Below are 144,179 nucleotides of genomic sequence, written 5' to 3'. Positions count from 1 at the left end.
GGTTAAATTTAATGCCTGGGGATATTGAAGGAGCATTGGTTTTTCTCACCCATACTGCATATCAGATATTGATGTGTATCTAGAGCTTGCTGACTAATGTTAACCTGGGCAGGACACAGAAAGGCTCCTATTGAAAAACAAACAACCAACCAAGAGACATCATTATGATGAAAAATAAATATACTTTTAAACCACACTTTAACAGTTAACTAAAAAAATATTTTCCTCTGGTTTAAAAAATATCTAAAAAGTTTTAAATGGGATAGTGCCTAGTGCACTACCCAGCTCATGGTAGGTACTCAGCAGATGTTAGTGCTCTTTCATTCCCTTTAGTAAAAAATAACTAATATCTTCATTTCAGTTATAAAGCAGTTCAATTACAGAGATTTGGAAAATTCTAAAAAAACATGAAGGAGAAAACAAATCATCTTATAATTCCACTATCGAAAGGTGAACACTTAAAATATTGCTTATTCATTTTCTTACCAACATTCTAAATACTTCACAAACACAAAAATCACCTAGCAAGCTTTTCTTCATGATTCCACCAACAGTAGATTTCAGAGCTAGCAGTGATCCATTCATATGCCTCTACTAGTTAATTATTTCAGGAAGCCATAGCTACAAACTGGTGGATGTCACTTAAACACCTAGATTCATCAGACACCGTATAAGTGAGGGGCATTGTAACAGTTGTTATAAGCTTTAAAAATTAGCCTCCATCTCTGGCAAAAGGAGAGTAGCTACTATTGAGCAAACTGTTCCACAGGTAACAGTGATAAAATATGGACAGTATCTGAAAAACAACTATCTAAAGGCATGGGAATATGACCAAAAGTAATAAAAAACAGGAGTGAATCAGAAAAATTAATTGATAAAGTGAATGACACTAAGTGAACTTCCTGTTTTTATGGGGTTTTTGGCCATCTGGTGCCATGCTGGGTGACTAAAAACCAGATAAAAACTTGCAATCTTATAGGCCTAAAGAACTAATGTTCAGTTAGCCTAAAAATTGTGGATAAATAGACAAAGAAGAGCAAAAAGCTAATGGGACAAACAGAAAGCAAACAGTAAAGTGGTAAGAATAGAGACAGAATAATAGTTACATTAGATATACATTAGTTAAAAACTCCAGCTAAAAGGTAGAAAATTTCAGAATGGATAATAAAAAAGCAAGACCCAACTACATGTTCTGTAAAAAAAAATAATTTACTTTAAATACATGGCTAGGTTGAAAGGAAAAAGATGGAACATTATATAAACCATGCAAACAATCAAAGAAGGCTGAAGTGGCTGTGTTAATATCAGATGAAACAGACTTCAAGGCAAAGGAAATTAAAAAAGATAGGGATAATTCATAATAACAAAAGGATCAATTCACTAAGAAGACATAATAAAAGACCTTTAAAGCACATGAAGTAAAAATTGACAATTAAGTGAAGAAATAGACAAATCTAATCATGGAATATTTAACACCCCTCTCCCAGCAATTCACAGAACAGCCAGAAAAAAATCAGTAAAGATGTAGATCTGAATACTACCAATTTCCTTGACCTAACTGACATTTATAGAATACTATATACAACGACTGATAGAATATCCATTCTTTTCATGTGCACATGGTATGCTCACTGAAATAGATCATATGCTGAGCATATGATAAAACAAGTCTTAATAAATTTTAAAAGACTGAAGTCTTGAAAAGTATCTTCTGTAATCACAATGAAATTAAATTAAAAATCAATAATAATAAGATATATTTCCCCAAATGCAAATATTTGAAATTCACATTACATGTTTAATTAGTCCAGTGGGTTAAAAATGGAAATCGCAATGGAAATTAGAAAATATTTCAAGCTGAATGATACTGAAAATATAACATATCAAAATTTATGAGATGCAGCTAAAACAGTGCTGGGAGAAAGTTACAGTTCTAAATGCATACGTTAGAAAAGAAATTATAAAAGTGGTAACTTAAGTTTCCAAGTTAAAAAGTTAGACAAAGAAAAGCAAAGTAAACTCAAAATAAATGGGAGAAGAGAAATAATAAAAATAAGAACAGGAAGTAATGAAACAGGAAACTACAGAAAAAATTAACAAAGCCAAAAAAACAGCTCTTTGAAAAGATTAATAAAAGTGATAAATTCCTAGCTAGACTGATGAAGACAAAAAAAAAGAGAACACAAGTTATCAGTGTGAAGAATAAAAGAGGGTGTATCAGTACAGATCTTAAAGAATTAAATGGATAATAAGGTAATATGATGAATATCTTTATGCCAATGAATTCAACAATTTATATGACATAGACCAATTCTCTGAAAAATATAACTTACTCGACTGACAAAAAATGAAACAGAAAATCTGAATAGCGCTTTACTTGAAGAAATTGAATTTTTCACTGAAAAACCTTCTGGCAGAGAAAGCTCTAGGCCCAGATGATTTTATTGGTGAGTGCTATCAAACACTTAAACAAATAACCCTTGTCAGGTACAAACTCTTTTAGGAAATGTACCAGGAGGGAACACTTCCTAAAAAAATAAAATAAATGGTAGCCATTTTTAAAGTAGAGCAATATAATTCTAAACTGAGAAAGAATTAAACATTTGAGCCTAAAACAAAGAAAGAAAATATCCGTCTTAGTCCATTTGAGCTGCTACAACAAAATATCACAAACTGGGGAGCTATAAACAACACAAATTTATTTCTCACAGTTCTGGGGGCTGGGAAATCTAAAATCAAGGTGCCAGGATGGTCACATTCTGATGAAGGCCTTTTTTGGCTCATAGCTGGTGACTTCTCTCTGTGTCCTCACGGAAGAGGGTAAGCAGCTGCATGGGGTCTCTTTCATAAAAACACTAATCCCATTCATGAGGATTCCACACTCATGACCTAAGCAACCTCCCCAAAACCCCATCTCCTAATACCATCATCTCTCAGCATTAGGATTTCAACATACAGATTTTGGGGGGACCCGAACATTCAAACCATAGCAGTAACTTTTTCAGTTTACAGGTAAACAGCAGGAAAAGGTATAAGGAGAGTTAGCTGCATGGCTTAATGCTTTATGCTCTTGGTCCATCCATATTGTTGTAAATGACAAGATTTCATCTTTTATATGGTTGAGTAGTATTCCATTGTACAAATATACTACATCTTCTTTATCCATTCATCTATTGATGGGCACTTAGGTTGCTACAATATCTTGGCTATTGTAAATAATGCTCCAAAGAACATTGGGGTGCATGAATCTTTTCTAATTAGTGTTTTTGTTTTCTTCAGAAAAATACCCAGAAGTGGAATCACTAGATCGTATGGTAGTTCCATTTTTAATTTTTTGAGGAATTGCCATAGTGTTTTCCATAGTGGTCATACCAATATATTCCCACCAATAGTGCATGAGGGTTCCCTTTTCTCCACATCCTTGCCAACGTTTGTTATTTGTTGTCTTTTTGATAATAGCCATTCTCACATGTGTGATGTGATAATTCATTGTGGTTTTGATTTGCATTTCCCTGATGGTTAGTGATGTTGAGCATCTTTTCATGTGTCTGTTGTCCATCTGCATGTCTTCTTTGGAAAAATATCTACTCAGGTCCTCTGCCCATTTTTGAATTGGGTTGCTTGTTTTTTTGATGTTGAGTTGCATGAATTCTTTGTACATTTTGGATATTAACCCCTTATCAGATGTACTATTTGCAAATATCTTCTCCCATTCAGTAGGCTGCCTTTTTGTTTTGTTGATAGTTTCCTTCTCTGTGCAAATGCTTTCTAGTTTGATGTAGTCCCATTTGTTTTTTGCTTTAATTTCTCTTGCCTGAGAAGACAGATTAAAAAAAACATTTTGCTATGCCTGATGTCAAAGAGCACTCTGCCAATGTTTTCTTCTAGAAGTTTTATGGTTTCAGGTCTTATATTTAAGCCTTTAATCTATTTGAGTTTATTTTTGTATATGGTGTGAGAAAGTAGTCCTTTTGATTCTATTGCATGTAGCTGTCCTGTTTTCCCGACACCATTTATTGAAGAGGCTGTCTTTTCCCACTGTGTATTTGTGCCTCCTTTGTCAAAGATTAACTGATAATAAAAGTGTGGGTTTATTTCTAGGCTCTCTATTCTGTTCCATTGATCGATGGGCCTGTTTTTATGCTAGTACCATACTGCTTTGGTTACTGTAGCTTTGTAGTATAGCTTGAAATCAGGAAGCATAATATCTCCAGTTTTCTTCTTTCTCAAGATTGTTTTGGCTAGTCAGGTCTTTTGTGTTTCCATACAAATTTTAGAATTTTTTGTTCTAGTTCTGTGAAAAATGCCATTGGTATTTTGATAGGGATTGTATTGAATCTGTAGATTGCTGGGGAGTGTGGTCATTTTAACAATATTAATTCTTCCAATCTATGAGTATGACACATCTTTCCATTTGTTTGTGTCATCTTCAGTTTCCTTCATCAATGTCTTATAGTTTCCAAGTACAAGTCTTTTATGTCCTTGCTTAGATTTAGCCTAGGTATTTTATCCTTTTTGATGCAGTTGTAAATTGGATTGTTTTCTTAATCTCTCTTTCTGATAATTCATTGTTAGTATATAGAAATGCAACAGATTTCTGTATATTAATTTTGTATTCTGCAACTTTACTGAATTCATTTATTAGTTCTAATAGTTTTTTGGTGGTATCTTTAGGATTTTCCATATATAGCATCACATCATGTCATCTGCAAACAATGACAGTTTTACTTCCTCTTTTCCAATTTGGATTCCTTTTATTTCTTTATCTTGTCTGATTGCTGTGACTATGACTTCCAATACCATATTGAATAATATGAAGAGAGTGGGCATCCTTGTCTTGTTCCTTATCTTAGAGAAAATACTTTCAGCTTTTCACTGTTGAGTATGATGTTAGTTGTGGGCTTATCATATATGACCTTTATTATGTTGATGTATGCTCCCTCTATACCCACTTTGTTGAGAGTTTTTATCCTTAATCGATGTTGGACTTTGTCAAAAGTTTTTTCTGCATCTATTGAGATGATCATATGATTTATATGCCTATCCTTTTAAAATCCTTAAAATATAAAATAGTTGAAAATATTTAAGTATTTTATTTGCTAAAATAATCATTTGATCACTTCTTGTTTCTTCTCTCAATTCCTCTCTGTTATACTTTTAAAGACAGATGGTATTGCATAGCTATGGATATTTGGGGGATTTGGACAGGGGGAGGTTGAGTTGAGAAAATCATTTAATTTGGATTTAGGGGAATATATTTAGGTGGTTCACTGTCAATTTGTGAACCGTTAACTTTTCTTCCATAGTGCCCCCAATGTAGGAAAGATCTTAGGAATCCTGCTTCCAACTTTGCTGACTCACCTGGCAAAGCTACAGAGCCTAGGGATGTATCATGATGTAAGTGTGTCCCATGGTACCCAGCACTGGAAGTTATGTAGACAGTGAGGGGGACAGAGGGATCAAGCATGAAAGATACACAGCTAGAATACAATTTGCTTCTATTAGCTTCCAATAATCGGAAATGCAAAATTATAAGAGAAAATGTAGGGAAAAAAGTATTATAGAAGTGTCCCAGACAGTTAATAAAAATATTGTTATTTTCTGGATTCTGTTATGTTTGTGGAACTATCATTTTTTAAAGATTTGTAAAATTAAAAAAATTATATTTTGTTCTGATTTCTTTTCTCATTCTAAATAAACATTCACTTTCTTACCCAATTTTTAAATTTAGAATTTCAAATTATTTTAAAGAGGATCCCCCAAATTGTATAAGCTTTGGACTGTACAAAAATTGGATCTTCCCCTATTTGAGTTGTAGGAGAAAGTGGGGGAAAAGGGCAGGATCAGGGCAGGATACAGATGCTACTTAATTCTACACTTTAAGAGCAAATATATATAAAATGGAGGTTAAAATTTAAATATATAGGAGCAGAATACAAAATAAGACGTATACTTTCTAAACTACTAAAATAAGAAAAAAATCAAGCTTGATTAGTTCCACAAAAGGCAGAAAAGAAAAAAAAAGTAGTAAATAATATAAATAAAATGGCAGGAATAAATACAGTCACAATAAATATAAGTAACTTGAATCCCCCTAATAAAATAAAGTCTTAATCTAATTGGGCTTTAAAAAAAAATCCAGTCATATGCTTTTTAAAAGAGTAAAGGAAAATAGACTTTTAAATTATGTTGGAACAAACTCGTATCAGAACCACCTAGAAACTTAATATCAGAATCACCTAGAGAAGTCATTATATTAGAATCAGGGGGTGGACTTTGGGATAAAGGGCTTTCTCTATTCAGGACCCTAGAAAGTTAAGCAGAGTTGTTGGCATATCTGGGCACTGACACTTGTCATTGCTTCTGGAGAAAGAAATAGAGTACAGACGAACAGAATAGAAGGTACATTTATTTCTGCTCTTCACCATTTGCATTTTTGTACCTTTTTGAATTTAGTTTCTTCATTAATTTGTTTTGATTTTCTTACCAATTGAATGTATTGTTCACTCAAATAATACATTTAATAGAATAGTTAGGGGAAATCATCACACATTACGAATTATGTGATTTATGACAAAGGTGCAAGTCAGTGGAGGAAAGGATAATCTTTTGAATAAACTGTTATGGATCAATTGAATATTTATATGGAAAAAATTTAACCTGACCCCTTCCTCACATTATACATAATATTAACTCAAAATAGATCAAAGATCTAATGTAAAGGGTAAAACAATGAAACTTCTAGAAGAAAACATAGGGAAATACCTTCATGACCTTAAGATAGGCAATGTTTTCTTAAATACAAAAGCACAAACCATGAAAAAAGAGACTGATAAAATAGACTTCATTAAATTAAGAACTTTCATTTATCAAAAGACATTTTTAAGAGAATGAGAAAACGATACACAGAGTAGGAAAAGAAAAATATAAAATGACTATTGACAAAAAACTTACATCCAAGCTATATAAGGCACCATTATAAATCAATAAGACAAAGAACTCAATTTTTTTGAAAAACGGGCAAAAGATTTGAATATATATTTCATAAATCTAGATATCTAAATGATCAACAAGCATATGTAAAAAGATTCAGTATCATTATTTATGAGGGAAATGTAAATTAAAACCATAATCAGGTACCACTACATACTAAAATTTTCAGAATCAGATACTACTACTCTTGTACATTGCTGGTGGAGTGTAAATTGGGACAACTCCTTTGCTCCTACTGTTTCCATCTTCCCTATACCCACCAGCAAATTCTCATCCTGCCAAAAATTTCTTTGCTCATCACAAGGTGATAGATTTTTCTCACACATAGTTTTTCCTTTCCAGCTCAACTGGCAAATATTAAGCACATAATAATAGTTAATTGTATAAATCTGTACCAGCCTCCTTCCTTATCTATTCATCTTACCTTTACTTTTTGTATGTTCCTTGGTTCCTTGTTGCAAGACAAAGGGACCTGTGTTTCCTCACTTTTTAGTGGATGGGGTCTCAATCTGTCACATTCAGTTTAATAGGTAAACAGTTTATGCATTGATGAGTGAATTACTGGAGAGAGGACATATGGAGAGCTTCTCAGAAACAGAAAACTTAAAAATTTTGTCTTACTCTCAAGATGCTCAATATATACTAATTACTCTACAAGTAGGGAATGAATTTAGCATGATTATGGTCATAAAAAAGCTAATGACCAGGCTATTTAAGAAAGTTCAGTTGTTCTCACATTCTAGGCATGACTCTCCTGTTTTGTCTGTGTCATTTTCATTGTATCTCATCATATAGTAATATATTTTCTTTCTTCTATTGTAGATGCCCAGAGCAACAAATCAAAAAAGAAATCCACTTCTTTTTTCTCTTTCTCCTCACAGTCATCACACATTATAATCACTGTTTTCTATGGCCACAGATTTCCCTCTAGCTTCTCTTCAAACGTAACCTGTACTCTTCCAACCTTTTCTCTCCATAGCAGTCCTACAGTCAAATCAGAGTTTTCAGGAGTTAATGTTACCTCTTGGTCTCAGTGCTTTCAAAATTCACTTTCAGGAAAAATAATTGATAGAGAATTCACTTTTTTCCACAGGTAACTGCTTTAAGGAATTACTGTTTAAAATGCAAACAAATGAATTTCTAATGGTGGAATTTTAAGTTCTGACAAGGTGGTAGAGGACTGGGGGTTGGTTTTTTAGGTTAGTAACCCCTCTAACCTTTCCTCTGTTCCTTATAACTATAACACATAATCTCTTTTCCAGTAAAGCTAGCTCTGTTTTCAACAGACTACAAAGTATAGCTATCTGATCTGCCCTTAGCCCCATGTATCTTTGATCTATTTTCTTTCAGAGGTATCGCCTTCTCAAAAAGCAAGGAGGAACTGGCAAGGAGTTGAAAAGAATTCTTTTTTTTTCCCCTCCCAAACGAAAATGACCTAAGTTGCAAGGACTGGGTGATCTCAGTTTCTCTGGAAAGTACAATGTTGTTTTTCATGGTTGGTAGTAAACAAAGAACAGAACACATCATTTGCAATACTTACCTAAAACAACCCTTCAGTTTATGACCTATTGTCCAAATTAATGGCAGCTTACAAGAGACCTATCTGTAGGTGGGGACCCTGAATATAATAAAGTGCAAGCATTCACAACTTCTATAAGAAGCATTAGCAGCTAAACAAGATCCAACCATTGCTGCCTTTGCACTAAGCATGAACATTTCCACTATCAAGTAGGGAGACATCATTTCAACAGTTTATAACATATGGTGTTCAAAAGTTACAAACCTGTAGCTTTAACATTTTAAAGTCAGTGCCTCAAAGTATAGAAGGTTTATAATCCAAAGAGATCAATAATATTACATATTATGTTAATATCTTGCCATTATTTGAACTACAAGTAGGTAACCAATGCAAAAAACTCAGAGAGATGGTGGGCTCAATTCTTTTTGGGGCCCTAGTAAAAGACAGCTATAGAACTCTTTGAAATTCTCATTTAAGCACTGCTTTGTCTTTTTGTATAAATTGGAAATTACCAAAGAAACACCAGTGATAAGGGGGTTAATATTAGTATCCTTATACCTAAGTCAAAACTGGACAGCTCAAAAAGATTTATAAGCTCTGCCCTCAGTTTGTGTCTTTTACAGAGCTTCTTGTTTTTACATAGACACTTGGAATTTGTTATCTGTAAGAAAAGAATGAACTTATCCAAGGAACTGGTAGCCATGGCCTAAGGAACTAGCATGACAAAATGACTAAGCATGTTAATAACAATAATAATAATAATTGCACTTGCCATACATAGCACTTAATGTGTTGGGAATGGCTTTAAGCCCTCAATGTATATTAACTCATTTATTCCCTGCAATACCCTATAAGGTAATTATTATTCCCAATTTACAGAGGACAAATCTAAAGATCAGTGAGGTAAAATCTTTTTAACATTACATAGTTAGGAACTGCCAGAATTTGAACGTAGGCACTCTGGCTCTGAAGCAACATTTACACCCACCTGAGTTCATTCAATTAGTTAATCAGTTATTAAGTCTTTAATCAAATATTTATCAAATATGCAGTATGTTCTTGGGCTCCAGGGCATACATAAATGAGTTAAACTATATATGGTACCTGCTCTTAGAGAATGTATAGCAGTAAACACAAACATTAATCAAATAATTACACAAACAAATGTAAAATTGCAATGTGACAGGTACACAAAGGAGGAAATGTATGATGGGAATGTATGAGAGTCAGTCAGGGAGATTGGGGGAAGTTTTGCTGAAGAACTGACACATGCACTAGATATGAAGGATAGGCAGACTTGAACTAGACAGGAAAAGGAAGAGATTTCAAGGCAGAGGAAACACCACATACAAATTCTCTGTTGTGAGTAGGAACAGGAAAAGTACTAGTAATTGAAGGAAGGCCAGTGACGGGCAATCAAAGAGAGCAAGAGTGAGAAGAGTTCAAGACAACACTCAAAGGGTTGGCAGGACCAGATCGGGCAGGAGTTTGGTAGGCTATGTTAGGCTATGTCTTTGTCTTATGATCTTCTCTGAGTCCTAAAAGGTTTTAAATAAGGGCAGGGGTGGTGGTGGAATTACTTGAATAGATTTGTGTTTTAAAAGGATCACTTTAACTTTAATATTGACGGTGGGATGGAAGAGGATCAATGGGTATGACTAGATGAGTGAGAAGGTTGTTATAGTGGTCCAGGGTGAGACATGAAGGTAGTCTGGACTGGACTGATGGTGGTGATAAAGAGAAATGGATAGAGCCAAGCTGTAGTAGGCAGAAAAATCAATAGGCCTGTCTTGCAAAATTAGCTAAGTCAATTTGGTCACGCACAACTATTTTGTTCTTTTTGACAGATAAAAGTAGCCACCAATTTTTGACATAAGTGAAGGGGGTGGTTCCTCTGACATAGCTTTTTTACTAAGTCACAGTGCAAGCAAGTATTAGACCAAATTCCGTCATATAAACAGACATTTTAAAAAGTAATTAACAAGGAGGCTTACACGCAACAGTTCATACAATCTCTTCTATAAGTTCAATTAAGTTCCAGCTCTCTGTCCTTTTATGTACTATGATGTATTAGATATCTATTGCTACATAACAAATTACCTCAAAACCTAGTGACTTAAAGTAACAATAAATATTTATTACCTCATAGTTTCTGTAGATTAGGGATAAATCAAATTGGCTGGGTAGTTTTTGTTCGGGGTCTCTCATGAGTCAAGATGTTGGCTGGGGTTGTTGTTACCCAAAGGCTTGACTAGGCCTGGAGAATCTACTTATAAGACGAGTCGCTCACAAAGCTGGCAAGTTAGTTGACTACCAGCAGGAGACCTGAGTTCCTCCCCACATGGATCTCTCCGTAACAGCTTCACAGCATGGTGGCTGACTTCCTTCAGAATAGATAATCCAAGAGAGAAAAATGCAGGGTCTGCAATATCTTTTAAGACTTATCCTTGGATGGCACTGTCTTCATTTCCAGAATATCTTATTCACACGTCATCTCTATTCAGTGTGGGGGAACTACAGAAAGGGATAAATACTAAGAATCATTGGTATTAAGGGCATTAAGGATCAGTTTGAAGACTGGCTACCATCTATGACTACAACATGCATGAAAGGTTCACTTAAGGTAGATGCAGTAATGTTTAGAGACAGGATTCAGGCAACCAGAGTCCAATGAAACAATAGCTGGATACAGGACATTTTAGGGATCAAATATTGGTACCTTTCCTAAAGATACAGATTACGGTGCTTGCTAGATTTTTATACCCTATTCAGCAAAAGTGGAATGTCTAAAATATATTAGCCAATCCATATAACTTGAACAACACTAATTTCACCAATGAAAACTGATTGCTAATATTTATTATGCTAATTAGCAAAATTCTGGTGTTGGTTGAGATAAGGATGATTAAAGCACTTGTCATAGCTTCCTCTGGAGTGTGGCCTTATGGCTAAATATCAGCTGACCATACCTGGGAGTGTGAGCTCCTAATTAGGGCAAGCAACAGCACTTATGATGTAGCCTAAATTAACACACATATATATTCACACATAATATCACATTATCCATGCTCAATTTTTTTTAAAGTAAATTAGAGACATCATAATGCCATCATGATTTAGAAGATGCAGCCCATGAAAAGAGTAACTATCTTGGCCAATGACAGTTACTGAATGGGACTGCTCATATTAGATAGAGTAACTTACAATGGAGATTACTGAATGGTCATTAGCAAAGCATTTCTGGGATTGGGGCATGTTGCAGAAAACACCTATATTGATTTTCATTTTTTTTTTTTTTTTTTTGGGCAGTACGCGGGCCTCTCACTGTTGTGGCCTATCCCGTTGCGGAGCACAGGCTCCGGACACACAGGCTCAGCGGCCATGGCTCACGGGCCCAGCCGCTCCACGGCATGTGGGATCTTCCTGGACCGGGGCACGAACCCGTGTCCCCTGCATCGGCAGGTGGACTCTCAACCACTGTGCCACCAGAGAAGCCCTGATTTTCATTTTTGAAGGCAAAGCATTTAAGATTATATTATAGGGTTATTTTGGGAATTACATGAGTTAATAATTTTAGAGCACTTAAGACGTGCCTGGCACATAGTAAAATTGTCTGTAAATATGATAGTGATGATGGTGGTGGTGATCATCCAACAGATAGATAATGCCTCATCATGATTATCAGGTGTACTGGACACTGGGGTAGATTCCACTGACACCACATTCCTCTTCAGGACTTGTTTGCCCAGCTGCTGGGAATGCTGTGGCTCACAGCTGTCAAGATGTCAGCTCCATCCAGAAATTGCCTTACCCAAGGTCACACCTACTTCCTGGGAGCAGTCTTTATCCAATGACTGATCATTGATGGGTATACAAGGGCCCAGTACCCTTGTCTCAACTTGGAACACTTCTGAAGGGCCACCCTAGCTTCAGAGCCACGCTTAGGGTAGGGTTGGTTTAGGCTTTGTTATAACTATTTCACAGCCCGGCTTCTCCTCTATCCAATCCTGCATTTCACCACAAGTATTAATTCCAAGACAACCCCCTAATAAGTTTTCCTGCATGCAAATCTCTATCTCAGGGTCTGCTTCCCAGGGAACATGACTAGAAACATCAATGGTTATTTAATGAATTAAAATACTGCATAAACAAATGTATCCTTCTTTATTGGTTGGTAATGATTAGCACAGGGTGTAAGTTTGAGATATAGGTATATATAATTTAAAATATTGTTCATTTAGATTCAAAATTTGAGATCTTAAGTTGGTGGTAGAGACTAATAGAATAGGTTATTAATTAAAATGCTAATTATATTAAATATTATTGGAAAAGCTGTAACATATAACTATCATCTGACTATGGAAAACACAAAAGGCCATGAAAACCTTTAACATAGGCAAAGTTAGTATACAGATTCTATTTGTCAGGTTAGGCTAGGGAATGCTGCAGTAATAAACTATGCCAAAATTTCAGAGGCTTATCACATAAAAGTTTCTTACTCAGGCAAATCTGCTAAGACTCCAGGAGTTTCTCCAGGGCAGCCCTTCATGTAGTGGCTCAACATTCCAGATTGCTTCCTTCTTCTGGTAACTCCATCTGAATGATACCTCAGGGTTCTCTGTGCCAGGAAAGACAGCATGGTGAATCATGCACAGACTTGTAAATGCTTTGGTCTGGAAGTAACACATCAGCTCGGGTCACTGTTCATTAGTAGAACTAGTTACACAGTGCTGCTTAACTTGTAGAGCTAAGAAATGTAAGCTTTTGCATATCCAGAGAAAAAAAGAGAATTGAAAATATTGAGCATTGGTAATGTTAGCCACAAGAACAGTATTATACTGTCTGAGAGACACTAATATTTTAGTATTTGTAAGGATCAACTTATAAGAGAAATTCACTTTTGGGACAAACTCTGTGTAGATCTTATCCTAGGATAGGAATTAATTTTAAGCTTCTGTGTTTATTATGCAATTTGATTGGATGTAAATTTAGTTCAGTATAAATAGAATCAGCAGCTAAAGTAGAACCTGGCAAGGTGTGGACAATCTCTTAAGTCATATGATAAATAAAATATAGATCACATTTGAGTGAGCTGTGAAAATTTATCTAAAAATATTTTCCAGGGGCTTCCTTAAAAATGGGATAGTAAAATTTAAAAATAAGAATAAAATATCAATAAAAGTGAGCTTTACCTGAATTTACTTTCACATTTGACCATTTATTCCTTTAAAGAAAAAGAATAAAATTACTGTTAAGTAAATACACCTTACACCCTATTTCTACAGCACTCTTCAATAAAAAAGTTTCATATGAAAAACATTCTATATTATTGATTATAAGACAGTCCAAAGCTAAACATAAAAAGTCAATGTAAACAAAAAAGTGAATAATGAAAATTTTCTTGCTTTCCAGAACCTTGAAGATAAATGTAATTTTTTTTTGGTGTATAGTTCTATAAAATTTTATCGCATGTAATAGATTAATGTAGTGATCACCACAATTAGGATATGAAATTATTAATTATTCCATTACCCCAAAGTAACTTCCTCATGTTACCCTTTTATAGTCATACCCTCCCCCCAACCCTAACTCCTTGCACCACTTATTTTTTCTCTATCACTATAATTTTGCCATTTTGAGAATGTTATGTAAATGGAATCATACCATATGTAACTTTTTGAGATTAGTTTCTCATCAACACAGTGGCCTTGAGATCCATGCAAATTGTTGCATGTATCAAATTCGTTCCTTTTTATTGCTGAGTAGTATTCCATGCTATGGATGTACTACAGTTTATTCATTCATCCATTGGAGGGTATTGGGTTGTTTCATTTTTGGCTATCACAGATAAAGCTGATTTGAACATTTATGTACAGATTTTTGAGTGAATGTAAGTTTTCATTTCTCTAGAGTAAATATCCAGTAGATGGATATCTGGGTTTTACGATAAGTATATATTTAACTTTATAAAAAACTACCAACTGTTTTCTAGAGTGGCTGTCCCATTTTACATTTTCCTCAGCAAAGTATGAGAGATACAGTTGCTCCATATCTTTTCAGCACTTGGTATTATCAGTATTTTTTTATTTTAGCCATTCTAATAGGTGTGTAGTGGTACTTCATTGTGGTGTTAATTTGCATTTTCCTAATGGCCAATGATGTTGAACTATAACAAAATCTTACATAAAGTTTTGCATTTTTACAAATACTTTTTTAAACATCTAAATTAATTCTCACAAGTATAGTGTGATGTATTTCAAGTGATAAGAAGCTGATATCAAGTAAATCTGGAAAAATCAGCCAAACGTAATTACACCAATGCAGAATCAAAACAATTTAAAACTCAAAAGGAACATGGAGGTAATTTAGTCAAACTTCCCCATTATAGAGAACTGTGTCCCAGAAAGGTTAAATGACTTCTCACACAGCTGGAATCATACCAAAAGTCATACTTCTGATGCTTGAATCTCTTCTATGTCCAGTCAAGTAGGTGACAATTTATGCTTGAATTCTTCAAGTGACTGGAAATTCACTCATTCCTTGCCCCATTCCATTAGAAAGTGTTTCCTGACATTGAGCTGAAATGGCCTATAAACAAATAAACAAGTCTGTAAATGTTTTGACATTGAACTGAAATGGCTTACTATAGCTCTTGCCAGTGGGTCTAGTTTCATCCTCTGAGACTTTCCTGAGGAAGCATGGACCCTTTTCCATACGACAGTACTTCAGATACTTGAAGACAGCCATCATGCTCTCACATATATACTCCAGGTCAAACATTCACATTTTCCTCCAATCATTCTTAGATGAGCTTGTTTACCATCCTTCTTGCTTGTATATAAACTGGTCCTAGGTTTCTTATCGTGAAAAATACCAAACAAAATATTTTTTGTAACACAACCAGAATTATATACATTCTCCAGTTATATGAATTCACTACAGGAAATAATAAAATTTTATTTTCCCTTAGTGTATTTCCTTACATCGTTAGACAATATTCGTAAGTGTATTTTTAAAATTTTATGCTGAATACTTTTATTTTTAAATTGCGTTTCTTTTTTGGATGTATTGCAATGCAAATGGCACAAAACTCAAACCATTTAAGAAGGTTAACAGTGAAAAGTCGTGATCCCTAGACTTCTAGTTGAATAATAATATAATATAATAAATATATATAATGCAATGTAATATAATATTGCAGATATCCTCTTTTTAAGCACATAATTCTGATTATACATTCCATCATATGGTTGGACATTTAAAAAAATTATTCATCTTAATTTTTTATTAGTATTATTAAAACTGCTGTTATGGATTGCCTTATGTATATTTTAGATTATTTCTTAAAGTAGACTCCTAGAAGAAAATAGCTGCATTGCATAGTATGACTTGTCTTACTATAACTTTCCACAGTTACCATTTAATACACATAAAATGTTTATTAATATACACCGGCAGTTTATGCATCCATTTCACCACACCTCTGCAAGCTTGGAATACTACTGTTTATTGATTTTTTTTTCAAATTTGTTCTCCTGATTTGCTTATAATTGAGAATGAATTTTAAAATACGTTTTTATATCTCTATTGGTTATTTGTATTTCCTCCTTAGGGTGTTTAAGTCCTTGTTAATTTTTAGAAGATCGATTTGTATGAGCTAGAATATCAGCCCACTCTCAATATTCTTAACAAATATTATTTTGTTCAGCTTATCAAACTCTTAAAGGCGTTTTACATATGCTAATGCCAGGCCATCCCGAACAATTAAATGTAGTTAATTAAAAATTTTTTTTGCTAAATATAAGGCCTTACAGTGAACATTTATATTGTAATATATCTTATCTCTTTACAAGTCTGTTTCACCTACCATATTTTAAACTAGTGCAATTCAAGGACAATACCTTAATCATCTTTCTAAAGCTTAACATAGACATTTACAGAGAATAGATGTTCCCTAAATTTATGATATATAAATGAGTGAATAAACGTAAAAATCCCTATTAGTTTGTTGGATTCTGCTTGTATGGTTACAGATTCCCCAAATTTTTTGAATTCTAATTATGGCTATCTAGGATTTAGCCCAGAGTCAACATTAAGCTGTTCTAAGGTTTGTTAAACCCCCTACCCTTTCCAACTTCGAATCGGGTAAAAATTTGATAAATATGGGTTTTCTCAAGTCAGTGAAATACAGTGTTGACCCATATAGGGACCGTTGTTCTACCCTAAAAACCACTGGAGAGGCTGACTGCCCTCCAGGAGTCAGTACCCGTTGGGTATTAAGTCATTGCCTGAAGGTACTATCATCTAGCCTTTTTTCCTCCCCAATTTACTTGTAAGTAAATGATGAAAAGTGTCAATAATGCCTGTTGGGCACAGATAAATATTGCCTACTGCATTTTATTGGCATACTGGTCTAGTATCCCTGTCAGGAAGAAAATAAAATTAGACAGATTCTGGTTGGTAAACCCATACTGTATTTGATTGATTACTGCTTTCTCTTATAGATGCTCCCAGAGCATCCTTTTAATAATTCCTTTTAGATTCTTGCCTAAAATCAAAGTAGTCCTGGTGGAGGGTTAGAGGTGTAAGGGACTCTCAATTGAATGATTAAAGTCCCAATCAAGTAAAGATTGAAGGGAAGGTTTCCAAATGATATGGATTTCCATTCTATATCACTGGAACCCCTTTAGTTGTCCATGATCTTTTCTCTGATTCTGAGTGTTTGAGACTGCCAGGGACTAATGAAAAAGTACCTTTTCCTATGGGTAGTTTGGATAGGATTGCAAAAACTATTGGCATACAGACAGCTGTTACTCCTGCTACAGATCAAGGGAGTGGGGAGTGAAAAGCATTTGTCAGTCAAACAGAAACTCTTTTTGATGATATGAAATACTCTTTGAGGGAACTCTGAATATTAGATTGGCTGCCACATGGCTTTCTGGTTCTGGCAGTGCATGGTAACCCTGTCAGGTGTCTTCTAAACTCTAACAATCTCTGTCAAAGCAAAGACTGTGGGGTCTGTAATTTGCTAACTCCACCCTGGTTCACATATTTCCTCCAAGGAGTCCTTCAGACCTTCTTCACCCTCCACCATCCATTTCACAATCCCCCATTCCCTTCAACCCAGGGAAGTCTAATCTTGAAATTCTCTTTAAAATCTGTGTATTAACTTCATAGGGCTGCTGTAACAAATTACCACAAACTGGTGGCTTAAAACAACAGAAATGTATTCTCTTACAGTTCTGAGGCCAGAAGTCTGAAATTAAGGCGTCAGCAGGGCCGCAGTTTTGGAGGACCTAGGGGAGAATCTGATTTTTGTTTCCCCCGGCGTCTGGTAGAGCTGGTCAGTATTCCTTCACTTGTGGCTGTATTACTCCAATCTTAGCCTCGTTGTCACACTGCCTCCTCTTCTCTGTCTTCTCTTCAGTCTGTCACATAAAGATACTTGTCATTGGATTTATGGCTGAGCAGACAATCCAGGGTGGTTGATCTCTTCACCTCCAGATCCTTAACTTAATTACATCTGCAAAGACCCTTTTTTCAAATAAGGTAACATTCACACATTCCAGGGATTGAGACATAGACATATCTTTTTGGGTGCTACTATTCAACCCACTACATTTTGCTTAAGCATACCATTTTTTCCTTCTTCTTTTAAGCTTTACCTCTTGAAGCTTTGAGGAAATTCAAGAAACCTCTTCTTTCTTCATCACCTTAGCTTTCAAGACTGCATCTTCACATTGAGCACTTTGGAAAATTCAATCTACTCCTTTGTTTCAGTTGCTTTTTTTTTTCTGGAATTTCTCCTTCCCTGGGCAAATGAATATTACACCAGTGGGAGGAAACATCCCAAATAATTCCAGGTTTTATATTTCCACTTTTCACCTTGAAGGCAGACATTTGCCCATGTTTAGTGTTCTAGCACCTATTCTGTTTCCCATAATTCCTCAAAGATGGGAACAGCTATTCTCAAGTTTCATTTGGACTCCCTGCCCCTCCACCGCCAAGAGCCTGTGATATAAGCCATTCATATCAGATGATGGATTCTAAATTGGAACTGTTAGGTACTTCTTAGAATTCCTTCTTCTATTTGGGAAGAGTATTGCTTCTTGTCACTATTTATACTACTCTTTTGAGTAATATTAATAAGTTCCTATTTACTGAGTCAATACTATGAGCCTGGCTCAGTGTTTTGAATGTGTTACTTCCACTACTCAGAACAATCCTATGAGAAAGATATACTTATCTCCATTTTACAGATGGGGAAAAGGAGACCCAGGGTAATATAACTATTAAGTGTTGAAACAGAGAATTAAATCCAAGTTTGCCTGACCCCACAAATACACATAGTTCTTTCTACTATGTCAAGCTGCTTCTCAAGTTTCCTTTGTAGAGAATGAAGAAAATAATATTTAGGGACTCTGTTTTCTCTCTCAGATCTAACCTTATACCAGCAGCTGTAAGTGGGCTTTTCCCTTCCTTCATCATCTGCCTTTGAAGAGAATTTTAAAAAGCCCGTTCTTTGTCCTCTCAGCATTTTTTACAAGTCTCACCTCATTTGGGAGCTTCAGATTTCTTGACTATGCTTTAAGGCCCATGTTACCTTCTTATAATTATCCTTGGTATGTGGTTGTTTTCTCTCAAGGTTTATGTCACTTCCAATTAGCCAAGCAATTCCTCCTTGTTGGTCAGAATTAGGTTCCCTAGTTGCTCTGCTGGGACATCAAATCATGAGAAAGGCAAATCAAAAACTTGTCAGATGTTTTGCTTTTAGCCCAATGAAACTTTTAGGAGGTGTCCAGCTATTTGAATTTTCTTTTTTGATTGTTGCATTGCTACATGTATTGACAAATAGTATACTGTAGGGTATTGTGGTATCAATAATGAATTCTTTTATGAATAATTGCATGTGACAGTACATGTTTGGAACCAGTTTAAAACCTCTTAAATAAAACACTCTAAAGCAGTTCCAAGCTTCCCATTGTCTGTGTGTACACCTAGTCATTCTAACACATTCCTGTTTCTCATTCCCCATTCAAGTCTATCACATGGAGAAATACTTTTTATTTCTAGTAAACTAGTTTGTGTATCTCATTTTGAGCATAATCCCAAACCAGAAAGTGGAAGATAGGCTGGGGAATATGACCTCTCTGAAGTAAAACATATGTTAGGAAGTCTATGAATTAAGGTCACAAAACAGAGGGCTGTGAATTTCTATGAAAAAAATATTATAACCTAATTTTTGCTAACCTCTAAGTGAAATTTAGCATTTCTTTCAATTGTGAACATAGGCAACAAACCAGTGTTACTGAAGTACCGCTGACTTTTTCACCAATAAAAATCACAAATATTTTCCCATCACATTACTATAGTTGTAGAAATCTCAAGATATAATTAGTGTTCACTACTTTAAAATTATAGATATTATTCGACCCTCTGCTAGATTTTGTTTTTCAACGCATTAATAAAGAAGCACATGTACAGCACACTTTTGTTGAATAACTTGATTACTGTATTTTAGTATAATTGGTTTCATTCATGATCCTATGCATATTTTATGCATTTAAAAACATGATTCTAAAAAGGGCTTTATAGGCTTCACCAGACTGCCAAAGGGATCCGTAGCACAAAAAATGATTAAGAATATCTATTATGGATTCTGGCATTGCGTTAAGAGCATGTAGTCTGGTGTCACATTGCTTAGGTTCAAATTCTGCTCTGTCATGGTATGACTTTGGCTACGTTACACATACATTTTGTGCCTCAGATTCTTCATGTGTAAAATGAAGATAATATTATAATACCTACCCAAAAATCTTGCTATGAAGATGAAGTAATATCTGTAAATGGCTTAACACAATGCCAGGCATATAGTACGTTATTTATCTCTACATATACCCAGACGATAAGGGTTTCATTCAAATCCTATTTACATTTATTCTACATACAGATTTTCTTTTTTTTAACCATGTTGTCACTGTCTAAAATTACATTATAAAATATTGGCTATTTTCAAATGGATATTTGTAAAATACATGTGTGATGTAAGGAAGAATTATACAGTGAAGATCCATAGGCCTTCCATCCTGTTAAAGGGAAAAAAGGTACTTTAAAAAGGATGAACATTTAATTTACTATCCAAACTAGGACACTTTTGAGAGTAAAAGAGAGTGCTATTAGTTATTACACCAGGGATATAGGCAAACCAGGACTGTTCTGACTAAATTAACACGTATAATCACACTACTTTTATGTTTCTTGTGTTCCCCTGCCTTAGTCCATTCCCTTCTTTCTGCAGCTAGAGAAGATCACTATCTTGATTTTGTGGTTACGATCCTGTTGCTTTATAGATTTACTTCTTATGTTTGGTCTCTTAAACAAAATATTGTTTACTTTTACTGGTTCTTTAATTTATAGAAGTGAAATCCTACTGTACTGTTCTTTTGTGAATTGCTTTTCTGCTCAGTGTTGTTAGAGATTCATCCATGTCCATGGATTTGTGATTCATTTTTCCCACTGTTGTATTCTACTGTATGAGTATACGTAATATATTTAACCACTCTACTGTTGATAGACAGTTGGGTTGTTTCCAATTTTTACTGTTATGAATAATACTATTAGGAATTTTCTTTCTCATATATCCTGATACACATTTCTCCTGGGCCATAAGAGACATGCAACTTCAAGTTTACTAGATAATGCCAAATTGTTTTCCAAATGGATATATCAGTTTATACTCCAACCAGTAACGTATAAGTGTTCTGGTGATATTGTCAGACTTAAAAATTTTTGCTTATGTGGTGGGTGTGAAATGATATTCAGCATGTGGTTGAACATCTCTTCGGGTTTCCTCCTTTATGAATTATGAATTATCTATTACCTATGAATTACCTATTTATAGGTAATAGGTAATTATGAATTACCTATTTATAGTGTGGTAGTTAAGAGCATTATCTATTTTTAAAAATATTTAAATTGTAGTAATTCTTTACACAATTATTATTACAAGTATTAATCCCTTTGCCAATAATATGGGTTGTAAAGATCTCCCAGTTTGTATCTTGTCTTCTACTCTCCTTATGATGTCTTTTTTTCTTTTTTTTACTTTTTATTATGGAAAATTTTAAACATACATTAAAGTATAAAAATATGCAGAATAGAATAATGAGCTCTGATTTACCTATCACCCAGCTTCAGGATTATCAACTCATAACCAATTCAGCTTCATTTATACTACCACTCACTTTCTCCATCTCTTAGTATTTTAAAGTATATCCCAGACATTATATCATTACATCTCTAAATATTTCAATATGCATCTCTAAAAAATAGGGATCTTTAAAAATTACTATTATAAACACACAAAAAAATTTACAATACTTCCCCAATATCATCAAATATTCAATAAGCATCCAAATTTCCAATCATCTTAAGTGTGTGTGTGTGTTTTAAAGTTTGAATCATGATCCAGATAAAGTCTTGTGGTAGCAGGCCTCCAAAATGGTACCCAATGATTCCTACTCCCTGGTATGTACACACTTGTGTAATCTCCTATGTGTGATCAACCTGTGGGTCACATATCTGTGTAATGGTATGTCACCTTTTTTTTAAATGTTTTTTTGATATTCACATTGTTGATAACAAATCATATCAAGCATTTTTTTAAACTTTTAATTTTATATTGGAGTATAGCTGATTAACAATGTTGTGATAGTTTCGGGTGCACAGCAAAGTGACTCAACCATATATACACATGCACCCATTCTCCCCCAGACTCCCCTCCCATCCAGGATGCCACATAACATTGAGCAGAGTTCCCTGTGCTATACAGTAGATCCTTGCTGGTTATCCTTTTTATTTTTTTTCTTTATATATTTTTTGAATTTTATTTATTTTTTTTATACAGCAGGTTCTTATTAGTTATCTATTTTATACATATTAGTGTATACATGTCAATCCCAATCTCCTAATTCATCCCACCACTACCGCCACCCCTGCCACTTTCCCCCCTTTGTGTCCATACATTTGTTCACTACATCTGTGTCTCTATTTCTGCCCTGCAAACTGGTTCATCTGTACCATTTTTCTAGGTTCCACATATATGTGTTAATATATGCTATTTGTTTATCTCTTTCCGACTTACTTTACTCTGTATGACAGTCTCTAGATCCATCCACGTCTCTACAAATGACCCAATTTCATTCCTTTTTACGGCTGAGTAATATTCCATTGTATATATGTACCACATCTTCTTTATCCATTCGTCTGTCGATGGGCATTAAGGTTGCTTCCCTGTCCTGGCTATTGTAAATAGTGCTGCAATGAACATTGGGGTGCATGTGTTTTTTTGAATTGTGGTTTTCTCTGGGTATATGCCCAGTAGTGGGATTGCTGGGTCATATGGTAATTCTACTTTTAGCTGTTTAAGGAACCTCCATACTGTTCTCCATAGAGGCTGTATCAATTTACATTCCCACCAACAGTGCAAGAGGGTTCCCTTTACTCCACACCCTCTCCAGCATTTGTTGTTTGTAGACTTTCTGATGATACCCATTCTAACTGGTGTGAGGTGATACCTCATTGTAGTTCTGATTTGCATTTCTCTAATAATTAGTTATGTTGAGCAGCTTCTCATGTGCTTCTTGCCCATCTGTATATCTTCTTTGGAGAAATGTCTATTTGGTCTTCTGCCCATTTTTGGATTGGGTTGTTTGTTTTTTTAGTATTGAGCTGCATGAGCTGTTTACATATTTTGGAGATTAATCCTTTGTCCATTGATTCGTTTGCAAATATTTTCTCCCATTCTGAGGGTTGTCTTTTCATCTTGTTTGTAGTTTCCTTTGCTGTGCAAAAGCTTTTAAGTTTCATTAGGTCTCATTTGTTTATTTTTGTTTTTATTTCCATTTCTCTAGGAGGTAGATCAAAAAAGATCTTGCTGTGATTTATGTCAAAGAGTGTTCTTCCTGTGTTAACCTCTAAGAGTTTGATAGTGTCTGGTCTTATATTTAGGTCTCTAATCCATTTTGAGTTTATTTTTGTGTATGGTGTTATGGAGTGTTCTACTTTCATTCTTTTACATGTAGCTGTCCAGTTTTCCCAGCACCACCTATTGAAGAGACTCTCTTTTCTCCATTGTATATCCTTGCCTCCTTTGTCATAGATTAGTTGACCATACGTGTGTGGGTTTATCTCTGGGCTTTCTATCCTTTTCCATTGATCTATATTTCTGTTTGCATGCCAGTACAATATTGTCTTGATTACTATGGCTTTGTAGTATAGTCTGAAGTCCGGGAACCTGATTCCTCCAGCTCCGTTTTTTTCCCTCAAGACTGCTTTGGGTATTCGGGGTCTTTTGTGTCTCCATAGAAATTTTAAGAGTTTTTGTTCTAGTTCTGTAAAAAATGCCATTGGTAATTTGATAGGGATTGCATTGAATCTTTAGATTGCTTTGGGTAGTATAGTCATTTTCACAGTATTGATTCTTCCAATCCAAGAACATAGTATATCTCTTCATCTGTTTGTATCATCTTTAATTTCTTTCATCAGTGTTTTAGAGTTTTCTGCATACAGGTCTTTTGTCTCCCTAGGTAGGGTTATCCCTAGGTATTTTATTCTTTTTGTTGCAATGGTAAATGGGAGTGTTTCCTTAATTTCTCTTTCAGATTTTTCATCATTAGTGTATAGGAATGGAAGAGATTTCTGTGCATTAATTTTGTATCCTGCAACTTTACCCCATTCATTGATTAGCTCTAGTAGTTTTCTGGTGGTATCTTTAGGATTCTCTATGTATAGTGTCATGCCATCTGCAAACAGTGACAGTTTTACTTCTTTTCCAATTTGTATTCCTTTTATTTCTTTTTCTTCTTGGATTGCCGTGGCCAGGACTTTGAAAACTATGTTGAATAATAGTGGTGAGAGTGGACATTCTTGTCTTCTTCCTGATCTTAGAGGAAATGCTTTCAGTTTTTCACCATTGAGAATGATGTTTGCTGTGGGTTTGTCATATATGGCCTTTAGGTAGGTTCCCTCTATGCCCACTTTCTGGAGAGTTTTTATCATAAATCGGTGTTGAATTTTGTCAAAAGCTTTTTCTGCCTCTGTTGAGATGATCATATGGTTTTTATTCTTCAATTTGTTAATATGGTGTATCACATTGATTGATATGCATATACTGAAGAATCCTTGCATCCCTGGGATAAATCCCACTTGATCATGGTGTATGATCCTTTTAATGTGTTGTTGGATTCTGTTTGCTAGTATTTTGTTGAGGAATTGTTTTTCTTTTTCGGTACACGGGCCTCTCACTGTTGTGGCCTCTCCCATTGCGGAGCACAGGCTCTGGATGTGCAGGCTCAGCGGCCATGGCTCATGGGCCTAGCAGCTCCGTGGCATGTGGGATCTTCCTGGACCGGGGCGCGAACCCGTGTCCCCTGCATCGGCAGGCGGGCTCTCAACCACTGCGCCACCAGGGAAGCCCTTGTTGAGGATATTTGCAGCTATATTCATGAGTGATATTGGTCTGTAATTTTCTTTTTTTGTGATATCTTCATCTGGTTTTAGTATCAGGGTGATGGTGGCCTCATAGAATGAGTTTGGGAGTGTTCCTTCCTCTGCAGTTTTTTGGAAGAGTTTGAGAAGGATGGGTGTTAGCTCTTCTCTAAATGTTTGATAGAATTCACCTGTGAAGCCATCTGGTCCTGGACTTTTGTTTGTTGGAAGATTTAACATCACAGTTTCAATTTCATTACTTGTGATTGGTCTTTTCTTATTTTCTATTTCTTCCTGGTTCAGTCTTGGTAAGGATTTGTCCATTTCTTCCAGGTTGTCCATTTTATTGGCATAGAGTTGCTTGTAGTAGTCTCTTAGGATGCTTTGTATTTCTGTGGTGTCTGTTGTAACTACTCCTTTTTCACTTCTAATTTTATTGATTTGAGTCCTCTCCCTCTTTTTCTTGATGAGTCTGGCTAATGTTTTATCAATATTGTTTATCTTCTCATAGAACCAGCTTTTAGTTTTATTGATCTTTGCAACTGTTATCTTTGTTTCTATTTCATTTACATCTGCTCTGATCTTTATGATTTCCTTCATTCTACTAACTTTGGGTTTTATGTTTTCTTCTTTCTCTAGTTCCTTTAGGTGTAAGGTTAGATTGTTTATTTGAGATTTTTCTTGTTTCTTGAGGTAGGATTGTACTGCTATAAACTTCCCTCTTAGAACTGCTTTTGCTGCATCCCATAGATTTTGGATCGTCATGTTTTCATTGTCATTTGTCTCTAGGTATTTTTTAATTTCCTCTTTGATTTCTTCAGTGATCTCTTGGTTATTTAGTAATGTATTGTTTAGCCTCCATGTGTTTGTGTTTTTTACATTTTTTTCCCTGTAATTGATTTCTAATCTCATAGCATTGTGGTCAGAAAAGATGCTTGATATGATTTCAATTTTATTAAATTTACTGAGGCTTGATTTGTGACCCAAGATGTGATCTATCCTGGAGAATGTTCCCTGCACACTTGAGAAGAAAGTGTAATCTGCTGTTTTTGCATGGAATGTCCTATAAATATCAATTAAATCTATATGGTCTATTGTGTCATTTAAAGCTTGTCTTTCCTTATTAATTTTCTGTTTGGATGATCTGTCCATTGGTGTAAGTGAGGTGTTAAAGTCCCCCACTATTATTGTGTTACTCTCGATTTCCTCTTTTAGAGCTGTTAGCATTTGCCTTATGTATTGAGGTGTTCCTATGTCAGGTGCATATATATTTATAATTGTTATATCTTCTTCTTGGATTGATCCCTTGATCATTATGTAGTGTCCTTCCTTGTCTCTTGTAACATTCTTTATTTCAAAGTCTATTTTATCTGATATGAGTATTGCTACTCAAGGTTTCTTTTGATTTCCATTTTCATGGTGTATCTTTTTCCATCCCCTCACTTGCAGTGTGTATGTGTCCCTAGGTCTGAAGTGGTTCTCTTGTAGCAGCATATATATGGGTCTTGTTTCTATGTCCATTCAGTGAGCCTGTGTCTTTTGGTTGGAGCATTTAATCCATTCACATTTAAGGTAATTATTGATATGTATGTTCTTATTACCATTTTCTTAATTGTTTTGGGTATGTTTTTGTAGGTCCTTTTCTTCTCTTGTGTTTCCCACTTAGAGAAGTTCCTTTAGCATCTGTTGTAGCACTGGTTTGGTGGTGCTGAATTCTCTTAGCTTTTGCTTGTCTGTAAAGCTTTTGATTTCTCCATCGAATCTGAATGAGATCCTTGCCGGGTAGCATAATCTTGGTTGTATATTCTTCCCTTTCATCACTTTAAATATGTCATGCCCCTCCTTTCTGGCTTGTAGTGTTTCTGCTGAGACATCAGCTGTTAAGCTTATGGGAGTTCCCTTGTATGTTATTTGTCATTTTTCCCTTGCTGCTTTCAATAATTTTTTCTTTATCTTTAATTTTTCCCAATTTGATTACTATATGTATTGGCGTGTTTCTCCTTGGGTGTATCCTGTATGGGACTCTTTGCTCTTCCTGGACTTGGGTGGCTATTTCGTTTCCCATGTTAGGGAAGTTTTCAACTATAATCTTTCAAATATTTTCTCTGGTCCTTTCTCTGTCTCCTCCTTCTGGGACCCCTATAATGCGAATGTTGTTGCATTTAATGTTGTCCCAGAGGTCTCTTAGGCTGTCTTCATTTCTTTTCATTCTTTTTTATTTCTTCTGTTCCACAGCAGTGAATTCCACCATTCTGTCTTCTGGGTCACTTATCCGTTCTTCTGCCTCAGTTATTCTGCTATTGATTCCCTCTAGTGTATTTTTCATTTCAGTTATTTTATTGTTCATCTCTGCTTGTTTTTTCTTTAATTCTTCTAGGTCTTTTTAAAATATTTCTTGCATCTTCCCCATCTTTGCCTCCATTCTTTTTCTGAGGTCCTGGATCATCTTCACTGTCATTATTCTGAATTCTTTTTCTGGAAGCTTGCCTATCTCCACTTCATTTAGTTGTTTTTCTGGGGTTTTATCTTGTTCCTTCATCTGGTATATAGCCCTCTGCCTTTCATCTTGTCTATCTTTCTGTGAATGTGGTTGTTGTTCCACAGGCTGCAGGATTGTAGTTCTTCTTGCTTCTGCTGTCTGCCCTGTGGTGGATGAGGCTATCTCTTGTTATCCTTTTTAAATATAGCAGTGTGTACATGTCAATCCCAAACTTCCTAACTATTGCTTCTCTCTACCCTTCACCCCCAGGTAACCATAAATCCATTCTCTAAGTCTGTGAGTCTGTTTCTGTTTTGTAAATAAGTTCATTTGTATTTCTTTTCAGATTCTGCACAGAAGCAATATCACATGATATTTCTCTTTATCTATCTGACTTAATTCACTCAGTATGACAATCTCTAGGTCCATCAATGTTGCTGAAAATGGCATTATTTCATTTTTTTTATGGCTGAGTAATATCCCATTGTATATATATACCACATCTTCTTTATCCATTCCTCTGTCGATGGACATTTAGGTTGCTTCCATGTCTTGGCTATTTTAAACAGTGCTGCAATGAACACTGGGGTGTATGTGTCATCTCGGACCATGCTTTTCTCCGGATATACCTGTGATCAACCTGTGGGTCACATATCTGTGTAATGTATGCCACTTTTGAGGGTAGATCAAAAAAGACATAAAAGGCGTGGTAGCTTCTGTCTCTTTCTCTTGGATTACTTGCTTAAGGGGGAGGCAGGCAGCTCTCTGGAGAGGCATATGGTGAGAAACTGAGGTATTGTGCCAGATAGCTAATGAAGAACTGAGGCATCCTGCCAATGTGTGTAAGCCATCTTGGAAGTGGATCCTCTAGCACTAGTTAAGTCATTAAATTATTGTTGCCCCAGCTGACAGCTTTGACTGTTACTTCACAGGAGACCGTGAGCCAGAACTACTCAGCTAATCTACTCCTCGATTTCTGACCCTCAGATGCTGCATGAGTTAGAAATGTTTGTTATTTTAAAAATTATGTTTTGGGGGTAGTTAGTTATAAAGCAATATAAAACTAATAAAGATTTTGGCACCTGGAAGTGGGGTGCTGACATAACAAAAACCTAAAACTTAAGAGTGACTGGGACTTCCCTGGTGGTCCAGCGGTTAAGAGTCTGCGTTTCTACTGTAAGGGGTGCGGGTTCAATCCTTGGTTGGGGGAGCTAAGATCCTGCATGCTGCACAGTGCCGCCAAAAAAAAAAAAGTGCAGTGGGCAGAAGCTGGAAGGACTTGGAGGAGAGTGTTTGTAGATGCATGATAACTTTGAGGAGGCTGCAGATGAGGTCTTACAGATTTAAAGTCTTATTGGAAATTAGAGGAAAGTGGCAATAGTTTAGCAAATTTGTCACCTGAAGTTATGTGCAAAGTAGAGAATATGCCTAATGAACTAACTGGGTGATCTAGTTAAGGCAATGTCCAGCCAGAATAATGTTAAAGATGTTTCTTTAACATCACCTGGTTTCTCATTGTTGCTCATAGTAAAATGTGAGAGGGAAGAGATGTTAAAGCAAGAACTGTTAAACAAAAAGGAGACAGAACTTTTGGGATTTGAAGATTCCCAGTCTCTCTAGGTGACAGATGATGTTAAAATTAGTAAATGGCTCAGAACAAGAACAAATACAGGGACTTCACTGGTGGCGCAGTGGTTAAGAATCTGCCTGCCAATGCAGGGGACAGAGGTTCGAGCCCTGGTCTGGGACGATCCCACATGCCGTGGAGCAAGTAAGCCTGTGCGCCATAACTACTAAGCCTGTGCGCCATAACTACTGAGCCTGTGCTCTAGAGCCCACGAGCCACAACTACTGAAGCCCACACACCTAGAGCCCGTGCTCTGCAACAAGAGAAGCCACTGAAATGAGAAGCCCATGCACCACAACAAAGAGTAGCCCCCGCTCGCCGCAACCAGAGAAAGCCCATGCGCAGCAACAGACACAATGCAGCCAAAAATAAATAAATAAATAAATTTATTTAAAAAAGAAAGAACAAATGCAAAGCACTAACAGGAAAATATGAATTTGAGGATGTAGTTTTAAAGCCCTTTAAGACCTCAGAAAGCTCTAGCATGGTATTTCAGAGTATTTTTATTCAGACATAAAGGATGTACCTGATGAAACTTCTCAAGTGATAGGTTCTAAGAATTTTAAGGGTGTGCTGCATCAAAAGCCCAATGTAGAGAAGGGTTTATATGGAAGATATTTATGGGTATTGCTTTGTGTAATGGCGTGAACTCAAATAAAATTCAGAGGAGATCCACAAAGTTTATAAAAGAATTATATGAGCAGAATACAATGTTTTAAAAGAGACTTTTAAAAGAGGATTATATTAGTATGTTGTTTGCCCGCCAGAACTGAAAGGGACAGAGCACCAAATCAAAAGAGGCTTTTGGATATCTAAGCTTCTATAGGCAGAGACAAGTACCTAGCTGTAAATGTGGAAAATGAAGGATGACTCAGTGGGTGGATCCAAGTGACTAAAGTAGAGTTAGACCTGGAGATTTACTCTCAGGCCTTGAATCTTAATGAAGAAACTGCCAACCTGTTCCTAGGTGGATTTCAGAATTTCTGTGAACATGTGTACCTCATTTCCCTCCTTTTAAACACACATCCATAGTGGTTGCCCTATTTTAAATTAAGTGTGTGGAGGCAGATACTGTGTGTCTTCAGTATACAGCTCTTCAGATCAAGAGGAACTCTATTTAAAGACCTGTGCTTAAGAAAGTACACACACAAGTCCTCATCTACACCTAGAATTGATTTACATTTCTAGACTTTGAGTTAATGCTGTAATGGCATGAAAGTTTGGGGGTGCTCAGGTGGAGGATGAGTATATTTGGCATACTGGAAGAATGTGACTCTTTGGAGGTCAAATTGTGGTAGCCGGGTTCCTGATATTCATGCTTTTGCATAATTTCCTCCCACACTCTTATCAGGGATGATCTGTGGGATTAAGAGAATACAGGACAAGTAATGCATCACTTTGAGTAATTTTAGCTTGTCTCTTTCTTGGATCAATTTCTCTGGGGAAGGCCAGGTGCCATGTTGTGAGGACATGCAGGTAGCCCTGTGAATGAACCATCTTGGAGGTGACTCCTCTCTGACCAGGTCAAGTGTTCAGAAGACTGCAGTCCAGCCAATAGCTTGACTGCAAACTCATGAGACCCTGGGCCATGAGGCCTAGCTGAACCACTCCTGGATTCTGACCCTCAGGAACTGTAAGAGGTAAGTATTTTTAGTTTTAAGCTGTTAAATTAAGTCTTGGGGCAATTTGTTATACAGCAATAAATAACTAATACAAGTTCACACATTGCTTCATGTGTCTTTTAGGTGAGTCTCTTTTTAATCTACATTTGTTTCCATCTTCTCTCCCTCCTGCAACATATTTGTTGAAGTTAATTTGTCCCATGATTTCCATAGATGAAAAATTTCTGATTGCACAGCCACTGTGTTTAACACATTCTCTGTATTTCCTAATATCAGGTTCAGTTTTTTTGGCACAAGTTTTTAATAGGTGATGGTGTGTTTTTCCATTAAGAGGCATATAAAGTTTCCTTACTTGTCATGTTAGCAGCTGTTGATATACAATGAATAAACCTATTTATTCATTAGGAATCTTAAAATTTTCTAATTTTATCATTCATTCTTCATTTATTAATACATTTATATAAAAAACTTCCCCTCATTTACTTACCTGTGGTACAGTTCATATAGGAAAGACAGGACAAATAATTACCTTTTTAAAAACTGGTTTTCAAAATAATGATTCCAGAACATCCTTCAGTGTTGATCAATTAGATGCTTTTTGTTAGTTTTATTATCATTAAGAACTCATGAATATAAGGACATTTGATAATTTCAGATGTTCCAATCCATTGCATTTGGTATGTCCCAGTTTGTGCTCAAGGGGATTTCAGAATTTCTGTGAACCTGTGTGTCCTTATTGATACTCAAAGTGTTCCATCTTTGGCCAGAGCAATGCTTTTCAGTTGGCTCCTGACTCCATTTGACATGATCCTAGTAGCCTATGACAGCTTCCTTGCTAAACTGCACAACAAAATGTTCCAGGCTCATTGTGTACATTTCCTGTACCTAAATGAAATCAACTATTACTCCAAGGGCTTATGATATCTTTTGAACAGAGATTTTAAAAACGTATTTGAATGTAATTCTTTCTTTTTATAGGTTTTACCTACTATAAGAGCATAAAGATATCTCACTATCTTGTCTTCTGAAGTTTTAATAGGTTTTCCTTTCACATTTAAATCTTTAATTCACCTGGAACTGACTTTTCTGTATGGTGTTAACTAGGGAGGTCCAATTTAATTTTCTTCCATATGGATATCCAGTACCATTTATTGAAATGCTCTTGCTTTTCCCATTGGCCTACAATGTCATCTGTCTTAAATCAATATCCCTTATAAGAGTGAATCCATTTCTAAATCTGTATTTCAGTACAGACATACTTCATTTTATTGTGCTTCACTTTATTGTGCTTCACAGATATTGTGTTTTTTACAAATTGAAAGTTTGTGGCAATGCGGCATTGAGCAAGTCTATTGGCACCATTTTTCCAAAAGCATTTGCTCACTTCATGTCTCTGTGTCACATTTGGTAATTCTCAAAGTATTTCAAACCCTCCACCAGATAAAAGATTACAACTCACTGAAGGCTCAGATGAAGGTTAGCATTTTTTAGCAATAGACTATTTTTAAATTAAGGAGTGTACTTTTTTCTAGACAATGCTATTTCACACTTAATAGAATACAGTACAGTGTAAACATAACTTTTAAATCACTGGGAAACAAAAAAATTTATGTGACTCATTGTGATATTTGCTTTCTTGCAGTGGTCTGGAACTGAACCCACAAAACCTCCAAGGTATGCCTGTACTCCTTCTTCTGAGAACTAGAAAAGCTAGACAAAATATAAAACAAACATCTGAAGGCATTAGAGAGAGCCAATGAGGCAGTAGAAAATCCAGAAGAAGAAAAACCCAGAGTTGTTGAACCCAGCATTTACTATAGCTTTTTTCTGGGGTTACCTGCTGATTCCTGAGAAGAAGATAGCTGAGAAGCTGAACAGACCATCTGACTAACTCAGTGAGTCAAAAAGACAAAAACTGGAGTTCAGAGCCTGCCTTTGTTAACTCTACAGGCTTCAAGTTGCGATCTCAAAGGTCTATACCTTAGGAAAAAGTTTGAACTAGAAGTAGAACTTCCAGTCATCTCAGCCACTGACCAGATTAAGGTGATTTTGGATTACTAGTGCCCAGAGCCCCTGCCAGGAGACATAAATCCTTTCTATCATCATTTTAGACCTCAAAGTATAATTTCATATACCAGTTCTGGCATTCAATCAAAAATAACATAACATAAATTAACAAAAATTTTATAAATAAAAATAATATAAATAAAAACTCATAAAAGTAAGATAATATGATAAACAACAAACACAACAAAGAAACAAGGAAGCTTCAGACAACAGCAGACCCCACAGCTACTAGACACTTTTTTTTTTCTTTTGCGGTACGCGGGCCTCTCACTGTTGTGGCCTCTCCCGATGCGGAGCACAGGCTCCGGACGCGCAGGCTCAGCGGCCATGGCTCATGGGCCCAGCCGCTCCGCGGCATGTGGGATCTCCCGGACCGGGGCACGAACCCGCGTCCCCTGCATCGGCAGGCGGACTCTCAACCACTGCGCCACCAGGGAAGCCCCTAGACACGAGTTTTAAAGTAGTTATGCTTAATATGTTTGAAAAGATAAAAGATCAGAATGAGACAGATAACTGGATAGCTAACTGGAAACTATAAAACAGAACCAAACAGAAATGCTTGAACTGATAACAACCAAAAACATAACTGAAATAAATGCTTCAACAGATAAGTTTCACAGGAGATTAGAGACTATTAAAGAGAAGAGAGTGAACTGAAAGGTAAGAATTATCCAGAATGAACCATACAGAGACAAATAAATGGAACATAAGGGATAAATTGAAATGACTGAATATTCATTTAAGTGGCGTACCAGGAGAGGAGAGGGCAGAGAGTGGGGCAGAAACAATAACTGATAAGAGCTGAGAACTTTCCAAAACAGAGTAAGATATGAGATCCCAGATGCAAGAAGCATTACAAACCTCAAAAAGAAAACAAATTAATAAAAAACCAAAGAAAACAACGGTTAGTTACATCATAATAAAACTGCTTCAATTTTACTATGAACATCTTATAAACAGCCAAAGGAAAAAACAGATCACTTTAAGGGGGCAAAAATAAAACCAACATTTTTTCTCAAAAAAAATTGGAAGCCAAAAGCAATGGAATGTATCTTCAGAATGATAAAATACAATAGCTGCTCATTTAGCAAAAATGTTCTTTGAAAATGAAGGCAAAATAAGTAGTTTCAGGATACAAAAACTGAATTTGTTACCAGCAGCCATCTACAAAGGAAATACTGGAGCATGTTCTTCAGGAAGAAGAAATAAGATCCCAGATAGAAGCTTAGAAACTCAAGGAATCATAAAGTACAACAGACAAAGTAAATGTTTGAGTAAATATAAACACACATTAATTGTATAAAAATAATAATGTCTTAAGGAATTAGGAAGTATATATTAAGTAAACACAATATATATAACATGCAGTGGGGCAGTAAATTAAGTTGATGTGTTCTCAGGTCCTTACATTGTCCAGGAAGAGTATAATATAAATTTCTAAATAATACATAACTGTCAGGCTTATGGGGTAGAAGAAATGGATTAAAAATAATCAATCTAAAAGAAGGCAAAAAAGGAGAAACTGAACATAGGAGAGATGGGACAAACAGCAAATACAGTAAGTCCCCTACATATGAACGAGTTCTGTTCCGAGAGCACATTCCTAAGTCCAATTTATTCATTAAATCCAATAAAGTTAGCCTGGGTGCCCAATGAACACAATTGTCTATACATTACTGTACTGTAATAGATTTATAATACTTTTCACACAAATAATACACAAAAAACAAACACAAAAAATAAAGAAAACATTTTTAATCTTACAGTATAGTACCTTGAAAAGTCCAGTAGTACAGTACAACAGCGGCATACAGGGGCTGGCATTGAGTGAACAGGCAAGAAGAGTTACTGACTGGAGGAGGGAGAAGAGGTGGGAGATGGTAGAGCTAAAGGATCATTGGCAACAGGAGACAGAGGGCAAGCTGCAATTTCACTCATGCCTGACGTTGATGGCACAGTTCTGGTTCATTGCTAGGTTCAATTCTATCCTTTTTTCTCTTTAAAAAACAATCCAGTGATGTCTGGGTAGCTATATAGTACTGTACAGTAAAGTACACAAAAGCACAACCACTTATAGAGGATGCACGCACATGACAATGTAAGCCAGACACGTGAACTAACATGTGACTGGACATGTGAATGCATGGTCGCATCTTTGAAAGTTCACAACTTGAAGGTTTGTATGTAGGGGACTTACTGTAATATAATAGATTTATGTCCATGTATATTAGTAATTGTGTTACATGTGAGTCAACTAAACATTTCAATTACAAAAATATCATTAAAGTAGATTTTAAAAATATATTCTTGCCTATAACTCCTCAGGTTAAAATGCTTTTCCACCACACTTAGAATAAAATCTAAACCCTTTCCTGGCTTTCAATGCAACCATAATTTAGCTCTTTCCTACCCCCAAACTTACTCTTCTTGTAGTCACTATGCTCCAACAAGGCAGGCCTTTTTTTTGTTCCCAAAATATTCCAAGATAGTTCATGCCTCAGGGTTTTGCATTTTTGTCCCCTCTGCAAGCAACGGTTTCCCCAATTTCTGCAAAGCTGGATTCTCCTGTCAAATAGCAGTTTAAATAAAAACACTCTTTTAGAAGTTTTCCTTAGTGACCTAATCTAAAATATTCATCTACGTTAATTCTCTGCCTAGCACTATTACTAACTTATATTTTTCTTGTTTATTTATTTATGGTCTGTTATCACTAAAATGTAGTAGGGACCATGTCTGCTCTATTTATCACAGTTTCCCCAACTATAGAACAGTGACTAGGACAGAGTAGATACTCAAATACTTAAAGAATGAATAAAGCTAACTTAGGTTTTAAACTTTTCTAACGGTTTTATTGCTCTCCGTGGTGGCTGTTTAAAGACCTTCCTGATACCAAAAGGTATCAAATGATATCAAGATCTCATTTATGTACGTTAGTAATCCTTGAAAATGTGCACTGTATAATTTGTGTAAAATTTGCAGGAGTTTTTCCACCAGTCAGATATGTAGTACAGTCCTAGATATAACTATAATAACAATAGAGAAAAGTTTCAGAGGGAGGCTACTGAACTATCAAAAAGTTGCAATATACTTCTGAAGAACATGTGTGTTTGTATGTTTTTCCCAAATTAGAAAGGTGAGAGTAATATAGGTGGATGTTACAAAGCATAAAATTTTTTGGGGGAAAAAAAGCTCCTTTCATCTACTCCTAAGTAAAAAAAATAAAAATAAAAATTACCCCCTTACAGAAAGGTTGTTTTAGAGTGGTAATTCCAGTAACGATGATTGATATATTTTTGTTACTTCCTTTTTTACTCTTTGTTCTATACTTAGTTTTTTCATGTCAAAGCAATCATACTGGTCACATTTTCCATTAGAAAGGCCAGTTTAATGGCTTTTAAAAAATAGCTAGATAATATTCCACTAAGTATATATGATAGAATTTGACCAATCTCTAATTGTTAAAGATTTTTCCTAATTTTTTATGATGATAAGTATTCCTACGGCTAACATTTTTGTCCATAAATTATTTTAAGGGCAGTTTAACTGAAGTGATTTTTGTCCACAACATTCCTTTAAATGGTATTTCTCAAGGGGAAGAGGGTGGGCAACACAAGAAGGTCCCAGGCATTTATGTCTAATTAGGAAAACAATATACATTGCGCAGAGGTGGGGGGATTACAAAGGCACTGCACAAGAAAGCGTAAGTTATTATATTTACTAAAGTAAGAAAAAGCAGTGGAAATTTATCAGGGGAGCTAATCTGGAAAACATTTTGCAAAGAATATGGAGCTAGACTTCAAGAAAGTGATAGGTCTTAATGGTTGAAAACGTTCCAGATAGGTGGAGGTCCTGAAGGACGAGGTAACTATTTGTTAGTGTTCTTAAGTACTAGGGAACAGTTCTCACTCAGGACAACTCATCACAAAGCCTGAATAGTGAGCAACCAAGATTTTTTTAAATCAAAGATTTGACTCCTAACTCCCTTGACAAAAACAACCAAATTTCTTCTTAATCTCCATCATCCACATCTTCTCCCCCCCTTTCATTAGTTTCCCCTTTTTTTGTACCTTTGTCTAAGACTCTCATCTATTTTAAGTAATGGAAATAGGTAAATTCCTCTACTTCAAGGCATGTAACCTTACACAACATTATAATTACTCTGTGGGATTAAAAAAAAGACTGGGAGGTTGCAGCTTTAAAACATGCATGCATTTTAATCTTAAAAAATTACTTATAACAGATTTTTCACACTGTAACAGAAACATTAAAGGATATTAACCAAGAGTTATTTATCAACTTGCCATATACCAAATAAGGAACACAGAACCCCATGATCTATTTAAAATGATCAGCAGATAACAAACACTGTGATTTCCTTTCGTTTACTCTGGCAGGAATGGATTCCAACCTAATAATTTCAGTCTTACTGCCACATAGGAGATGCTTTGTGAACCTCAATGAGGCTGCCAGGTCTAGGGCAGATGTAAGACCCACAGTGTCAGAAAGGAGAGTAAGACTTAGCAGGATGTGTTGTCACTGACAGACTTATAGCCACTTTCCTTCTCCACTTTTTCTTCCTCAAGGATCGCAGCTGCTTTCCACAGACACACCTGCCGACAGACTCCAATTCCTCTCTCCCAGTTACCATCTGCAGTGCCCTGGGGCTTGTCAATTTCCAACCTTGTTCCATACAGCAGAAGTGGAATGAACCCTCAGCGAAGTTCTGGATTCAACCTCAGCAGGATCTGTTTCACAAAATATTTCCCAGCCCCACTCCACCTCCAGCTGTTTCCAGTGTTAGTACTTATGATTCTTACATCTTTTTTAACTGTCACACTATGCATCTCCCAATAAAATTTAAAGTGGAAACTAATATAGAGTAACTGCCCTGTGCATGCTTCTTTTAGATGGCTGGGAACTCTGATTCTCAGGATCTTTCGACCATTTATAGCTTGGGTATCTGTGCTCTTCAGGTACTTTGGTAAGGAAGGTAAAACTTAACATCTCTAACCACCCCTGCCAACCCAATTTTCTTAAGTTCTTCTGAAGCTTCCTAGTCTCCCATTCCAATTCCAGCTTTACGACAAAACTAGACCCTATGGCAAAAAGAGATCCCACAGATGAAATTGCAGATACAGTTGAGACTTAAGCACGGATCCCTAAATTGTGAGATGAATTTCTGGGTTAAAGGTACTCTGTATAATGCACTTCAAGCCTGCCATTAGTACTATGCATAACCAAATAGAGAGTTTATAGGTACAGAAAACAACACAACATTTTGAGGGTATATGGGAGTTGTCTTTTGGAAAAAAAAAACAAAAACAGCACAACATTAGAAGGTATACGGGAGTTTGACTTTTTTCCATCTGATGACATATACTTTTTAATCTAAATGGAAACCCTCCATACTGGAATGTATTAAATAGGCAGAATTCTCTTGCCGGTTTCTCTGCTCTTGGTAGATGTCCTTCTGGCTTTAGCTGGTACCTGTAATGAAGAAACTTCTCACGAACAAATTCCACTGCCCTGAGGAAGGATAGAGCTGGAAGAGCCACTAAAGCAGGGAGCAGAGACGACAGAGGGACAGGTCTGTAAGGAAAGTCTCCAAGAAAAGGCAGCTAGAAAAACGAGAAGGTAAAAAGAGAAAGGGTGTGGCTGAGCTGAGGCAATTTCAGTGTTGTCTCAGCAAGAGCGGGGCTTAACTGTGGTTTTCTCCCGCAAGAAATCCGCTGGATCTTGAGTCGGCTCCCACCTCATTCACCAACCTTTATCTCTATCACCTTGTAGAGAGAGGGTGCGCTCTTGCCAACACCACCCAACCCACCTCTGGATCCTCACAGGCGCAACAGCGGCGCGCCTCCCGCCCACCTACCTACCTGTGCTGCGCCTGCGCCTCCCGCGTGCGCTCTCAAGGTCAGCACCTCCCCCAGCCTCTAACCTAGCGCTCACGGAAGTGGCAATGAAGGACGTCTTGCGTAGCCTCACCTCTGCGTGGCGTGGGGTCGCCGGCGTTCAGCAGAGGGGAGGGACTTCCTGTCCCGCTCAGGCTGAACTTCCGGCAGAGCCGGAAGATCTTCTCTCTCGCGGTGTCGAGTGGATCCCGGCTGTAGAGTGGTGAGGGTAGGTTCTGGACGGCCCGGGCGACTCCTGGGCGTCTGGTCCACGACCTGTCCTTGGCGCCATGGTGAGTCTTCCTGTGAGGGCTGGAATAACAACAGTCGGGAGGAAGGGGCCGGGAGGTCAGTCCTGTGAAGGGAGCCGGTCGGGTGCCCAGCTGAGGATGGAGCGGGCGGGAGCAATGGGGTGAGCGGTAGGACAGGACCTACCACCTGCCTCGGGGCGCCGGGGCCCTAGAGGAAGCAGCATATGTCCTGCCCAACCGCGAGATCTGTTCAGGAGTACGGAATAGGTAGTCAGAATGTTCATGGCCCATTTACTGTGTATGGCCGTGGGCCAGGTGGTCCCAGAGTTGACCTTGCCTCGTTGATGATCTCCTCCCTTTACTCTCAGCTGTAGGGCAGTGGCCAAGAAGTTCATATCTTATAAATGCCTATAGGCTTTCCAGGTGGACACAGTACATTCCCTTCTTGTAAAGGATTAGCACCTGTCACTTAGAGAAGGGGCAAAGTAAAGAAACGGCAAAGTCAGTTTGTCTTTCAAACTCAGCCTTTGTGGAGTTGGAAAAGGTGTCAAATAAAAAATCTGGACTTAATAAGCAGGGTCTATATTCGAAAGGAATAGCAAGGGTGTGGGCGAGGGAACTATTGGAGTGGGGAGAGTGCCCTGACCATAAGATCTGCTAGAGTCTCAAAGATTAGGAAAAAGAGCTTCTCTTTTAAAAAGGGCAGGAGGAAACAAGGCTAGAAAGAACTGGGTGTGGGGAAGTGAGATGAAAGGGTAGTACGATTGGACTGTAAATCAGAGAAAGTTTTACCCCCACGCAAACCTGTTCTGAGGAAAAACTGTTGGGGGGTTATATCCTGTTTCAGACTGAGGGTGGGCCAAAGTTCAGGAACCTAGGGGAAGAGATCTTGGAATTTGGGTAATATTTTGTTCCGGTTGCTCTATGGGGACAAGCAGTTCAACTAGTCAGTTTTGAAGCAAAGAATGGGAATTTGCAGGTGCTATGTCTGCCCTTGTTATAGGTAAACAAGGTGGGTGGGTAATTCCTGAGTCTTGCTCACCTAAGTCCTATGGGGACTGTTGGTTCTTTGCAGTAAGCCATTTCCAGATCACAGAAGGGTGGCAATGGGAGGATTTCTTAACCTTTGCTGTTTCCCAATATCACAGGGATTTGGTAATGTTCAAAATTGTCAGTTACTTGACTATATAAAAGATTTCAAATCCTCATCTGAAGACATTCTGTCTTGGAATTTGGAGTTTGCCATATTTTTTCAGGATCAAATGTTGACATTGTTCAGCTGCTGTGTATGGTGATTCACGTTTGAATGATTTATAGAAACTTAACTGACTGTGAAACAAAAGAATTTCAAAATAATGTGGTTCCTGGTGCTCTCTACCAGCTAACCTCTGACTCTTTCGGGCACCGGTGTGTGTGTGTGTGTGTGTTTGTTTCTTTAAACCTCAGTGAATGGTACAATTTGTAATCATTAACAGTTTTTTTTTCCTCCTTTTGTATCAATGAAATTAGACAAAGATAAGGAACAGTAGAACTGGAAGGCACCAAAGATAATAACTACCGTAACCACCTTCCCCCCTCCCCCCAACCCCAATTTAATAGAGGGAAGGATCTGACGTCTAGAAATAGGCAGTGATTTACTTAAAGTAGTGATAGTTTGGCACAGTCTGGACTATAACCCAAATTTCCAGTTCTTAAATTTCAGCTTAGTATTTGATATCTTGGTCTGAAAAGTTGAAGATAGGGTGTAATTAAAAACTTTAAATTGTCACAAAGAAGCTGAATGTGAACTTGTCAGTATTCTGTAGTAATAGAAGTAGAACCCCTCTCCCCCGCCAGCTCAAAAAAAGGTAGTTTTGTTTTAAGCTAAGGTAAACTCATGATGTTTATCAAAATGCCACTTAAGAGAATGTCACCTGGAGAATGTCACCAGGAGCCAGATAGTTTACTCTCCATTTTGTTATTGCTTATAGTTCTGAGTTAATTACTAAGCTTGCAGCTTTACCTTCCCCAACTATGAAATTGATAATGTCTGTATATGCAAGTGTGGTCATTGCCTGGAATCCTTCAAAGGAAAGGGTTTAGCTATTGTATGAAGTGAACAAGGGTTGAATTTGTTTAGGATTCAGCTTAGTTGAATTGAGGTCTTGTGCACTGCTTGGTCCTAATATAATGAAAAGGGCACAGAAGTCAGAAAACCCAGATTCTGCCCATTATTATATGAATTGGGCAAAATCACTCAACATAGATAAGAATTCCAATTTCCTTCTAGATAAGAGAAGTGGAACTTGATAGGAATTAAAACACCTTTTAACTCTAATATTTATGATTTTGTGACTTCACCCAGGACTTTTTTTCAGAATTTTCAGAAAGTTTCTGATTAAGTAAAATTTAGTCTCATTTCCACTGTCCTGTCCCCCCATTCTCAAGTTTGATTTTCTTTTTTTTTAAATCATTCACCTTTTCATTTTTTAATATATCAGGTTGGTAATACTTGGAATCTTTGTCAATATGTTTGATCAAGTAATTTACTACTGTTTTAAATACAATTATGGAATGGAAAGCAAAGTCTTTTTTATTTTATACCTTGATTTTATTTTTGTTTTAGTCGATATAAACTCATGATCCAGACCAAGAATACTGAGTATTCACTCTTAATTTTTTTGCTTTCATGTTGTGAGAATGGATAGTCCATAGAAAATTTACTAAAGGAATAAAACTATTACCTTTTTGAAAGCTATAGACCAACTTTAATCAAATAGATCTTTACACCATTTAGGCTGATTTGTGGGAGAAAAGTAGATTAGAGCTAAGTCCTGGAATTGTAGGAATCGCATGGCTTATTTTATCTATGTAACATCCTCTAGTAACTTTTACTGTGGGATTGTGCTGTGGTGTGTTAGTTGTGAAAAAAAGGTTGTGAACCTCTGCCTTAATCAGAGTTAATGAGAAAGTTTTCTTTTTGGGGACTGGGGAGGGCTGTTGGGAAGAGATAATGTGGTATAAGTTACAAGAGAAATACATGTAATGTGTTCAAAGAATAGTACAGAGAAAATAAATTAATTCTAATGGGGGGGAGTCATGTAATAGGTGACTTCAACTGAGTTTTGAAAAGTGTATTAGGACACTAGTTCTCAACTTAAGTTCACATAGGATTCACCTGTGATGATTGATAAAAATGCTTATCTGGTCTCCATTATTGGGGGGTGGAGTCTGAGAATTTAATTTTTAATGAGTTTTACAGTTAAGTCTGAAACTCGTGGTCCTTAAAGCACTTTGAAGGAACTCTAATGCAGACATTAGAAACTTTGATAGAGATATTGAAGTTTTTGTGCTGAGTGATAATCAGATGTGTGGTTTGTTGATGTGGTGGATTACTTTAATTGATTTTTGAGTGTTGAACTAGCCTCAAATACCTGGAATAAATTCCAGTTTGTTGTGGTGTATAATTCTTATACACTGTTGAATTTGATTTGCTGGTATTTTGTTTAGGCTTTTTGCATCTATGTTCATGCCAGATACTGGTCTGTAGTTTTTGTTTTTCTTGTAATGCCTTTGCCTGGTTTTGGTAGTAGGGTAATACTGTCCTCATAGAATGAGTTAGGAAGTATTCCCTCTGCTTCTGTCCTCTGAAAGAGATTGTAGAGACTTGGTATAATTTCTTCCTTAAATGTTTGGTAGAATTCACCAGTCCACCCTACTGGGCCTGGTGCTTTTTGTTTTGGAAGGTTATTAATTATTGGCTCAATTTCTTTAGTAGATATAGGCCTATTCAGATTGTCTATTTCTTGTGTCAGTTTTGGCAAATTGTATTTTTCAGAAATTGGTTAATTTCATCCAGGTTATAAAATCTATGGGCATAAACTTGTTCATAGTGCTTCTTTATTATCCTTTTAATGTCCATGGATCTGTAGTGATATCTCCTCTGTCATTTCTGATATTAGTAATTTGTGTCCTCTCTTTTTTTCTTACTTGGCTTGTCTAGAGGCTTATTGATTTTATTGATCTTTTCAAAGAACCAGCTTTTGGTTTTATTGATTTTTTCTCTGTTGGTTTCCTCTTTTCAGTTTCATTAAAAATAATTCACATTATTTCTTTGCTTTTGCTTACTTTGGATTTAGTTTGCTCTTTTTCTTGTTTTGTAAGGTGGAGCCTTAGGTGATTGATTTAAGATCTCTTCTAATATATGCATTCAATGCTGTAAATTTCCCTCTAATCACTGCTTTTGCTGTATCCCATAAAATTTGATTAGTTGTGTTTTCATTTTCATTTAGTTCATAGAAATTAATGTTTTTAATTTCTCTTGAGATTTCCTCTCTGACCCCTGTGTTATTTAGTCTCCATGTATTTTGGGATATTCCAATTATTTTCTGTTACTGATTTCTAGTTTAATCCCATTGTGATCTGAGGGCAGACAATGTATGTTTTCAATCCTTTTAATTAGTTAAATGTTTTATGGCCCAGAATGTACAGTTTGAAGGATGGATTCTGGTCAGGTTTCATTAGTTTGCCACTTAGTGGCAGAGATTTGGGCCTCTTCTCAGTTCTCTGACTTTTCTTCCTCTTCTTTACTAATTCTTTCCAAAAGAGGCTTAGTTCAAATAATCATAGAGACTGTTCTCTTGGTTAGCATTTGGTTGATTCAAGGTTGATTCTGTTTTTTTTTTTTTTTTTTTTTTGCGGTACGCGGGCCTCTCACTGTTGCGGCCTCTCCTGTTGCGGAACACAGGCTCCGGACGCGCAGGCTCAGCGGCCTTGGTTCACGTGCCCAGCCGCTCCGTGGCATATGGGATCTTCCCGGACCAGGGCACGAACCCGCGTCCTCTGCATCAGCAGGCGGACTCTCAACCACTGTGCCACCAGGGAAGCCCCAAGGTTGATTCTTAAGACTGGTTTATACTTTGGGCTCTGTCCACTTTTTAGATAATTAATTCGTTTGTTTGCTCTGGGATAGAAGCTTAAAGCAAATACAGTTGATTTTAGAAAATGAGAACATATTCTAAAGTGTTCATTTTTTAAGAGAGAATTTATTATTTTCTTACTATTGTGCCATGGTTTTCCCATGTTACTAAGTCAAGAATGAACACCAACTTGCCCCAAAGGAACTTTGAAGAAATAAACCCGTTTTGTACACTGCCCTCCTACTCTTTCTGTACCACCTACCCTTGAGTTACAGAAAAAAAAATTTTTTTTAAGGTCCTGGTGAGATGAACATTCTCTTGTTTTTAACTGAAATGATTATGTCTTTTGTTTCACCAAACACTTAAAAATCATGCTCTTACTTCAAAAGTATTTGTTCAATCATTCATTCATTGTCTGTTAAGCAGTATCTGTATGTCATGTACTGTTCTCGGCAACAGAAATATAACTGTTTATAAAACAGAGACATTCCTGTCTTTATGGACCTTATGTTTTATTGAGAGAGTCTGACAATAATCAAATGAGACATAATATTTTTTAGTCTTGGTAAATACAATAAGGAAAGGTAGAACAGAGTTAAGGAAATGATTGGGGTGGTTATTTTAGATAGGGCATTCAGGAAAAGCCACAATGAGGAGGTGACATTGAAATAGATTTGAGTTCATATATATATTCAGCCTGTATACCTGGTATCTTTGAATATGTGTTTATGAACTGCACCCTAAAAAAGTGTTATAGTGTCAGGCACAAAGCTCATAGTTTCTTTAACTATAGTGGGAATCTTTCAATAAAGCCATGTATTATCATCTTTCCATGCAGTGAACAGAAAAATAATAGAAATGTGTGTTTTAAAATCGTATATTAGTAGATGATACTATATTTTACTGAATAGATTACATTTTTTATGACACATATTTTTAGTCTTTTAAGTTATTACAGATCTTGGGAGAATATAACTTATTCACTCAAAGTATTCTGATTTTACATTGTATCTTTACTTACATTAAACAGACTTAGTAATTCTTTTGTTAAAGTAAATTAAATATCTTTTGTGTTTTGACCATAAACAAAGATTTAGGAAAACCTGAAATAATTTCACCTTTGATACTTTGATGTTGAAGCTCAGGATTTTAATATCTGACTATAGTGTTTTATTTATTTTTTAAAAATTGTAAGATGTTACAAAAACCAACTGCTCAAACATGCGTATCTTTAAAAATGACTTTGGGAAGAATACAATAAATATATGATATTGAAAGTCTGCTTGAACCAGAACTAGATGACCTCCATAGTTTGTTTCAAGGTTCTGTGATTCTGGATGTGTGATTTTGTGAATATTATTGATGTACTTTTAGTTAAATGTACATTGAGGGAACAAAGGAGGGAATATTCAATTTGTATGGAGTTTAAGAAGGATTTCACAAATGACTAGGTCTTTAAGCGTAAGTGGAAATATGTCAGGTAGATAAGAAATTGAGTGTTACTTTTCCTCAATAGCAATAATAGCTGCATTTATTTAAAGTTAATATTTATCTACTCTACTTATATTAACTTAACTAAATACTTATAAAGTTATTCAGTCTTGGGTTTTTTTTTAACTTCCTACTATTTTTTTTTTTAATCTCCGTATTTTACCTCCTTTTTTTTTTAACCTCTGTTTTACAGATGTAGAAATGGAGGCACAGCGACATTAGAGTAGTTCATCCAAAATCACATCTATTGGTGGTGGAATTTGACTTCTAAATCAGGCTGTTTGGCCACTGTACTGTTGTGCCAATCTTATTGTTTATCTTTGATAAGTTTTAACTTATGAAAGGATTGAATTTCAAAAACATTTTCCTATAGAAGTAATATTATAATTAGTGATTATATTTCTAGAAAATCCTTCCCAACTTAGTTACTACGTAGTATCACATCTCATGGTATTAGAGAAATTAATTATTACTGTCATGTGTAGCGCTAATGATTGGCATTTCTAACTCAGATGCTAAATACATCTGACACTGCTGCAGTAAGTCACAATAAGGATTCTGTCATATTCCTTTTACCTTAACTGGCACTCCTTCACGCCAAAGCATTAATTTCCCTTAGGCCTGGGGTTGAACTAGTAACACTGATGAAGTGTGGAGCAATTAGAGAACTGGGGATGAGGACCTGTGGTGAATTGGAATTTCTTATCAGCTTAAGCATGTAGTGTGTCACATTTGTTCCAAGCCTGTCTCACAGCCCATTTCTTTTCCTGAGGGCTCTCAGGATTGGCTTGCTTCTTTTCTTTTCACTTGGATTACCTATTGCTTGCAACTAGAACTTTGTTCCCTCCCTGAGTTGCAAAGAAGAATGTGGTCTTGTAGAGTATTTTGCCTTCCCTCCCAGACATTCAGCACTCTAGTAAAGGTTTTTCCTGCTAGAAGAATTTGTAAAAGTTATCTCCCCATGTAACTTCTGACAGACCATGAACTAATTATCTATCTATCTAGCTAGATATTTATTATAAAGATCCTTTAGGGAAAAAAATAGAAGTGCTAGATGATAATGATGAATCTTTGCAATAAATTTTTGGAAGTAGAGAGGTTTGGATTGTGAAGAAGAGATGAGATGGAAATACTAAGGGACATTGGTTAGAGAAAGGGAGACTTTTCTCCAGCAGTAGAAATTACTTAGGAAGTAGGAACTTCAACAAGCTCCATATTATAAATATATGATAGTAGACTGCCATCAGTTAATGTCACAGATAAGGCACTGCTAAGGCTATGGCCATTTTTCTTTCTTTTTCTTTTTTTTTTTTTTTTTGCGGTACGCGGGCCTCTCACCGCTGCAGCCTCTCCCGTTGCGGAGCACAGGCCCCGGACGCGCAGGCCCAGCAGCCATGGCTCACGGACCCAGCCGCTCCGCGGCATGTGGGATCTTCCCGGACTGGGGCACGAACCCGTGTCCCCCACATCGGCAGGCGAACTCTCAACCACTGCTCCACCAGGGAAGCCCTTCCTAGTCCAATTTTAAGCCAAAAATGAATTTGAAAAGAATCTGGATAACTGCAATTAGAATTGCCAACGAAATATATATTCCAGTCAGGAGGGACAGATAAGAAAGCTTCGGTAAAATTCATTGTAGTGTAAATAGTAACTTTAACTGAGACATTAGTTCTTTAAAACTATTTTTTAATTTGATTTCAGCTAACATTTATTGAGTACTTATTCTTGACTTCAGTAGTTTCTCAATCATTACTGTCAGAAGTAGTTATGGTCATCATAGTTCTTTCTCTTGATAGTCACTAAAAATTTTTTCAAATCATAAAGAAAATGAATCATTTAATAAGAGAATTGGCCAAGTAGCTAAGTTTAAAAAAAAAAAAAAAAGGACTGTAGAACCTCTGGCGTTCACAAATCTAAGAGAAATTCCTGCAAACCACTATTTGAGGTAAGAATGCTGGGCAGTGGGCTAGGTGTACTCCTTTACATTAACTTGGAGCTCTGATTTCTATGTAGGTCTCCTATAAATATTAGCTCATTTAATTCTTATGAGGAAGTGATAATTATTCATTCCCATTAGCAATAACCACATATCACAGGCTTTGATGGTGGCTTAAGAAATGGTAAATATGTGAATGCCAACAATCTGTTGTTTATTTAATTAAAGTATTACAGTCATCATCAGTAGGCTTTTTTAAGATTTTGGAGATCATTTGCCAACTCCTGTCATTTTGTAGATAAGGAATGAGTCCTAGAGAGGGCTTCTCTGATTGCTGTACTAATGCTAGTTAGTGACAGAACTACCTCGATTCTAGTGTTTGATTATCCAACATATTAAAATATTAACACTGAATGAATTTTTCTAACAGTTAATATTAGGGGTGCACATTAAGTTTTCTTGGCTTTTGTATTTGGCTTAAAATTTAGAGGTAAGCTGAAATTTTTATTTTGAATTGTTTAATAAAGCTTTATTAACACACTTACCAAAGTTTGAAAGTATTTGCAATATTTACTGCATTAAATTGAGAGGATTATCTTGTAAAAATAGCTACAACTCTTTGCGGTTTTTTTTTTTTAACATCTTTATTGGAGTATAATTGCTTTACAATGGTGTGTTAGTTTCTGCTTTATAACAAAGTGATTCAGCTATACATATACATATATCCCCATATCTCTTTCCTCTTGCTTCTCCCTCCCTCCCACCCTCTCTATCCCACCCCTAAAATAGCTACAGCTCTTAACTCTGAGGTATGCAGAGTGCATGATATATTGTCTTTCAGTCTTAAAGTGAATTATTTTCTTCTTTATTGTGAATAAAGTTCAGTGTTTGGCATGTATAGGAAACTGAATATAGTGAAGAACAGTGGGCAAATTTATGTTTTATCCTTTTATTTCATCTAAAAAGTAAATATTCGACTTGTAACGAAAGCCTGTCTTGCAAGGCACTTTCCTGGGAATGGGGTTGGGGCTAAGAAATGAGTTAAGTACAGTTCTAGTGGGGGAGAGACCCTTAAATTACAGCTCAGCATGATAAAGTCTGTTTTGGAGTTATGCATATATTTTTTAGTAGCCAGGAAGGTTTTATAGAGGAAATGAATGTTGAGGAATGAGGAGGAATTGGTTAGAACAAGCAAGATGATTTGTAAATGTCAAATATAAATTTATTAGTTTTGACTAATAGCTTTTTTGAGTATAGATATGTAGGGACATTTTTTATATTGTCAGAAAATACTCTTACAGTTAAGGAAGAGTGGCAGAATTTAGGGATGTCTTACATTAAACCTTTTGTATTTTACTTATCAGTATTATAATAAAACATTTATGCCTGTTTTGCTTAGAGATAAAGTAGCTTGTTAACATCTTTAAAAATATTTAAGTTTTCATCATTTTAATGACTGTATGGTATTGCTTCACATGAGATATTGCATAATTTATTCAACCTACTGTAACTGGAAAGTTATCTTTTACAATAAACAACTAGGGACTTCCCTGGTGGCACAGTGGCTAAGAATCTGCCTGCCAATGCAGGGGACACAGATTCGAACCCTGGTCTGGGAAGATCCCACGTGCCGCGGAGCAACTAAGCCCGCGAGCCACAACTACTGAGCCTACGCTCTAGAGCTCGTAAGCCACAACTACTGAGCCCACGTGCCACAAGTACTGAAGCCGGCGCGCCTAGAGCCCGTGCTCCGCAACAAGAGAAGCCACCACAATGAAAAGCCTGCATGCTGCAGAGAAGAGTAGCCCCCGCTCTAGAGAAAGCTGCTTGCAGCAATGAAGACCCAATGCAGGCCAAAATAAATAAATTTATAAAAAAATAAAATAAACAACTATTAATTTCAACACATATGATGTTGAAATTAATAAAATGGTTTATGAATTATATTTAATTAGAGTGTCCCGTATTCTTGGGAAAAAGCATCTTGATCCTTGCACTCTATTTCTTTCCCCCCCCCCCCGGTATGTGGGCCTCTCACTGTTGTGGCCTCTCCTGTTGCGGAGCACAGGCTCCGGACGCGCAGGCTCAGCGGCCATGGCTCACGGGCCTAGCTGCTCTGCGGCATGTGGGATCTTCCCGGACTGGGGCACGAACCCGTGTCCCCTGCATCGGCAGGCGGACTCTCAACCACTGTGCCACCAGGGAAGCCCCTTTGCACTCTATTTCTTGTTGGTCTCCCACTTTGCCTTATCAATTTATATCATAAGAAAAATATCTAAAGTTTTTTTCAGAGGTTAATCAAATTCTGAAAAACGGCTTTCTATCATCATCTTCAGCAGAAGATCTGGACTGCTATTACTGAATATAGTTATGTCAAATTCATGCATTCTACTATGTTGTAGGTCTAATTAAGATATTTAGGGTGAACCAAGGCATTTTATTGAAGGTTTGTGGTTTTGGACCTTAGTTTTAAAGTACATTAAATTTCTTATTCTGAATTCGGAAACAATAAAAATTTCTGCTTGTACTTTTTACTCTAAAGAAATTAAATTTTGTGGTGCAAAACATCGATGTTGGCAAACCAGACTAATTCTGTAAACATTTAAATTTGAAAACCCATGTCGTTTGAGTTCAAATCATAGTTGTTGGTGATTGTGTTTTCCAATTCCCTTTCTGTCAATTTACCTTCTATATATTATGTGTATATAATTCTGTTTGTAGTAACAATTTGAACCATATGAAATTGCTGTTTTGTAGGTCAAAACAAATATCTGATTTCATATGATTCAATCAATATGTCTGTTAAATATCAATAGGTGACTTTATTCATATTCGTTAACTGCTTTCCTACCAAAACCTTTTATTTTCATTTCATTTGTTTAGCAAAGGCCTCCTTATTTTCAGGTCTGTTTACTGTGTCTGTAAGGGCTGGAGCTATGATATAAAACCAGATAAAGGCCATTGATAGCCTGTATAATGAACCCTGGGATTCTAGGGATGGTCTTCGGGGAGGAATTCTCCCTGCCTATTCATGATTGTTGTATGCTTTTATCTGCTTTGGCATTATGTGGAAGAATTTCTCTTCTGGGTGAAATTTAGATAGCCCTCAATTCTATTAAAGAACTTACTGGAAGTAATTGTTTTTAAAAATGCAGCTTGGGTTTGTCAGTCATCTACATGTATAAGTTCATCAGACCTTTCTTAAGTTTCTGGACATCCTCTCAGTCACATTGCCAAGATCTTGACCTGGATGCGGTTATTTTTCAAGATCTCTCAAACTTTGTCCACTTTGGTCATTTCTTTGGCTCTCTTGACCAGCTACTTAATTATCCTGCAGATTTAACCTTTAACTCCACATCTTTCATTTCTCTGATGTTGTACCTGAGTTACTGAGTCATGCAGACTTGTAGTTGCTTGGCAATTATTCATTCAATTCTTCCGTTAACTTTTATGTCAAAATTCTCACGACTTGCTGCCCCTCCCCTCTTTTGGTTTACAGATCAACTCCCCACCCCATCATGGTTTTTAGGGAATGATCTGAGGACTTTGAAATGATATGTAATGAGTTTTCCAAAATGACTATGTCCAGTGGAAAGCAGGACATCAAAAGTCTTGACCTAGTTTTTCCTTATCCCACCCCAGCCAAGTTATGTAACCTTTGAAGACCTCAGTTTTTCACTTTAATACGTCTCTATACCTTTTGTGCTTCTGTTCAGTAGAACAAGGTCTCATAAAGTTTTACTTTCAACTTAGGCCTTCAGTCTCATCTCTTTCTGATTCATAAGCAATACCCACAGTTAACTCCTTTTTAGAATATTTAGCAGCCCCCTTATATTGGTTCCTTCCCTTTTGCCTTAAGTATGTATACTTTCCCCCTTACAAATGTATATTTTTATATGTGAACCTTTCTAGTAACTGTCATATTTTCCTCTTACTGCTTAATTTTTCCAAGGAATAATTATGGCCATTATTCTCATTTTATCTTTACATAATCACTTAAGTTTAATCTTTACCTATTGATACTTTTCTTGCAGAGATAATTATTAACCTCATGCCTAATTCCTTTTTTTTCCTCTAAAAAAATGTTCTTAATTTTGCTCTTGTTTTTGAAGCTGTTTTAGTTTAGGCTTTTATGGTGTTGGTTGGACTATTTCAGCAGATATCTAATCTAGCTCTTTGCTTCCAATTACTTTTACCCTCCCTCCACTTGATTTTTCCACTGTAGTGGCAGAGTTATCCTTCCAAAATATGTTTGGTTTAGTTACTTCCAGGCTTAGGATCCTTGACTTATTTCTGAGTACCTGCAGAAGAGTCCATTTTGGGCAACCCATACCAAAATCTAGCTGTGTGGAACTGCTCATTATTTCAGCTCATGCCATTTACATTCTTGGTACAAATAGGTGTATCTGTCTAAACTTGTATTCTTTTCCTGTCTGACATTGGGATACTACTTTAACCTTGTGACATTGGTTTAGATGTCACCTCTGTGAACAAGTCTTTCCCAGTTCTCTAATGTAGATTTAATCACTCCCTTTCTTGGAATGCTCCCATGACACTGGGCACTGACCTCTACCATACCACTTATCACATGTTATTTGTAGGTGGCATGAGGGGTGGTTAACATTTTAAGAGTTTGATAAAATCAACACGTGATGGAAGAAATAAGTTGTCCTCTCACCTTGATCTTAGATGTGGATTGTTTGCAAGACCTAAGGTAGACTAGATTGTAGCCAAATCAATGGTATTTGCATGTCAAAAGATAGAGAAAATTTTAGATAGGTTTTCGCCTGAAGAAATAGGATTGGAAAGTAGTTTTGTCGTTTGAAAGTCTAGAAAAGCAGTTTAAATAGCCAGAATTGGACATACTTATCCAGAACTATTTAGCATTGGAGTATTTTATACTCTAGAGGGCTGTTTTGTGTATTTCTTCAGACTTCATTGCTACATGAATGAAATATCCCTCAATGATGCCTTTTGCTCTGAATCACTACGTACCAAGCAGCCTGTTTATAATTTGACTTCCAGTGTATCATTAAGACAGTAATGGAGTGGAGCACTTAGTGAACTTGAGCATCTGATTCACTTGATAGCTTATGTTTCACTGTATATTAGTTGTTAGAACTCTTACAAATCTGATTATTGCCAGTCTGTCTGATGTAGAATTGGTTGCACCAGAGAAACATGTTCTGTGTGTGTTCTGAATGGCTGAGGATACAGCCAAGGTGGGAGGCCTGTGGTAGGGTTGTTAGTCCACTTCCTTGAGTTCCCTTCAGCCTACAACTTTTCTGTCAGTGGCTTTAGGATTCTGCCAGTCACTGAAACTAAAACATCTGAAATAACCTTTGAGACATTCCTGTTTTATTCTATAGTTGTTTTCCTTCGTGGGCAGTCACACTCAAAAGTCTGATTGGTTTTCTACTGACCAAGTTTTAGTTTTGTTCTTTCCTTCCTAGTTTCAACTGTTTCTACCTTAGTCTTAGGTTTTCTCTTTAATTGCTCAATATATTGCTGTGTCTAATTTTCCTTATATGTTACTTGTATTATTTTATTCTCCTACCCCTGACTGTTTAAAAAGCCTTCCAAGGTGATCTTTATAGACACCTCAGCTCGATGCCTCCTCTTGGTTTTTAAGACTCTTAACAATCTGAAATTCTGTCTTCATCTGATTTCTCACAATTCTTTGTCATATATTAAAGTCTGCTTTGGTTGAGTTAAGCTTTTTGCTGTCCCATGGTTACTCTGTTCACATTTGTCATTTAGCCTGGAAGTCCCTTCCTTGATTTCAGTTTACTCATCCACTCCATGAAACTTTTGTATTCAATTTTTTGAATTTTTGTAACTGTTGTTCATAGTACTATGCAGTTTTGTGCTCCAACATTGTCTTAATAATATTTGTTGTTACCTAATATGATAATCTTGGATTTTAAGTTCTGTTAAGACAGATTGTTTTGTAGTAGTGTCATTCATTCTTTCAACCCTACTATGTACGTTGAATTATTCTAAATGTCATTGCTCTGAGTATTTGGGTTATAATAGTCAGTGAAACACAGAAGTCCTTTGCCAAGTTTCTAATAATAGCCAGTAAGATATTGGATGTATGTTAGGCAGACAGCCTATATTTGTTAATTAAATTTTTGTTTGCTTTTCTCATTTATAGATATAAATAAATAATTTCTGTAGTGACATAATTTGAATTTATAGATTTTTTAACATTGTTTGGCCAAGACCCTAACTCATTTGTCACTATAATATATAGTGATTCTATATAGTTCTTATCACCAACGTAAGAGAGGCTGCACGTCTCCTTCCTGCAGTACTGCTACTACCTTTAGTGCAGTTCCTCCTTTCATACCTGGGCAGTTGTCTTAGTGCTGCTGGGTTATCCCTCATCCAGTCTTTACATGGTATCTAGAGCAACTTTTCTTAAATACTGATCTGGTTATATTACTTTTCATGGGTTTCCTTATTGTTTCCAGGCTAAATTCTAAACCTGTAAGTTTTGCGCTTTAGTATCTGGTTTTGGACTACTGTCATCCTATGGGAAGCAGATATCACTGATGGTTCATCAAGCTGATTCCACCGAGTCTTGACTCATGCTTTACTTTCCACAATCCCCTTTCACAGCTTTTTGCCCTCAGTACTCTCTCTCTCTCTTCTCTCTTGCTGTGTTCTCATAGAATCCTCTACCTGTTGTCTCATAACTTTGTATTGTAAGGGTCCATTTACTCTGTTAGTGGACTGGTTGCTCATTGATGTCAGGGACTGTGCTGTTTCTCCCTATTGTGTGCAGGTGGTTCAGTGCCTGAAGTGTGTTACTTGATAAATGTTCATTGAATGCACTGAAATGACTTAGTGCATTCGGTTGGAAATTAGGGGTCTGGGTTCTGGATAAGTCTGTGACTGAGTAGTTCTGTGGTCTTCGCTATTTGGACCCTGACTTCTTCATTTGTAAATTGTACAGAGATGGTTTGCTTAACTGCTCAGTGTGTGAATTCTAAGTTTTATGTGAATCTAGATTGAAATAACAAAGTTCGCCCCTTCTTTACAGTATAAATCATTTGAGCATCTCTAAGAAGTCTGTTTCAACATGTCTAGCTATCACTAAAATATGTAAAAAGTTAAGAAACCGAAAATAGCAACATCATTGGGTAACAGCCTCTTTCTTTTTTTTCCCTTCTTACTTATTCAAGGGGGGTGATAATTAAAACCCTTTGGGTGGTGTGAGTCCCAAGTATGTATGCTGATTTGCCTTCTGATGCTAAACAATGTATACTTTGTTTCAGTCTGTTGTCAACAGCAGAGCTAGTTTAATGAAACAAAACAAAATGTCAACTCCGCCGAGGTTGACATAATATTGTTCCAAGTTTTAATTTTAAAATTGCTGGGACTTCTGTGTTTGATCCCTGGTCGGAGAGCTAAGATCCCACATGTCTTGCGGCCAAAAAACCAAAACATAAAACAGAAGCAATATTGTAACAAATTCAATAAAGACTTTAAAAATGGTCCACATCAAAAAAAAAATCTTAAAAAATAAATTGCAAGATGTTTGTTTTTAAGTTTGGGGAGTTTTATTGTCAAGCAAGGTAAAATACTGCTGTTTGATATATTTTATTTCTTGGAGAATTGTTTAATTTTCCTTGGTAAGAATTTTTTTAACCTACCCAGAAACGATTACTAACAAAAATTGAAATGATCATTCTTCTGTAGACTAAAGGCAAATAACTTTTTCTTGCTCTTCATGGCCTCAGGTTAATAGATGTGGAAAGGTTGAAACCTAAGTTGCCCCAGTGTTTCACCCTTCTTGGGTGCTTATGAGCTGTTTCATAATTGACTTTCCCCAGTTCTGGTTATCAAGAGAATTGGGGCCTAGGGGCAATGAATCCAGACAGAAACCATCTCTTTGGTCAAGTTATTGTTTTGAGGCCCTAATAAAACCATTAAGGCCACTTGGGTCAATGACCCATATGGTTGTGTGTTTGAGAGTTCAGCCATGATGGACTTTATCGTTTCAGCGCATATCTACCCAGTTTAATAGTTTTTTCTTATGAAATTTATGTTTGTTTATGCTTAAATTTACTTAAGCATTATCTTTTTGTTGTTGTTGTTGTTGCGGTACGCGGGCCTCTCACTGTTGTGGCCTCTCCCGTTGCGGAGCACAGGCTCCGGACGCACAGGCTCAGCAGCCATGGCTCACGGGCCCAGCCGCTCCGCAGCATGTGGGATCTTCCCGGACCGGGGCACGAACCTGTGTCCCCTGCATCGGCAGGCGGACACTCAACCACTGCGCCACCAGGGAAGCCCCTAAGCATTATCTTTTAATTAAAAATAATGAAAAATATTCAGGAAATTTGGTTTTTGAACATTTCAAAAATTCTGTTTTGTATAAACTTAGACATACATAGACATTTAAATTGGTCAGTGAAGGCAGGTTATTTAAATGACTTGTTTTTAAATTTCAAATGATTGTGTCTCTTAGTTAATGAATTGAGTACTTTATATTTTAATATGTTAATCCCTGGCATGAACACTGTAATTGTCAATTGTATAGTAATGTCTCAAAAATTGATCTAAGTTTAGTATTAATAATATATTAAATTGATAACCTATAATTCTATAAAATGGTTGCCATTTTGAAAATATATTCCGAGGACTCTTTTCTAAATATGTATGAAAAGGAATAACTTTGGGGACATATATTCCATATAATTTAAAAATTACTTCTCCAAAAAATTAGGTAGATTCTTGTATTGGGAAAAAAGCAACATATTTTCTTTCAGTACCACATATATAGTCACCTAACAGCTGATTCATTCTCAGAAAGATTTATTGACTTCTATTAGAAAGTTGGAAGAAAACTTCTATTATACAATATATTTAACCCAGTATGTAGATGAGGTTTTGAGAAAGTATTTTCATTTAAAAAGATGGAAATGGCATAGTAAGGTAAATGAATGGAGTGAAGTTACACTTTTCCATTGAATGTTTTTTAGTCAAACATTAACTACAACATTGAGAATGAGTTTGCCTTTCTTGGGATTGATCTCTTTAGTTCCTCCTTTGCCTCAATGTACCATCAGTCTCTGAATTCTTCAACAATATCCTTAAAATGCATTTTTCTTCTGAGTACCAGAGATAACCACAGTAATTTAAAGCGTCATCATTTCTGGTCTGGATCATTGCAGAAGCCTAGTTGCTATTCTTAATTCTAGTCAGTCCAATTTGCTGATTTTTGATTGTTTTTGCCTTCACATGGTTTACATTCTTCAGTAGTGGGTTTATCAGCAGTTTATGCTTAGTGATTTGGAGTAAGAGGAGAGAGTTTGGCAAGATGCCTCTTTTTCCCAGTTCATCACAGTCCATCATATATATATATCTTCCAGATCAGTCTTTCTGAAATGCCATTTAATACCTGTAACATTTATTAGGTGTGACTAAGATATGATTTCTGCTATTAAGGAGTTTACACTTTAATAAATTGTTATATATGTTTATGAGAGATTGTACTAGATGACCTTGAAGATACTGTGATACTATCACATTTCTTTCAAGGCTAGATTGAGGTTCTAGTTTTGTCCACAAAACTTTCCCTGGCTAAAAAATTATCTTTTGCTTTTAAGTCTATAATCTCAAATAGACTAACCTTCTGACCTACTTGCTAATGTATTTCTTGGCCTTGTTCTGCCTGAAAGAGTTCTTTGTAGCGGCATTCATTGTATGGAGATTGCAGAACTTCTATCACAATCTACATAGAAAATAGGATAGTAAATTCAAGTGATAGGAAATGTGAAAGAAAAAAGGTAAAAATGTAACCTTTGATGTTAGGTGAATGTAAAAATGGTCTGAATCTTAACCCAATTGATAGAATTTAAGGCATTAAAATATGCACAGTGAAACCAGAGTTGAGGCAGGTTTCAAAGGCATTTTAAAAACAGTCCTGTTTAAGAGCCATTTTACTTTTTTAAAGAACAGTAAGTACATTTTTGTTCTCTTTTTAAATTAGGCATTTGTTCTTTTACTAATTGATTTATAAGAACTCTATATAATATCTAACAAGTGGATTATCCCTTTGTGATATGATTTACATATACCTTTTCCCAGTTAGTCTTTTGACATTGTTTATATTGTTTCTCTGTGAATAAATTTGATTTGATTTTTCTTAAAATCTCATATTGTTGGAGCAGTTTTAGGTTTGTAGCAGAACTGATCAGAAGGTATAGAGGGTTCCGTATCACCTGTCCTGGCATGTGTGCAACCTCCCCCAGTATCAACATCCCACATCATGATAGTGCATTTGTTACAGTGGTGTACAACCTATTGAACAGTTGATGAAACCTGATGTTTGCAAAATTTTTTTGTGTTCTTTTATCACTTAGGAGACATGTTATTTTTTATGGTATGATTCCATTTATTTTGTTTTTTAAATTTATTTTTTATAGAAGTAACATTGGTTATTTTTTGCAAAGTCTCTTGTATTCTTGAAATTAAAAAAAATTATCCCACAATAGTAGTGATAATAATGACAATAGTACTAATTCATATTGACTGCTTACTCTGTAACAGGCACAATTAGTAACCACAACTTGATTAGTAGGTAGGTTGAATTATTAGCTTCATTTTATAGAAGAGGAAATAGAGGTACAGAATGTTTGAATAACCTGTCCAGAAGGCATGCAGCCAGTAGATGGCAGATTCTGTCCCAGGCAGTTTGGGTCCAGAGTCCATGCTCTTAAACCAGATAAACTATACTACTTTTTAAAAAACATTTTAACATTTTTTTAAATGCACTTGTTTGGCATTGAGGAAGGAATTCAACTTTATTTTTGGACTGCTTAGATAGAGGAAGAGCCAACAAAGAGGAGTATAAAGAAATGGTCATCTAGGTGGGAGTAAAGCAAGGGATTTGGTAGAACTTGTTGGGATTCTGCTGAGATTTAAGATAAGGAAGGATAATTTGGCAAGGTGAAGTGATTGTGATTGTAGGTGTTTTAATGGAATGGGCTGAAGCAGAAGTCAGATGGGAACTGTGTGGGCATATGAGAACATAGAAACAGTGAAAACAAGTCTTTTGCAAAGTGGCTACGTATTTGAAGAAGGGAAGGGCTGTAGAATAAGAGAAAATTATTGGTATTTTTTAGAAAGGTGAAAGGTGTTAAAATGCTGATAGGAAGGATTTAAATAGAGAAGAGATTAAGGAAGATACTGGAGGGAAGCTATTCATTGATTAAGTTTCCTGAAAATCAATGAGAGGATTTGCTCTGAAGCATAGATAGAGGGATTTGCTTTATACTGAAGATGCTCTGTTATTTCTAGAGGGTGTGGAAGAAGAAGGGTGCAGATGCAAGTGATTGTGAGCTTGTCCATGGCAAGTGAGAGTTCTCATTTGATGCTGTTGTTTTTCTCTCTGTGAACTGGAAGATGTTCTCTACTGAGTAGAGAGTTAGAAGTTTGGGGGGGCGGATAAATTAGGAGTTAGGGATTAGCAGATACAAGTTACTATATATAAAATAGGTAAATAACAAGGTCCTATTGTATAGCACAGGGAACTATATTCAATATCTTGAAATAACCTATAATGGAAAAGAATATGAAAAAGAATATACGTGTGCGTATATATGTATGTATGTATAACTGAATCACTTTGCTGTGATTGTAAATCAACTATACTTCAATAAAAAGAATTTTTTAAAAAAGTTTGAGGGAAGTTGGAGGTGTGAGGAGATGGGAGAAGGTTTGAATTAGGTATTACGGAGAACAAGAGAGGAATTGATGAGAGCAAACTACGGGCATTTTTGGACCTTGTTGAAGGCCCACCCACTGGAAGTTGGTGATGACAGTATTAATTAAAATTTTTTTTCTAGTGACTTTCAGGCCAGTTCTTCCATCACACTTACTATAGTTAATGCTCTTTAGTCATTCACTACCACCCTAGAATTTAAAAAAATGCATACTGCTTTTAGACCTAGCCAAGGTAGTGTTTTAAGTGTGTTGAATAGAGTAACTTTGGAGAAGGATGAAAAAAACAAAATCACCATTTTTCACTTCATTTTGGTACACTTAAGTAATGGAGAACGTTTCTTGGGAATAGATTTTGAATGTGTATGCTACTTTAACTTGTAGAGGATTATGAGAGGGGATCATGTATTTTAAATTTAAACATATGTGGTCTTGAATACCTAAATGGCAGAGTAATATGTATTTTGGTAGTAAATCCATCTTTCTTAAAGTATAATTTTCAAAATGTATAGAAAGCTTTTCAGCAGTGTCCTCAAATCTAAATTCGTTCATTGTTAAACTTGTTTGTTTGTTTCTTTACACAGGGTGTGATAGGTATACAGCTGGTTGTTACCATGGTGATGGCCAGTGTCATGCAGAAGATTATACCTCACTATTCTCTTGCTCGATGGCTACTCTGTAATGGCAGGTAAGGCAAGGATAGGCTGATTCTGACTGGCACTTTCAAATCTTTGTTTAGTTTACCAGGCTGATTAACTTCCTAGAAGTTAAGTGCTAATTCCAATTTTCTAAAAACATGAAAAAAGAAAATAATGAGGAAAATCTAGCTTCCTTATTTCTCTTACTTGAGATATTAGTAGTTTATCTGTTTAGTACAAAGGTAATTGGGTCATGGTCAAGAATTTAGTCCCTTCCTTCTCTATCCCTTTCTGTCCATGGCCACTGGAACTATCACATGACTTTTCTAGTTACCTTTAACAAAAGTTGGTCAACAAGAGGAAGAGACTATAAATCGAAGTGCTTAAATATTTTTACCATTGTTGGAAAAAAGTGATTCAAAGCACATATCCTATTATTGGTGACTTACTTGAGAGTTATGAGAATTAGGGGCCCTTTTTTTACTGAAAATAATTTTAAACTTTAATTTAGTAAGGAGGCGATGAAGTTGTTTTGTAGGATTTTAATTTTGTTTACTGCACTTTAAGCTTACTACTGTCCCCTCCTTCTGCAGAGGAGGTAAGTTACCTTGCTGAAATTTGTACAATAAAAGAATAAAATCAAAAGTAAAGAAGTTAAATATAGGAGGTGTAGTGAGGCAAAAGCCGTAAAACTCTGCATACAGAAATACATGCCACAATCTTGTATAATTATGAAAGGTAAATTATAGATTTGGTACCATGACTATAGTTTTACTCCAATTATTTGTCTCTAATAAATAACCAAATTCTATTATTGATTTGTATATCAGTTTTCTTTTGTTTATTAGACCGTTTGAAGTTAGAAAGCAATGGATAGCTATTATCCTCGTAATGATTTCATATATTGCAAGACCAATAATAAGCAATTCTATCCATAAAGCTTAAATTTATTTTCTAGTTTCAAGTATATTCTTTTTCTCTAATGCTTTATACTTTTTCCATATCAGTGTTTAAATAGGAAAATATTATTTAGACTGCTTAAAAAGTTTTTTTGAATACTGATAGGCACACACGTGTGTGGAATGCGTGAGAGAACAGCAGTTTAAAAATGTGTATTTTATTAGCAAAGTAAATAATGACTAAAGTTTTAGTAAAGTTAAATAAAAGCTTCATCAAAGCTATTTATAAGTGAAAAAAGTAAATCATCTGTGACTAGTTTTTAACTGTGTACGTTTATGCCCTGTGCAATCTTGCTTCCTTTTTTTGCTTAGCAAAAACCCTTTTTCGTAGATCATGAAAGAGGGTGAACATCTGCTGGAAAATACCATTAATTCTAAATAAAAGGAATCTGAATTAATAAACTAAGTAAAATACATATTAAGGTAGCTTGTTTTCTACTAAGAATTGCACACTTGTAGATTTTGTTTATGATGAGTCTCCAGGGAGACTTCCAGGTCTCTTTCGGCTTTAAAGATCTTTGCAGTCATGTGCCTTTTTAGTCTATAGGCAACTTCTACTTTCTCACATAATCTGCATTGCATTTGTTTCTATAAAACTAAAACTTCAGAGCTTGAAAACTGATTCTCTTTGTTAATATTGGAACAATATATTTAAAATCTTTACTCATTTGACAAGTATGTGTCATAAGTATATATATTGCTAATTTGAAGAGGTGCTCAACCTTCAAAAATAAACGTGAAGTTGATGTTTTTCGTGATCTTGATTTGCTTTTATAAATAGATTAACTTTAGTGGTAATTAATGCTGTCTCTAATTCCAAATCAGGTTCCAAGGATGCCAATCAGGATTTTCTAGTAATAGTTACTCTTCTGCTGTAGTTAGTTTCATTTCCTTTCTGTTTTTGTTTGTTTTGCTCTGTGTTCTTAAGATCATCTATTTTTCTTTAATATTAATTCTGAAATTTTTAGGTCATGAAGCTATATTGCTCCATGTTGTTGCCTAACTCTGTTGAATAAGAATATTGATTTTATCATTTTGGGATAATTATTGTTTTGCCAACCTTTTGTGATATGAAATGATACTGTTTTAATACTAAGAAAATCTAAAATCTCTGCTAAATTGCTTATGTAAAAATATTATTGATCAGAAACGACAGTTTGCATTTTAAACCATATGATGTGGCTGAGTTGAAGGAGAAAGATCTGAGGGCCTTCTGAGATTATCGGCTCTAAAATACTTGAAGAAATTTAAAGGGAGAGGCTTATGAGGACTTTTAAAATTATGAATAGTGTAGGATGGTTTGGGAGTGACTATATTGAATAGCTATTTAATAGAACTATTCAAGTGAATAGATGTGTAGATACCACGATAGGTTAATCATGGGTATGACAGAAGAAACTTCTTTTTAGTTTCGGTATCTGTCGACTTAATATTTATTCCACTAGTATATCTTCAAATTGTAAGTATTCATATTTTCCTTAAAAGTTATGGCTTCTCTTTTTATCATGTAAATTAGTTTCTGTCCATATCTCTCATCAACCTCTGTCTCTTTTAGAATGGAAGGTGTGAAGTGGCACCTGTTTGACTTATGTTGACTTAATGAGTAAGCCTGCCAATTTCCTGAAGAAGTCAGTACCTTGAAGGAATTAGCAGTTTTTGCTTATAAATTAACCTGCTGATTTTTTATGTTAAAAATTGAGTAGTTTTCTAGCTCTTGTTAAATAACATTTATATATTGTAATTAGTATTGTAGATATCTAGTTTTCAAAAAAATAATGCATAGTCTTTAGCCTGGTTTAATTCCATTAATATTACCTTTACAGTGTTATAGAACTTTGTACTGATAAAATTTTTATTTCTGTTATCTCATTTGAATCTCTACACTCTGAACTTGGAAGAAGGAGATGTATTGGGATATGTTATGACCTCAGAAATCTTGGTGTCTGAACTTAATAAAAGTTTCTCACTCAGTTCCTCAGACAGGAATCAGGGTCAAATGGGGGTACCTGAGAGGGGTCAGTCAGGCAGCTCTCTGTGTAGATCCTTCACAAAATGATGATTCAAGGATTCAGCTATCCTTCAGGTGGTTACTTAGGGATTCTAGGCTCCTTCTGTCTTGTGGCTCCTTTGTTCCTTCTGCTGCTTGGAGTCCTTCTATTAGATGCTATGCCGGTTGGCAAGTAGAGAGAGAGTGGGCTATGGATTTTTCAGGAGATTCTAGGGGCCAAGCTTAGAAGTAGATATATCATTTTTGCCCACATTACATAGTCTGGAGCCCTATGACTGGTTAAGGCCAAAGTGCACAACAGGTTGGGAAATACACTTTTCATTGTGCCTAGGAAGTAAAAGCAGGATTGGTAAGTGCCTAGTCCTTCTTTGCTGTAGGTGATATTGTCTCCACTTTTTTTTTTTTTTTTTTTGCGGTACGCGGGCCTCCCACTGTTATGGCCTCTCCCGTTGCAGAGCACAGGCTCCAGACGCGCAGGCTCAGCGGCCATGGCTCACGGGCCCAGCCGCTCCACGGCATGTGGGATCTTCCTGGACCGGGGAACAAACCCATGTCCCCTGCATCGGCAGGTGGACTCTCAACCACTGCGCCACCAGGGAAGCCCATGTCGCCATTTTTACAGATGAGAAAATTTTACTCCTGTTTACATACTGAAAAATGAAACAGATCCAGGCCTTTTACCCTGGAAGTCTGATTCATAGTCTAGTAATTATTTGATTTATGGCTGCTCATCAAATTCCAGACCCTTGTCCTGGAACAGACATACTTGAACCAAGGTTTGAATTTGGTGGAGTTGAACTTTTCTACAACCACTGTGACTTCTGCTGGCAGTTTATAGAGTAATTTATTGAAGGTTTTCTTTTCTACCTTTTTTCCCTAGCTGTGCTTAGCCTTCTAGAAGATATCCTCAGGTTATAAGCAGTATATGGTTTCTCTTTACTTACTTACTCTTTACTTATTCTTCTGGCTTCTCTAGGATTACAGTCACCTTTTATTCTAAGTTAAAAGGCACATCAGCATTTTTCTGATTACCAAAATCATGCTAAGTGTGAAGAAGAGTTTAAGAAATATCATCTGTTACAATTATACCTCTCCTCACCATTTGAGATTAAATTTATTCCACATTACTAAATTATAATTATTTTGTATTGCATTCTTCCAGTTTTTTTAATAGACAAATGTTTTTCTTCTAGAAAATGTTATTAGTTCTCCTTGTTTTACATGCCTTTTTATATAACTATCAGACTGTTGAGCCATTCCTGCTTTAACAAGAATTTAAGTAGCCAAAATTTTTCTTGCCATAACCTGTGAGCAAGTATTACCGACCTTGAAAAACTCAGGTGCAAAGAGTCTAGTGCTCTTAGGTTGCTCTACTCTCTCCTTCCTCCCCAAAGGAAAGAAAAATTGTGGAAAGTTGGTTTCTCTTTACCTTTACTGTGAATTGCTTTCCCTAACGCAAGGAACATTCGTTCTAACCATTGCTCAGGTTGCCTAAAGACGTTAGCTCTTTATCATGTCCAGCATACCACTGATTTGTAGCCACAGGATTCTCTACTTTCTAATGTAATTAAAGTTCGTTTTTGTTTTGAAGTTTGCTTGGCCCCTCTTTTCATGGAGAGGTAAGTGATAGGTTACATTCTTTGTACATTTGAATAGTGGGTTTTGCATGAGGAGTAGGATTTTGCTTTTTCTCCCTTATAGCTTCCTTGCTGAACCTGCTTTCCATTTTCCTGATTGTTCAGCTCAAACCTTATGCATTTTTCTCTACCCCTTTATTCCCCTAGGCTCTCACTTTGGTCAGCTACTTCCCTTCATATGTCCCTGACTCAAAATATATTACGGTTGGATTTATTCTGATTTTGTCTCATCCTATATTGGGTAAAGAAGGTGTGAAAACACCCTATTCAATTGCTCTTAACTCTTTTTGCTTGTTGCCTGATCCAAGAATTTACAAATTTCCTTTGGTGAGAGAAACCTACTATTCAAATGCACAGTAGGTGGGACCTATGACCTAAGGGAAAGGTTTAAACCTTAAGCTACTACCCTTATGGAATGCCTGAGTCCTTGCTTTCCTCCCTTAGCTGTCTTAACTTCCAGCTCCAGAATGTCATGATATTCTAGTAAAGTTTCCAATAAATAACAAGAGAATGTATATGTATAATAAATGATACTTTAGTTACTTGTACTGAAAGGTTTTCTAGGTTTTAGGTGGTATTTGTTTTCCCTTAGTGTTTTTTTTTTTTTTCACTTCTAAATTATTATTTAGAGATTTAGAATGGAGACTAAAACTATGTTGTGGCCTATGTTGTGAAAGAGTTTTGTATGATTATTTATGTGTTAAAGTTTTTTTAGCTTTCTCTCAATACTAAGCTTTTCCATATTTGTTCATGTTCAGATTTTCATTTTAAATTTCTGAAATTTTTACTTCTGAAAAATTTTTAAGTAGTTTGCTTGAAATGGCATCGCTGCTTAAATTTTTTTTAAAGAATCTAGGTCAGTACATTCTGTATTTTCTGGTATATGTTTTTTCAGTGCTCTTGAACTGCCTTAGTAAGAAAGGTTGTAGCCTGATATTACTTTGTGTAAGAGGTTTATGCAAGAAAATTATTGAAAAATTATTTCAGTGATTTAGTGGAGTATAACACCAAGTTGGCTTTGTTATCTGAGACACTGCTGACAGTCTGAATATAAGTGAAAATAGCCAAAGCAAATGTCATAAAACACAATTTAACTTAAATGTAAGAGGTTCAGTTTTGTAGTGAGATTCTATTAATACTTACTGTTTTTAAATTTTTTTCTATTACTAACACAATACATGCCTATGATGTAGAAAAAGATGGTAAATTGATAAAAAGGAAAAATAAGAGGCAGCAAACTATATTCCTCTCAGCTAAAGACAATCTCTGTGTAAATTTTGTTGTATTTCCGTCTAATTTTTTCTATTCATATTTTCCCCTCATGGATGTGATTATTTCATGTGTAATTTTACATCATGCTTCTTTTGCTTAACATAAAGCATTTTTCTTTAATTGTGGTTTTGTAACCGTTATTTAACATCGAATCTAAGGCTGATAAACTTTTATATCTGTCTTCTAAGCCCATATTTGAAAGGCCTAGTGCATCAGGGGCAAGCAGATTGCAAGTCATTTTGCAAAGGAAAAGACCAAAAATTGAGACCAGAACTTAAAGTATAGTAGATGGGAATCATATGATATGAAATCAAACTGTGTATGAAGCATTGACTGTTGAAGAAAATTGTGCAACTGTACCTTTAGGTTTTACTTTGAATTCATGTCCTTAGATGGCTACTACATGCTACCTGGCAGTCTTTGTGTGTTCCACTTCTCAGACAGCTTTTTCAACCCAAATCCTCTCTTCATTTATACATGCCTGCCTCAGCCTCACTCTAAGCTCTTGAAACTGGAGCCTGTTGCTCTCATCTTCATGCCATCAAACCCACAACCCTTGTTACACGTGCAGCCTCTCTTTGTGTTTTTTTTTAATGTTTATATATTTTAATTTTGGCCTATGGAGGAGGTATCCTGCTATCAAAACTTAACTCCAGCATTTGTGATCTATATCCCATTCCCTCTAACCTTCACCCTGACTTTTTTTCTTTGGCCCTTTCCTCTCTTCTTTGCCATTAATTGCTTCCTTTCTGTTGGATTATTCCTGTTAGCACACTTTTTTTTTTAAGGTCTCCCATTAAAAATAATAGCAACAACAAATAAGAGTCACAACTCTGCCTCCCTTCCTTCTTAAACAAAGCCCCTCCCATATCTATTCCTTAGTTTGGGGCCTATTTCCCTGTTTTCCATCAATGCTGAATTTGTTACATACTTGTCATGAACTGGATTTTCCCACTTCCTTAGTAACTATTTAGCCTTCTACCATGTTTTATTTTCCCCTTAGGTGACCTTATTCATGCCTGTGGATTTAAATCCCACAATTATGTAATAGCCCCAGGTTATCTGTGAGCTCTTGATTCTAATATACAGTAGCCCTCTTGATATTTTCACTTCATGTCTCATAGGTACTTAAAAACTCAGCATGTTTAAATTCTTGATTTCTTCCTGCTCTACTCCATGTCAGAAAATGTGCCACCATCTTCCTCAAATCAGAAGTGTAAATATTATCCTTCATTCCATCCTTTCTTTCCATTCCTTACCTTACAAGAACTGTTGATTCTGAAATATATTTCCGTGCTATTCTTGCCTTGTTCTAATTCACAGAGCAGTAAAAGAAATCTTAAAATGTAAATCAAGTTATTTCTCTTGCTTTGAAACCATTATTTTAGCATAAAATCTGCACTCCGTATGGACCCAAGAGGCTTTGCATGACCTGTTCCCTGTTATCTCTTCAGCCTTCCTCATGTGTTTCTCCTTGTACATGGTGCTACTGCCTCCTTGCCCTTTTGGTTACTGCATTATTCTGAGTTTCATGCTTTTGTGCTTTTGGACATACTCTTCTCTGCCTGGAATGCTCTCGCACTCCATTCTTATTCTTTAGTTTGCTGGGCAAATGTCATCTCAGAGAGGTTTTGTAACCTAATACCTTAAGGCTTGTCTCTCATTCTCACTAAGTATATGATTCTTTTGTGTAGTATCCAGTATATATGATGTTTGTCTTTTTAAATATTGGTTAAATTCTGCCCCAACTGAAATATAAACATCAAGAAATCAGGGACTTTGGCTTTGTTATGGGTGATTATATCTCCGTTGCCTGGCAGAGTACTTGACCGTAGTGGGCTCCATAAATGTCTGATAGATCAATGGGTGGATGGATGAATGGGTAGATGGATAGATAGATGAGTAACAGACTGGAAGTGTCCCTGAGATCACTCAGTACTTTTAGATTCTAGCTTTGAACAGTAATTGTTACTAATGAAGATGACCTGAACATAATAAATGCAATTCATTTTAGGAAAATGGATTCACAAAATAAGATTAAACAAGTTTGAGAATATTTTAAAAGAAAGTGGGTCCTAGAAAATGTAAGGGTCTTATAATATTTTATTATTACAGGACTCTAAATGTAACTTAAGTTTTCCTATAGTACTAAGAGTCTTTCACTGATAATTATTTCTCAAAGAAATAAACAGCTAATTTTAGTCTTTATAAATGAGTTATTGCTTATGTATTCTCCTAAATGTTATACAGTCAATCCTCATTGTTTGTAGATTCTCTACTTGTGATTTGCCTACTTGCTAAAATTTATTTGTAACCCCAAAACCCATACTTGTGGTGCTTTCAAGGTCATTTATAGACATATGCAGAGTGGTAAAAAATTTGAGTGGCCTGTTCCCAGCTGAGGCCCAGGTTCCTAGCTGAGGCCTTCTTGTTGTACCTCTCATGTTGTAAACACGTATCCTTTTTGTGGTCTATTTAGTGCCATGTTTTTCATCTTTTTGCTTTTTGTTTGTGACTTTGCTGTTTAAAATGGCCCCCACATGTAGTGCTGAAGTGCTTGATATCTAGTGTTCCTAAGCACAAGAAGGCTGTGATGTGCCTTATAGAGAAAATTCACTAGAAATATTCACAGAAATCAGGAAAATACTATACTTATGATTACAGTTATTAGAAAAGCTTTGCTCACACATGAGTTTTATTACTGTTGGCCATGAATTTAGTATTAGTGATTCAACAGTATATATTAAATAAGGTACTTTAAACAGAAACACACATAAAACAAGAGTGTGTATTGATTGATTGATGAAGATGTTGTGACCAGAGGCTCGTGGGAACCTAACCCTGTATTTCCCCTAGGAACAATGGTTCAGTGTTCGCGGCGACTTTATAGAACATAACTACCGCGAATAACAAGAATCGACTGTAAGTTAAAATTCTGGACTTCAATCGAAATTTCAGGAAGTGCCTCCTTACCCGTGTTAAGTATAGTTTAGGGAATTTTGGGTTGGGATATATATATTTTATTTTAAAACCCTTAAACTAAGAGGAGAACTGAATTCATTCATTGATCCTTTTTGAGCACTTACTATATGCCAGTCACTGTACTAGTTTTGAAGTATACAAAAACAAGTAAGTCATAAAATCTTCACTCCAAGAATCTGTCAGCTAGGGGAATATTCCATTTTAACCTAACCGGTCTGATACCAATTGCAAATCAATTTTGACACTAACTACCTGGAGTTAGCACAGATCCCACAGGTTAAAGGCAAAGTCCTCCATAAGAATGCCAGCTGCTTCAGATGCCAGCTGCAAGTTCTTTGGATCCCTGGGCCATACTCTGACAACCAGCTACTGGCTACCAATTAGGGCATTCCCATGACCCCCTCAGGTTCAATAATTCTGTATAACAACTAGAACTCAGGAAAGTGCAGTGATTACAGTTTTATTATAAAGATTACACATCGGATGGCGTTTGGGAAGGAGCAGTTTCCATGTCCTGTCCCTGTGCAATCAGGGCATGTCACCCTTCAGGCACTTTAGTGTGTTTAACAACTAGGAAGCTCCTCTGAGCTTCTGTGTCCAGAGATTTTATGGAGTTTCATTACATAGGCATGATTTTTAATCAATGGCCACGTGATTGAACTTAATCTTCAACCCCCTTCCTCTTCTTGGAGGTCAGCTGGCTGAGAGTTCCAACTCTAATCAAGTGGTTGGTATTTCTGGTGACCTGCCTCCCTTCCAGAAGCTATCTAGAGGTCCCCCCTGAGTCCCCACATTAGCATAACAAAGACTCCTTTATCAGTCAGAAAATTTCAAGGGCTTTTTAAACTCTGTGCCAAGAAATGGGGACAATGACCAGGTATATTCTTTATTATACCACAGAGAGACTGCCTTATAAACCATCAAAGGTAAATTAGGAGTTTGCCAGTAGTAGCATAGGTGTTCACAAGCAGAGAGAAGAATATATGCAGAAATGCCAAGGGATGAAAGAATTTGTGGAATAAAGGTCATTTAGTCTAGGTAGAATGTCATGTACAAAAGGAGAATTCTTGAAGGTGAGTCTGGTGAAGCAGACAGTAGTCAGATTGTAAAAGGCTGTGAAAATAGGAGGTCACAAACTCTATATTTGGCCTTGTAATGTGTTTTAGCTTTAATGCAAACGTTTAAAAGTATACAACGAATATAGACAGAATAATATCATGAATATATAACAAATATAATAAGCTCCTGTGTATTCATCACAATAGCTGGTAGCCAGTTTGTTTCATCTATGCTCCCCTTCATCTCTGCTTCCCCCCAACATTATTTTGTAGCAAATATTATTATTATTTCATTTGTAGATATTTCAGTGTATATCTCTAAAATATATGAGCTTTTTAAAAATTACTGTAATCCCATTATTAACAGCAAAAATTTTTTAACAATAATTTCTTTACATCATTAAATATCCAGTTATTACTCAAATTGCCAGTTCAGCAGTATTTTTAAAACAGCAAATCAGCAGTAGCATTTTTTAAAAATTGGGGTATTTCACTTTAAAAATCTAGATTTTTGTAGTTGAAAACTTGAAAGATCTATCAATACTAGGTGTCTTGTTTCTTTTTAGTAACAGCAGGACCTTGGTCAGAGTCCTTGCCTAACTGCCTTACTCACTGCTTTACTCTGAGGAGTCTTGGAAAAGATTTACGCAGGCATATATACCTTGATAGGATTTGCATTATGAAAAAATAAATAAAGGTGGGATCAGAATGCCTTTAGTCCAGGGGAAAGGAAGGGGAGGTTTGCCATAGTCAGAGGTAGAGAGGAAGATACGCTGAACTAAGGTCCTTTCAGGGAAGTAGGCAAGTTTAGAATTTTAAGAGTTAAAGAACCAAATTAATGATAGTATGTGGAAAGGGCATATTGAAGGTAAAACCCAAATATCAAATTTAGGTGGCCGGCAGAAAGTTCACGTGAGACAGGAAATTGAGAATGACCAGGTGGGGGCTTGGGAAGGAATAACAATGACTTGTTTGGCTGTTTTGACTGGCTGGTGGGGGTAATAAATACAGTCAGTTGTTTTTGGAGCCCTAACTGAAGAGGATTAGCTATAGCCAAGAGTAAAGGGTTTTGTAAATACAGCAATTCACTTGAATCCTTATACACATAAAGTTCGCGAATTCTCCAACTAAATTAAAGGGAGGAAAGAAAGAAAAGGAAAGCAAAGACTACTTTGTAGTTTTGAGGGCATTCAAAGGACTCTCTTTTTAATACAAGTAACAATTCCTTCCGTGTAATGGGTGGAGAATGCTAATGTGCTTCTGTCAGCTTGCCTGCAGGGTTTGTTAAAGTAAGCCAGTATGATCTTAATATATATTAATACACTGTCAGTTGTAAGAAAAATACCTACAAACAACATTGCAGGGTCTGGCATCTAGTAAGTGCTGGTAAGTGGTTGCTGGATTTGAATCTAAACCTTTTAAGACTTAAGCAGTAGTATCTGCTTCAGATTAGAGTTTTTCACCTGATATTTCCCTGCAGTGTCTTCACAATTAGGAAACTCAAATATTTGTAGAATAAGTGAATAATTCTGGTGATCTTAATTCTTTATTTAAAAGAATTACTTTTTTCTTAGTTTGCGATGGTATCAACATCCTACAGAAGAAGAATTAAGAATTCTTGCAGGAAAGCAGCAAAAAGGGAAAAGCAGGAAAGATAGGTAAGTTATACTGTCAAGCTTGTAAGGTGTCAAATATTTAATAGAATTTATGTAAATATATTTTGATACTTCGGTTAAAGGAACATTTACAGATTATGCTATAAACAGTTGGTAAATCTGAGATCAAAATCCATGATCTAAAATAATATTGAATCACCCTTTAAGAGCACCCAATGTGTATTAATCTAATATATAAGCAAAAAAGTGACTATTTTACTTAAGAATTGTTAGTGGGGGATTGAATAGGGGAGACCTGTAACCCCATGTCTTTACAACTCATTTAAAGATACCAGTTGGTCTGGGTTCTTTTCCAGATTTTGCTACCACTCAGATACTGGGCAAATTCATTTGCTTTTTACCTCTGTTTTCTCATTTTTTAAATAAAAGGGGTAGACAGTATTAACTTCTTAGGTCCCATTAGGCTCTTGAATATTATACTTAAAGTTTCTGAAGAAAACTGCCTGCTAATAAACCTCACTGAATAGACCACAGCAGCCTAATCTGTGAAGTAGAAGGACCAAACATAGTAGCTGTGAAAGATTCTTCCAGCTTTAAAATTTTGTATCCCTATTTATATTGAATTTTCAAGGAAAGTGCATGTTAGTTAGCCTCTCTAAATGGGCCTTAGTTTCCTTAGCTGGGGAGGACTTCTTAGGCTCTGATTCTGTGATTCTAATATATTATAAAATGTCAGTGACAACATATTGTCACCAAATTCCTCATGTATATCATAAAAATTCTATTAATGTGGGCTAATGGATTTATGGATGCTAAAAAAAATTCTTTGAAGATTAATGATTATTTGACATGAAATTGGAAGTTTGAAAAGGCTGTCTTTTCTGATCTTGCTACCATTTTCTTTTTCACTTATCATTACAAATATACCTTGAAGCTCATTGGAATATTAAGTGCAAATCCTCCTTCTCTGTATTCCAGTGGTTATGTTCTTTAATAAAGTATTTCTGCCTAATATTATAATTTTCAAAACACTTTTACACAGTCTTATTTAATCCACACAGTAACCCTAAATAGTCACTGTAATTTAATTTATGTTTTACTAATGAGGAAGCTGTTGATCAAAGAAATTAAATGAGTTGTTCAAGTTCACTTAACTATTAGGAGTCAGGATTTTAATCCAGGTCAGTTTTTAGTTTCTGTGTTTCTTTTTAACTATTCCACATTTGCCTTTTCACAGCTACCATAGTCAACATTTGTAAAACTTAGTTATGTAGTACAGTATTTATTCTATAAACATTTAAATTCTTATTATATGCCTTGTCAATAATTTTGTTATTTTTACAATAATTTTTATATGTTGAAAATGCTTTACGTTTACAGAAGCACTAACAACACTATTCTGTTTTAGTAGCAATAATTATTATTTGATTTATTGACGTGAATTAAAATTTTTACTGAGGTTTTCCCAGTTTATACTTAATCAAGAACAAATGCGAAATTGTTTCTTGTTATTATAATTATTGTTACTGAAAGCTTATTGCTTTTGATTTATGTTTGATTGTGTTTAAAAATTAAATTTGGAAATAATACACACGCACCTGAAGAATTCTGTTGTTTTCCTCCATCCATGATTCTTAGTAAAAGCAACTCTGAGCTAGCCTTTCATATTTCAGGATTTCTCATGCACATAAATCTTAATATATTTTTTCAGCTCTGACTTGTTTATACCTACGGGTCTGTTTATATGTATGTGTGTGTATACGTGTATAATTTCAAAGTGAAATGCATTTTGTCTTCATTTCCTTTTACTCTTGTGCCTAAGGAAAGAGATGTTAGGGCTGTCTTTAAATCTACAGAAGAGAGAGCAGAAAAAATGGGGTGCAGTGCTAAGCTAGCAATCAAGGTTTTGTTTCTGTCACTAGTTGAGGTAACTCTTTCATTGGTAATCTGTATATTCTCATAATAATTTACATCCATATTTTGTAGTTCCCCTTTTAAAAACTACTTTTGAGTGCCTTACGTCCTTTTTGATGAAATATTAGAAGTTCTTTTTCACTGTGAAATTTATAACCTCATTTGTAGTTAGTTTGATACAAACACTTGAATAACAGTGAGGGTAACTTGTTTTCTGTGTCACTTGTCTGATTTTTATAGGAAATATAATGGTCACATTGAAAGTAAGCCACTAACCATTCCAAAGGATATTGATCTCCATCTAGAAACAAAGTCAGTTACAGAAGTGGATACTTTAGGTAAGGGAAATCTGGGTAAAGTGTTCTGTAAATCTCAGTTTTATATTATGCTAGTGAAAGTACTTTATCTATTGTTGTTAGATTTTTTTGTTTGTTTTCCTAATCATTAAGTCCATTATATAGACTGAAATCTTTCTCAGAGCTTTAGAAGCTCAGAATGACTTCATCTGAATTGAATTTGTCTTTCTATCCACCTAACTTGTAGTAAGCCTTATTTTTCCCATTTTTTAGAAGAGGCTGTCTTACACAAGTTTGTTACACAGTTTTTGTTTATGTTGAGATTACAGTCAGTTTTCAGTATCTCAAATTCTATTCTAAATTGTCATCTATACCAGTTTATTTGTTTTATAGTGTTGCTTGCAGAAATGCATTTGTATGTTTGTATTAAACTACCAGTATTTACAACAGTTCAACTTTATGCTGCATTTAGTGGAAAGGAAAGTGGTTTTAGTATGATGAATTAGATTAGGAATTAGGAATAGAAAACTTTATTCAAGATTTATTTTTACCCATTGGATATCTCTGAATAAGTCATTCAATTTTTTTCCTGTATATCAGTGTTTATAATTGTATAATAACTGATGACTTTAAATTTAAAATGAAATTTATATGAAATTATCCAGATCCTAGAAGAGAAAGGCATCTAAGGTGATATTGTTTAGAACACTAGTTTTCAAACCTGGCTGAATGTCAGAATCACCTAAGCAGTTCTTTAAAAATAAAGATACCCCCATACCTACCCTTGGAGATTCAGTAAATCTAGACTGGCTTCTGGGAATTTGTATTTTTTAAAATGTTCCACGTGGTTCTGATTTTTTTTGACCAGGTTTGAGAACTAATGGTTTACATGATAAGTGAGGAATTAAAATAACACATTTAAAAAAGTAATTTTGGTAATGTTGTGTAATGTATCATTATGTAATTTGGTCCTTCTTGGGTTAAATGATACCACCTCAGAAAAACCTTAATAGATTCATTTAAGCATCTCATAAAGAATTATTTTGTGATACAAGGTGGCTTCAATACATTTGAAAGTCGATTCTACATTTACAAAGATTGTATGTATATATATATGGAAAGGGTGTCCTAGAAAATGTCAGTGAGGAACAATATAAATCAGTTGTCTGGTGTCATTCAGACTGTTGAGACTGGTTATGTCATCCTCTTTTTTCTTTTTAACTATTTTTCATGCAAAATTTAAAACATGTAAAAGCACTTGAACTTTCTGATTAGTTGTCCCATTTGTTTTATTAATCCTATATGTGTGCTTACTTGTACAAGAATACTTATACACGTTTCCTGATTTCTAAGACAATTTTTTGTTATTTTTACTAATTAATGTTTATTGAATAGTTATCAGCTAATTAACCTTAATAATAGTTTAAATTGAGTACTTATCAGATATTGTTATAAGTACTTTATTTGTATAAACTTGCCCTCACAGTTCTATGAGGTATGTAACTGTTATTGACTTTTTTTTTTTAGCTCATTAGTTAGAGGAGTTAAATAACTTGACCAGGGTTACACACTGAATGTGGTAGAGCCATTTAGTGAGAATTAGGCTATTTAAATAAACTTAAAAAATTGAAGTTAGGGGTAATGTGGTTTCAGCTTATTCAGTATTTTGTTTTACTTTTACAATTTTGAGAACTAACTGCAAATGGTACTAGTTAAACAACTGATCACATAACATTAAGATCATTGTAGTTAATCAGAATAACAGCGAGATTTTTATTTATATTTATGTAATCATCCATGATTGCATGCTCTGTGTCTGTGTTTAGGTAAAAGTAGAAGGTTTTCTGCCTGAACTTTAGGGACTCTCAGAAGGTTAGTGCAAACCACTGGGATTGATGAACTCTCAGTTTTTTTTGTATTCCAATATTCTATGAGAAGCATGTATATAATTACATTATTGAATACAGAAAGAAGAATATAATACTTGAGTTAAATGTATAGCCAAGAATATATAATTTGTTCTTTTGTTGAATGTATATATTATTGATATCTGAATAACTATCTTATAGTCTCTCAATTTGTATTAGCTCTCTATTACAAGAACCTCTTAAAGAATGTAAGAACATTTGAATGTCACTTGGCTGTTTGCTGTGAATGAGTTCCCTGAGGGAAGCCTGTGTGAGTGCGGGCAGGCATGGAGAATTAGAACATTTACTTTAACTTTTGTTAATAAAAACTGAAAACTTTTAGTTAAACAGATATTTGTCTGTCTGTTCCATCCATTTCTCTGCTATCCTTCCAGAAAGTTATTTAAAAAGCTCCACTGAGTGACTTTAGAGGGGAGGAGGGAGGTCTACAGAGTAGGAATTTGCAACCACTGTAGGGTAAATCTTTCAGAGTGATGTTCAGAAGCTATTAGGTGTAATACAGCAAAAAAGCTAAAGCAGTTAAAATAACTTGAGGGCAAATTAAGTGTTGTTAAATTAAGTTGAAGCAAACAAATAATTTACCCAATTATAAAAGGATTTGGAATTTTTGCTGTCACCTCATAGAAATGTAAGTTTGGTTAGTTTGTTTTGATATTTTAAATAAGTCTTATTTTGAGTGGTATTTTATTTTTAAAACATTTTTTCTGTAAATTCTGATTTCAAAATATCCTCAGGTGTTACATTTTACAACTAAAATTTTTCCAAAGCAATGTAGATCATTTTATTATGTGCCAGTGAGAATGTAGGAAATGCTATTTTAGTATGTGATATATTTCCACATTTTTAGGAGGCCTTCTACAAAATGATGTTGATATTTTAGACTGCTCCCTGGCAGAAGTAAACCAGCATATCTGAGAAGAAAAGGGGATGGAATTATACTTACTTTCAGACAATGCTAATTTTAATGTCAGTGAATAGTTTGTTGAAGTAGTATGGCTATATGGAAAATTGACAGGCATTTCATCAGCTTTTCTTGTAGGAGTAGAAGAGAGAATAAAACGTACATTTATTTAATTTATTATTTTAATCTGCAGTAACTCACAAAATTACTAATCCTCCGTTAGTATGGTTAATAAATGTGACATAATGTTCAACTCTCTTGCTTCACAGAAATGAATATAAATAAACCTGTAGTGTTCTACATCAAGTTGTATTCTAAAGCTAAAATATTATAGCTCAGATTCTTTTAAAAAAATCGTGATTTATAATTTCTGTAGAAGCTGAGTAGTTAAAAAATACCAACTCATTTTTCAATCATTTATTTTTAACAACAATTTAAATAATTTTTGGTAATCATTTCAGGTTTATTTTAATTATTTAATTTATGAGGTATTAAAATTTAGTTTTGGATGCCAACATTCTTGATCTATTTCCTGCATTTTTAGATTCTCGTATTTGCAAACCTTACATTGCAAATCATCAAACAGAATAAAATCTAACATGTTTGAAGTTAATTATAGATAAATCCTCCTAAGCTGTTTATGAAAGGTTAAGTAAAGCTTTCTTTCTTACACCTTTATTTTTCAGCATTGCATTACTTTCCAGAATATCAGTGGCTGGTGGATTTCACAGTGGCTGCTACAGTTGTGTATCTAGTAACTGAAGTCTACTACAATTTTATGAAGCCCACACAGGAAATGAATATCAGCTTAGTCTGGTGCCTGCTTGTTTTGTCTTTTGCAATGTATCCTTCAAAACATCATTAATATTAATTTATGAATTTGTTTTCCTTTTACAGCTAACACCATTAGATCTCGTCTGTGATTTAAAAAGGATTTTAGATCATTAGAGAATTTTTCTTTGTTGAAATTCTCTTTATTTAGTTGAAAAAAATTTTCAAAATAGAGGTAAATAGTTTCAAAAGTGAAATACAAGGAAAGATACCAGTTCCCTGCCTTCCCTTTCCTGTCTGACTCATGTCACAGAGGAGCCACTTTTACCTCTTTTAGGTATTTCTTTTGAGATTTCCTTCCATATGTTTAAATCTTACGTGATAATGGTATTTCCTTAATTTTAGGTATTATTGCATCTTTCTCCCCCTTCCTTTTCCTTTCCTTCTTTTCTTTCCAAATACTAAGGAGACAGCTTTTTACTTAAATCAGTAGTTGGTTTTAGTTACACCTATGAAAATATTATTGATAGTTAAGCATTGTAGTATCATTACCCTCCTTGAACAATTTTCTATTCTTCATGTATCGAAGCTAAACTCTCCTACAGAATTCTAAACCTCAGTAGTTCAGATACATCATTTCTTTCTTTTTTTTTAAATTGAGGTATAGTAGATCTACAGTATTCTATTAGTTTCAGATGTACAGCATTTTTTACAGGTTATACTCCATTCCTGTGCTATACAGTATATGCTTATTGCTTATCTATTTTATACATAGTAGTTTGTATTTCTTAACCCCATACCTGTAATTTGCTCCTCCTCCCTTCCTTCTCCCCTTTGGTAACCACTAGTTTTCTATATGTGTGAGTCTGTTTCTGTTTTACATAATACATTCATTGATTTTTGTTTTTGTTTTTTTTGGTCATGCTGCTCGACATGCAGGATCTTAGTTCCCCGACCAGGGATCGAACCCACACCCCCTGCAGTGGAAACTCGGAGTCCTAACCACTGGACCGCCAGGGAATTCCCTTTTTGTATTATTTTTTAGATTCCACATATACGTGATGTCATACAGTATTTGTCTTTCTCTGTCTAACTCATTTCACTAAGCATAATATTCTTTAGGTCCGTCCACAGTGCTGCAAATGTCAGAGTTTCATTCTTTTTTTGACCAAGTAATGCTCCATTTTGTGTGTGTGTATATGTATATGTATGTATATATGTATACTACCTCTTCTTTATCCATTTGTCTGTTGATAGGCATTTGGATTGCTTCCATATCTCGGCTACTGTAGATAGTGCTGCTATGAACAGTGGGATGTACTTATCTTTTTGAATTAGTGTCTTTGTTTTTTCTGGATGTATATCCAGGAGTGGAATTACTGGTTCATATGGTAGTTCTAGTTTTTTGAGGAACCTCCATACTGTTTTCCATAGTGACTGCCAGATAGCATCATTTCTATTCTGTTTTTCCATGGAAATATCCTCCTAGAGCCCTCAGTTCTCTCAGCTTCCTGTGTATCTGTTATCCTGGGATTTCCTTCACTATCTTCCCAAGAATTCCCTGTGCCCCTTTTTGGATAACATCATCTCCTCTTTGGTTTACTCTCTTGTTTTGGCAGAGTGCATTCTCCTATAGTGTCTTTAGAAAGTGTGGTATATTTTTTATTTTTGGAAATCTTGCATGCCTGAGTTATCTTTATTTTTTTTCCTATATTCAGTTTATATTTTGGCTCAGTACAAATTCTAAGAAAGAAATAGTTTTTCCTCAGAGTTTTGAAGGCTCTTGAGCAATTGGATGCCGTCTTGCTCTTGGCATATGCCTCCCCTCCCCCCCACTCACATTCACCCTCCAGAAGCTTTTTCTCTTTCACCGGAATCCTTACGGTATTCTGAAACTTCATCATTAATTGTGTTAAGTTCTAGGTTTAGCTTTTCAACTGGAAACTCATTTCCTTTAATACTGGGCAATATTTTTGTTATATTTAAAAAAATTTTTTATTGAAATTAAACATTCTCTCTTAAATTTCCACCTGTCTGGAGGCAACTTTTTCTAGCTCCTTTCTGTTTGATGTTTATATCCATATTTCCATATGCATACAAGGCCACTGCCTGATTTTAATTTTAGGCTTTAAATATTGTCATTTCACTCTGGAAATGAGGACTTAGAACATCTGCCTGGGTTGTCACCTACCATTGATCATTTCCCATTCACCTTATCTTCTGACTATAGTAATGTCATATTTTAAGGAAATATTCATTATTTATGTTATGATCATGTAAATGCTATTCACAGATAAATACTTGCCTTTTCATTTGCATTGTTTTCTTTGTACATATTGTTAATTCAACTGCAAGCTCAGTATGTTCAGAAGCATCAGGTGGTATGTCAGTTTCATCTTCCTGGAGAGAGTTCTTCGGGAGCCCTCAGATAGGCCCTGTTCTGGATTGGTTAAGTTTCCCAACTGATGCACAGCTATTCCCCTGGAAGCACCAGTTATTATCTTCTTAGGGATTCTCTTTACATGTCTCAGACTGGGACTCCTTTTCTTATATTCCATGTCTGCCTCTTACTTGGTTTACTTTCTCACTTTGGTGGAGCGTATCCTTCAGTATTATCTTCAGAAAGGTTGTGTGGGAAATGCATTTTTTGTGACTTCGCGCACCTGAAAATATTTTTACCCTGCCTGAAAATTAATCGATCCTTTGATTGAGAATGCAATTCCAGGTTTACATCATTCTCTTTATAGTTTTGAAGGCATTATTTTTCTGTCTTTGAAGTTCCATTCTTGCTCTTCAAGGATTCCAGTTGCCTTTCTGATTTTTCATATGTCCAACATTTTCCCCCTCTATGGAATCTTTACTGTTTTTTCTTTGACTGCCTGGTATGTTGAAATTTTATGAAGATACGCCTTCTGTTGAGGATCTGTTTTCATCCATTGTGCTGGGACTTCACCAATCTGGAAACTCATATTCTTGACTTCTAGAAATTTTTCTAGAATTATTTTATTTGTGATTTCCTTTTCTTCATTTTCTCTGTTTCTGAATGCTTATTGTTCAGATATTAGATTTCCTAGACTTGTTCTCTAAGGTGCTTATCTTCTGTCTCTCAAAAAATGTTTATATTTTTATATTTTAATTTTCTAGGAGTTTTTTCCAACCTTTCCAACCCTTTAATTGAATTTTTGTTTTTAATTTCTGCTATAATTTTTAATTTTCAAGTCTTCTTTTTCTTCCGTTTCTATCCCCCACCCCTCACGGGATCATACTTTTTTTTAAAAAAAAATTTATTTATTTATTTATTTTTGGTTGTGTTGGGTCTTCACTGCTGCGTGCGGGCTTTCTCTAGTTGCGGCGAGTAGGGGCTACTCTTTGTTGTGGTGCACAGACTTCTCATTGCAGTGGCTTCTCTTGTTGCGGAGCACAGACTCTAGGCGTGCGGGCTTCAGTAGTTGTGGCATGTGGGCTCAGTAGTTCTGGCTCACGGGCTCTAGAGTGCAGGCTCAGTAGTTGTGGCACATGGGCTTTGTTGCTCCGCGGCATGTGGGATGTTCCTGGACCAGGGCTTTAACCTGTGTCCCCTGCATTGGCAGGTGGATTCTTAACCACTGCACCATCAGGGAAGTCCCATACTTATTTTAAGATTACATTATCTTCTCATGTATATTTGAGATATTGATAGATTTTGTAAAAGTTTTCCTTCTACCAAGTATCTTTTTGCTCTGAGTTGATTCAGTTTCTTTGGTTTGGTCACTGTCTTTCATATTAAAGACTTAGAGAGATCCGGTGATCGATATTTGCCTGTTTATATTTAAGTGTGAGGCACTAAAAGGATGAATGGAAGCTCTGAGCATATGGTGAGGCAAGTTGTTGGATAATCTTGATAGGCCAGAGATCATCTTTTTTAACCTCTCCAAAGCATAAATCTCCAGTCTTCTTTTAGGAGGGGACAGTTTGAACTGGTTACTTTTTAAAAGTACTTCCTTCTAGTAAGTACTTAGTTTTACTATCCCTTTAGTAGGTACTTAGTTTTACTATCTCCTGTTCCAACACACATATTCGCACTTTCACCCCAATGTAGATAATTACTTGGTATCTGACCAGTTCTTTATCCTTTCTCAGAGTTCTGCAGGTTGCATTCTTGACTTTCTGATTGAGCTTCCTAATTCTCTTTAGTCATTTACCACTTATCTGCCTGCTTTTTGCTTCAGATTTTTACTGCTTTTTCTCTTCCTATTCACTGTATTTCTGTACTTAAAAACAAATTCCTTTACTGTCATTTTGGTGGGAATTAGGGAGAGGCAAATATTAAGTGGATATGCTCAATATGCTATTTCTATTCAGAAGTATTATAGTATCTCTTTGGTAAGATTCTCTGTTTTTTATCTTTGTTTTTAGGAACTCTGGTTAGTGAGATGTTGGATATCTTTGAATGATTCTTTAATTTTTATCTCCCCTTTCCATTTATTTTGCACTATTTTCTTGATTTTTCTCAGTTTTCTCTTTTAAGCCTTCTGTTGAATTTTTATGTCATTTTTTAAAAGACTTTTTCTTTTAAAAGTTCCATTTTCATAGCACTCTTGTATCATGGATGTGTAATATCTTTTTATTTTTAAGAATATTAATGGCTTTTAAGTTTAAATTTGCACCTTGCATTGTTTATTTTCTGAGTCTCCCTCCTCCCCCTTTTTTGTTTCAATCTCTACTGTATTAAAGATTGTTCTTGAATGTCTTGTGGTCTTTGAGTATCTGTTTATATTCAAGAAGGAGGGGTTAAAAACTGGAAGTTTTGTGCATGTGGCTGGAGCTTGTTGATTGGTAGACTTTTTAGTGGATGATTGAATAGAGACCTGGAAGTATTCTTCGGGAACCTCTAAATATCAGCGTCTGCTGGTTGTTGGGCCTATCGTTTTCTCCAGAGAAGAATTGTCCATTCTCCCATCTGTGGGATCTAACAGTGTTAAGAGAGCTGATTGGGGAAGAAGGCTCTGAGACTCAACATTCATTGTGCAGGCGTTAATTTAACTGCATGTCTGAGTCCTCCCCCTACCATTTGTTTTCAGCTCTTCATTGTCACCCTAAGTTTTACATAATACCCCCAAGCCCAATCTTCTCTGCTTTAATATCTTTAAAAATTAATTCTTCTGGGTTTTGCCAGAATTGGGGAAAAGCCATCATCAAATCTCTATAATTAGGCAAGACAGAAGATCTGGGAAGTCTAATCACACTAATACAGACATTCAGCCAATCATCTTGTTTTCATACATTTTGCAACCCTACCTTCAGAGGTACCTGCTGTCTGACTTTTGCAATTCCTGACTTTTGTTTGTATCATGTGTTATGAATTAATTGGCTTTCTTCTCACTGGGTTCCTCACCTTGTAGATCCAGCATAGTAGAGAAAACTGAAACCTAAATCAATTACTGCTTGTCCATCTATTTCATGTCTTCCAAAATTTGTTGAAAATTTTTTTCTACTGTCATCTCTTTTCCTATTCTTTGTTTTGAGGAGTTTTACTTTCCTTCCTGTGTAGTTTATTTAGTCAGATTTTGGGAGTAAGCAGAATTAATACATATCTTATATCTTTTATTTTCAACCAGAGACTGCTGAACAGTCTTTTAAAGCTGTTAGTGGGGCTTCCCTGGTGGCGCAGTGGTTGAGAGTCCGCCTGCCGATGCAGGGAACACGGGTTCGTGCCCCGGTCTGGGAAGATCCCACATGCCGCGGAGCGGCTGGGCCCGTGAGCCATGGCCGCTGAGCCTGCGCTTCCGGAGCCTGTGCTCCGCAACAGGAGAGGCCACAACAGTGAGAGGCCCGCGTACCACAAAAAAAAAAAAAAAAAAAAAAAAAAAAGCTGTTAGTGGATACCATTTAAAATACATGATATGATTTGACATTTGACACCACTGTGCTATCTCTCTACTGACTTTTTTGGATTGATTTAGGTATAATTTAGAGTAGAAGAGCCAGAACAAAGCCTTAAGAGTTGATGTCTTCACAAGGTTTATATTGTACTGGGTAGAAATACTGATCATGCGTGTCAGTTGAGAAATATCCCCAGATATTCAGTGTTGTACTTATTCAAGAGCAGATTAAAGAGCAGATTAAATTCAAGTATTTAAAATATTACTATTTAGTTCTATAGTATTAAATATATGAAAATATCAGTCAGAATAAAGACCATCCCTAGACATCATCATATGAAACACACTAAAAATATTTTAACTTGATAATTAGCACTAGCTGAATGTATGTCTTGCTACTTTTTTCATACTTTGAGTGTTTATGTTCTCTGAAATATTGTTTATTATGGAATATTCTCATTTTTGCTTCATTCTCTTCATGGTTTGTAGCTATGATATATTTGTGTAGAAACGTGTATCTTGATACCCAGTTTTATTTAATGTGATACAGCCCTTAATACCTACTTACCAGAGAAATTAGAAAAATGTACTTCTTAATAACTACTCAAATTATTGTTTATGTGAATAAATTTTTATCTTTCATTTCACTCAGTAATGCCTAATAATATGAGAGCAGAGGTCCCAAACAGTCTTCAGCACTGAACTGGCTCTGCTTAGTTTTAAGTAGCACACTCGTGAAAGGCACCAAACAATAGCATCCCTGCGGGAATCTAGTAGCTGGCTGTCTCTCCATCCCAGAGAAGACAGAAACTGGTGAAGGGCTTTATAATCCAAGCTATTTTCTGCCAACTTTGACCCTCCACAAAGGGGGTAGAGAAGAAGAAGGAAAGTAGAATTGTGTGTATGATTTTCTTTCGAACTTGTAGCATGTGAGAAAATGACCTGCTGCCTTCAGTGGCGTGCAGGAAACCAGAATTAAATGCCAGATATCCAGATGAACACCAAGGAAGAGTCTGTTAATAGCCTATCTTTTATCTTAGTTATAACATATCTGGTATGCCTTTCACACCCTATGAACAGTCTAGGTGCAGTGACCTCTGTCTGGCTTCTCTTTATTTTCTTATTGTATGTGCCTACTTATTAGTCAAACACATGTCTCCATTGATTACATAGGACAATGGCTCCACTTAATTCCAGAGTCACACATACATCAGTTGACTCAAATTCTCTGCAGTTGTTACTGATGAAATGTCCTTTGTTAAAGTGGTCCCCAAATTAGACACATATAACATAAATAATTGGTTCACTTCAAAGTGAGGAAGAAAATGGTTTTATTTTTGTGGTCATTTTCCCCATCAGTTTTATTTGACATTCTTGTGTCGGACAACAGTTATAATTTTTACATAATCTTGAAAGTTTTAAAAGCACAAGAATGATTTTTTAAAACATGTGACACTAAAATCTTGAACCCTGGAACCTAAAACTGACCCATCATCCCTTGTCATCAGCTCTGCTTTCTGCTTCAACTGAGTTGTACATGCATCTAAGCTATGACTCCTGCTTCCAGTCTTACTCCTAAACCCATAAAAATTCTCAGCTCTACTCCCTTGCCCATTTGTAATTCTAACCACCTATTTGTCCAAGTCTGTGTGTTCCGGTTCCACTTATGCCAAGTTACATGGTATGTAGAAGGTAAGGGGTAAAGAAAGCCTTATAATGAGGATGGAGAGGTTGTAGTAATTGTCTTTCCTGTATGATGGCCCATAACATCTTAGAGTCACTGGAGAAATGTCTACTGATTTCCTAATATGAAGCATGTAATTTTCATTTATGAATAAAGAAAAGTAAAAAGGTAAAAACGGTGCTTGCAAAAAATCCAGAGGTCCTTTGGTGGAAGTAAAACTTTTAAAAATTAAAATATTCTACAATTGATGGATTTCTTTTAAAAAAAGAACCTTTTCTTATGAATAAGCTGTATCGTAGAGTAATATTGAGTCAATTACGTGAATTTGAGTGAGAAGAAAGCTATTCTACAAAGAATGATAAAGCTTCTCAGTAGTCCTATTATATTTGCTTAAAGGACTGGATCATTAGTCACATTTCCACAGTGCTTGTATTTTACAATGTGGATGGTTTAAGGTACAAAACCCTATTATGTATGTTTTTAAGGCTATGTTTTAAAATTTTAATTTGTCTTGGTTGCCAGACATGCAAATTTTATACAAAGCAAAAAGTTGTGAATGGTTTAAATTGAAATAAATTCTTAGGTTTTCTGTGTTAAACATTCAGTTCTATATGTAGATTTGTAAATTAAAGGTCTACAAATTAAATGCTGTATTTGTTTGCTCTAAGAAATAGACAACTACAGCAAAGTAGTACAACTTAGTCACCTCTTCTGAATTCCTTAAACGATTCTAAATTACTGTATTCTTTACAAAAATGTTCTGCTTTAGATTAATAAGAAAAATGAAACACTAAACCCTGAAGTGAACTGCATAAGATATCATGTTTCCTAGTGAGAAGGGAACAGAGTCAAAGCTATTGAATTTGAGCCAAGGTACTTTTTTTGTCTTGGAAATTTGTACATAGCGTGTTGTGTCAAAACTTGATTCTTTAACAAACTTTTGGAGATCTTCTGTGACATTAGTGCTGTCAGATTATTCACCTTTCAGGTCAGAAACCTAGCGTTACATAGAGAACTTACATGGGAGATAGGACTTTTTCTGTTTGTTAATATATAGTTAAGTATGACTTTTTTTTTTTAGCTAGGAAATGATAATTTTCCTTCTGAATCTAAAAATGTAAGTGTAAGTTTGATCGTTTTGCTCTATTTTAATCAGAAGATTAATTGTTTTTTGTTTGTTTGCTTTTATTTTTTAATAAAGCCTTTGTTTTTATGCTTTCAAAAATCTTTGGCCATCATTTCTTTCCATAATTTGGTTAGGTTGAGGCTGGCTGTAAGCTGTTTTGTGGGATGGATTTTAAAGTTGCATAGTAGTTTTTGGCTTATATCTGGGAGAATTTTAACTAAAATAAAGTAATCGAACCTTCACCTCCAAGAAAACATGAAAAAATGTTTTAGTTAAAAATTACCCAAATTTTGTTTTGTTTTTTTAACATTTGAAGACAGGATCAGATTATTTTGACAAGGATTTTATTTGGTAACTCATAAGAATTACTTTATTGTTAGTTTTTAATGTCCATTCTGTAGCAGATTTTTGGTATAGTTTCTAGGTTTCTCTTCAGCAAAGTTTAAGAATGCAAAGTTTAATGTTTTGAGTATTTCATTTGCCTTTTCTTATGGAAAACTAGATGTGTTAGGTTTAATCATTTGAATAGGAAAAAAGTTAGGGTTTTATTTTTTTTGTTAGTGGTCACAAAAACAATATAATTTTTCACATATTAGAAAACTTGCAGTTTACATGGAAATTGCTTAGTTGAGTGGAAACGTGATCTATTTTAAAAAGGTAATTATACATTTTGTGAAAAAATTTTGAAAAACGTCTGTGAATCCTCTGTTTATTCCTTAGGTTACTATACACTAGATATGTATATTGGCAAAAAAATTGGGAACATTTCTTATCAGAATACGATTTCTTTGTATTTCTTTCCTTCTCAAAAGAGTATTTATAATATATCTTTGAATAATTTCAAGATGTTACAGTGTAGAAGACATTTTCTTAATATGAAAATTGGGTCTTTAAAGCAATATAAGTATAAATTATGTTAAAACATCGTAGTGCTTTGACACGTATATGTTATTAAAGTTGTTATCCTAGTTGAGGGAAACTTGCCATTTTTAGAACTAAAAATTAAGCCTGTTCACTATTTCAAAGCTCTTATCTCCAGCTCAAAGATAAATATATTTAAAATACTTCCTACCATGTAAATCTTCCTACCTGTCCTTGATTTTTCTTTTCTGTTGTAATTTTTGTATCTATAAATTTTGGGCTAATTCCAGTTGTGAAATACATTGACATTAAATTAGAACATTAAAAATGTCAGCCACATGGCAGAAAAAAATATATTCCCTCCCTAACATTCTCTTTATTTCAGGGGTTGAGATTTTATAATATAAAGCAAAATAAGCTAGCACCAAAGTAGGTGGCCCGTTTAGCTAGGACTGAGGGGTTAATTAACAAGGGGGAAAATTATTAACGGAAAAGAAAATGACTATTTGCGTCAATGGTTTTGCATTTATAGTTTTGAATATTTACTAATATATTCTTTATGAAAGTCTAATGTACAGGATGATCTATGAAAGTAATAATAGCAAGATAAAGGAGGAGAAGCATTTACTCAAGTGAAGGTACTTGGCCATTATTTCCATTGTCATAAGTAAATAAATGTTATATTTTTACCTAGTACGTGTTTTTTGTTATACATGTACTGATAGAAGCCTAATTTTGGTATTATAATGTTATTTACATTATTGAGTTGTATTTGTGTACAAAAGGGTTAAAAATAACTATATCTAATTTGCTTGTAAATTGTGGACAATTAGTGAAGAAAGATCAGATCAAAGGAAATAGCTCTTAGAGAAATTTTATTTTGAAAGCCATTTCTATAGTATTTCATGTGTAGTTTATTATTTATTTTTCTATATGAATAACTTATTGTTAATAAGCATACTCATGGGATTAGAGAATAAAAGGATGTTTCTTCCTTATTTAGAAACAATCTGTTATATAAGTATTCGAGAAATTTGATAAGTATCTCAACCAGAAACTTTGTTAATCTCTTAGCTAGTACAGAAAGTCTCTATAAGTGATCTCAAAAGAAAGTTACCACAGTTGTTAGTGAGGAACTAAATGTGGTACCATAATGTAGTTATTTCTCCTGTCTCTTTAAAAAAAAAAAAGCCAGATTTATATTCTGATATGTCTAATGCTAACAAAAGTCTGCTTTTTAGGAGATTTTTGTTTAGTCTACTACCATGTACTACTGTTTGGGTCTGTTATGTATTAATTGAATAAAATACACATTGCTCTAAAAATTTGGTAGGATAAGCAGTTGAGTTTTGAATTGAAACATAATGAAGCATCTACAAAATAAAATCCGAGAATAGACTTCAGTTGGTTCAGCAAATCTTTGTGTAACTCTTGGCCAGTTTCTTCTTGACCAGGAATGAACTGTTAAGGGTTGTTGCTGGAAAATACTCAGATTTTTTTCTTATTTTGTAGGGAATGTATAGCTGTTAGAAAAGCTGCCTATTTACTTCTCTATAAAATAGATCAAATACTTGTTGTGTTCTGTCCTGGGTGTATGTATGTCACATCTTTGCCAGTGAAAGACTTAGACTGTATTGAAATCTTAAGGTTTTTATGATCATAGTGTTTAACAAGCATGGGAAACTTTTCTAACAGTTGGTTAATGTTAATCATCATTAACATTTTACTATTTTAATTCATAGGACGTGGAAATAATCTCAGTGCATATGTGTTTTACACTGTGAATTTGTGTGTAGTTTAGGTTCTGTTAAACTCTAGGACATAATGTACTTTCTTCCAGAGTGGGGGTACATTGTAGATCAAGATTTTATTAAAATCTAGATTGAATCTTCCAAAATGTTAACTTTTATTAAATACTATATATACATTGTTTATAGAGACAAAAAGTTCTAAAAGTGTTGTATTAAAAACCAAGAGTCCCTTACCTTCTTGCCACTTCTTCTGGTCCTGTTTTAGCTGTTTATTCAGGCTTTAAAATTTTTTTCATATTTCTACATATAATGCTTATACTACTGACACTTAATTCATCACTTGTAATAGTTGAGGATTTTTCTTAAACTGTCATCCTCTGTGTTTTCTCTTTTTTATGTTCTTAATATAGTTACTTTACAATTTTTGCTGAAATCAGCTCAGTGATTTTTAAAAATTTATTTATTTTATTTATTTATCTTGGCTGCATTGGGTCTTCGTTGCTGCTTCTTTCTCTAGTTGCGGCAAGTGGGGGCTACTCTGTTGCGGTGCACGGGCTTCTCATTGCGGTGGCTTCTCTTATTGCGGAGCACGGGCTCTAGGTGCTCGGGCTTCAGTAATTGTGGCGCACAGGCTCTAGAGCGCAGGCTCTAGAGCACAGGCTCAGTAGTTGTGGCGCACGGGCTTAGTTGCTCCGCGCCATGTGGGATCTTCCCGGGCCAGGGCTCGAACCCGTGTCCCCTGCATTGGCAGGCAGATTCTTAACCACTGCGCCACCAGGGAAGCCCTCTGATTATTATACCTATATAAATATTGTTCATATGTGAGCATTATAAGGTATTATATCTTCTTTTGCAGTTTTTTTCATTAATTAATTTTTTTAAATTTACTTACTTTTCTGTGTGTTTATTATTAATTCCACTAGCTTTTCAATATAGTTATTTCACAACGTCACTTATAATTTGTATTAGTTCCTCTTCCGTCCCACCCCCCACCCCCATAGAGAAACCCTTCCCAAAGACCTCTGTTCTCTGGCTTTTATCTGAACTGGTTGAACTTTTGGCTTGCTACACAACTGTCATCCTGGGACTTATTTTTGTTGTCATCCTAGGAATTCCCTTTGCCTTTCTCCCAAGTTTAATTTGCCATTTCTAGGAATCAGTGTTTTTCTCTTTCTTGGTTTGTTCGAATGTTTTGGTGGAGCTTTTTGCGCATGTGAGGTAACCAGTTTTAGACTTTGCAGTTTTGGAAGTGTCTTAATTCTCTGCTCTCATTTATTTAATTGATATTTTGGTTGAATAGTGAATTCTGGGTTGTCAGTATTTTTCTTCGTAATTTTGCAGACATTGCTCCATTGTCCTCAGTGTCAAAAGTTGCTGTTAAGAAGTACAGTGTCATGATGTTTAATCTTTTGCATATGACTTGTTTTGCTTTATTTTTCTTTTCAGAAGGTTTTTACAGTCTTCTCTTTATTTGTCTGGTTTTTGAAGGTTTATGATCATGTGCCTTTTTGAGAATCTTTTTTCATTATTTGTGCTGGGCTTTTGGTAGGCTCTTTGAATTTGGAAACTTCAAGTTTGGAAATTATCTTGTACTATGTCTCTGATAGTTTTTTCCCTTCTGTAATCCTCCCATCCCCTGTTTTGTTTCTCCCTCTCACTTCTGTTAGTCGGATATTGTGCCTCCTGGATTGATCATTTCATCACCCTTTCTGCTTTCTTATATCTGTGTCACACTACAGTTCAAGGTAGCTTGTATACTTGGCAAGTGAGTGATAGTAGTAAGTGCTGCGAGTTCAAAAGAGGAAGAGAATGGTCTGGGCAGAAGAGGTAAATGGTAAGCTTCGTGAAGGATGTGGAGCTTGAGCTGAGCCTTTGATTAGCTAGAGGGAAGGGAAGAGGGTAGTTCAGGTAATAAGTTATGATCCAAGACAGTATAACTGTTACATTTAGGCAACGGTAAATACGCTGTTCTGATTTAAGTGGAGGTTTGGGGACTATTGAATGAAAGCTTGAACATATGGGCGTAGTTAGATCATAGTATTACATATCAGAATATTGTTTGTGTGTTTACACTGTGGGTTATGGGAAGGTTTTGTTCCAACATAGAGCTCAATAAGTAGTTGGTTTTAAGATTTATCTACTCTTCAGTATGAATTCAAGATGTAGGCATTATAACCTGGGTTTGGTTGCATCTAATTTTGTTTTTTTTTTTCCTTTAGTGTTGACATATTTTGTAATTTATTTAATAAATCTGTGGTAACAAAATTTGGCAGTAGGTATAATCTTTGAAAAATTTCATTTTGGTCATTTGATACCACTTTTGGCTAAAGGTGTTATTTTGCTTTTTAGTGTAAGTGAAGGAGTTGGAAATTGTATCTTTATAGACGCTAGTATCCATTTTCAGTAAAAAGAAGCACTGTTTTTCCAACCTGGGCTTGGGGCCCTCAGGCAATGAGAGAGATCATAGCTAAATCTCAAAAGCATTTCATTTGTGGTTTTGGAGTTTTTATGTTTTGTTTTTAAATCTTTTTCCTTCTTCCTTGTTATCTCCTAATATGTAAGCTCTTCGTTAGAATGCCAAGAAGGAGATGGACCTGTAGTGTTTGATAGTAGTAAAATGAACTACTAGCTTTGTTTCTTTTATTTTTAAGTTTCAGAGAAGAGATAGATGAGTAAGGAGCATGGGATTCAGAATATCCTGGAGAGAAAAGTTTGAGCATCTGTATTCTAGAATCTTATCACCACTCTTAAAACAGTGTTTCGTGTTTCATAAAACTGCATCGTGAGTGTTGAAAGTTAGATGAAGTTTCTTTTAAGACTTGTAAAATTGTTCTTAACTTGCTGTCTTAGAAAACTTGGTACTCTACTTCATTATAAGAAAAGCTACTATTTGCATGGGGAAAAGCTCCAGTAGTCCTCTTTATTTAAAAATCAGATTTTTTTCTGTTATTTGCTTTTGTATTGTTTACACTTAACCTGGCTTAACTCTTACTGAAGTGATTAATATCACTTATTAATCATAAATATAATTAGGTTATGCTTTTAAAATTACATAATTTTAAAAATAATTGTATTATAGACTCTTATAATGCTGTTCTCTCCTATAAGGAGAAGTTCAGAAGATTAACCAGGGAAGTCTTAACTTTGTAGTTTTTCTTTATTAATTGAACTACTAAAAAAATTATTCATAATGTAAATTTAAACTACAATGTGTTTATTACTTTGGTTAATTAGAAAACTCTTCCAAGAGCTTAGTTTATGCAAGATGGTTTAGAGTTATGCTTTGTAACCTTTTTTTTTTTTTTTTTCCCTACCTGCACACACAGCTGACTCCTCTCAGAGGCATCTTTCATTACAAACAATATATCTTCACCCAGGTTAATGGGATGGGTGTGTGCTGATGGTGGGGCAGGTCCTGCCTTTATCTCCCCTAGCTGGAGCCTGTTGATTACTGTCAGAGTTCTGACCTGGATACATAGTCTTCTCAGTTTTTTTTCCCTGTAAAGTCTTTTTACTTTAAGCAAATGTAGACTACCAGTGTCTTTGATGTGAGAGCATAAATGCAAAAAGTCTGAAATAAATGATATTCTTACAGAGAAGGAGGAGAAAATAGTGGTAGGATATATGCAATGATAAAGTTATAGAAAAGTTTAAAAAATTCACATCACATCTTAAAATGACATGGAAACTAAATGTGCTTTGTTAAACCCCCATCAATCATTTTAATTGAAATTGACATCCTATCAATTTGACAGCCCTACTTAAGCTTAATATAACAAAATCATGCCAACTTCTGCAGTGATGTAGTATAGTCTTATTGCTTATAAATGATTTAGTAGTTGTTAGCCAAAATAGGAAGAGGATTGACAACTATGTTTAGGGAAAACTTGAACAATAATGTTAGGTGATTTTAGAAAGAATTTCGAAGGAATAAGACATGGAAATACCACAAAATTCTTCATTACAAAGTAAGAACTGGAGTGTAAATATCACTCTTTAAATTCTTACTATAATTTGCAAAGATTGTTGGTTTTACAGATATATAAGAATTGAGGATTTATTTCCCTTGTTGTAAAATAATTTAGCTTCCCTTTTCCCCTGATGTTCAATATCATAGAAAAACTGACATCTATTATTATGTGGATTAGCTCTTTTACTTCAGTAGAGTTTCAGATATCTGCGTATTGCAGTACTCTATAACCAGAGTACTGCAGAGTTAAATTGAGCAAGATAACCTTGGGTCAGGGTGCTGAATATTTGGTGGAGGAAATAATGTAAACCAGTGGCATTTCCGTGTTTATTAGTTTTAATTTTTACATTAGAGCAGTAATTTGTTAATAAGAACATACTGCATAGCACAGGGAACTCTATTCAGTACTCTGTAATGACCTATATGGGAATAGAATCTAAAAAAGAGTGGATATATGTATAACTCACTTTGCTGTACACCTGAAAGACACATTGTAAATCAACTATACTCCAATAAAAAAATTAATTAAAAAACAAGTAATTTGTTCAAATACTTGACTGTGTAACCTGAGTTATGGTGAATATAAGAAGACATTCATTTTTATTTTTTTCAACTATATGGATTTTTTAAAAATTTAATTTATTTTTGGCTGTGTTGGGTCTTCGTTGCTGTGCGCGGGCTTTCTCTGGTTGCAGCGAGCGGGGGCTACTCTTCGTTGTGGTGTGCAGGCTTCTCATTGTGGGGGCTTCTCTTGTTGAGGAGCATGGGCTCTAGGCTCGTGGGCTCAGTAGTTGTGGCTTGTGGGCTCTAGAGCACAGGCTCAGTAGTTGTGGCGCATGGTCTTAGTTGCTCCATGGCATGTGGGATCTTCCCGGGCCAGGGCTCGAACCCGTGTCCCCTGCATTGGCAGGTGGATTCTTAACCACTGTGTCACCAGGGAAGCCCCAACTATATGGATTTTTAATTTCCAAATCTCTTAAAAAAGATAGTTCTCTCTAAACGTAATAACAAAGGTATTGATTTTTAAAATATTGTCATTGGAGTATAGTTGATTTAAGAAGACATTTAGAATGAAAGTAACATGCCTGGTAAATGTCTTCAGGTGTATGCCTAAGTTCTATAGTATTTCTGGTTATATGGATCCTAAAGCATGTATTTGTTATAGAAAATATGAAAACATGCAGAGGTCTTTTTAATCAAAAACTTAATAGGGTATCATCTAGCTTTTCATGATCTGGTTTTGTTTGTCTTAAAAGGAAATCAGGTACTTAATTTATAGAATGTAGCATTATAAGTAATATTATAGTAGTCTGTAAAGAAATATATTAAGAAGTTGAAATAAATTCCTAATACAGCAATTTTTAGATTGTACCTTCACCTTGCATGTAGATTTTATTCTGAAATGCTTGGAAATAAAATAATCTTCTTTTTAGAGAAATAATGCTATAAATGGCATCTCCTTTCAGATTAGCCCATGAAAGTTCATTTGATCTATAATTAGCACACAAGACCACATTTTTTTCCAAAGAAAATAATTCTATTGCTAGTAAGTAATTAGGAAAATAAATTTTAGTGAGTATTTATCTTGAATCATGGAATTTGAGAAAGAGCAGAGAGGTTTGTGTGAAAGGGAGATTAGCTAGAGTGGGATTAATTGAGGTGAGAACAGTGAAAGTCAGGAAGGGGGATGATACTCATTGAAAAATGAGGTGCTTGACTAACGGAGGTTAATAAAGACACTTCCCATCACACACTTCTGAGGGCCTCGTTGCCCCAGGAATAGGTGGATAAAAATGAGCTATTCTTATACTTCATTTTATTTTTTGACATTTAAAAGAGGGAACTATCTTCTAAATAAGCCTTAAGAAAACAAAGCCTAAGCCTTTATAAAACTTAGAACATCCTTTAAATTTATAACCCTGAGTGGTAAATAATTTTTATTTTTGTTATTACCACTGATAAAAACAGATCTTAGATTAAAACTTTTTCTATATTATTTTTTTACTTTGAGTATCTTATCCCAGAGAAAGAATTGTTTTTATCTCATTCTTCAAAAGGTCTATTTACCGTTAAAGCATAGAATTAATAGTTTCAGGTTACCTAAACTACCATGTAAAACATTATTTCTATGGCAAAATTTGTTCACTGATTGTTTGAGTACCTACTATGTGCCAGGCACTTCTTTTGGTGCTCTAACTAGTGCGCAAGAGACAAGAATCCTTGATATGGAGTTTACATTCTAGTAGAGATTTATTTCAAGTTGCATTTGAAAGATGCAAGAAAGTCATCTGTCTGTATTACCTTCATGTTGGCTTACTTAGGGTAGATGCCCGTAAGCTTTAGAGCAGCTGGGACTCTACATTAATATCCAGTATCCTAGGTAGGATCTTAATAGAGACTGGGTAATAACTATATTAGCATATTTTAAATAGGCAGCAAAGGACATCTTCCTTTTAAAGAGCAAGGACGAGCGTCCTTATCCTTGCCCATCCATTCCTTAATAAGAATACTTCTGGGCTTCCCTGGTGGCGCAGTGGTTGAGAGTCCACCTGCCGCTGCAGGGGACACGGGTTCGTGCCCCGGTCCGGGAAGATCCCACGTGCCGCGGAGCGGCTGCGCCGGTGAGCCATGGCCGCTGAGCCTGCGCGTCCGGAGCCTGTTGCTCTGCAACGGGAGATGCCACAACAGTGAGAGGCCTGCGTACCGCAAAAAAAAAAAAAAAAAAAAGAATACTGATTGTGAGGATGTTTGAACTATTTACTTCTGTCAAGGCAGCTCTATTTTGAAAATGATTTCATGTGTTGCTGCTAACTACCACATAGCTTAGGTGCTGTATACAGTATCTTAGAGGCAGTATACTAAGTTGTTAGCTGAACATACTCTGGATCCAGACTGCCTAGATTTAAATCCCAACTGCCTCTGATCTAGCTGTGTGATCTTGAGCAAGCTATTTAACCTATCTGTGCCATAGTTTTTTAAAGTCTGGAAAAGTAATGATAATAGTTGGCTAATGTAAGGATGAAATGAGTTAATTGGTAATGCTTAGCACTTGGCAAGTACTAAATGACAGCTGCTGTTATTTCCTATGCTTGATATATAATTAATGTAAAAGTTGCTTTTCTAGGTTTTTTTGGCCAAGCACCTTATTTTGTTTGGTGGGTTTATGCTTTCAAGGAGAACAATTTGGTATAATGGAAATCTGGATTCTAGCTATGGATCATCCACTGATTTGCTCTTGATTTGATTAATTACTAAGGGGGGAAAGGCTCAGATAAAATAGTCTCTTTAGTACTTTCATATAAAATTTAAATATTTAAAAATAGGTGAGCATGTTGAGCCTTTGGTTGTTTTTGAGTACTCAACAGGAACTTGTTTAAAGTATTTTGTTTTATCATACTGTGAAATGCTGATCCCAGATGCTTATTTAGTTTTTGTGCCACAGCTTACACATTGGCTATTAGTAATTCTCAAATTTTGAATTAGTGGATGATTTACAGATGATTCCTATGATGTGTGTTTAATTCTAAATATAAACTACTTGACAAATATACCCAATAAAAGGTAGTTCCCTAAGATAACTGGTACCTTGGCTTTTCTGAGAACTATTTCATAATAGTTTCACTGAGAACCTATTTCATAAAATTATTGTAATAACCTCCTAGTAAATTTGAGTTAGATAAAATAGAAATACATTCTTTCCCTAATTACAGCTTAGTATATGTATGTACACTTTTTATTAATTTAAAAATGTTATAAACTTCACTTAGATTTGCTTTGTTTTTATGTCTTATTTTCTGGAAGACTATTCAGATTTTCATTAGTTTTTCACTTACTTCCAAATGGCACTTTGTAGATAAGCATGTTGTAGCATCAAAATGAATGTTGTAGTCAAATTTTATTGGAGTTCAGGCCCTGTAAAGATGGTTGCGTTTAAGTTCCACAAAGTTATTTGTGGTTTTTCCTGAACTTTTCCTTCTGCAGCAAAGTTCTATTTTCATTAACTACACACTATTTTAAAGTAGAAGATGGTGGTGAAAGATCAGTCTGTGTTACCTTTGGATTTTTTTTCTTTGTGAAAGCAATGGCAGTCTTGATTGTAACAGAAAACTATCTGGAATTTGGACTCGAAACAGGTAATAATTTCATATCTGTTAAGTTTTTAAAATTAGGTTTGAGGCGTATGTTCTGTAATGTTGTAAATAATTAACCTTTATTATTCTTAAGATCTTTTTTTTGTTTATTTTTTTAGCTAAGCTTTTGCTACCTTTTTCCAAAAATGCTGTTCCCTCCCCATTTTTTCCTTAAAGTTAAATAAGTTTCACCAGTGCTAATGTTAGATAAAGATGCACACAGATAAAGATGCAAATTTTATGCATACTCATGGAATGTACAAATATCAAAGGGATGTTTTCAAAGACTATTTCTCCTAATAACTAAATTTTATTGCATTATGACATACTAATTAGCACATGAAAGAGCTATGCTCATCATTTCAAAATTTAAGATGTTCTGTTTTCTAGCATTTTATTTCCAAAGATTCTGTGTTACCCCTATGATAAGAGTAAATTTTTTCCCCCTACAGGGTTTACAAATTTTTCAGACAGTGCGATGCAGTTTCTCGAAAAGCAAGGTTTAGAATCTCAGTAAGTTTTAAATTATTATTCGGATTTAATTTTTTCCATTTTTGGTAAAATAGCATTTACTCTAAGTGGTTCTTTGTTTTTAATCAGTGAAAGGAGTTCTTTTTTAAGTAGGACTGTCTCTTTTTTAGCAATATTCTTACTCATGTTTTTTACATTTGTATAAAGTATCTTTTATAGAATTCTCATTTGAATTTGCTCTTATTTAACTTAATTCCTCTTCTACTAGAGATTAAATGAAATTTATGAATCGCATGTTATTTTCTATGTTGAACATGTAGGTTAGATTGTTAAAACTGTGGCTTAAGAGATGTCTGATTTACTTTATACTTCATCAAAATCCTTTATGGATGATTGAATAAGAGCAGTCTTTTTGTAGGAGTTTACTTTGTTTGTATTACTGTTATTATTGTGGTTTGTAAAGTAATTGATTAGAAGAATGGAAATTTCTAGAAAGTTAACTTCAAAAGTTTATCAGCTTTTTTAAAAATTTTATTTTTAGGGGTCCTGTTTCAAAACTTACTTTCAAATTTTTCCTGGCTATTTTCTGTTCGCTCATTGGGGCTTTTTTGACATTTCCTGGATTACGGCTGGCTCAAATGCATCTGGATGCCCTGAATTTGGCAACAGAAAAAATTACACAGTAAGCGGAAAATGTACATAAGCACATGCAGATAAATATATGTTTTTCATCTTAATGAAGGTATATTATTGTAATGAAATCATAAATTATTGTATTGAAAATTAATAATCATTTGATGTCACACTTCTTCCTCTTTCTACTATAAGCAAGCTTCTTTCATTCACTTCTAAATTTTAAGTCCTATGTAAAAAACCCCCACTAAATTATTAAATTTCTCTTTTATCTGTTAAAATGGAAATATCAGTATTTATGTTAGTTCTTTTGAACTCAAAGATGAATGTTTATGATATTATGATCTCTGCCACTAATCTAAGGATCTATGGAAATTTCTTTAAATCAGAATTTTTAAGTTAAAAATACTTATTTAAATTTCATATAATTTTATTTAAATAATTTAATATTTTTTATTTAAAGTATTCTATTTAAAAATGTTTTGAAAGTAAATCTGTATACATAAGGAATGTTTGTTTTCCTTATATTATTGATCTGTTTGCAAGATTATTTTAGTTCGGGATGGCTAATACCGTACAGTGTTAAATATCATAGATTACTATTTTAGTTTTCAAATGGAGAAATCGTATTCGAATCTCTGCATATTGTTCAGAGCCCATTTACTATCTTATTTGTGGTTGTCACAGATTTTTTGTTGTTGGTGGTGTGGACACCTTGGCAGAGTGACAGATTTTTATCTTCATTTCATATCCAGATCCAAATTTCCAAGTCCTCTTTTTGTTTTGCAGTAGAAGCCTAAGTTGAGAATATTCCATTTTGATATATGTATTTATAGTCATTAAGTTTCTCTGAGTAATCATATTTCCTAACATTTCTGCTCTTTAAAAGCCGATATTTAATGATGCTGATTCTCTAGTCTTTTCACATTCTTATCTCTTACCTATGTCATTTTCCTTTATTTTAATTTTGAAAGTTTTTTGTGTTTTTCCTTACCTCCATTTTTCTTTATTTGCTTTGTGTGTGTATTTATTTATTCTCACCTCCCAGTACACACTCCTTCATCCCTTTTTTCCACTCCTTTTACTCAGCATGCTGTTGGCTACATCCTGCCTTTCTCCCACCATCCGTCTCTCTAATGGCTCCTTTTAAAACAAAACCTGATTCTCCCCCTCCTCTCTACACACACACTTCAGTCCACTAACCCCAGTGTTATGATTTAAATAAGCTGAAAGAGTGGGTGGAGGGGAGCCCTTCACCAGCTACTGAAACCGCTGTGGGCTGCTCCTTGATACTAGAGTGTTCCCTAGCAACACTGCATACCTAATACTGCTGCTTTCTTCCCCTGCACCCGATGATTTACCCAGGCTGTGGGATGAAAGAATCACTTTATAAAAACATTTAAAGCATTTAGTGGTGGTTTGGGGTTGGGGATGGGGGCACATTTTAGTTTCCTTCTCAGTAAAATGTGGCTTCTTAAGATTTTTCCCTTTGGGAATTTGGAGTTTTATTTTCAGTGTATTGCAAACTCCCCAACCCCACGCCCCCCCCGCCACACACACACACACACACACACACACACACACACACTCACTCACTCACTCACTCACTCACTCACTCACTCACTCACCTGCCCGGATACAGGGTGTGGGAAGCTAGTTTTGTTGTGAGAACAGCATGACTGGCACAAAGAGCAGCATTCTCTTTACCCCCATGGCCAGGCAGTAGTACTTGTTTTAGTGCCAGAGCTTAGAACCAGAGTTCCACCTCTCCCTGTCAGGTGTTCATGGTTTCCTGATCTGACCATTTGCTCACATAAATCACTTGCACTGTAGTGGTATTTTAGTGTGTGTGTGTGTGTGTGTATTTTAAACCCTCCAGTTTAGCTCCCCCAGCATGGTTGGTAATAAAAGCAGTACATGGTAATAAAATAGTCTGAAGAATTTTGTCTTTCTGAAATAAGGACAGTCTTTACCAGTCATCTATCTCTGTAGGATACAAACTTGGGACAACAATTAACAATGACATTACATCTCACACCTGAAACCTTTTGCTGTATTGGGTATTTTGCCTTGCAGGAGAAATATAAATGTCCTTGGTTTTTATAGGATAGGGAAATTAATTTCAGGTATGTTCATAATGCTTCAGGAAGAAATAAAAATGTGAGTCATTTATGATTTTAACAATGTAATTAAGACCTTTTACATGTTCATTACATATTGAAAGTTTCCTCATTTATAAGTAAGTTGCTGCAGTAGCTTCCGTCTGCCATATGCCTTCTAGTGTTATGGACCTTGCTAATCACTGTCTCTTACTTGTAAATAATGAGAAGGCACTTTGTTTTAGCTGGACTGAAAAGTATCAAAAGATGACTCCTATACTGAAAATCCATTGGATTCATTGATTGTGCAAAGTTAGAGAATCATTTAAGTACCAGTGTATTAAATCAGGGATACAGTAGGAGATTGTTAAAGAACACTAGAATAGGAGTGAACAGATTTAGATTTTAGTGCTAGATCTCCTTCTAACCTGTAATATTGCCATGAGCAAGTCATTTAACTTTCCTCAATCTGAATGTTCTCTTCTGAACAATTAAAATAATGAGGTATTTTTACAAGGGCTCAAATCAGTGTTAAGTAGTAGTGATAAATATAAAATAATGGTGACAATAGTACCTTAATATAGAATACTGAAAATAAGTTCCTACCTTCATTTTTTAAGTCCCAAGGTTCTGTAGTTTATTAGTGTATTTTGTTTCTGGATTTTTATGTTTATTTCTTAAATACTTTCAGAACATTACTTCATATCAACTTCTTGGCACCTTTATTTATGGTTCTGCTCTGGGTAAAACCAATCACCAAAGACTACATTATGAACCCACCATTGGGTAAAGAAAGTGTCCCTTTGTAAGTATGGGTATTTGGGGGCTAATTTTTATTTCATTATATAATCAAAACTTTTCTAAAATGTTATTTACTGTGTTCACATTTTTTAATGATAACATTAGGACACTATTTTTAAAACATTAATAGAAATGTTTAAAAATATATTATAAAATAGAAACTATAGGTCATCATTTTACCTTTTGTGATCTTCATTAATGGTTTTGGATGATTATTACTCTGCACTAATATTATCTTGTACAGTTGTAAGTTTTTCTGCTTTTTTTAAGACACTACATTTCTCCTACTGTTTTCTTAATTGTGAAAATTATGGAGGAAAAAATGAGTAGTATAAATGGAAATTCATATATTTAGCCCCTTAAGAGTTGTTAACATTTTCCATATTTGCTTCACTGTTTTTTGCTTTGTTTTTTGATGAAGTAGTTTTGCAAGTAAATTAGAGGCATAACATTTTTACCCCTAAGAACTTTAGTATGCATCTCTAAAAAATAAGGATATTTTTCTACATGACAATATTATCATCATAGCTATTAAAATTAAAAATAAAACCTTAACATTTTAATCAAATATTAGGTCGTATTTCCCCAATTAGACAACTGTATTTTAACAGAAGAAGGTAACATAGAAACAATTTATTAAAAGGCATTAATAACTATACTTGGTATGTTAACTCATTAGCCTTATGGAACTATGTTAGAGTAATAAAAAGATTCAGGCAGAGCTGGTTCAAACCCCAGTTCTGATCCTCACTAAAACTGTCATTTGAGGGAGATTATTTTACTTCACTGAACCTCTGTTTCCCCATCTGGAAAATGAAGATAATAGTATCCACCTCACAAGGTTATCATTGGAATTAAATGAAAGAACACATGTAATGCAACCAGCTGGAAGTAAGTGCTTAATAAATGTTCCTTTCACTGCTTTGCCTCATCAAAATTAAAATAGAAAATCTTGACTAGTCAATGATTCCATAGTATGCATTTTATATTATGTATTTCTTTTAGATCCTGGTACAAATTTGTCTTGAAGTGTAGAATCGGTGATGACCATGATTTTTTTTTTAACACCTAATCTTATTGAACTAAGAAAGTATACATTGAAGTCATAACATTTTTTCCCCCACACAAGTAAGCTTTAATGGTAATTTTAACTTGACAGGTTCACTGAGTATTTAAAAGTAATCCCAAGGATCGTAGGGTTCCAGACCAAATCTCAGATAAACTTTTAACCCACATCTTTGATGCTGAAAGCATTCCTAGTCCTTCCTTGAAGTGTGATCATGGAAGTTGGATTTTATACTTCTGTAATTATGTTTTCTGATTTTATATTTGCCTTAGTTTAATTAAGAAAACAAGGAAACTAGCATTTGTGACATATACCAGTTATTATGCTGGGTATTGATATTTTACATATTTTATCTCATTCATTCTTACAGTAATTCTCTATTTATGATCGCTGTTCTCATTCCATTTTATAGATGAAATAACAGACTCAGAGGTTAAATAATTTGGCTAAGGTTATTCAGCCAGATCTGGTGTATGTAAAGCATTTAGTAGTTATACCAATATTCATTTCCCCACTTGTAGCCTACAAAACTATGTACAGATTAGTAGTGAATACTATGCTTAAAGGAAGTAGGAAGAAGGAATTTTCCCCTTGGTATGTTAAATTAACAGGAAAAATTTTGTTGCACATGAAGACCTAGAGTCCTCTTCCTATAGCTTTATTTCCTTTGTCCCATTCCCTTTTCTGACCTTCATAAATGAAACAGAATTACAGTCATATCTCTGCTCCATTTTATTCTTTTTTTATTTGTCAGATCATTACATTAAGTGATTAGACAGGTGATTTTTAATTTTTGTTTAAACTCCAAAGTCCATGTTAGAAATGGCTGCCCGTCATCCCAGGTTCTTCGTCTGTCATGTGGATTAAATGGTTTGTTAAAGGCCTTTATTTGTAGTCAGAAGCAAAAATGGATAGAATGCAGTTTCAATCTGGAAATATATTTAAACTCATCCACCCATGTGTTCTGCTTCGGCATCAAAAAAATAAAATGTGAGCAAGCAGAGTCCATATGTGTGTAACCTTGTGAGAAGAAAACCAGAAGAGAACATATGTGGTGAACCCTAGAATGGCTTCAGGAATTTGGAGAAATTTCTTCTGCCTGTTCTTTACCTGTATATTTTGTCCCAGCTCAGACTCTTTCTTGAGATACCCCATCATTTCAACTTACCAAATCCTTCTGAAGTTGGTTAAATAATCTGAGTTAGCAGTACTATTTAATTAGGGACTGTTATCTAAATCCTGAACTCCTCATAAACAGAGCAGATATGTTTTGATTCACTGCCTTATACCATTCACTTCATTCCTGTTATCTGTCTCCCTCAAAGCATGCGTAATAGCTGTCTTCAGAATACTGCCAGTCAAGCCTCCTGGTTGTACCACACCAGGGAGCACAGTATTGTCTGTAAGCCCCTGGAAAGGTTCAAGGCTGTGGATGGTCTTGACTTATGTGTACTGTCAGTCTCACATGACTGATACCTTAATCTCATTGTTCATTACAGTGTAAATGTATTGATAAAAAGTTATGCCTTGGGCTTCCCTGGTGGCGCAGTGGTTGAGAGTCCACCTGCCGATGCAGGGGACACGGGTTCGTGCCCCGGTCCGGGAAGGTCCCACATGCCACGGAGCGGCTGGGCCCGTGAGCCATGGCCGTGAGCCTGTGCGTCCGGAGCCTGTGCTCTGCAACGGGAGAGGCCACAACAGTGAGAGGCCCGCGTACCGCAAAAAAAAAAAAAAAAAAAAAAAAAAAAGTTATGCCTTTATGCTTCCTAACCAACAGTACATCTCTATTGGAGCTTTATGTCCATGTTCACTCATGACCTTGTAAAAAGGAAACCAAAAGAGAACATACATAATAAAGCCTTTGTTCCATCCCTATTTTCCCTCCACTTCATAAGTAGTTCAAACCAAACTATACACTTTCACATCTTCTCTGCCTTTTCTGTTTCCTGTACTGTTCTTCAACTTTATTTCCACAGGCAACTTCTATATTGTAGTTTTAGTCCCTTTCCTAGGTGCTTACACTGGACAGAAGGAAGGGGTGATAATGGAGCCTATTTTGGAGCAAAGTGTTGTAAGGTTTTTTATCTTTTTCCACTTGGTCTTCTTTATAGCCATCCATACTACCCTCATGGTCTTAAGAATTTGGGGGAGACGCCTATAAATTCCAGATCCTGTCTGGCAGATCACACATTTCACACATTTCAACAGTCACATATTAAGCGCCTGATGTGTGCTAGAGCTTTGAATAGAGTCAGGCATGGGGTAGGCATTATTTTCAAATTACAATGTTATCTTTTATCAAAGCAGAAACTGTGGACCCCAAAAGGACATCAGAATTTACCTCTTCTTTCTAAAGTCCTTTAGGGAACATCTGATTTTGTCAGTATATCAGAATTCTTGATCCCAATCAGGAATTCAGCAGAGTGAAAGATCCTACTCAGGTATTTATATAACCAAACAAAACTCTAGCCAGAAATAGATGGGTTGATAACTTGATAGTTCCGCAAGCTCCTCTGGTTTCCTTCCTTCTTTCTCATAGTCTCCAGTTTAAGAGCACCCAACTTCCCTTTTCGTTTTATAGCCGTTTTTCCCCCCCATGGAGGAGCGTAGTTAGAGAAAAGAATCCCAAGTGTTGCTCTACTTTGTTCTGCTAGATTTATCTCGTACTGTTTTATTTCATGATACATTTATCTGTTAAGCAAGTGAAAGTATCATGCAGGTAAGTCTGTGGTAGAGTGGGATACTTTTTATATCTCCATCTGTAGCTAAGTCTAGATTTCCCTATATCTTAAATGATGAACATTAACACATATAACTAGCATGCTAGCATATTTTGGTCTTTGAGAGCACCATATCAACTTTTTGATCTGTAGAATGACAGAAGCTACATTCGATACTCTGCGACTCTGGTTAATAATCCTGCTGTGTGCTTTGCGGTTGGCCATGATGCGTAGTCACCTGCAAGCTTACTTAAACTTAGCCCAGAAATGTGTGGATCAGATGAAGAAAGAAGCAGGGCGAATAAGCACGGTTGAGCTTCAGAAAATGGTAAGTTTTATACTGCAGTCAAAATGAAAAATAGCAAATACTGAGTTGTAAATGACTATAAATAGATGGGATAATCTTAAACTGACATGTCAGGGACTTTGATCTGATTTTGGTGCTAGGTGAAGAAAGGATTTCAATTCCCTTCTTGCCTTAAGTACATTAAGTATCATACAGTTTGGGTTGCAAAGCTGTGGTATATCTACTTTTGGTAAATGGGACTCCCCTAATTGATTTGAAAGACATCACAATATATTGTATAGCCTTTATGACTTAAAGAGTAGGAAATATTAGTTTTAGTGACTAAATGTATTCCTTTTAACATTATTCCAAGTACTTGAACATGAAGCATAAAATTTAACTTAATGGGGATTCCAGAGAAGGAAGGTGCTAGGAATCCATCCACCATTATAATGGACTGGACCTATAACCTGATCGTGTCTTTTTGAAGAAATGTGGTGTTGGGGCCTCTGTTTTTTAATCTCGAAATTTCATTGTAAGAAGTGTCTATCAAGATTCAAACAACTTTTTTTATGTTTTACCTTTCATGTATTTTCATACTTTGTAGTTTTACCTCAGTCGAATATAAATGGGGATTAATGTTTTTATTTATGCTCATATATGAGTGTTATTGTTATTTAGTTTGATATTTTAGGTGTCTGTCTTTAGAGATTTTAGCATTTTGTTTTATATGTGAAATAGTAAGTGAATATAAGCAATTTGAATTTTAGTGGTTTTGTTTCTCCAATTTGTATTAATCACTTAAGAAATATTTTTAAGGAATTTATTTTAATATTTTCACATTTTAAAGAACCTTCGAACTGAGCCTTTCTGAAGTCAGTCTGGTGGCATTTATAATGAAGTACAAATTTATTACCATTTAGCTTTCTTCTCATGAAAGGATTATTCATCTCTTAAGCAATTCAGTTTGACAATTATATGAAAGTTTAATTCATTCATAACATGTCAACCGTGTTAGAAACTTAAGAATGTTGTTGGTTGCAGGTCGCTCGAGTCTTTTATTACCTTTGTGTCATTGCACTGCAGTATGTGGCTCCTCTGGTCATGCTGCTTCACACAACCCTGCTTTTGAAAACTCTAGGTAGGCATACCCTGACAACTGGGAAACTTGTTGCTTTACTTTCTACCTACAGTTAATAATGCTTTTTGTTACCTACAAAGAAATAATCCTCTTAAAATTGTTTTTCTCTTTAAAAATTTTAAGAGGAAACATATGAAATTTTAAGCTGTGGAAGTTGATTCATTGATTGATCATCTTGATTTTGAAAATTCAGGCCCATATCGTTTTATAATGTTAAAAGAATTGTTTGCTAAAGGTTAATTCTGAGTAACTGGAGTGAGCACTTTTTGTCTTAATATTTTATGTTGTAAGAGAGTGATTTAAGATTTTGTTAGTGCATAACATTTAAATTATTACAAGGTACTTGTAAACTTATGAATTACAGAACCCTTTGGTGAGTTCTGCTTCAGATAACTTACGTTGATAGAGTAAAGATTTCTCAGTGGCAGAACAAAGTTCTTCTGTAAGTCTGTTCACTAAGCAATCCAGCCCATCTGTGGTGTTACTCAAGAATCTATTGTTGTATTGATCATTTCTTTGCTTAGGTCAGGCAGTCTGCCAGTGTTGGGGGTTTAGAAGCCAAAGGAACTAAAAGCATTATTGGGTGGGCTTATAGATGCTTTAGTAGAACTGTGATAGATGTAAATGTCCTTCAGGACTCTATGGAACATAAAAGAGTAGCTCAGTTGTAAATTCTGTGACACATCTTCTATCCAAAATAGGAAAGTATATGATAAAAATATTTCTGGAAGCTATTAATAATCTCTCACATTGACATCAGAGAGAGTTTCTGAGAAAGAATTTATTCTGATATTCTAGAGGTAGAAAAGATTCTAAGAAGTTATAGAGTCTGTCCTTGTCACTCCATTAGAGGTAGTTGATTCATAGATTATACAAGAAAAAAAAATGTTTTTGTTATTTTACCAGATTTTAGTGCAGTTAATTAAAAGTAAATTAGATTTTAGCTTTTATGTGCACCTCTACTGATAAGGTTAGATTATAATCTGGTCAAGTTAAGTGAATTTTCCCCAGGTGTGTAGAAAGATTATTATTTTACTTTATTTTCAACATTGAATAATTTGTTGTGCCACTAAACTTTTTGTTCTTAATTTTAAATATAAGTTAAAGAATTTATTTTTTCTAAATAACGAGCTTTGGAATTACTTTTCACGTTTTATTTGCGTCTTGAATTTTCTAGGTAATCATTCCTGGGGGATTTATCCAGAATCTATCTCTACCTTGCCAGTGGATAATAGTCCACCCTCCAATTCTGTTTACTCTGAATTACCATCTGCTGATGGGAAGATGAAGGTAACTGTTACACAAATAACAGTGGCACTGAGCAGCTTAAAAAACATTTTCACTCCTCTGCTTTTTCGAGGACTTCTGTCTTTTCTGACCTGGTGGATTGCTGCTTGTCTCTTTTCTACAAGCCTTTTTGGGCTTTTCTATCACCAGTATCTCACTGTGGCGTGAATCTCAGTTAACAAAAAAGGATATCGAAGTCACACTCTGAATTCAGATACTCGTACCTTGAAGGTCTGACAAAAACCAGAAGAAAGCAAATACAAAGGAAGGAAAACCATATCAGAATATCTTGTTTCAAATACTTCCTCTGTATTCTCAGGGTGGATTAATGGTATTAATATTTAAAATTATAGAATAGATTGTTAACTGCTATACTGTGGCGTTGGAATTTTAACTCCTTGTATTAATGGATGTGAGAGAGCTATCTACAAGTGTAATACTTCTGATGACCTTGGTTTACAGAAACCTCCATCAGTCTTTGAAACTTCTCATATGACTCCAGTTATTGATTGGTTGCTCTTAATGGTATTAAGGTACTGTTAATATTCATAATGGCTGCCTATAGAACAATCTTCAAACTGAGCCATGCTTTAGAGGAGGGAAAGAAGCTAAAGTCACTTCTGTTGGTACTATGCGAGTCACCCTTCAAACAGCAACAACAGCAAAATCCAACAGAAAGGAATAGCTACTGTATATTACAGTAAAGAAAGCTGCATAGTAATTTTAAATTTAATGGAGTTGTACATGCTTAATATCTACAAGTACTGCTGCTTGAGAGTAGCAAGAATATTGTTTTAAAATGCATTCTAGCCAACTTGAGGGATCTTTTAAAATAATTGGCTACATGAACATTTGCAGTCTTGCCATTAGGTTTGGACTGCCCATATTTTATTTTATTCTATGATCCTAAATATAGTTCTTTTTAATAGTCTAAAGATATTTATCAATATTGATCAAACTTTTAAAAAATTACTTTGTAATCCTGCTGACTACCTGTATGTATTGTACATATATATTATATATTAAATATATAATATATTGAGATTATAAAAGATGAAAATATTGGGTTCTTATAATATTTTAAGTTGCTGAATGTATTTTAAAATGTGACTGAATGAGATGTATTTGTATCTAGAAATTTTCTTTCTTTCTGGAACGAGATTAAAATACATTTTGAAAATTCATCTGAGCAAGCGATTTATTTGTATTGCCTATGTGTGAGAGTACTTCCGATTTTATAAATACTTAGGTGGTTGCTGCCAAATTAAAATTCTTTTTCTGTCATTTAAAAATAATTAGAACCTTTTGACAGATTTACCAGTATTATTTAAACCTATGTTAAATAGGACTTGTTTTAATTTGTAGTGTTTGTATTTTATTTTTTATTTATTTTATTTGTAGTGTTTTTACTTTATAGGGCAGAAATTAAAGTAATTCGAATGAAAAATTCAAATGAAATGGGGAAAAAAAGTAAATTTGGGGGATGCTTTTTTCCATAGGGAATGAATATAAGAGATAAACAGTTTTGTTGGGTTTTTTCCCAAATGAATAGAATTTACTGGTAAATATTCTTTCATATAACTGTCTTGAGAGGCTATGTATTATGTTTCAGTGCTACTGTCACTATTGAAAGCAATTTTGAAACTCTTCTTTTGGAATTACTTTGAAGGCTTGTGGTTCATATTCATTTGAATAATCTCAGTACAGCAAGTTCTTGTCTTTTGGTGTAGGTTAAATATTTTGAAAATAGATGATATTTTAAATAAGACTGAGTGATAAAGTAAATGCTTAAGTTGGATAAAACTCTTTGGTTGAAATGAATTGTGAATATAATATAGAATGATAGTTCATGTGTATTTCCAAAAGCAGCATTCCAAATATATCTTGAGATATCAGCATCACTAAAATAAGTATCTTATAACAAGATTACAGTGAAGTGTGACATTTATTTTGTTTATGAAAGTTCTTACATGTTGGAGTTGCAAAAAATCTCACCTGGTATTTATAACCATTCTTATTAAAAAGCTATACTGTGAAAGTTATAATTAAAGTTATTATTTTGATTTTCAGTGATTGTATAGTGGAGTAATATGGAGGGAAAGGAATAGAATTCATTATTGGATGGAATAACGTATTTTTGAAATACTGATGATTGACTCTTTTTAAACTTGAATTCTCCCTAAGTATATTATGAACTTACACAAACTGCTTGTTAACTGAAGTGATGAGTTGGTTTAGGTTTTTTTAGCCTTTTAAAGCAAATTTTGAGAGAATGATAGTTACGACTACTAACTTTTATTTAAGCATGTTGTGTTTGTACCAAGAATTATGTTAAGTGCAAAAGGGTTTGTACTTTATGTAAACCAAGTAATATTTTTTAAATTGAGATATAATTGATATATAATGTTGTATTAGTTTTAGGTGTACAACATAATGATTTTTGATACATGTATATGTTGCAAAATGATTGCAAATAATATTTTTGAATACCCCAAATTAGGCCAGTAGATCTTTTGTTTTTTATATTGGGCTTTAGTCAGTATAAATGCTTCAGAAGTCAGTTATTTTTATTTTATATTTTTGCCAAGTCAACTAGGAACCCGTAAAATCTTGCTTTTACTATGATCTGTAGAATATTGCTTGACAACTTGTTGGTTCCAGCCCTCCCCACCCCCCCCACCCCCACCCCCACCCACTGCACTATAAAAATTAGAGCTTATTCTCCTTCCTACTCCCATTGATTTGTCTGAAATGAAAAGCATATAATTTTGTCTTAATACCGCATGCATTTTGATTATCTTTGGTATTTTCCCTAGAATTTCAGTGTTATGCATAAATGACCAGTGCATCCATGCAGTGTGGGCTCATTGTCTTACTGTTTCTAATATAAATATCATTGGTAAAATAGTGACATTTCTTCTTGAGTTTTGATTCAGAAGAGATATTCATCTATTAATGGAATTGATAGGTCCAGGAAGCAATAAGTAGAATTCATTATGAAATCTGTAATTGGAACTTCACTGGATAGATTTATTCTTTCAAATGAAAGATTAACTTCTCAGTATTGTAAAGCATGGGGTCTCAACATTCTCTGAATTCATACACACTTTCTGAGCCATCACATAATTGAAAATGGTCTGTCGTGGTATATGGCTCTATTCAGCAAAATAAAACTAAGTGATTTTTGAATGTGGATCATCCTTTGTCTTCACAGAGCTTTAGGTGGCTTAAAGAATCAGATTATGATCCTAGAGCTTGAACTCAGTGTCTCAAATAGTCATACAATCTCATCTTTTAATTCCCATTTGTCGCGTTATGTCTATACCCTGAGTTTATAGATGAGCTGGTTATACGCCCTGAAAACTCTGACATGGGCATTAAGGATGATCAAAGAGCTAATGTCAACCTTTCCCTTCTTTTTTAAAATTTTCATTGGCGTATAGTTGATTTACAATGTTGTGTTAGTAACCTTTCCCTTCTTTAAAATGGTAAACACTTTACTTATTTTGTACCTAAGAAAAAGGAAAACCAGATATAGCCTGTTCATATGATTCTATTTTGTTACCATTGAACTCCTTTTTAGCTACAGAAGATTACATTGGAAGGGCCTATCTTTAATGATTCAGAGAGTTTGTATTTTTCTATCCTATTGTTGTTTTTTTTGTTTTTTTCTTTTTTCCTTTTCCTTATAACTCCCTGTACGTAGCTACTCCCCTCCTTTCTCCCATTTGGCAAAAGGCTACCCATTTTATAAATGAAGTAGCAGCACAATTTTCTGGCAAGAATGTTGATCTAAGAATCAGGAAGCATTTCTTCTCATCCCATTTCTTCCTGCAATTATCTGTTTTTTTTGCACTTACTAGGCGTTAACTGATACTAATTAAACAAAACTGAATTACCATCACTATTGACCTCAGGTTTATCACATGTAAAATAAAATAAATAGTTTACATTAAATGTACGACTATACATTTCCAAATCTGATATTTATTTTTGTTTATGTTAGCGTGAGAAAAATGAATAGCTGTTTTTGGCTTCAGGAATGGTTACAGATCATGTTAGTTAGAGGACATTTATTTATTGTTAGTTGAGAATGACTTTACAAAGAACATTTTCTCCGGGAGTATTTTCGTTTGTACTCAATTATTTGTTTAATAAATATGTATTGAGTGCCTATAATATTCCAGAAACTGCCCTACATACAGCAGTAAACAACATATCAAAATCCCTGCTCTCCAGGAGCTTAGAGTCTAGTGGGCAAATGCAGGCACTAAGCAATGATGAATATGAATCACATGTGGAATAGGTTAGATAGTGATAAGATCTAATAGGCAGGGGATGGGGGGGCATCAGGGAAGGGGGAAAATGAAGTTGGAGGGTAGGGATAAAATTTTAAATGGAGCATTGAGGGAAAGCCTCACTGAGAAGATGATTTCTGAATAATGTTTTGAAGAAAATGAGTACCATCATAGGGTTTCTTCTAATATCACTGTGGTTCGTTGGTCAGCAAAACACCCTGATTACTTGGACTTTGCTAAGTGTGAGGTCACTAAAGAAATGTTTTAAGAAATGGACAATATTGTATATTCCCCTTTTCAGTTGGTGCATTGTATAGGAAGGATTATAGCCATTGAATTAAATGCTGCTTGTTTACTAATGAACTAAAATATGCAATAAGTATAATCTCTTGAGTCTCCTTTTTATAGCTTTTCTGTCGAGTGCTTTTTAACTTAATTTGGACATTTTTACATTTTATTTCAGTAGAACTTTTAAAGACTCAAAGGGTTGCAAAAGAGTTGAAGATATGTCCATTTGGCAGACAATATGATATGTATATGGCAGACAGATTTTACCCATAGTTCTTTATCTGTCAGATAATCTGTTACACAAATGTAATTATGCAAAGGGTAGCATAGCTGAGGATGAATTTGGATTAATAACATCTTATCAAAAATTTAAATACATATATAGCACAGTTTGAATATATTAAGTACCCATTGCTGAAGTATTAAATATGAGGGAGATATATATTTCTAAAATAGTGCTCTATACAAAAATTAGCTTTAAAATCTATTTAGTTTGTTTGGAATGTATTTTCTTTCTGTAATTCTACAGTGAAACAATTTGTACTTATGAATAGGAAATTTCAAAAGACTAATAAACAAATGAAACTGTGTTAGTAGGGCTACTTTGAGTAAGTAGTAATGATATAGGAATTATTGTAATAGTGTTTTGTTTACCCTATATGTGTAAGCTTATTCTGTCTTTTCTATTTTTAACAATTCCTTAGAGCGTGAAATGTAATTTTTTCCACGTATTTAAATTTCCATCATTATAGGAGATGGTCTGTGTACCTGTTTTGGACAAGTGGCTGATGTCTAAAGTTGATAGTCTGTCAACTTGATAGTCTGTCAACTTAATTGTCTGTTGAAATGGAATAGCTACATCAGAGAAAGAATTGAATTATAGAGGGCTTCCCTGGTGGCGCAGTGGTTGAGAGTCTGCCTGCCGATGCAGGGGACATGTGTTCGTGCCCCGGTCCGGGAAGATCCCGCATGCCGCAGAGCGGCTGGGCCCGTGAGCCATGGCCACTGAGCCTGTGCGTCCGGAGCCTGTGCTCCACAATGGGAGAGGCCACAACAGAGAGGCCCGCGTACCGCAAAAAAAAAAAAAAAAAGAATTGAATTATAGAAAAAAACAAAATTTTATTTAAAAAATTTTAATAACAGTTTTTTAAATTTAGTAGTAAAATCTTAAAAGAGCAACATTGCAACAGTGGGGAAAACAGTCATTTCAACTATTGGCACTAGAGTAATTGGGCATCCACATTTAGAAAAATGAACCTCAATCCCTATCTCATACTACACACAAAAATTAATTCAAGAGGGAGGGACCATATTTTTCATTGTAAAAGCTAAAACTATAAAGTTTTTAGAGGAAGTCATAAGAGAATAGTTTGATACTTTTAGGGGTAGGCAAAAGTTTCTTAGGACACAAACCATTTTAACCAGGAAGTTTATTTTAGTGCTATTGGGGCTGGCCAAAAAGTTTGTTCGGGTTTTCTGTAAGATGTTAATGGAAAAACCGAAACAAATTTTTGGCCAGCCCAAATAAAATTTCAAAGAAATTAAAAGTTTCTGCTCATCAAAAAACCTGTTAAGAAAATAAACATGTCATAGTTTGATAAAATATTTGCAAAATGTGAGACAATGGACTAATGTTCAAGGTAAATGAAGAACGATTTAAAAAAAACAAAACAAAGGATGGGCAAGAAATATAGATACTTCACAGTTAACAAAAAAGCACATGGAAAAGTGCTTAATCTCTAGCAATTTTAATATGGTAGTCCTTATTACAGTTTCTTATATTTATTGCACTGAGTTCATTGAGGTTCTTAGATCACTAGGTTTTTATCTCAGGTCAAGTTAAAGACTGACTAATTTTTCCATCCTGAGGAAAGAAGTAGGAACACAGTTGCAATGCACTGTTGGATTTTACAATAATTTTTTGGTAGCTTTTTCTGCAGAAGAAAGTGTTGAAAGAAAAGAGTGTTAGATCTTTAAAAGTTAGGATGGTTACATAAAATATTAATAGTACTACCTGGGTCAGCCACAAAAGGCTTTTCAATTATATGATCAGACATATGCAGTAAATTTGATAATAGTTTTCTTTGCCTTTTAAAGTATTGATTCTGCTTGAGAATATTAAAGTTCTTGGCAGAAGTAGTAGATTTCAGTTTTAGCATTTTAATGGAAGACCACTCTCTGGTCTTGTCACTTTACTTGAGAATTTGGAAGTATGGTGTTTGTACTTACTTAACTGGCTTGCAGAACAATAAAACATTTTTTGTCTGTTATTAAAAAAAAGTTGAATTTGTCCCACAACTCATTGATACCCTGTTCATTTTTTTCTAGTTCTTTTTCCCCCCTCTGTTTCATTTTGGATAGTTTTTATTGCTATGTCTTGAAGTTCACTACTTTTTTTTTTCTTTTTTTTTTTCAGTGTCTAATATGGTATTTAACTCATCCAGTGTATTTTTTATCTCTAGAGGTTCAATTTGGGTCATTTTTATTTTCTCCATGTCTCTCCTTAACATGTTTATACTGTACTTTCTTGAACATATAGAATATATTTATAACAGTTAACTCAGTGTCTGTGTCTACTAATGTCATCTTCTGTATCACTTTGAACCTTGTGCCTGTTGATTGATTTTTCTTCTCATTGTGGTTCATATTTTCTTGCTTGTTTGCATTCCTGAAAATCTTGGACTAGAAGCCAGACACTGAAATTTGCCTTGTTGGGTACTAGATATTTTTGTATTTCTTTAAATATTTCTGAGCTTTGTTCTGGAATGTGGCTAAGTTACTTGGAAACCTAGGAGACAGTTTTGACTCTTTGAGGCTTGCTTTTAAAATGAGAGCAGCTTTTAATTTAGTGTTAATTTTTACCCGTTACTGAGGAAATACTCTTCTGAGTATTCCACCAATGCCCCATGTGTTGCAAAGTTTTCTCACTTTGGCTGGTGGGAACAGGAACTATCCCTACCCCTTTTTGAGTCCTAAGGATTTTTGTGCCTGTTCCTTTCTGGTGATTCTTCCCCCAACATTGCGTGATTTCCTCGAATGCATCTATTGATCAGAACTCAGCTGAAGATGTAAAGGAACTGCCAATCTCTAGAGCTCATTCTCTTTACAGCTCTCCTTTCTGATACTCTTCTATGATTTCTAGTTGCCTCACCGGGTTCTCACAACTCAGGGAGACAACTGGGCTCAGTTTAAGGTTTTGTTTTTTTGTTTTGTTCCCCCCCCCCCCCCCCAGAGCTGTGGCTTGAACGCTTCAGTCAGTAAGCTGGAGCAGAATTCACCTTGTAATTTTTTTTTCCCTCAGGAATCACTGTCCTGTGCTCCCTGTTCAGTATCTGAAAACTGTTGTTTCATGTATTTTGTTCAGTTTTTTAGTTCTGTAAAATTAAAAAGTGCATCTGCTCTCTATTAACTTCACCTTGGCTGGACGTGAAAGGCCCCAGCTTCTAAGTTTTAGTTTTTTACTGGGGACCTTTTCTACCCCACCAAGAGTCTGTTCAGAGACAGCCTTCCATTCATATATTATTTTAAAAGATGTATCACTCAACATCACTTGTCATTAGGGAAATGCTAATTAAAAAACCACGAGATACCAGAATGTATCCACTGAAATGATTAAAATTTAAAACTCTGACACCACTAAATGGGCATAAGAATATGAAGCAACTGGAACTTTCATATTGATACTTTGTGGTGCAGCCACATTGGAAGTGATACAACCACTTTATAAAAAGTTCTGGTAGTGTTTTATAAAACTAAAAACACAGCTACCCAGCAGCCCAGCAATTCTACACTTAAGTGTTTACCCAAGAGAAATAAAAACACACTCACAAAAAAACTTGATAAGAAAATTCATAGCGGCTTTAATCATAATAGCCCCAACTAGAAACAGCCCAGGTATCCATCAATAGTAGAATAGATAAACACACTGGTATATTTGTACAATGCAATACTACTCAGCAGAGTAATGAGTAGTAATACATGCAAAGTGATTTCCTTACAAAGAATACTGTATGGAAAGGGGAAAAAAGCTAACTTGTCAGTGGAGAAACCAGATAAACATCACCTTAGCCTAGTGATCAAGGTTAGCATCAACAATAAGTTAGTAGTATGTATCCTTAATGTGATGAGAATGGCATGTATACCTCTTGGCATTTCTCCCTAAAATCCCTAACATTAGTCTAATCATGAGAAGAACATCACAAAAATCCCAAATGAGGATTCTTCTGCAAAATACCTAACCATTATGTCTCAGAACTTTCAAGAATATCAAAACCAAGGAAATTTTGAGAAACTGTTAGAGCCAAGAGAAGACTAAAGAGACATAACGAATAAATGAAATGTGGTATCCTAGTTGGTATCCTGGAAAAGAAAAAGGACGTTAGATAAAAACTAAGAAAATCTGAACAAAGTCTAGACTTTTAGGTAATGACAGTGTATGGTATTGATTCATTAATTGTGAGAAATGTACCATACTAATGTAAGATGTTAATAATAGGAGCAACTGGTTATAAGGTATGTAGAGCTCTCTGTACTATCTTTGAAATGTTTCTGTAAATCTAAAATTGCTCTAAAATTTAAATGTTTTAAAATACGTAAATATTAGACTCCAGTAATGCCAAGTGGGTAAGCACAGAGCTCGTAGTTGGGTTTCTGAATGTAATGGACAATGTAATCTGTTTTTCATGAAGCTAAGTTGATACAATTTAAAGGACTATTATTTATTTTAAGATTGTTTCTAGAGTTTGAGATGTTAAAATATCTTTTGCTTTGAAATGATACTGATAGCAGATTTGGTCTACTATTATACTACCACAATAAAAAGTTTATTAGTCCCTGAAATAAGAGTCTGAGAGCCATAGACTTTACCAGTTCAGTTCCTGAAAACTCTTACAGAAGTTTGCTCCTCCTCCTGAGTAGAGCAGCCAAAATACTATTGCTTTATGGTGTTTATCTTACATCTACCCCTACATATTTTTAAGAGTCTATATAGGTTTCTGATACTTTCTGGTGCTCTTGAGCAAAGGAAATAAAAGCAGAAGAACCAAATAAAAGCAAAGAGTTCCTGCAACCTCATCTGGCATTCGGCAGTGAAAGGAAATGCCAGGATCTTCCAAAGTTCAGAATCCAAGAAAAGAGCTCTTATCAACTCATCAGTGAGGTAGGAAATGAAGGCCCTAGAGAGTGTGGCATCTCGGGGCAATGGATTCAGAAGGTGAGTGCTAGAAAACTCTCCATAATGAAACCCAAAAAATGTTAATCATGGGTTTTTAGTCTGGATTTTAGGATGTAGTGAGCTAGGGTTTTTTTTCTTCTTAGATTACAAGAGTTGGAAGTTCCGTTGACTAATATTTGGAGGTTATCTGATAATAATTTAAACCTCCATCAACTACTACAACTGCTATTACCTTGTGTGGCAATAGCAAATTAAAAAAGCAAGGCAAGATTTCAGGTGTTCTCATTGATAGTCATACCTCTATAAACTAAGTGTATGTTTTAGTGATGTGTATCCTTCAGTCAGATGTGCATTAGTTTACCGAGCAAACATTTAGTGGTTACTGTTTGCCACTGTAATGTGTGATGTGCAGGTAAATGTGAACAAGACATTCTTTGCCTTGAAGTGGCTCCTAATCTAGTTGAGAGACATGATTGCCATATAGGATGGTAAGTGTTTTGTTAAGGATTAATGTAAGTTTGGTGAAAACTTCATGAAGGACAAAAGCTGCTTTGAAAGTTGGAGTTTGTGTGGCTAAATTGCTAAATATTAAGAAAATCAAGATGTTAAGAATTATCAATACTCTTAATGTTAAGAGCAATCAAGACAGAAGCCTCAAACTTAGCAGTTGGCATAATATTGAAAGGAAAAGATATATTCTAGAATCACAGATGGGGATAACAATATGAAATACTGTTTAAACTATTTTAGAAGTCTGGGAATATGAATTATCAATTTGCTTTGAGCAGAAATGCTTATGAATGAAGAGGAAAGAAGAGACGGTCTATCTCAGAATCCCTCTCCTAAAACTCCTTTTTTTCCCTAATTTATCAATTTTATTTATTTTATTTTTATTTATTTTTAAATTGAGGTAACATTGGTTTATAACATTATGTAAGTTTCATTTGTACAACATTTTATTTCAACTTCTGTATATACTACAGCATGCTCATCACTGAAAGTTTAGTTTCCATCTGTCACCATACAGTGGACCCCCTTTAACCATTTCACTCTCCCCTGACACCCTTTCCCTGCTGGTAATCACTACTCTGTTCTCTGTATCTGTGTTTATTTTTGTTTTTTTTTTTGGTTTGTTTATGTTTTATTATTAGTCCACATATGAGTGAATTAATACAGTGTTTGTCTTACTCTGTCTGACTTGTTTTACTTAGCACAATACCCTCAAGTTTCAGGCATGTTGTCATGAATGGCAAGATTTCATCTTTTCTTATGGCTGAGTAGTACCCCATATTTGTATACCACATCTTCTTTATTCACCCATCAATGGGCACTTAGGCTTGTCCATATCTTGGCTGTTGTAAATAACACTGTGATGCTCGTAGGGGTGTATATATCTTTCAAATTAGTGTTTTTGTATTCTTTGGTTAAAAACCCAGAAGTGGAATAGCTGGATTATACGGTAGTTATATTCTTAATTTCTTGAGGAATCTCCATACTGTTTTCCATAGTAGCTGCACCAATTTACATTCCCACCAACAGTGTATGTTGGTTTCCTCTTCTCCACATCCTCTCCAACACTTGTTGTTTCTTGCTTTTTTGATAATAGTCATCTAACTGGTGTGAGGTGATATCTCCTTGTGGTTTTGATTTTCATTTCTCTGATAATGATGAACATCTTTTCATGTATGTGTTTGGCCATTTGTATGTCTTCTCTGGAAAAATGTCTCTTCAGATCCTCTGGCCATTTTTTAATTGGGTGGTTTGTTTTTTGTTGTTGAGTTATATCAGTTCTGTATATATTTTGGATATTAAGCTCTTATCAGATACATGATTTGCAAGTATATTCTCATTCAGTAAGTTGTTTTTCACTTTGTTCATGGTTTCCTTTGCTGTGCCGAACCTTTTTAATTTGATGTAGTCCCATATGTTTATTTTTGCTTTTGTTTCCCTTGCCTGAGGAGACATATACAAATAGATATTGCTGAGACTGATATCAAAGAGCATACTGCCTATGTTTTAGTCTAGTATTTTTATGGTTTCAGGTCTTAGACCATTTTGAGTTAATTTTAGTGTGTGGTGTAAGATAGTGGTGTAGTTTCATTCTTTTTTATGTGGCTGTCCAGTTTTTCCATTACCATTTATTGAAGAGACTATCCTTTCTCCATTGTATCTTCTTTGCTCTTTTGTCCTAAATTAATGGACTGTATATGTGTGGGTTTATTTCTGGCTCTCAATTTTGTTCCATTGATCTGTGTGTCCATCCTTCTGCCAATACCATGCTGTTTTGTTGAAATCAAGGAGTATGATACCTCCAGCTTTATGGTGTGGTCCCAGTGGTCAAGACTCCACACTTCCACTGCAGGGGGCGCAGGTTCCTTCCCAGGTCGGGGAAGTAAGATTCCCCCGCATGCTGTGCCATGTAGCCAAAAAGAAAAAAAAAAAAAGAGTCCTGTGGTTCCATATAAATTTTAGGATTTTTGGTTCTATTTCCATGAGAAAAGTCAATAAATCTCTTTATCTTTGTAGTTGCTAATGAAAAAGCAGAAAACACTAAATGTATAGGGCATACATTTGTCCAGAGACAAAGATAATGGAGCCTAGGTTTGGGATTCAGATTAGGGACAGTAGGGAAAGGGATGACTTCTGTCCTGCAGAGGAGAGAGGGGCAATCTAACAGCAGAGTGTCTTTCTACATTCATTGCCAAGGCAAAGGTCATGTGATGGTCTGAAATGAAGACAATTATTTTCTAATAGACAAAATTCAAGTTGTAGCAGCTTGTTTTCCTGTATTTCTTCCAAAGTTAAACATTCTCTGCAAAATATGCAGTTGTTTAAGATGGTTGGCTCAAACTCAGACTTCCCCTTGTTACACTGTTCCTGAGGTTGGATGGTGTTGGAGTGTCTGGGACATCCATTAAAGGGGGAGCTGAATTACAGATACGTGTCCTTCAGGTTTAGTGGGGTATGTTTATGTGGCTTTCTGTCACTTCCATGTATAATTATTGCTGGCCATCAAAGTATAGGGCTGACTTCTAGAATATGCCTAACTCCCACTATGCTGACTCATCCAGCATCATGTCATGAGATGGGCCAGAGGTATGTCACCTAATAAAAATATTATGTTATTTTTCTGGATTTTTTGACATTTGTGTTATTTTCAAGGTTGTAATAATTGTGATTTGATGTGATTTTTCATTCCCAGTAACTTCACTTTTTAACCTAATTTTTTATACATAATTATGTATTTTTCTTAAAGAAAGTCCCCCAAATTGTTTATGCTTCAGGATCCACAAAACCTGAATCTACCCATGTTAAATTCATTTATGGGACTTCAGCTCATTCACTCTTCTGCTCTAGTAGTCAGTCAATCAAACAACAATAATTTGTCTCTCTGCCTGTTAAAGCACAGAAGTACAAGAAGGTAACATTTTTATTTCACATTTACACATGCAAATTTTTAAAAAGTAACTGCCTGGTTGAAGTAGTGTTTTCACCTACTTGAGTTTCAGTTATGTGTAGCCAATTATTCCAGAATGCTGCCTGAGTGCCATATAGTTCCTTCTTTGTTTAATACTGAGAGAGGATGAGAGGTGCAGGAATGGTCCTAGAGATGAGGGCACTTTGTCACCAAGGAGATTAACAGGTCAGAAGGTGGAGGCTGAGTACTTAGAAAGCCAAGCCAAGCCATATCCCTAGTTATCGTCAGCATGGTAGTTATAAATAGAAGCTGTGGACAAAGGAACCTTCCTCACTGGGCAGCTTTTAAAACTAGCTTCCCGGGACCCTAGAAGTTAGACTGGTTTTTAGGAAGCAGCCTCCAGAGACCACGTAGCATGAGGATAACCATTAAAATAATAATTCTGTAAACCTCTTGAGAGGTTTGGCAGCTTTCCTAGACTTGATTTTTCTCAGATGAGTGGCAAAATGGTTAAAATATTTGGCATGCGGAGGAAGCTTATTGTATGGGTGAAGGCTGAATGTAAGACTTTAGATTTAGTTGGGTGAGTTTTGAGGCCTATTTTGTAGGTAAGAATATGTAGGTGAAAGGACCTAGGGAAGGAAAGACACATTGATTCCAATTCCAGCTATACAGCTTCATATGGCCCAGTTTCCTCTTCTGTATTATGAGGATAACAATACCTTCCATGCAGGGTTGTCACGAAAATAAAGTTGAAATAATCAGTGACTGATACATGATCTGAGGTACATGAATGACCTTGAGAAGGGAGAATGCTCAGCAAACTCCTTAAAATTTCATGCAAATGTTTCTGTGTGTGAACATTTTGAGGAGAAAGTAGTTCATAACTTTTGTCAAATTCTCAAAGAAATCTGTGGCTAAAAATAGGTTAAGAATCATTGAAGAAGGAGCTCATTTCTGTTTGAGAATGAGTTGCAAAGGGAAAAGTCTGAAATTCTCTAGAATAGTCATCAAAAAGAAAAGAGCTGGGACAGAAGAGAGTGAGGCTTATAGTGGAGAAAATAATCAAATTGACATTGATTAAAGTAATTCTATATTTGTACTGAGTACTCAGCACTATTCTTAGTTTGTAAATATATTTGGTTCTATGATGAAAAGTATAAAATATTTTCTTCTTTTTTATGCCATGATAATATGGCTAATATATTTTCAATGCAAGTAATTTAAAAAAGCATTAGAGTAGGAGTTTAAAAATTAAGGACATAGTCCTTGCCCTACAACTGATAAATGATATGAATTTGAGAAAGTCATTTGCCTCAGTTTCCCCAAGTGTAAAATAGTATAGATAAACCACTCCCTAACAATAATGCTTAAAATTTGACTAATAAGTGAAAATATGTTGAATTCCTTTGAGGGCAGGAGCTATTTAAAATCAAGATGTTATAGCATATTTTTCTTTTAAAATTTAATCTACTCTTTACACATTATTGTTACATTATTGTTAAACAATAATCGTATCTCAAATTCATTTTAATCATTTATTGAAGAGCTTAAATTATTGGTTTCTACACTTTAAAGTCCTTTGGTATTGATGGTGAACATTGTAAATAATCAGTTTCACTGCATGTCTGGTGATTTTTACACAGCTATATCATACCAGTGATACCTGTTGCCAAAGTCCAAAATTTTCATGCCCCACAGTACACATTTCACCCATCACCCAGCTAATCCTGTACATCATTATATCCTTAGCATAAAGATCACCTTCTTAGGGGGGACCTTCCTTCAGTCTCTACAGTTGAACAGCTTCCTCTCTTGCACTTATAGTTCAACTCTTGCTTTCCCTGCCAGACTATAAGCACTAAGTGGCGGGAACTGAGGGTTTTTTTCCTGCTCCTGTATTATTCCTAGGACTTAGCAAATAGCCTGATTTATAACAAACCCTTTAAAAAAGAAAGGTTATTATTACTGTTAGTTATTTTGAGACTCTTAAATTTACATCACAGTTTTGAGTACAGAACAAAGGGCATGTTTTGTTTTGTTTTTTCTTAATTTGCTGAACTATTTCGTAGTAAATTGCTCACAAAATGCCCCCTCACTCACTAATACTTTAGTGTGTTTCTTTGCCAAAGACATTCTCCTATATAACAATACAACCATCAGAATCAGGAATTTGATATTGATATGTGACTTCTATCTAAACTTTAGACCACAGTCAGTTTTGCCCCTTGTCCCAATGATGTCCTGTATGTAATCCAGTGCAGAATCATCCACTGAGTTTAGTTGTCATCGCTTTAGTCTGAAATAGCTCCTTAATCTTTTCTTAGCTTTCATGGCCTTAACCATTTTGAAGATCATTCGCCAGTTAGGTTATATAAGGACCTTCAGTTTGGATTTGTCTGATGTTTCCTTATGAGTAAATTCAGGTTATTCAACTTTGGCAGGATTATGAGAAAAGTGGAGTCTTGCCTATCAGCTGACACATAGTTCCTGATGATTTTCTCTGTAATCCCTTAAGGTGATATCTGCCACTGTAAAGATGTTTTTATCCTTTTGTAATTAATAAGTATTTTGTGGAGAGGTACCTTGAAACATTATAAATATCCTGGTCCTCACCAAACTTATAATTCATTAATTATTTAAATCATATAGACTCATGTTTATTAAGTGAGCCACTCATTATCTGTTACATATTTTGATACTCATTGTCCCAGATGTTGCCAGTGAAATTTTCTTCAAGCTAGCTTCTCTGACCTTTGACACGTCCGCATCATTCTTTGAGCTCCCTTACACTCTGGCGCAGGAAGATATACCAAACTCATACTTTCCCTACTCTGGTATCAATCATTTCTCTAAGAAATCCTGGTTTATTTTGGTGGGGAATGGTATTTAGAAACCATGAGATGAGCATTTAGTTGTGTTTATTGCTGTCGGATTGTCGTCGTTCCCAAGCCCTCTCAGTGGACAATGGATAGAGCTATGGAATATAGGAGTATGAGTGCGCGCACACACACAGACACGAAAACGTATATACACAAATGCAATTATATTTATTTTCATTTATTTTTGATATATACTGACAATGGCAGAGCCCCGTCTTCCCAGCATGGATGTCTGTCTTGCTCAGCCCACCTAATGCTTCACATTCGAGAAGAGGAGGGGATCAAAGATTACTTTTTAAATGTCTGAATAAAAACTAACTTAAGATGTTATTAACTTTTGTCTCACATTTCTCCAATCTCTTGATGCGTTTTATCTTTTTCGAGACTAATCTGCATTTCTCTGGGTATGTGATAGGGAGAGTTCTGCTTCATTGGAAGAAGAATATAAAAGAGTCCATGCTTGATTTCTTTTATCCTAAGTTTTTGCATTTGTTTAGCTCAGTATTTTTGGCAGGAAATGCTTTATTGTAGGACTGTCCACACACTGCAAGATATTTGGTATCCCTGACTCCCCACTCACTATTGCCACTGAAGGTCCCCTGCTAAAAAAAAAAAACTTGGGATAACTGAAGAGCAAAAAACAAAGAACTCCTATATGTTTCTAGCTGCCTCCTAGGAAGGCACCCTTCCCGTAGTTGAGAACCCCTGGAGCTCTTTGCAACTTGTATAGTAGCTGTTTCCCACTACATTCTTAGGTTCACACTAATTCACATGAAAACTCACTTACATGGAACAGTTTTACTACATCAGTCTGTTCTACTCAAGTGTGTTAGCCTTGTCAAATCAATGTTATTTTTTGATCAAAAAAAATTACATGCTTTTGGGTTGGTAAATGTCGGCTGTTGATTTTTTGGGGGGTTCGGAGGCCCAAATCCAAACGCTGCTTTGAAAAGAGGTTTTCTTCTGTTGTTGAAATGTCTCTTAAATTAATTGAAATATGTCAAGTCATAAATACAAAGCTGTCTGAAGCAACTGGGTTATTAGTTTAAATTAAGGCCCCAATACTGTATATATAATATGTGTTATTGGCTTGTTAGCTATATATTTTCATAGCAGTGGTAGATTACTTGGGTTTGGGCAAATCAACTTCTAGTTAAGAGCCAGAGCTATACTCAGTAGGCTTGTAAATAGAGAAGGTTTGAGGGCCCTCTTTCCTTGGTGGCCCAAGCCTGTCATACCTGCTGATGTGCTGAAGGCAGTACTCTTTCCCTGATTAGACAAGGAAGGGTCATGTTCTCTCAGGCTCCACAGGCTGTGGAAGAAGTTCATCGCCCTTTCTTACCACTGGTGTGAACACCAGCCGACGTGCAGTGGGAAGAGGCCAGACCCTTCAGCTAGAGATCTGTTTCTTTCCCACTGTGTCTTAGTTTGTTTGGGCTGCTATAACAATGCCATAGACTGGGTGGCCATATATAAACAACAGAAATTTATTTCTCATGGTTCTGGAGGCTGGTAGTCTGAGATCAGAATGCCCACATTGTGTTGCAAACAGCTGTCTTTGAGTTGTGTCCTAGTACACACTTGGGAGGAAATGGACAAGAGAGCTCTCTGGGATCTTTTTTATAAGGGCAGTAATCCCATTCATGAGGGTTCCACTCTCAGGACCTAATCACCACCTCCCGAAAGCCTCACCTCCTATCACATTGGGGGTTAGGATTTCTACATACAATTGGGGAAGGACATAGTTAGTCCATTGTACACTGGGACTCAAAAGAATAAAAGTTGCTTGTGTTTTGCCCTTAATGAATTTGAGCTCTTGTTTAGATGAGAAAGAATCTGCTCCTAGTTCCACCAACTATATAAATAAAGGAAGGAAAAATAAGGTTCAACAAATGTTATGTTTGGAAAAAAAAAAAAAGGTCATCTTAGACTTGAGAGTAAGCTCTGTATAAAAACTTGGTATGATTTTAAAAATTAGTAGAGTACATCTGCTCTGTTTTGGGTAGAACCCATGGCAGAGATATTTACTGCTTCTCAACTATGTAAGTGCTCTCCCATACTTCCCAGCTCTCTGGCAGTTAGGCAGGGCCATGTGATTCGTTCTGCCAACTAGGGTGAGCTAGAGTAGTGAGCAGAAGTGATGTGTCACTGCAACCTCATATTTGTAAGGATATGTTCATTTTAATACATGCTTTCAAGTGAACTAAATTTGAGTTGTGCTGAAACTGGACATAGAATGTTTCTAAGATAATTTCTAGCTGTCCCAGGAAATGGAAGACATTATTACACTAGTCTGGTGCAACACCTTCACTTAGAAAGTAATGTGTGGATTTACTTGGTTTGGTAGTGAACAAGTTTGAACCAGGGCTGATATAATCCATTATCTAGAAGGACGTAATCTGAATGGGATCAATTCAATAATTTAAAGACAAAAGCAAACTAGAAAATTGCGTCAACATGAGTTTTAGTGTTCTTCAGTTGGTGGTTTAAGCCATAGGAAATTTATTTTAACTCAAGAAGAAACTCATACACTATAAAGTGCATAATCCATTTCCTTTGTCATCCCACCTCTTACTTTCCCTGACAAATGGAGCATGTTATTTCAAGGGCATTCCCCAAAACTTGCATCAACAGTCTTCTTTGTACCTGTGAATTGCCTCTTTCTGTTCATTTAGGATCCTGGACAGATATAATTCTCTCTCTGTCTCTCTTTCTCCCCCCTTAGGGATCTTACCTAAAATTGAATATTTCTTAATCTGAGAACTTCTTAGAATTTTGATTACTTGGTGCTGTTGAAAAATGGAGATTTTTTACATTGTGTCCTTATGACCATTTTTTTTTCTTTTGGCACTTGGTGAACAACGAAAACAAGGAGAAAAAACATAGAACAATTTCACACCTAAAATTGAAGGAGTTGATTACTGTCATTTTGATGATGTGCCTTTCATAAGCTTGCAATGGTTAAGAAAGACTTTATGGTTTGGAGCATGAGCACTTTAAAGTGATTCAAAATTATTGAAGAGCTACAAATTTTATAAAGTGCTTCAATTTGTTGCTGACTGCAGCTGCAGTGGAACAATTCGGCAGAGCTTTTAGTACTATGCACAGCCTCCAAATGCTCTCATAATCTTCCCAGGTGTAGCTCCTTTACACTTGGGGGCTCTGAGTGTTCCCCCCAGAGATACTGCATTGCTAACAGCAGCAGAGCCTCTGTTCTGGAGACTTGCATGCCACAAAAGAAGAGCTCACACATGGGTGTCATTTTGGCAGTGCTGCAAACTCCAGAGCAGCCTTCTGTTGTTTTATGGCTTTGCCAGAATTATAAACTGTTGGTCTAAAAAACTACTGGAATACTAGTGTCTGAATGGGTGTAGGTATATGTGGAGTGGAAAATAAGCGGGATAAGAGTGGGCAAGGTGGCTGAGACACTGAAAGATGAGAAGATGACCTTTTTAGTCCCTTTGAGACGCATGGAGACTAATGTTTAAATAGTTGGTACTTTTGAGAGAGTCAGTAACTTTGTAATAGCAGGTTTTAATGATAATTTTCTGCTTTGCCATTAGCTTACACTATTTTGCTGGACTTTGATTTACATGCTTAGAGCAACAGTAAGCCCTGCTTATGTAAAATAGGAAAAATAGGCATAATCTTTGAAATTTAAAATGACCAGGTGCTTTAGATGTTGACTTGTAATGTGGGGTTCCGCTAAAGCACGTGTATAATTCTGCCTTTTAAAATGGATTTACACAGCTGAGGTGTCCTGAAAAGTACATGACTTCTCCATGTGATGGCTGTAAATGGGACAACATTTAATTTATTTAGAGCTAGAGTTGTATTGATAGAACTCAGCTAGTTCATTAAGGAGAAGGTAATCTTAAATCAGGAAAAACTAAATGCAGAGAAGTGAGTTCCAAGGCATAACCAGTTCAGCAGTGGGATGGGGGGAGGGTGGCCTTTAGTAGCTGTCTAGTATGTGAGTAGTTGGTAACATTAAGAGTGCTTGAAAAATCTTGGTTACCTCACATAGGTGATTCTTGCCAGAGCTGAGGTTAGAGTCCACATTTTCAAGACTTATCTCACCAGTGTGCTTTTTACCACCACACTGTTGATCATTCATTTTATTTAAAAGCATGATGTACTCCTTTTAGGAGAGGACTTAACATGTTAGAATATAGCTTTTTTGAGATGTGCTTTCTCTTATCAGAAAATCAAAATTGATGGTGACTCCCAACTCTGCTCCAGATGGGCCCCAGATCATAAATACTGTTGCAAGTGTGTGCACCCACCCAGCTGAACGTCACAGTCTGTTGTGGGCAGTGCTTGGTTGAGGAATTTCAGCCAGATTCATTTAGTTCTGCCTGATCCACTCTGTTTTATATGATTAACGTGCAAGCACCTGGATGTTTGTAAACAAATATTAAAATATCCAGGCATTCTGTTTTCATTAAGAAAATTTAAGAGCTACAAATTGAAACTGCCAAAACTTAGTAAAATAATCAGGAATGAGAGATTTTGTCCTTCTTTCAAAAGCAGACAAAAAAACTATAAGGGACATTTGCATATTGAATTAGCAGTATATTTTAATTCAGCCCCAAAGCCAAGCAGATGTGGTATGAAGCTCTTTAACCTTGCCTCAGGAATGTGGTTTTATATACCAAGATGATTATGTCTAAATGTTGATTCAGTAACTTTGATCTAAGAAAGAAAATCTGATCTGTATTCAGTGCTTCTTTATGAAACTATTACTTTTGAATTCTGTAAGTCAGGCTTTTGTTTTTTAAGTTAAATATATTGAATGACTACAAACATTTTATAAGCTAGATATTATTTTGACTTAAACCCTTTATTCCATGTAAAGCTCTTCCCTTCTTATTTCTACCTATCAAAATCCTATCCCTCATTTTCTGCTTGATATTGCAATCATCCTGGCTTAAAGCAATCTTTCCCTTCTTTGAATGCCTATTATTGCACTTGCTCAGGTGACCCTTATAACATATATCACACACTGCAGACTCTTATTCCTAATACATCTTAATACATCTAGTTTCCCAAAACGGATTGTCAGTTTTAGGATCTCATCTGGACACATAGTTCTTTCAGCGTTTACTTGATGCATGTTTATCAATTGACCACAATGTGCAAGAGCTGTGCTAGGCACTGCAGATGCACAAGTGAAAAATAGATGTGACCACAATCCCTGTGGAACTGATCTATAAAGTGAATAAGTGAATGAGGATCAAAGAATGTGTGTCATTTGTAGTATCAAGTAAACTGCTGTGACCATTGTCATGGTACTGAAGTTACTTTTGAGGAAGGATCCAGTATTCTCTGTTTGTTGATAAGCAGACTTACATCTGTCTAGTAATGGAATGCCAACTGTTGGTGTGTATGCTTTTGCTACAAGTAGGATTTTCTAGTTTCTTTAAGTAGCTTTTGAAATATGTGTGGTATAACTAAATTTCAATAAATCCAACATTGTCTTTTCTAGGCTCTTAACACTAACATAGGACCCCCTAGAAATAAATATTTCATATCCATTTTATATTATGAAGCATAAATTTGAAAAAGAAAGAGTTATGTTTGGTCATTTAAATCATCAGAGATTGTGTCTTAGAACTAACTTTCTTTCCAATTTATACTGTAAATTAAACTCGGGTTCATGATTAAATAGAAACTGCCAATAAAAAGCAATAAATCAGGTGTAGTATGAAATAAGTATAAGCAATATAAAAAAGCTTTTAACTTTTTAAACATAAGCTTCTGACTCAGTATGGCAGTCTAACCCTCCTAAAACATTAATAAATTATAGAAAATCATCTTTAAAAGTATAAACTAAAGAACATAAGAGTCTAATAGCAAAAGAGAGATTTTGAAACGTTCTAGAATCTGAAAAACAGATGCAGGAGTGGCAACTGATGTACCAGGAAAGAAGCATCCACTACCTAGAATATATGCTGAAGTGAATCAGGCAAAGATGGGGCCAGTCTGCCCTGTGGAACCCTGGAAGGCTTAGAACTCAGAAATTCAGGTGTGAGGGAGGATGGGGGTGAGATGTGTGACTAAAAACAGGCATTTAATTGATTATATATACCATCAAAGCCCCCACCCCAGTGTATAGAGTACAGGAAATTATACCTTTCTCATGCAAATACAATGAAGAGCCTCCACAAGAGAAATTGTCAAAGTGCAGGCAGTGACACCCCAGAACAAGGCCTTTGAATTATGGCAAGAGTGTGTTCTTCAATAAAATGGCCAGCTGCCCAATCACATTTCATTTATTGAACTGCTAGTAAAAAGGATTCTACCAGTGTTCAGAGAGCTTACCAGTGAGCCATTTTACTATTTCCTAGTAATAAACAGAAACAAGTATCTCTAATCATTTGAGAAAAGCCAGCAATATAAGTGACAAAGGCCAAGAAAACCAGTCATTAAAAAAAAGAGAAACAGGCAGGGAGATGGCAACATTCTGAAGGAAACAGATAATTCAGGAAGAAAAGCCACAAAAAAACCCTTAAAAATTCTAATTCATACCACGGAAAGATTACAAAACATAATGCATCCATAAAAGAATAGGATGCTATGAAAAAGAAATTATAGATCAAGTTAGTGTTCTTGCTATTTAAAAATATGATTATCAGGGCTTCCCTGGTGGCGCAGTGGTTAAGAATCCACCTGCCAATGCAGGGGACACGGGTTCCAGCCCTGGTCAGGGAAGATCCCACATGCCGCGGAGCAACTAAGCCCGTGAGCCACAACTACTGAGCCTGTGCTCCAGAGCCCGCGAGCCACAACTCCTGAAGCCCGGCGCCTAGAGCCCGTGCTCTGCAACAAGAGAAACCACTGCAATGAGAAGCCCGTGCACTGCAACTAGAGAAAGCCCACGCACAGCAACGAAGACCCAACGCAGCCAAAAATAAATACATAAATAATAATAAAAATTCAAAAAATTCTAAAAATGTGATTATCAGACTAAAAAAAATCAATTGGTTGAATAATAAAATTAAGTAAATTTAATTTAAAAGAAAGTAATACAAGTAGAAAAATAAATGGAAAAAAATAATGAAAATGTGAGGGAGAAAGAATTAATCTCAAAAACCATTTCCCAACAAATAGGAATTTCAGAAACAGAAAAAGACAATTAGGGCTTCCCTGGTGGTGCAGTGGTTGAGAGTCCGCCTTCTGATGCAGGGGACACGGGTTCGTGCCCCGGTCCGGGAAGATCCCACATGCCGCGGAGCGGCTGGGCACGTGAGCCATGGCCGCTGGGCCTGCACGTCCGGAGCCTCTGCTCTGCAATGGGAGAGGCCACAACAATGAGAGGCCCGCGTACCAAAAAAAAAAGAATGTTCATAAACTTAATTTTATGAATTAAAAAAGCAGAATGTAGGGCTTCCCTGGTGGCGCAGTTGTTGAGAGTCCGCCTGCCAATGCAGGGGACGTGGGTTCGTGCCCCGGTCCGGGAAGATCCCACATGCCGCGGAGCGGCTGGGCCCGTGAGCCATGGCCGCTGAGCCTGCGCGTCCGGAGCCTGTGCTCCGCAACGGGAGAGGCCACAACAGTGAGAGGCCTGTGTACTGCAAAATAAAAAAATAATAAAAAATAAAAAAGCAGAATGTAATGTCATCTATTTTGTTAAGGTAAATACAAAGAATGCTAATTGGGTTGTGAAAGATGGGAGGAGAGCTAACGTGTGAAATCAAAGGATATTGTCTGAGGTTGTTGTATCAAGAAATACAGGTGAAAATGTATTATTTAGAATTTAAAAGGCAAACAATGTAGAAACTAAAAAATAGTGATGAAACTATATTGGGAAAAGGTGTGGGATAGTAACCTATATCTACATTTCCCATGGTAGATGTATAAACATTTAACAATATGGTGGTAATCACCAGCAAAAGAACAACCAGAAAGAGCTTAAAATATTTAAAGTTATTCTTTATGAGGGGCTATAATGGAAGTAGAGAAAGTTAGTGCAGGAGACTGTGGCTTTTCATTTTATATACTATTTTTTAAAACCATGCATATGCTTTACTTTGATTAAAAATTTAAAATATTATGGGAATTCCCTGGTGGTCCAGTGGTGAGGACTCGGCACTTTCACTGCCAAGGGACCGGGTTCAATCCCTGGTCAGGGAACTAAGATCCCACGAGCCCTGCCACATGGCAAAAAAATAAATAAATAAAAAATAAAATAAGTAAGTATTGTATAATTAAATAAATATAATAAAATAAATAAATAAGGGGCAGAGAGAGCTCTTCTTACAGGAAAATTAATGACCAGATTAAGAAGACTGTCTACTTTCCTTTCAAGCTCCTTCATGCCCTTGCACAAATCTTCCTTATATTTCAGGCCTCTTCCAGATGAGATATTCTTAACACTTCCAAGATAGTACTTTTAGTAGGAGGCAGGGAGATTGTTTGCAAATTTATCTCTGACATACAAAGAACATAACTGTTTGGTTTCATGTTAAGTGTAACAGAACATATTAAGTGTAACATTCTATGAAAATATCAGAATGTAAAAAAACATGGGATATTGTAGAAGTAGCTAGGGGAGCCTAACCTAACTGAATATTGTCATTTCAATTTTCAAAATAGAGCTGCAATTAGGATACAATTCAGTCTTTTATGTCTACATAATAATAACTGACATTTATTATATACTCATATCAAGTACTTTGTATCCATTATGTTTATTCATTACAATTCCGTGGGCTTGGTATTTTTAATGCCAATTTACAGTTGAAGAAGTGAGGCTCAGAGAAGTTAGGTAACTGGCCCAAGGTCTCACAGTCAAAAAATGGGGAGTTAAGGATGTGAATCCAGGGTATTCCCTGGTGGTCCAATGGTTAGGACTCTGAACTTCCACTGCAGGGGGCATGGGTTAAGTCACTGGGGGTAACTAAGATCCCACATGCTGTGGGGAGGATGGGGGGTATAGGATGTGAACCCAGCTCACCTGACTCTCCAGTCCATGCTATGCTGCCTGTCTATCTACCTACCTACCTATTTGCCATTAGCAATATAAGTGTAATCCTTGGATTCTTGGAAGCAAGTACCTGCTATTTTTCTGAGTATTTATTTAGTTCTCATGTTTGTATATTTCTTTCAACAAATTATATGAGCATCAATTTAACACTGTTTTGTGTTAGGTACCATCTAATGGTTAAGAGCTCTGTCTCTGTAATCAAACTGCCTCTATTTGAATCTTGGCTCCAACATAGACCAGTCGTCAGCATCATACGATGCTGAGCAGTAAGTTAACCGCTCTGGGCTTCAATTTCCTCACCTGTAAAATGGTCATAATAGTCCATATCTCAGAGGTTTTCCTGGGAGATGGAATGAGATAATCCACACAAAGCACTAAGAACAATGCCTGACACTATAACCTCCTGATCTTCCCAAGGAAGTTTAGATTTTACTTACCCCATTTCCATCGGTTGGAAGACTTAAAAAGAATTTTATGATAATGAACAGCTTAACAATTTTATTTCAGATTTATGATATGTATTCAGTATTTTGTTGTGTTCGTTTTGTATTTTTCGTGTAAGAGCACTTATAATAAAGGACCCATTATAGGAATCACTAAAAAACTGCCACTTCTCCTATGGTTCCAAGTAGTCAAATAGACATTAGGTATCCTGTATTTTTTTATTTTTTTTTTTTGGCTGCGTTGGGTCTTTGTTGCTGCACACGGACTTTCTCTAGTTGCAGCCAGCGGGGGCTACTCTCTGTTGTGGTGCGTGGGCTTCTCATTGCGGTGGCTTCTCTTGTTGCAGAGCATGGGCTCTGGGCTTGCTGGCTTCAGTAGTTGTGGCACATGGGCTCAGTAGTTGTGGCACATGGGCTTAGTTGCTCTGCAGCATGAGGGATTTTCCCTGACCAGGGCTCGAACCCGTGTCCCCTGCAATGGCAGGCAGATTCTTAACCACTGCGCCACCAGGGAAGTCCGTAGCCTGCATATTCATTCATTCATTTACTAATTCACTTATTCTCTGAGCCTTGTGCCAGGTATGCTGATGGAAATAAGGTGAAGACATACCAGCGTTCTACCTCTGTCAACAAAAGGGCAGGCAAAATATGGTGCCCAAATTGGTATTTAATCTTCTGTCTTGTGTGAATATGGCTGTGGTAGGAATTAAGATAATGATGTCTGGAATTCTGAATGTGCCTCTGTTAAGTCACTTGTAATCTGTTAACATTTAGCAATTAAATGGTTGTGAACTAGTGCAGCAGAATGGTGCCAAAAATCCTGTCAATGAATAGGAGGATCTTAAGCAGCTTATTGAAATTAAAAAAAAAAAAAAGGTAAAGTTTCAAAAATGGTATTCAGCTTTTATTCTGTGATGAGGAGAAAAATGCCCGTGCTTTAATTGCAAACATGATTTCCTGAAGCATTCCAAGTTTTCCTTGGAGACTTTCAGGGCCAGAGATTGACTATCCCTGTGCCTGCTTGGAAAGAAAAGGGCTTGATAAAAGTGCTATGTCTGCTGGCACAGTTTAATCACTTAATACCTTGTTCCAATTGAACACATAACCCAACCCCATTCAGATGATGGAGCACCTACACTTGATCTGTCTGTGGCTTGTGCAGTCACTGATATTTCCAAGGGAAGTGTTGTAATGGTTGACATAGAAATTAATTTCATAGACTTGGGGCCAAACTGAAAAAAAAAAAAAATTTGTTGGTGTAATTTGCTGCTGATGAGCCCTGAAAATGTTGCTCAGACTAAATAAGCTCATGTCAGTCTGGAAAAATGGTCCTAAATGTGGACTGGATATTGGGAATAGAGGAGGGATGGGGGGGAGAGGAGGAAAAGAACTGAGAAAAAAATCTTTATTATTGGACAAAAAGAAATTTCAAGGACAGTCTCAGAGACCACATTCTCTGCATAGTTTCTGATTCTCATAATTGCTGAAATAAACTAGCTGTCTTCCAGAGAAAGTTGTAAAATTATCAAAGGTATTAATTCACTAACTTCAGTAGCTGGAGGAAAAATTTAAGCTCTTTTTAGGGGCATACAATTCTTATAGATAACACCATTCCTGAGATCGTCATTTCCACAACTAGATCAGGTGCTATTGTAGAAGTTCACATAACATTTGGTGCCCTTAAATTACTTTAAGAACCAACCCTTTCGTACATGCAAAGGAAGGCATATGCAAGGATTGCTGGGGTGGTGGTTGTGTTTTTGTTCATAAATGCTTCCAGTATAGATCACTTGTTCTTAAACTTTTTAGAATCATGAATCACTTTGGGAATTTAGTGAAGATATGACCTCATTTACAGAAGTGTAGATATATGCATAAAGATACAAAATTCTTTATGATCCTTCCTGTACATTCATGGACCCTTAGACTGTTATGGGTGATGGATCAGGTTAGAAAGTTCTCTTAGACAGTTAAAACATAGAGTATTACATAGAGTAGACAGTTTAAATATAGACTATTTGTATAAAATAGGAAAATATTTATTTTGATATTAATATTGTCCTATAATTTTATATAACTGCAAAATATATTGAAGTAAAATATTTCATAAACTCTACAGTTTTTGAACTGTAGATTATTTAGTTCAATCTCCCAAAATTAACAAAGCCAAGACCCAGTAAGGACAAAAGACTTCATCAAGTTCACCCAGCTAGTTTATAGCAGAGAAAATGCTATATTTTATGCATATAAGTGTATGTGTGTACTAAACTTTCAAACTGGTATATGAAAAGAGTAGATTTAAAGGACAAATTTAACTTTTTAAAGGGTACCATTACTTGTCAATAATATCTATTCTGATTTCTACCCTAACATATTAGGGCATTAGGTAGCAAAAGGAAGAATTAAATGAAGAAATGCTTGTAACTATATTTATCAAATCAGAAAACCTCATTAGCATAAATATTCTTAATATCTATACATTTTAAAATGTCACCTATTTCTAATTCAATTATGTAGAAATAGAGTATATTTATTTTTTCAAAGAAATTTTCATGAAGCTTTAAGTTCAAGAAAAAATTTTCATCATTACTTTCCAGAGAAGATTATTTGAAAATAGAAATAATTTCTGAATTATTAAATTGATCAGTTTGCTAAAAATCAAATGGTTTCGGTTCATGAAACAGATACCAACAAGCAGAACAAATAGGAAATAAATTAGGTGCTATTATGAAGGATTTTAATATTGCAGTAGTTTCATAGCTGTGTGTGAGAACCTTCTGTGAAGAATCGCCCGCGGGTGGAGAGGGGCCCTGGCGGCTGCCTCTGCTTTTGTGGTAGTTGGTCTGTGGCTCACACTCTGACAAACCCAGACATTGATCCTCAGCTTGTCCTGTTGAGGCATCGCTGCCTCCTCTGGAACTTCTATTGTTTTGGAAAACAGTGGCACCTCTGAGACAAGAACCGTCCGCATTTCACTCATGTTCTACCCTTAGAAGTTTTGGAAAGGGAATGTTATTTTGACCTTAAGCTCCTTCCAGAAGACTGGGTTCTGAAGGGTGTTACTACCACGTGATTAATTCCCACTCTGGAGGCCTTCAGCCCTCTGGAGACAGCTGTTGTACGCTCCTGAGTGCAGGGGCGACCTCCTGCCACTCTGGGCCCAGAGCTAGGCTCAGGGTGCTACTCTTCTCCGCCCCCCACACCCTGCCAGGGCTTTCAGGGTTCAGGTCCTAGACGTTTGGCTTTGAGCACAACTCGCTGCAGAGAATTTAGGGCCCACGTGGCCAAAGGTATAAAAAACTCCGGACCCGTTGCCTGCAGGAAGCACGGGGACTGGCCCTTCGCTTCCTGGAAGTTCTGACAGCTTCGCTTCTGTCCGTTTCCTGACCCGCTCTCTCTGGCTCTCTAAAGCTCTCTGGGGAGAGCTGGGGAGGATAAAACTGCCTCTCAAATCGAAGTGCTGGGAGGGCCAGGTTCGGCGGGGGTGGGGAAGAGGCGCGAGAGTCAGCCACTCCCGCACCTGCCCCTGGTCCGGGACCCCCTCCTCCCGCGCAGGCCCGGTGGGAACGCGGGAAATGCGTGGGAAGTGGCACACCCTACTTTTGCATTCTTGCGTCTGCTAGAGGACATTGCTTTGCGGTCTGTCTTTTGTTTTGATTTACTTTTTTGATTTCTACTTTTCCCGTTCTGTTTGGAAACATGTACCTGTTTTATTTACCTTCTGTATCCCAACACACGCTCTTTGCCCTTTTTCTGCACCCCTAACGCCCAAGATGTACGCGTGTGTCAGCATCTATCCTGATTTGCCTCGAGTGACCAGAGCGCACCGTCTCCGTCGGCCAGCCCTTGACCCCCGGGAGCCCTGGGGTCATATAGCTCGATTCCAGGAGTGGGGTCCCTCCGCTCTGGGCATTACTTCTGGGATTTTTCCGCTCACCACGGATTGGAAGTCAGAGAGCAACCACTACCAAGGGCGCTACAACAGCGAGGAGCCCGGGGCAAGTCTGGGCCAAGACCCAACCAGAACCTCTCTTTTGGTCTCAGAAAGACTTTTTAGAAACCCTAGTCCCTTTTCTTCATCGGAGCTTTACATTTCGCTTCTGTTATGAATTTCCAAAAGGAAGGCAGGCGATGGGGGAGGGACCATGGAGGAAAAAAGAGCGAACAGGAGACACTGGAATTATATATTTATTTCATATAAGAAATGATACATATGTAATTTTAGATTTTCTTACGAATTAGAGTGCTGAGGCTATAGAAAACCTATTTTTAACACCCCCTTCTCTCATAACGGCCTTGATTGCTTAAATTGCTTCTAATTGGGTGGCACACGTTACTGGAGACGAAGGACGCATAACAAGCAGCCCTCATTCTTTCGCAGATTTAGATAATGTCTCTGGATGAATATCTTTTCCAATCAGGGTAAAACTAGAAAACTCTTAAACTGCCCACAGTTTTCCTAAGGGGTTTGTGCAGTAGGGGAGAAATGTCCTGACCATCTCATGATCATGCAAATAGATGGCATTTTACAGAATACACAGCATAATAATGCAGTGCCAACGTTTTCCTCCGGGTTTGGCGTGGCACAAAGAGTAAGCATACTTTTCAGAAACAAAACAAAACAAAACAAAAAGAACAAAACTCAGCCTTCTCCTTCTCTTATTTAGCATTTGTAAAGATTTTCAGCAAACTTCTTTAAAACAAAAGTACACCTTAGTTTCTCCCTCCCTCCGCCTTCCCCTTGCCAAAGCCCTGGGCGGCCCTGAGTGCCCCTGGCTCGGCATGCCAGCCGCGACAGCAGCGAGCAAAGGTCATTACTGCGCAGGCGGGCGCGGTTCAGCTTTTTGGGAGAGTCAGCGACTGGCAGATACCCAGGGCAAGGAATTCTTGGACCACTCAGAGGTGTATCCCCAACTTGAGTCCGCTGAGGGCTAGGGTCCGAGGTGAAGGCTGGTTTGTCTAAGGTGCTCTCTGGCCACTGGTGGGTAGGGCGCCTCAGAGGTGAACAGACGTCTGAAGATGGTGAAGTTGAAATATGGTCAACCGAACAAATCTGACATGGAGACATACATCTCATTATCTCGCCAAACTGCACTTTCACTTTTTGCATTACCCCCATACAAACAAACAAAATACATAAAAAAGTTATTTGAGGCCAGAGGAAATGTGCCCAGAGGAAGTGGTCCTTTCGCTGTCAACTTTAAAGGCACCGGATTTTCCTTGCAATTCTTTGTTTTTACGAAAAGAAAACCCCAGAATGGCGCGGAGAAGCTCCCTTAGGGCACTTTAAATTGTGTCACAGCAGGGTCCTGGATGAAGCCGGAACACTCCAGAGTAAGGGTACTTGTGGGTCCTTCAAAGGCAAGTCTACCCAGGTCACCTGCCTGGAGGGTAGGGCGTGAACAGCGTCCCTGCCCCAGCGGGTCGCCTGCTCCTTTCCCGCTGAGCTCACACACAACTTTTCTTTTCCCTTTATGCATCAAAGTAAGAACACCTGGATTTTGGTTTAATCTAAGGTTTATGCTGCATTAAAGGCCCACTACTATACAACTTTACATTCTACATTGGCCCTCATGAGTGAGTTTATCAGCCCCATGAAGAAAGATTTGGACAGTAAGAAATTCTCAACGGTGGCATTCCAGTTTGGTTCCTGCAAGAGGCATGTGCCTAAACCCTGGCCTTGGTAGGGTCACCAAATACTGTTGAAACTCCCTGGCTGTCTTTAGAAGGTTCTGGATTATACAAGTTGCCCCTCTACTAACCAGTTCCTCGATGGGTTTGAGGTACAGTGTAGAGGAAAGCTTCCCAGATTGGAGGCACTGGCAACTCCAAAGGGTCAGGAAAATCCCTCCTATTTAGGAGTTGTCTTTTGGCGGCAGTTTAAAAACTGAGAGGCAACATCAAAACTTGTCCTTTAGAAAGGGTAGCTCTGGTGGTTCGAACCCGATCTTTTGGCAGGCAAAGGAGCAATTTCCTGGAAACGAAATTGGCATTCATAGAGGGTCAGGTAAAGCCCAGCACCCCTGGCCACATTTTGGACCCCAGAAGGGCACTTCCCCGTCTCCAGCCTGTTTAGAAAGAGAAAGGAAAAGGAAGAGAGAGAGAGGGGAGAGCGCAAGAGAGAAAGGGAGAAGAGGGGATATTTAGCAAGTTAAGAGGTTAAATATTTGAACAGATTTGTAAATATATAGACAGCTCTTGTTATTTGGAATGTGTAATAATGCCTTTTGTGGTGCTGTCTGGCTGGGAGGCTGCGGAGAGGACAGCTCCCTAGCACTCTCCTCCCAGGGAAATCAACGGCAGAGCTCAGGAGCTCGCAAAACAAAAACAGGGGCTATCCTCCTTTGCGGAAGGGGGATTCTCCTATTCTGTCTTAAAAATAAGAAGGAAAGGAGAATAAAGGAAAAGCAGAATAAATGAAAATGTTTGATTTTTCTTAGGTATGATTTTTCAGGAGCATCCCAGAAAGCCATCTCAGGCTGAAGTAATTTCAAAGTATTGTTTAACCTGATGACATGCTCTAGCTCTGTTATCTATTGTGCATCCACTATTTCTTTGAACCCAACTCTCGTCTGACAAGCGTGTATGTGTGTGTGTGTATTTAGAAAACCTGGGTTCACTAATGGTGCTTCTGTGGCTGAGCAGGGTGGGTTTCTTACGTTTTTCTCGCGTTAGTGTTTTCTGGAAAACTGTACTGAGCGCTGTTGATGGCATCTGCCTTCTGCTTGTGCCCGTGGGCGGAGGACACAGGCTGTGGGTGTGTCCCGCCCACAGTTGCGCGGGCGTGTGCGTGCGCGCGCGCGTGTGTACATGCATTCTCTGGTGTGTGCCTCAAATGGGGAGCCTTTTTTTGTTGTTGCCTGTGTCTGCGTCCTGTGTATATTAGTATTATGCAAATAGAATCATTCCGCTTGAGTATTTTTTGGAGGGGGAGGGGATGAGCCATTTAAATTCTTCTCATATTTTGTCGGCAGTCTTTCCACTGCATGTGAATTCACTTGGATGCCTTTTCTGAGGTCCGTGTCTGTGTGTGTGTGTGTGTGTGTGTGTGTGTGTGTGTGCGCGCGCGGTGGTGTGCTGGTCAGTGGGTGTATGGGAGAGTGTGTACAACCTGTGAGCACCTTGTGAGTGATGTGTGTTCTCTCCTGTATGTCTCTGCCCCCCTCCATGTTTTGTGTTCTGAGGGTGATTATGTGCATATTTACATACGTGTGCCTATTCCCCTGCCTACATGAATTGTCTGTCTCTATAATCCACCCGTTTCATATATGTTCTCTTATCTTTTGGCGAAGTGCCTTTTTTATTCCTTGAGGAATATTTATTGCTGTGATAGTCTGAAATGAAAAGTGGTCTCCCATGAAGGAGATGGAAGAGAAAGGAGTTTTCATCTTTCTTAATAGACGGGGCAGAGCCAGTTGACTGGATCACAGGATTTCTCTGCACTTTCTGCGTGTCTGTGTGTGTGGGGGGTGGGGACACGGATGGGCGGAGGGCTTGTGGGGAGGAGAGAAAAGGAGCCTTTAACTAGAACAAAGATGGGACATCTCGCCCCCTCGCGGCCAGGCTTCATATTGCGCAGACCTGGCCCTCTCCGGCTTTTCTGTAGCCAAATGAATCCTGTAATTTGTCCGTTAAACCATTCAGGAGCCGCCTCTCAGGCCCAACCTCCAGCCCACAGCCAATCACCAGGCTCCATGCAAATCACCTCTTCCGTTCTCCAAACCTGAGTCCGCCTCAGCCGCTACTCTTGCCGCCCCGCCCCCGCCTCATTCTTCCTCTCTCCACCCCCTCCCTCCTCCGCTCCCGCCCCGAGCAGCTGCCGGGGAAGAGGGCAGTGCTGGGTGCCTCATGCATATGCAGATGATCTTCCTCCTCCCTCCATCTTCTCCTGCCCCCCAACGCCCTCCTCCCCCAACTCAGTCCCCTCCCCACCTCCCGCCCGCCCCTCCTCTGGTTTCCCTGCCGTGTCCCAGCGCCTAGACGGGCGGTTCTCAGAGCTCTGGTCCCGGGCAGCTGTTTCCCAGAAGGAGGCCTACGAGGGAAAGGGAGGAAAGCACTACCCTTGAAATCCTCTCGAAGGTCAAGTTTGAGACTTGCTGAGCCGGGGCGGGGCGAAAGGCGTTGAAAATGCCTCTGCAGGGTCTGCAGGAAGGTTCTGCACGCAGACTGATTTTGAAATGCCTTTCTCCTCCTAAGCACCAGATTAATTTCTGTGAAACACACAATGTACTGGTTATATCCAAAGGCAGAATGATAGATGATTCTGTAAGTCCAGAGCTACAGTGCGTATTTGTCTTGTGCATCAAGGCTACACAGCTCCTTAAACCGCAAAGAATTGGAGGTGAGATCAAACAGCGTTAGAGCTGCTTAGTAGAATCAGGGAGAGTGAGAGGCGGGCGCGTGGAGGAGAGGGCTTGGGGGCGCAAGGCCTGCTGAGGTGTGCCATTTAAAGTCAGCGCCTCCAGTGGCACAGCTGAGCGCTTAGAGCGCAAACAAGACCCATGAAAAGAAAAACCAAATCTTCGAAGAAAAAACAAGACCTGGGAGTAGTAGGTTGTTACTGTTAACTTACATCCAGACTCTGATTTACCGGTCTTTTACAGCCAGCCAGCCAGCCACCGGAAAAGGGTATTCAGGCTTTGAATACTGCTCTGAACTGACCTTGAGGCACATTGAAGGGAAAAGTGTCACTGGAGGAAATCGCGGTTCATGTAGTGCTTTGAGATCCTCTAATGCGAAAGCAGGATAATTGTGAAGTGACTTTGTTTCATAGATGTCTACTTCGACACGAATTTCTAGTGAAAACTGAGTCACTTCCCCCTCAAATCTAACACTGTGGAGAGGTAAGTACAGAGCACAAGATGAAATAATATCTTGTCAGCATTTATTCACTGAACACATTTATACGGAGTGCTTATTCCATGCCAGGTACACAGCATTGTCTTACATGCAAAGCACATTATGTGCACCGTGATTCTCAGGTGTACTGGAAGTTAGGGAGAGGAACAGGAATTCTGGAAGTTTTCTGTCCTAGAGTTGCTCATGATCTTGCAGGGAGAGGAGATATAACAGATAAATGTGGTACAGTGTAACATGGGCTGTGGAAACAACATAAATATCTGTCTGGACTACAATGAATTAATATACTGGCATATTCCTACAATGAAATACTCTATAACAGTTAAAAATGAATGGATTGTTTTGAAAGCAGTGTTGGATGAAAAAAATTGCAAATGAAATGTGATATTAATGTAATGTTAAGCTCTTTTAAAAAGCTCTGCAAACACAAAAGTTGTTGGTACATAACTACATCGTAAAAGTATAAAAACATGTCAGGGAAGGATGCATGCCAATTTCGGGATGGAGGTTACCCCTGGAGGGAGAGGGATCCTTTAACCATAGGGGGTTTTGCTCTATGAGTAATGTTTATTTCCCTTAAAAAAAAAAAAAAGAATTAGAAGGATGAGGGGACATAGAGAAATATGGGAAGACTTTTCAACAGGACTATTCAAAAGACAATTCTCTCTGAATACATGAAAAGTACTGAAGCTTTTACACATTTTATATAATTTAAAAATTTTTAATTTTTATACAATATTTAAAGGTTACTTTCCATTTACAGTTATTACAAAATATTGGCTATATTCCCCATGTTGTACAATAGACATCCTTGAGCCTATCTTACACTCAATAGTTTTTACCTCCCACTCCTCCGTCCCTATATTGTCCCCCTTCTATGGTAACTACTAGTTTTTTCTCTTTATCTGTGAGTCTGCTTTTTCGTTATATTCACTAGTTTGTTATATTTTTTTAGATTCCACATATGTGATGTCATACAGTATTTGTCGTTCTCTGTCTGACTTATTTCATTTAGCATAGTGCCCTCCAAGTCCATACATGTTGCTGCAAATGGCAAAATTTTGTTCTTTTTGATGGCTAAGTAGTATTCCATTGTATACATATACCACATCTTCTTAATCCACTCATCTGTCGATGGACACTTAGGTTGTTTCCATATCTTGGCTATTGTAAATAATGCTGCTCTGAACGTTGGGGTGCATGTATCTTTTCGAATTAGTGTTTTTTGTTTTTTTATTTCAGATCTATACCCAGGTGTGGAATTGCTGGGTCATATGGTAGTTCTATTTTTAGTTTTTTGAGAAACCTCCATACTGTTTTCCATAGTGGCTGTACCAATTTACATTCCCATCAACAGTGTACAAGGGTTCCATTTTCTCCCCATCCTTGCCAACATTTGTTACTTCTGTTCTTTTTGATGATAGCCACTTTGACAGGTATGAGGTGATATCTCATGGTGTTGTTTTTTTGTTTTTTTTTTAATTTTGGTCCCTGATGAAGTTTTAACTCCCAGACTTTAAAAAAAATAATAAATTAATTAGTTTGTTTATTTATTTTTGGCTGTATTGGGTCTTCGTTGCTGTGCACAGGCTTTCTCTAGTTGCAGTGAACAGGGGCTACTCTTTGTTGTGGTGTGTGGGCTTCTCACTGTGGTGGCTTCTCTTGTTGCAGAGCATGGGCTCTAGGTGCATGGGCATCAGTAGTTGTGGCACACGGGCTTAGTTGTGCCACGGCATGTGGGATCTTCCTGGACTAGGGCTCGAACCTGTGTCCCCTGCATTGGCAGGTGGATTCTTAACCACTGTGCCACCAGTGAAGTCCCTCTCATGGTTGTTTTGATTTGCATTCCTTGATAATTAGTGATGTTGAGCATCTTTTCATGTGCCTGTTGATCATCTGCATTTCCTCTTTGGAAAAATGTCTCTATTCAATTCTTCTGCCCATTTTTAAATTGGGATGTTTGTTTTTTTGATGTTGAGTTGTATGGCCTGTTTATATATGTTGGATATTAATCCCTTATTGGTCGTATCATTTGCAAATGTTGTCTCCCATTCAGTAGGTTGTCTTTTCGTTTTGTTAATGGTTTCCTTTGCTGTGCAAAAGCTTTTAAGTTTATTAGGCCCTGTTCATTTATTTTTGCTTTTATTTTGTTTACTTTAGGAGACAGATCCAAAAAAATATTTCTGTGATTGTCAAAGGGTGTTCTGCCTATGTTTTCCTCTAGGAGTTTTATAGTATCTGGTCTTACATTTAGGTCTTTAATGCATTTTGAGTGTATTTTTGTATATGATATTAGAGAATATTCTAATTTCATTCTTTTACACGTACTGTAGCTGTCCAGTTTTCCCAGAACCACTTATTGAGCAGACTGCCTTTCCTCCGTTGTTTATTCTTCCTTCCTTTGTCATAGATTAATTGACCATAAGTGTGTGGGTGTATTTCTGGGCTTTTTATCCTGTTCCATTGATCTATGTGTCTGTTTTTGTCACAGTACCATGCTGATTTGATTACTGTAGCTTTGTAGTATAGTCTGAAGTCAGGGAGTGTGATTCCTCCAGCTCTGTTCTTCTTTCTTATGATTGTTTTGGCTATTCAGGGTCTTTTGTGTTTCCTTATTTTCAATCACTACAAGAAAAAACTGCAAAGAACACAAACACGTGGAGGCTAAACAATGTGCTACTAAACAACCAATGGATCACTGAAGTAATCAAAGGGGAAATAAAAAAATACCTAGAGACAAATGATGACAAAAACACAATGATCCAAAACCTATGGGACACAGCAAAAGCAGTTCTAAGAGGGAAGTTTCTAGTGATAAAAGCTTACCTCAGGACACAAGAAAAATATCAAATAAACAACCTAACCTCACACCTAAAGAACTAGAGAAGGAAGAACAAACAGAACCCAAAGTTAGAAGAAGGAAAGAAATCATAAAGATCAGAGCAGAAAAAATGAAAGAGACTAAAA

General features: G+C 36.0%; 1 protein-coding gene across 1 annotated transcript; it reads left to right on the top strand.

The window, feature by feature from the left end:
• Positions 1 to 38,859: 38,859 nt before the first annotated feature.
• On the top strand, positions 38,860 to 107,923 carry TMEM161B (transmembrane protein 161B). Its single transcript, XM_082651349.1, has 12 exons — positions 38,860 to 38,979; positions 59,580 to 59,683; positions 71,124 to 71,207; positions 73,320 to 73,417; positions 76,891 to 77,047; positions 96,210 to 96,361; positions 96,811 to 96,871; positions 97,371 to 97,511; positions 100,253 to 100,366; positions 104,302 to 104,476; positions 105,479 to 105,575; positions 106,753 to 107,923. The coding sequence occupies exons 1-12, from the start codon at positions 38,977 to 38,979 to the stop codon at positions 107,028 to 107,030; spliced, it is 1,464 nt and encodes a 487-aa protein (XP_082507475.1). The 5' UTR covers positions 38,860 to 38,976; the 3' UTR covers positions 107,031 to 107,923.
• Positions 107,924 to 144,179: the final 36,256 nt, after the last annotated feature.

Source organism: Grampus griseus (genome assembly GCF_964374135.1).
Source record: "Grampus griseus genome assembly, chromosome: 3".
NCBI lineage: Eukaryota > Metazoa > Chordata > Mammalia > Artiodactyla > Delphinidae > Grampus > Grampus griseus.
Note: the sequence above shows the minus strand (reverse complement) of the source record. Positions and strands in the feature narration are given on the sequence as shown.

Coding starts and splice junctions, on each gene's coding strand:
- TMEM161B (XM_082651349.1), top strand. Junction 96,872..97,370: donor AAGCAAGGTTTAGAATCTCA/GTAAGTTTTAAA, acceptor TTTTATTTTTAG/GGGTCCTGTTTCAAAACTTA. Junction 100,367..104,301: donor GGTAAAGAAAGTGTCCCTTT/GTAAGTATGGGT, acceptor TTTGATCTGTAG/AATGACAGAAGCTACATTCG.